Raw genomic sequence first — 143,743 nt, 5'->3', positions numbered from 1 at the left:
AGAATCATAGAATATCAGGGTTGGAAGGGACCTCAGGAGGTCATCTAGTCCAACCCCCTGCTCAAACCAGGAACAATCCCCGACTAAATCATCTCAGCCAGGGCTTTGTCAAGCCTGACCTTAAAAACTTCTAGGGAAGGAGATTCCACCACCTCCCTAGGTAACGCATTCCAATGTTTCACCACCCTCGTAGTGAAAAAGTTTTTCCTAATATCCAACCTAAATCTCCCCCACTGCAACTTGAGACCATTACTCCTTGTTCTGTCATCTGCTACCACTGAGAACAGTCTAGAGCCATCCTCTTTGGAACCCCCTTTCAGGTAGTTAAAAGCAGCTATCAAATCCCCCCTCATTCTTCTCTTCTGAAGACTAAACATCCCCAGTTCCCTCAGCCTCTCCTCAAAAGTCATGTGTTCCAGTCCCCTAATCATTTTTGTTGCCCTCCGCTGGACGCTTTCCAATTTTTCCACATCCTTCTTGTAGTGTGGGGCCCAAAACTGGACACAGTACTCCAGATGAGGCCTCACCAATGTCGAATAGAAGGGAACGATCACGTCCCTCGATCCGCTGGCAATGCCCCTACTTATACATCCCAAAATGCCATTGGCCTTCTTGGCAACAAGGGCACACTGTTGACTCATATCCAGCTTCTCATCCACTGTAACCCCTAGGTCCTTTTCTGCAGAACTGCTGCTGAGCCATTCGGTCCCTAGTCTGGAGCGGTGCATTGGATTCTTCCGTCCTAAGTGCAGGACTCTGCACTTGTCCTTGTTGAACCTCATCGGATTTTTTTGGCCCAATCCTCCAATTTGTCTAGGTCCCTATCATTACTGCACTGGTAAGAATCCATTTGCCATTCACTTGGTAGTCATGTCTACTCATTGAACTGTCCAACGCTAACCAGAAGCCTCTCAAATAACTGGCTAATTGTTCTTGCACCCTTTGGTCTAATCACAATAACACTAGCCACTTCAAACTTGTTTGCTAATCAAGTTGGAGGGGCAGGAACCCATTTGAAGTCAGAGAGCAGGATTGGCAGCTGGAGTGAAGCACAGAGGGTTACAGGTAGCTGGGGAAATGTGTTGTCTGGGGAAATGGTAGAAACATTGATTCCTTGTACTCCCCCATCTGTGTGTGTACATCCATTGTCTCTTGTCTTATTTTTTGAGCGTGAGCTCTTGGGGCAGGGACTGTCTCTTTGTTCTGTGATTGTACAGCGCCTAGCGCCATGGGGGTCCCAGGAGATGAGAAGGGCTCTTAGACTTTACTGCAATTCAAATACAATCCAGCAGATTTCACCTGGGTGTGGAATCCCCATTAGAGGGTTGAACTTGCAGAGAGTGTGACTTTCGCGTTAGTGCAATTGGATCAGAACCTGGGGCACCGTTGGCTCAGAAACAGCTGCTCTCCTGCCAATGGGACTCTCCCCTGGCATGGGCTGCCCTGAGCCTATAATTCTTTGCATGGGCAGCATGTCTAGCCTGGAAGGCTCACCTCCCCCATCATAAACCACTGTGGAAATTCCTTGCAGCCATGAATCTCAAGGTCCTTTCCAAAGCTGGGTTCCCCTGGTGGGGATGACTGTATCCCAGCATCCCCTGCTGCACACAATGCTGCTTGATGTCTCTCCATTTCTATGCAAGATCCCTTTAGCCCTGGTCACGTATCTCTTATGAATATTCATGGAGAATCTAATGGCAACGATATCTTTTCACCCCTTTGCTTCAAGTGCCGGATATGCCAAGGGTCCTGCATAGCCATCAGCCCTTCAGCTCAGTGTGTCGAGGGAGGACCCGGAGTTCTGGGTGAAACATTTATTCAAGGCACAGGGTGGTTTCTTGGGGGGTTTTTGGTTTTGTTTTTTTTAAAAAGAAGAAAATTTTATTTCTTTATAATTTAGATGAGGATGATCAGAGTGATTGATCATGTCAATTGCCTGCCAGGGCACTGGGTGCTATAAACAGTTAATACACACAATAAAAATATCAGGTTTCAGAGCAGCAGCCGTGTGCCAATAAGTAAATGATAATGCCTCTGTCACTGAGCTAAGATGTTGGACAGGCTGGGTAGATGGGAGGAGTGGAGAAAGGCAAGGTTGTATGGAGGAGGGCTGAGGGTGAACATATGAAAGAGCTGCCTTGCCAGGGTGATAGTACCAGGTGTTTTTGAGAAGTAGAACTGGATGGGCTGAGGGGAATCAGCTGTTGGTGGGATTAAGTCCGCACCCACCCAAAGGAAAGGTTTGATGGCCTGCAGATTGGGGCTATCCTGATGGATGGTGTCAGGAACCTGGGCCTTCAGCAGACCCAGTCTGGGTGACCCAAGGTGCACAGCTGGCTTGCAGTACGCTGCTAGATTGGCGGGAAGGGTCCGCAAACCAACCCTTAAGCCCAGGAGAAGGAGCAGTTTGGCAGCCTCTCAAACCACTTGCCCATGGCTATGCTTGCTCCTGCCCTATACCCAGCCTCGCTTCGCTCTGGTCCAGGTAACCAGGCTCTGACCCTCAGCTCCAATTCCTGACTTGGGCTCTGGCACCTGCTTCTGACTCCGGGCTTCTATTTCTGCCTATTGGCTCTTGCTTCAGATGCTAGGCAACACCTGCGTCCTGGTCACGGAGATAGGATCCCCATTGGGTGCCATGGATGCCTGTTTTGACTTGAGCTAGGGAGTGTGCCAGGAAGGAGCTGGATTCTCAATATAACTTCATGGACTTCAGCACTGAGCTACAGCAGCCGAGGAGCTAATCTTTAAATCCATGGAGCTCAGATGACAGTATAGAACAGTGTTCCCCCTGCCAAAGGAGCATGGCGCTGTCTCTGGTGATGCAGGAGTTAAACTAGGTTGCTTTGAACTGGCCAGTTCCCTGTCAGCTGCTGATTTACTCCCTACAAGCTTTGTGTGGTGTGAAGCAAAGTGATTATAAAGTCCCGTGGATCTAACTCTCTGTGTCCAGGGCAACCCCAGTTCGACAGACACTGATGTAATGTAACTTCCCTTCTGTCTGTAACGGTATCCTGCCTCAGTCTTATGTAAACCTGTTATATGTTCCCCAAGAGGCCACAAGCCTGACTTTAGGACAAATTTAGCTGGCTTCCTGGGCTTTCATAAAATCAAGGTTTCCCTGGATCTTCAGTTGCTGCAAAGATATGGGAGCTTTTCCTAGAAGTCAAATGCAATATTATGGTATATTTGGGCAGTTAAGTGCAAAGGTGTGTATGTTTATACAGCAGGATGGATAGGACTTAAATTTCATAACAATCCAGGCATTCTGAACTTAGAGGCTGGGTTATCTGTCTTCTAAGTCCTTTGATTTCACTAACGAGTGTGGAACCAACCCCCAGAAAATGCTCCCAGGATCAGCTGTATGCTGCCTCTGGTCTGGGACTTGTGCCAGGGCAGTGGGGACCAGAGGCAGGAAGGGCGAGTGGGTGGCTGGAGCACTCGACTTTCTGGCTGTACTCTGTGTCCCATGGCCCCCAGGATGGGTATCCCAGAGCCCCGGAGAATCTCCAGGGGATATCAAATTCTGATTTCCTTGCTTTTGTTGCCACATTGCACTAGTAGAACCCACTTCTCATGCTGTAGCCACCAACTGTGCCCTGTTGCCATAGAAATCAATGGCACCCCTTCCCCACGACTTCAGTGGGAGCAGGCTGGCACTCTTAAGGTTCAATCCTTCTGCGTACTGAGCACCCACCATTCCTCCTGAATGTCCCAGGAGTTGAGGGTGCTCAGCACCAATCAGGATCAGGCCTTTCACACCGTCCAGTGGAGAGGTTTGACAACTTCACAGGCAAGTCACGTGGTTCCTCCGGCTATGGGCACAGGCAGCAGGCTGTGAACTGGAAACCCCATTCGCGCACCAGGGCTAGAGGATCACAGGAGTGGCAGTACCCTTCTGCTCAGTGCATCACAGCTGCCAGCTCCCTAGGGCTGTGCTAGCAATGGCTTACGTTCCTAAAGCTCATGCATCAGGGTTTCAGTCAGCCTGCAGGGGTCAGGAAGGAATTTCCCTCCCCTGCCCCAAAGAATTCTGGGAAGGCTTTTTAATGCCTTTCCTCTGAAATGAGGGGTGGCCATGGCTGGAGATGGGACAGTGGGTGAGGAGGTCCAGGGCTCTGAGTGGGCATTGAGCATTCTCTCCCTCAGGGGCTTGGCTGGCTGGTTCGTGCTCATATGTTCAGAGTCTGACTGATCGCCACAGGTGGGGTTGGGAAGGAATTTCTGCCCAGGCCAGATTGGCAGTGATCCTGGGGGTCTTTCACCTTCCTCTGCAGTGTGTGGGTGCAGGTCACTTGCTGGGATTAGCTGGTATATTGCACTTCATCATTTCCCTGCCATTGTCGGGGCCTCGGGCACAGAGCCCCTCGGTCCCTCCTTTGCTCTGCCTGTGGCATGTAACAGGCTAGTTTCCTGGGGGCTGGAACACTTTGGTCTCATTTCAGCTGTCGGGTTTAGTGTGTGGGTGCTGGGTGGTTGGAATCTGTGATAGATGGGAGATCAGGCTAGATGATCTGGTGATTCCTTCTGGCCTTAAACGCGGACTCAAGGAGTTAAATAAATTATCTTTAATCCACACTTTGTTGTTAGTCTATAGTATGAAAAATGATGTAATTAGCTGGCTAATGCAGCAGCCCATCCCTTCTCTGTACCTAGCCCAGGGATTCTTTGTAAAGTGAAGTGTTATGGGCACGCAAGGCTCCAGATTCACAGCACTGGAGTCTGAAGGCCACTGCTTCTCTACAGAAGTGGGGCAGCAGCGCTTTCCCTGCCCATGTTGCCCCCACCTTTACGACAGAGTAATTCAGTCCCTGCACTTGAGGTCTCTACTAAGGTCTGGTCTACACACAGCCAGGAACCAAAAGATCTGTCACTTGCAGGTCACACTGTTAGCTATTCTGGTGCAGGTCTCTGTGTGGACACTCTTATTTTGGCTAAAAATGTACTGTTTTGGTAAACGACTTAAGTTGCAGATAATAGGGCACCCTTAGTCCCAAATAAGTGTCTGGCTGTTGTGGATATTTGCTGCTAGTAGCCGCAGATCAGCCACACACCATTGCAGGCAGTCTAGTCGTACCAGCCCCTCCATAAACTTGTCAAGCTCAGTCTTGAAGCCAGTTAGGTTTTTTGTCCCTCTGCTCCCCTTGGAAGCCTGTTCCAGAACTTCACTCCTCTCATAGTCAGAAACCTTCATCTAATTTCAAGCCTAAACTTGCTGATGGCCAGTTTATATCCATTTGTTTTTGTGTCCACATTGGCACTTAAATAATAGGAAGGGAGAGGAGTTATTTAAGTTATCTCTCTGATGTATTTATAGAGAACAATCCTATCTCCCTTCAGCCTTCGCTTGGCTAGGCTAAACAAGACAAGCTCTTTGAGACTCCTCTCAAAAGGTTGGTTTTCCATTCCTCGGATCATCCCAGTAGCCCGTCTCTGCACTTGTTCCAGTTTGAATTGATCTTTCTTAATCATGGGAGACCAGAATTGCACGCAGTGTTCCAGATGAGGTCTCACCAGTGCCTTGTATAACAGTACTAACACATCCCTGTCTCTACTAGAAGTACCTCACCCGATGCATTCTAGGACTTCCTTAGCCTTTTTCATGGCTACATCACACTGGTGGCTCAAAGTCATCCTGTGATCAGCCAATACATTGAGGTCTTTCTCCTCCTGTGTCACTTCCAACTGATACGACCCCACCTTATAGGAAAAATTCTTGTTATTAGTCCCTAAGTGCATGATGTTGTACTATTAAATTTCATCCCGTTTCTATTACCCCAGTTTACAAGGTCATCCATATCTTCTTGCATGATATTCCAGTCCTCTTCCATATTGGCAACACCTCCAACTTTGTGTCATCCACAAATTGTATTAACACACTCCTTCTTTTTGTGCCAAGGTTATTAATAAAAATGTGAAATAAGATCGGTCCCAAGACCAATCCCTGAGGAACTCCAATAGTAACCTCCCTCCAGCCTGACAGTTCACCTTTCAGTATGACTCATTGTAGTCTCCCCACTAACCAGTTCCTTATTCACCTTTCAATCCCCATCTTCTCCATTTTAACTAATAATTTCCCATGTAGAACTGTATCAGTTGCTTTACTGACATCCAGACAGATTAGTTCTACTGCATTTCCTTTGCCTAAAAAGTCAGTTATCTTCTCAAAGAAGGAGATCAGGTTGGTTTGGCACAATCTATGTTAATAGAGGGCTCCGTAGTGCCAAGAGCGGTGTCTCTTCAGACAGTTTGTGGCAGTAAAGCAAGTGCAACAAACTAAGGAGCCGGGGCTGGGATATGGAAATACATGGCTGGCTCAGATGTTGTGGATTGAAAGGGAGGCTTCTTATCCTAAAGGCAATGAGATGCTAGATCCAGCTTAGTTCCTAGCGGATGTGTGTCTACATCACAAAAACCACCATTGCAAGAGGAATGGAGAGTCCTTATTAGCTAAAGAACAAAGCACTCCTGACAGATGCTAGTGAGATCACTTAAAGCATGGCTGGAAGGTACTCAGGTACTGGAGTGATGACGGCAGATTAAGGACTGATAGAGTAGAATAGCTGTCTCAGCAGAGAGAGCAGTTATTGGCCATGGAAACTGCAGGGCCAAAGCACACAAGCAGAGGGCACCAGAGAGGACAGCTGGCCTGTGGGTAAATGGAGGGCTTGCACTGCAGGGATATCAAGGAAGCATAGGAATAGAAAGTGTTACCTGTTAGCTCTGTGTTCTTGGGGAACCAGGGCGCAGTACCCAGCCTGTCTGACTCACTAAAGACCCCCCCCCCAGCCTCTGCTTGAACCAAAACTGATCAGAAGAAAGACTTACAAAAAGCAATGAAAAAGGCAGTGCAAGACACACCTAAACCCCTGGGACAAGGGTGACAGGATTAAGGAAACTCCCCTAGCCTCATTTGCATCGAAGATGGGACAGGGAGGCATCTCCATTAGCATACAGAATGGAGAACAGAGATTCCAAGGCAAGAACTGCACGGAACTCTGGGACCAGAAAAGCAGGGAAGCACTGCATGATGGGGGATCTCTGCTCCAGATGTTAATGAACCCACGCCTGCACACACCCAGCTCAATAGTTATCAGACCAATTCTAGTAATAAATCCTTTATTGGTATCCAAAATAATGAAGCTCCCTAATTGCATTGTGAGCTTCCTCGAAGGAACACTGCCCATAGCCAGGAATGAGCAGTTCCTGTTGTCTAGCCTGAACAAAACAACTTTGGTATACTCCCTTGAGCCATCAGTTTACACATAAACAAATCTAGTGTTCTCCCTTGAACCGTTGTTGTTTCCCTACAAAAACCCCTACCCACGCTCAAGTAAGTGTTCTGATGCCTGAATCCAAAATCCTCATCAGTTCCATTGGGACTTCATCTTCTCCTGACTGATCGTGCTGGGGGCTCTGCCTGTCTCAAGCAATCCGGACCCTCAGCTACCACTACCTCCTGGGACCCCTGATTGATTCAAGCTTCATGGAATGGTGTGAACCCATCTCTCTCCTTTTCTCGTTATAGCCTTCTGACCCTGACTTGTGAGATCAGTTATAGTTTTCTAAACCTGACTTTTATAATCAAATTTAAGTTAGATTTAATATTATAACTGTTTTGTTTGTTTGGCTCCCTTGTGGTTATTACCTGGCAATAAATAACTTTCATGGTTAAGCTGGTTGCTACTCTCTCTCTCTCTTCCGCCCCGCCCTTGTGGGTGTTTTTTGGCTTCCCCATTCGCTCTGCAGCAACGCTCCTTGTACCTAAGCTAAAAGATCCCTGTAGCGTCCAAAACTCCTGTGGGGTTTGCTCATCAAGTGGGTTATTACCAGAACAATTGTAACATGGAAGTGGGGATAGGGACATGCTGAAACTGGGACATATGAGGGTGGCAGCTTGGAAGTGCTGCTCGATCCAGCCTGCTCAGGCGTGCTCTATTCTGGTGCGGTACCCGTGGCATATGAGGGTGGCAGCTTGGAGGTGCTGTTTGACCCAGCCTGCTGAGTCCAGGGACATATAAGGATCAGCTTGGGAGTGCTGATTAACCCCGTTCTCTCAGAATCTCTTTTAGTGTGTGTGTGTGTGTGTGTCTGATTCTGGGGCTGGAAGAACCCAGCCCTAGGGAACTAGGTCCAGCAGGATAGCTCCATTGGGAGGGGACTTGCAGAAGGGAGAAGTAGAGCTCTGTAGGAGAACACAAGTGACAAGCAGTACATTGATAGAATTACAGATCCACTCACCCCCCCCCCCCCCCGAAGAGTAACCCTTAGAAGCATGCAGGGTGGTTGGTGAAGGCTGTGTGACATGGAGAGTGTGCTACACACACAAGGCAGGGCTGCGTCACTCTTTCCTGGAGGTGAAATGTTTCTTTCAATCTTATTGTTGGGGAGGCAAATCTATTCTTCTGCTTGTGTGTGTTTCATAACCTGGGCTGTGCAGTTATGCAAAATGCACATCCCGGAAGTGCATGCAAAACAGAGCAAGCTGACTCTTTGCCCCGAAGGATAGCACGCCCCGAACAGCTTTTGCAGTGCCTTTGGTTGAGCCTGTCTCGCTCAGAATACCATGGTTCAAACTGGCATTTGAGCCCGTAGCCCCAAGTGAGACGCTGTGATTGGCTGGCGGTGATCTCACGCTTATATCTGTAATAATCAGTAAATACATGAGCCTGGCAAGTTTCCTTCATTGTATTGTGCTGTAATAGCTGCAGAGCCTTTAGCCTCATGCCTTTTAGCTATACCTGGCCAGGGGTCTGGCTGGGATAGCCTACAGAGACCCTGCCTTGTGGAGGAACGCAAGTCCATTCCCTTTGCGCTGTTTTAAACCTGAGCAGGAGAAGAGCTTTTGCACGAGCTACAGAGCTTTGCATGGGTCTGATCCTGAAGTCCTCACTCAGGCATGTCTCCCAATGGACGTCTTGGGGTTCAACCCAATTTAAAGTATGGACCTAAAACAGTTCAAGCCAGCACGGTTTGGTTCAGCCCAGTAGTCACACCAGGTTAGAGGACTGTGTGCCAGCCCAGGGACCCCAAAGACCTGGACCAGGTCACTGATCTGAACCACTAGGAGCTTTGTGGGCGTTGGGATATGGATCTAGCTGTGATCTCTGCAGCACACGGCCCTGTCCCTGAGGGAACTCTGGATCCAAACCCCCAGAACATGAAGGCTGTTCGGGTGCACATCTCAGCTTCTGCAGCTTCATCCTTAAGTTGTAGCTTATACGAGCAGCTTGATTTTACCTCCAAACCTAGGCCCTGATCCTGAAGTATGTACTGCACTTGAGAATTGAGCCTGAGTCAGAATCAGGCCCATTTTAGGGCTTGTGTGATTGACACAGATCAGGCAGGTGATCATGCCACCACAGTTTCTGGTGGTGACTAATTCTGCTCCCTGTAGTGCTTAGTGAGCAGGGCTTGAGCCCCTGACTTAATTCCTAAAAATCCCTGCCTCACTAACAAACGAGGGGGCGGCAAACAGCTGTGAAATCCTGCCTTCCTCCTCCTCATCTCTTCAGGGTTTGTTTGTTGCCTCCTCTCTCCTTGCTTCCCTCTCTGTGCTTCGCCAGGGGCCCTATGCCTTAGAAAAGCCCACGCAGTTCTCACTAGCAAAAGCAGCAGCCACCCATGCAGAAGAGGGAATAAGACTCTGCTGAATGGTCAGAGCTGGTGCTGGCCAGTCCCACTGCCTGGTGACTGCTGCTCCAGCAGTGGATCCTGCTCTGTCGCTGCTGGCAATGCAGAGTCACCCTCTGTGAGGGCAGAGACAACATCTCTCTCCCCCTGGGTCATGGACCCCAAGGAGTTTGGGAGAAAAGGGGCTCACTAAGCCACGCCTAGTCCCTGCCTCAGGTCAAACACCCTAGTGGATTTGCTCCGTCGTTTCTACACAGTTCCCATCTGGGCCATCTTGCCAGTTCCCACGGCAAGGCTAGCCCACACTGGAGCCCTTCCTTTGCAGCGTAGACATGCTGTGATGGGGTGGCTAAGATTTCCGAGTAGATGTTTGGGCTCGGGGGTCTAGGATCCTTCTCCCACAGGGGGTTCCAGAGCCGGGCTGCAGCCTGAACCTGTCTACACTGTAGTTTTGTAGCCCTGCCACCTGAACCCCACGAGCCTGAGTCAGCTGAGCCGGGCCAGTCGCAGTTATTGCAGTGCAGATGTACAGGTAGTGTGAGCTGGCTGGAGGGCCAAACCACTGCACAGCCCACTGAAGTCTCCAGAGGAGGAGAGATGAGGGGGCATGACAGCAACGCCAAGCCTTGCCGCAAGGGGGCGCCTCTGGGTCGGAGTCTGTGACACACAACCATAGGGGTATACGCTCCCCTGGGACGCAGAGTATTCTGCTGTTTGGAATGAGCTGTAAGCATCAGCGCAGCTGATGGGACCTGCTGGAACAAGGCCTCCTCTGTGGCTTTCCTGATGTTTCCGTGCTATGGGGAGGCAGTGAACAGAACCCAGTCAACTGCAGCATGGAAGGCACTGGGACTGCAGATGGGGTGCGTGAGATCCTGGGAGGGATAAAGTCTGGGGGAACTTCTGATCTCAGCTTTTGGCTTGAACTGCTGGTCCTCCCCCCGAAGTTGTCCCATACTGCTACCATCCCCAAGGGGACTGTAGGGCCTGGAGAAGACCAAAACAGCGAGATTGCTTCGCTTTGTCACGACTACATGCACGAATGGTGGGAATACATCTCATGGCATCTAGCTAAATTCTGCATATAGGGCAGTAGATGGGAAGCCCCGAATGGCCATAGTGCAATGCACTGTGCCAATGACAACTCCCATTCGCGAGGCACTTCTGCTTGAAGTGAAGCAGTTCCTCAGCTGGTGTCAATTGGTGTAACTCCATTGACCTCAGTGGGAGCTGTGCTGGTAGTTGCGCCGGCTGAAGATCTGACCCCCGTCAAACTACACAAGCAGAAACGACAAAGGCTCTGCCGGGTGTGCTTCTGTTACAACTCAGAGTCTGCGTGACAGCATCTCCAGCATAAACACCAGCAGTGTTGTCTGGTCCTTCTGTTCTCTCTCTCAGGAGAGGAGCTCCAAAGTACTTGGCAAACATTAACTATAGAGCCGGCTGGGAAATGAATTTTTCCCCCTCCTGCAAAAAGATTTTGACAAAAACTAATTTGGGGGGCGGGGAGAGAGAGGGGTTGTTGAAATTTCAGGGGGTTCATCCAACAAAATAAAAAAATGCAAAACCAAAATGTTTCAATTTTTGGCAACCAAGAAATGTCAGCATTTGGTTGCTGACAATTAATTTTTTTTTGGATGAAAACCTGAACATTTTCGACATAAATGGACAAAGGTTTGCAAAAAATTCCAGTTAGTCAAAAAGTCTTTTTTTGAAAGAAGTTTTGACAAATGTTTTTGGACCAACTCCCATTGAGGAATTAATCCCCACCAGGCCGGGAGAGGGGTGATTGATCATTACCCCTGATTTGCAGATGTACTCACTGATACAGAAGCTGGGCTAGGAATCTGGTGAGAGCAAACTTTCCTCTGGGCCAGATCCCAGGCCATGGAAATAAACATAAAAAAAAAAGAACACTAGTTCCCCCCAAAATAATATGACAAATACCTAGCTTTTATATAACATATTTCACTGGTAGATCTCAAAGCACTTTAGAAGGGAAGGTAGTATCATTATCCCCATTTTACAGATGGGGAAACTGAGGCACATCCGGGGGAAGTGGTTTGCCTACAGTCACCCAGCAGGCCAGTATCGGAGCTGCCAATTCAATGCAGGTCTCTCTAATAAGCCAAGTCTGGAGCTTTACCCATTAGGCAATGCTGCCTCCCTTTCACCAAGGTTTGAAATTTGGGTGAGTTTTCACTTTGTTCAGGTGATCCACCCATCCTTGGGCCCAGCTCACCAGAGCTAATGCACTGGCCTCTAGCAGCCTGTTCCTATTCTGGACACTACGCTGAACATCACTGAGGTTGCTGGGTGTTTTGCCTGAGAAAGGACTGTAGGATTAGACCCTAAGGCTGTTACTGTACCAATTTCACCAGGGCATATGATGGCAATGATTCTCTTTTCAATATCTCAGGCAAGGACCTGGGTGTGCTGGCTACTCCGTCTGCATGCAGTCTGTCACTGATTAGATTGAGAGACAAGCTTTTGAGTTTATACAGAGCTCTTCTTAAGATCTGGGAAACTAAGGATGTCTTCACTAGCGGCTGCGCTTTAACATGGCTGTGTAGTTGTGGCACCAGCACTGGGAGAGAGCTCCCACAGCGCTGTCAGAAAACCACCCCCACGAGGGGAGTAGCTGCCAGCGCTGGGAGCGCAGCTACATTTGGTGCACTGTCTACACTACCACTTTAGAGCGCTGAAACTTGCAGCACTCAGGGGGGTGGTTTTTTCACACTCCTGAGTAAGAAAGTTGCAGCACTGTAAAGTGGCAGTGTAGACAAAGCCTAACTCAGAGTCCCACAGCTAAATACAAGGTAGAAGAGATTGTTTAGCATAAGTAGTTAATACATATTTCAAGAGACCATTCAAGGCAAAGTGGCCTGTTAATACTCCTCAAGTCATAGGGAGGAAAGGAAGTGTGGGGGGGGGGGAAGAAGTTTTTTTTTAAGTGGGTTACAGATTGTTGTAATAAACCATAAATCTAGTGTCTCTGTTCACTCCATGGTTTTTAGGGTCTAGCAGAGTTATGTGTTTAAGCTCCCAGGCTCATCTTTTAAGAATGCTGTGCAGGTTTCCTTTGAGGATGAGTACTGAGAGGTCAGATATACAGTGATCGCTTTGTGCAAAGTATTCGCCCACAGGTGATGTGGTGTTTTTGTCTTTTATCATAATCCTGCATGAGTTCATTCAAGAGCACAAAGAAGAAAAGGAGTACTTGTGGCACCTTAGAGACTAACACATTTATTTGAACATAAGCTTTTGTGAGCTACAGCTCACTTCATTGGATGCATGCAGTGGAAAATACAGTGGGGAGATTTTATATACACAGAGAACATGAAACAATGGGTGTTACCATACACACTGTAACGAGAGTGATCAGGTAAGGTGAGCTATTACCAGCAGGAGAGAAAAAAGAAAAAAAAAAAACTTTTGTAGTGATACTCAAGGTGGGCCATTTCCAGCAGTTGACAAGAACATGTGAGAAACAGTAGGGGGTGGAAATAAACATGGGGAAATAGTTTTACTTTGTGTAATGACACATCCACTCCCAGTCTTTATTCAAGCCTAATGTAATGGTGTCCAGTTTGCAAATTAATTCTGATTCATCAGTCTCTCATTGGAGTCTGTTTTTGAAGTTTTTTTGTCGAAGAATTGCAACTTTTAGGTTTGTAATCGAGTGACCAGAGAGATTGAAGTGTTCTCTGACTGGTTTTTGAATGTTATAATTCCTGACGTCTGATTTGTGTCCATTTATTCTTTTACATAGAGGCTGTCCAGTTAGGCCAATGTACATGGCAGAGGGGCATTGCTAGCACATGATGGCATATATCACATTGGTAGATGTGCAGGTGAACGAGCCTCTGATAGTGTGGCTGATGTGATTAGACCCTATGATGGTGTCCCATGAATAGATATGTGGACACAGTTGGCAACGGGCTTTGTTGCAAGGATAGGTTCCTGGGTTAGTGTTTTTGTTGTGTGGTTGCTGGTGAGTATTTGCTTCAGGTTGGGGGACTGTCTGTAAGCAAGGACTGGCCTGTCTCCCAAGATCTGTGAGAGTGATGGGTCGTCCTTCAGGATAGGTTGTAGATCCTTGATGATGCACTGGAGAGGTCAGACGTCAGGAATTATAACATTCAAAAACCAGTCGGAGAACACTTCAATCTCTCTGGTCACTCGATTACAGACCTAAAAGTTGCAATTCTTCAACAAAAAAACTTCAGAAACAGACTCCAACAAGAGACTGATGAATTGGAATTAATTTGCAAACTGGATACAATTAACTTAGCTTGAATAAAGACTGGGAGTGGATGTGTCATTACACAAAGTGAAACTATTTCCCCATGTTTATTTCTCCCCCTTACTGGTCTGTGGGGACCTGGCTTTTGATGATGAATTTGGAGAGGTTGGGGGATTGTCTGAAGACCAGAAGAGCAGGTTCAGGAAAGATTTCTTTCAGGATGGGGTCCCCATTGAATATGGGTTGTTTGATGATACTCTGTATGGGTTCCAGTGTAGGGTAGTAAGTGACAACTAGGGGAATGTGGCTGGAGGAGGTTTTATTTCTGTATTGAAGCAGGTTCTCTCAGTGTATTTGGGTACCCATTCTATGATGTGATCTACTTCTCTGGTGGAGTCTCTTTGTTTGGTTAAGATGATTTTGAGCATGTTAAGGTGTATATCCCAGACTTTCTCCTTGAAGCATATTCTGTGGTATCTGTGATGTGTTTGGGTGGTTACTGGATTTGTGAAGGTAGGTGTGGTGATCCATGGGTTTCTTTTATATTGTTGTCTATAGGATTCTGTTGCTGAAGCTGATCCTGGTGTCCAGAAAATTAATTTTGGTGTGGGAGTGTTCCAGAGAGAGTTGAATAGATGAATGGCGGCGGCTGAAGTAATAGTGGAAATCTTTGAGGGAGTTTAATTTGTCTGTCCAGAGGATGAAAATATCTTCAGTGTATCTCAGGTATATCATTGGCTTCATGGTGCATTTATCTAGAAATTGTTCTTCAAAGTGGCTCATGAAGAGGTTGGTGTATTGGGAGCCATCCTAGTACCTGTGGCTGTTCCCATGAATTGGACTGAATGTAAGCTGAATGTAAAATTGTTGTGGTGAGGATGAAATGGATGAGTTTGGCGATGTGATTGGGGTGGTATCTGAGGGGTGGCCATTGACTTGCAGATAATGAGGCAGGCAGCCAATGCCATCATTGTGAGGGATGTTGGTTCATAGGGGAGATGGCATTCTGAGGGAGGTTGTTAATATTAAGGTATGACCTCACCCACCTTGTCTCTAATATTCTGGGACCAACACAACTACAATAACACTGCATGCTGACTGGACTGACACTACAGTGGGTCCTAGAAGATGGAAGTGAGTCAGTGCCATGTAACTGAAACACAAGTGATTACTGTGCCTAGTTAGACAGAAATGGAGTTGATTTTCGCCTTAGTTAAACCAGTTTGACACTGATGGAACCCCACTGAGTCCAATGGAGCTACTCCTGATTTACACCAGTGTCACTGAGAGGTGATTCCAGTCCAGGAGATATATCACACTGGAGAGTACTCTAAAAACATCTGACCCTTGGCAGGAAGGTGACAAATCGATTCCAAGGCCAGAAGGGCCCACTGTGATCATCCAGTCTGACCTCTTGTGTCACACAGGCCAGAGAACTGCCCCAAAACAATTCCCAGAGCAGATCTTTTAGAAAAACATCCAGTCTTGATTTTAAAATTGGCAGTGATGGCGAATCCACCCTGATCCTTGGTCAATTGTTCCCATAGTTAATCTGAGCTCACTTTCTGTCTCTGCCAGAGACTTTCTGGATGACCTTGGGCAAGTCACTTAATCTACTCTGTGTCTCAGTTCCTCATCTGCGCTATGGGGGATAAGCATACTCCTGGTCCACTTTGAGTATAAGCGACTATCTCTTGCTGTGCCTCTGTATGGCACCTAGCGCAAAGGGGCCCTGCTCTTTGGCATCTCTATCACTACTGTGATACAGATAATAATAAACAACCTTTTTTTTTATGTTCAGCCCTTTAAAAAAAAATAAAAAAGGTGGTGGAGAGAAAACCAGCCGTGAGACTTCTGATTGCTCAGGAAGAACGCACATCAGGTGGCATCAGGACTAATGACTAACGACCGCTCTCGGGGATAGATACACCCTGTACCTCTCCAGGGGCACCAGGGACATTAATGTTAATGATTATGAAACCAAAGATCAGTACCAGGCCCTAAATTATTTACAGAGGGAAGAATAATCAATTTCTTCTCATTAACTCCGAGGTTCCTTGCGGTTGATGAGGCTCTGGGCTCCTTTCAAGCTGTGTTGCAGAGCCTGTCAGCATGTCATCAAACCCTCCCATGCTCAATGTGGAGTAAAAGGTTCTTCACCCTCCAGGTAGCTGAGGACTGACTACCCTCATTTCCCTTCAGTTTTCTAGCCCCACTTCTTGTTTTAAGCCCTTAGTACTGTCCAAGTGGCTCTGGGCAGCTTCCCACATCCCTCAGCTGTAACTGTTGTAGGACTGAGCATTTTGGCTGGCAAAGGAACAATTCTTTTTATGTGACAAATCTAAGGAACTGTCCCAGATGGAGATGTCATTAGAGGAGGTTTTGGAACAAATTGATAAACAGTAATAAGTACCAGGACTGGATGGTATTCACCCAGGAGTTCTGAAGGAACTCAAATATGAAATTGCAGCCCTGCTAACTGTAATATGTAACCTGTCATTTAAATATGTACCAAATGACTCAAGGATAGCTAATGTGATGCTGATTTTTTTAAAAAAGTCTCCAGAGGGGATCCTGGCAGTTACAGGCCAAGAAGCCTGACTTCAGTACCTGGCAAACTGGTTGAAACTATAGTAAAGAACAGAATTATCAGACACATAGATTAACACAATTTGTTGGGGAAGAGTCAACATGGCTTTTGTAAAGTGAAATCATGCAATCTACTAGAATTCTTTGAAGGCGTCAACAAGCATGTGGACAAGGGTGATCCAGTGGATATAGGGTACTTGGATTTTCAAAAAGCCTGTCATGACTGATTCCCCACTCTGGCACTTCGAGTGCAGAAGGTGGGGGCCCGCAAGGATTCTAAAAATTAATACTGGCCACTCCAGGCTTGTATTAAACTCCCAAGGTTACAGCTTTTCTCTGACCTTGGATGGGTAGATGCTGCCACCACCCAAATGCAAAACCCCTTGGAACCCGGGAAGGCACACTTGGGAATTCCTTCCTGTGGGGTACCCTCAAGCCCTTTCACCCCTCCCCCGGGGAAGAGCTGAGAAGGAAAGCAAAGGAGATTCGCTATTGCCCCCAGCTAATTAAACAACATGCACAAACCTTTTAAGACACCAAAAATCCAGTTCTATTCTTAAAAAAGGGTAAATTTGATTAAAAACTAAAAAAAAAAAGAAAATCCATCTGGAACTTAGGCTTTTGCTAGATTTAAAAAACCCACTTACAAAAATTAGACAACAAGAATAACGTTCTTGAGGTCCAGTTTAAAGGTTATAAGCAAAACAAAAAGCATTTGGGTTTAACACAGAGGAGTCCACAAGTCAATAAGAAATAAACAGAAATAAACCTAATTGTGTCTTTCTAAACATTCCTGAGCTACTTACATATCTGGGTTGTTAAATAAGTAGTTCTAGATATGATCTGATGATTTTCATATCTGGCCTTCAGCTTCTCACAGCATAACTGCTCCCTGTTCCCCTCTTCCCTGGAGAACCACAACACAGAGACAAAGGGAAGTTTTTTCACAATTTTAAAAAGTTCTAGCCCTCCTATTGGCTCTTTTGGTCAGGTGCCCACCCCCTTCTTTTTACCTATGGGCTTTTTTAACCCTTTACAGGTAAAGCAAGTAGAGAACAGCTATCAAGAGGGATTTTATAGCTAACTGGCTGGCTGGGTGTCCATAAAAGGAAGCTTCATTTATCAGAAAGCCTTTGACAAGGTTCCTCACCAAAAGCTCTTAAGCAAAGTAAGCTGTCATGGGATAAGAGGGAAGGTCCTCTCCTGGATCTGTAACTGGTTAGAAGACAGGAAACAAAGGGTAGGAATAAATGGTCAGTTTTCAGAATGGAGAGAGGTAAACAGTGATGTCCCCCAGGGATCTGAATCCAGTGCTGTTCAACATGTTCATACAAGATCTGGGAAAAGGGGTGAACAGTGAGGTGGCAAAATTTGCAGATGATACAAAACTACGCAAGATAGTTAAGGCCAAAGCAGACTGCGAAGGGCTACAAAGGGATCTCACAAAACTGGGTGACTGGGCAACAAAATGGCACATAAAATTAAGTGTTAATTAATGCACACTGGAAACATAATCCCAACTATACATACAAAATCATGGGGTCTAAATTAGATGTTACCACTCAAGAAAGAGCTCTTGGAGTCATTGTGGACAGTTCTCTGAAAACATCCATTCAATGTGCAACGGCAGTCAAAAATGTGAACAGAATGTTGGGAATCATTAGGAAAGGGATAAATAATAAGACAGAAAATATCATATTGCCTCTACATAAATCCATGGTACTCCCACATCTTGAATACTGTGGACAGATTTGGTCACCCCATCTCAAAAAAGATATATTAGAAATGGAAAAGGTACAGAGAAGGGCAACAAAAATGATTACAGGTATGGAACAGCTTCCATATGAGGAGAGATTAATAAGACTGGGACTTTTCAGCTTGGAAAAGAGATGACTAAGAGGGGATATGATAAAGGTCTATAAAATTTTGACTGATGTGGAGAAAGGGAATAAGGAATTACTCCTTCACATAACACATGAACTAGGGATCAGCCAATGAATTTAATAGATAGCAGGTTTAAAACAAAGGAAGTACTACTTTACATAATGCACAGTCAACCTGTGGAACTCATTGCCAGGGGATATTGTCAAGGCCAAAACTGTAACAGGGTTAAAAAAAGAACTAGATAATTTCACGGAGGATAGGTCCATCAATGGCTATTAGAATGGCTAGGGATGCAACCCCATGCTCTGAGTGCTTCTAGCCTCTGATTACCAGAAGCTGAGAGTGGATGACAGGATCACTCAATGATTCATTCCCTCTGAAGCACCTGGCTTCGGCCACTGTCGGAAGACAGGCTACTGGAGTAGAAGGACCATTGGTCTGACCAGTATGGTTGTTCTTATGTGAAGGAGATGCTCAAGGGGACAGAACCATGTCTCAACTGCTCCCCCAAAAGCGACAGTGAACGGTGAAGTGCTGGGGATGGATCATCTCTTTGCTTTCCAGAGTTTCATGTTGTCTATTTATTTCCCCCACTCCCTCTCTTCCAAGCTGACTTCAATGGAGCAATGCCAATTTAGCCCTTCCATGGAAATGACCCAAGATATCATTCCCTAGGACATTGTGTGATTATTCACACCAGTGCAATCTTCATTGTCATGGCACATCCTAAAGGAACAAGCCTACTTGCAGATCGAGTGCTACCCAGATTGAACTCTAGCTAGATCCTGAAGTTGGTCTGGTTGAATATTAGTCTATGTTCATCTTTGGTGACCTTATTGCACCGCCAAAGCTTTTGGTGCCCGCATGCTCATTGGCTGCATAGTGCCATTCCTTGGTAAACACGCTTCACAATTTGTTGGTTTTCCGCCCCAAAAATACATCTGAACCATGAAAGCTGCAGAAACTGAAGCTCTGACGGAGGCGACTGGTGGGACTGGCTATGAGGATCCAGTGTAAAGTGGGTGCCAAATGTGACCAGGTGCGAATGGTTTTGCATCTACTTTGCACTCTTTCTACTGGAGCAAATGACTACACAAGGTGTGGGCCTAGGGCGAGCCAGGCCCTTCATCTCTTTGGCCAGGGCTACTTTAGGAAAGAAGGTTTGTTTAATGTGTGTGGCATCCCTAGTTCAGTCAAGGCAAGCTGTGGTTTCACACACTAAGGGTATGTCTACACAGCATAGAAAAACCCACTGCTGGCCCATGCCACCTGACTCTGGCTTGCAGGGCTGAGCTGCAGGGCTGTTTCATTGCTGTATAGACTTCTGAACTTGGATTAGAGCCTGGGTTCTGGGACCTTCCCACCCCTCAGGGTCCTAGAAAAACCTACATCCCTGAGCAACATAGTTAAACTGACCCAAGTCTCCATGTAGACTCAATGCTAGGTTGACGGAAGAATTCTTCCCTTGACCAAGCTACTGCCTCTTGGGGAAGTGGATTACCTAGGCCAACAGGAGAACCCCTCCCATTGGCATAGGTCATGTCTACACAGAAGTGCTAAGGCTACATTGCTGTAGCATTTCAAGTGTAGATGAGCCCTGAGAGAGGGAGAGGGAGCAGGGAAGGGCACTGCTGAACTTATGCTGGGAAATGAGTTTACAGGAGGCAGAGAGGTTGGTCCCTGGGTGAGGGAGGGAGGGACCATAGCAGAAGACAAGAGGGAAATGGCTTATTTGGGAAACTGTCTCAGAGCCTCAGGATACTACAAGGAGTTCCCGATGCTTTAACAAGCCTCAGCTCCACCAATGCTAGTCCAGCAGCTACCCTAGACCTGATCATTCTGCTCTGGCCAGTGCCAGCCCACCGGCCACCAAATGATTTCCTCCCTGGCATAACTGCTTCCATTGGAGCTAGAATAGGAATCTGGGAAGACGCTCCAGGCCTGTCTTATGAAAAGTTCTGCAGACTGGACGAGCGTTGCTTACCGGCTACATTTTGGCAGCTCTCCCTGCACTTTCAGCTCCTCGGAAAATAATAGGACTTTAAAAGAAAAATCTCTCATAAAGCTGAGTCTGTGACATGCGTCTTCTAATGTTCATTTATTTTTAAGGCAACAGATAAGGCATCCATTAATGAGCTGGAGGATGGCGTGGATTGCACCCTCAGCAAGTTTGCAGATAACACTAAACTGGGAGGAGAGGTAGATACGCTGGAGGGTAGGGATAGGATACAGAGGGACCTAGACAAATTAGAGGATTGGGCCAAAAGAAATCTGATGAGGTTCAACAAGGACAAGTGCAGAGTCCTGCACATAGGATGGAAGAATCCCATGCACCGCTACAGACTAGGGATCGAATGGCTAGGCAGCAGTTCTGCAGAAAAGGACCTAGGGGTTACAGTGGATGAGAAGCTGGATAAGGGTCAACAGTGTACCCTTGTTGCCAAGAAGGCCAATGGCATTTTGGGCTGTATAAGTAGGGGCATTGCCAGCAGATTGAGGGACATGATCGTTCCCCTCTATTCAACATTGGTGAGGCCTCATCTGGAGTACTGTGTCCAGTTTTGGACCCCACACTACAAGAAGCATGTGAAAAAATTGGAAAATGTCCAGCGGAGGGCAACAAAAATGATTAGGGGACTGGAACACATGACTTATGAGGAGAGGCTGAGGGAAATGGGATTGTTTAGTCTTCAGAAGAGAAGAATGAGGGGGGATTTGATAGCTGCTTTCAAGTACCTGAAAGGGGGTTCCAAAGAGGATGGATCTAGGCTGTTCTCAGTGGTAGCAGACGACAGAACAAGGAGTAATGGTCTCAAGTTGCAGTGGGGGAGGTCTGGGTTGGATATTAGGAAAAACTATTTCACTAGGAGGGTGGTGAAGCACTGGAACGGGTTACCTAGAGCGGTGGTGGAATCTCCTTCCTTTGAGGTTTTTAAGGTCAGGCTTGACAAAGCTCTGGCTGGGATGATTTATTTGGGGATTGTTCCTGGTTTGAGCAGGTGGTTGGACTAGATGACCTCCTGAGGTCCCTTCCAACCCTGATATTCTATGATTCCCAGCACTCCCTGCCCTCACCCTACAGGCCTTGGACTGGAGCCTTCAATTTGCTACGAGTTCTCCCGGTGCCCTCTGGCGAAGGACTGATCCCAGCTGGCATGTGTCATTTGGCAGCTAGACACAACAACACTGAGATTGTTGGCAGAGCTGCAGCAGGTGAATGCTTAAAGGGCCAGCAAAAGCCACCAGATTTAAAGGGCCACTGTCAAGTTATTTGGGCTCTGAGCTGTGCTTTCATAAAGGCTAGAGCCTGCCAGAGGAAAATATGCTGACACCTAGATGCCAGCTCCTCAGCTGGTATAAATGGGGGAGATGGATTTCAGTAGAGCTAGGCTGACTTGTCAGGATCCAGCCCCAAGTATCTGCTTGCTGTTGGCTGGGGCTGCTTCATCGCAGAACAATTCAACAAGCAGAAGAGAGAGGCGTGCGATAGTTTTGTTGGGCCTTTCAAAAATCATGGGCATAGCTCCCCATGCTGCCTACGGTAGCCACAGTTAGCTAACAAACTAAGCTCCCCACAGTGGTGTAGGGATTGGTGGTAATCCTGGGGTTTGTCACATTACAAACCTCCAGTTTCTATGGGTCTCTGTAGGAAGTTTTTGCTGCCCTGTCACTATCCTTCATCACAACCTTTGTGATGGCTCATTGTGTCAGAACAAGCCTGCTAAGTGAAGTGCCGCTCACATAACCACGGCAGTGTGGAAACTGCCTTCAGCTGGTGCAAACAGCAGGCAAGTGGCTTGTTGTGGCAAGCAGAGATGCATGAATTTCCCTTTGTTATTATTGTCAGCAGCTGGATTGCAATCATGTCTGGGGAAACCTGGCTCCAGAGTGGGTGTTTGCGATGGCGTGTGAACCGAGTCTGGTTCTGAATGCAGACCGTCCGCACTGGAAAAGGACATTACGAGGGTGACCCAAGGTGATATGCATATGGGGGATATATTGCACTGGGGTGTCTGTTATATTGTGATGGGCTGTGTGCTGTGTTATACCACACAAGGAAGTGTACATGCTATACTGCCCTGGGGTTGATAGGGTGTGTGTGTTGTGTGTGTGATAGTGCACTAACTAGGATGTGTGTTATATATTCTCTGTGTGTGAGATTTATACTGCACTTGGGTGGTGTGTGTGTTTTACTGCACTGAGATATGTGTTGTGGGTGGTTTATACTGCTTACATGTTTATACTGTACATGTTACAATGCACTGTGGGTAATAGGGTGTCTGTGTGTGATACTCTGTGTGCTATGGCATGCTGTGGTACACATATGCACACTCTAATGCATATAATTAGGGCCCTACCAAATTCACGGCCATGAAAAACGCGTCATGGACTGTGAAATCTGGTCTCCCCCCAGTGAAATCTCGTCTTTTCTGTCCTTTTACCCTATACTATACAGATTTCCCTGGGGAGATCAATGTTTCTCACATTGGGGGTCCTGACCCACAAGGAAGTTGCAGAGGGGTCACAAGGTTATTTTAGGGGGGTCGTGGTATTGCCACCCTTACTTCTGTGCTGCCTTCAGAGCTGGGTGGCTGGAGAATGGCGACTATTGGCCAGGTGCCCAGGCCTGAAGGCAGCGGCCCGACAGCAGCAGTGCAGAGGTAAGGATAGCAATATCATACCATGCCACCCTTACCTCTGTGCTGCTGCCTTCAGAGCTGGGCGGTCAGAGAGTGACGGCTGCTGACTAAGGGCCCAGCTCTGCAGGCAGCAGCTCAGAAGTAAGGGTGGTAATACCATACCATGCCATGCAACTCTGACTTCAGAGCCAGGCTCCTGGCCAGCAGCTGCTGCTCTCCAGCTGCCCAGCTGTGAAGGTAGCACCGACATCAGCAGCAGTGCAGAAGTAAGGGTAGCAGTACCACAACCTCCCCTACAATAACCTTGTGACCCCCCAACTCCTTTTTGGGTCAGGACCCCTACAATTACAACACCATGAAATTTCAGATTTAAATAGTTGAAATCATGATATTTATTATTTTTAAAATCTTATGACCATGAATTTAGTAAGGCCCTACGTATAATATTCCACGCTTTCATGCGTTTAATATGTCCTGTTGATGTGTGTGCTGGTGTGACACTGCTGCAGCATGCTAGCATGAGTGGCATGTGTGCTATGCTATTCTGGGATGCACGTACTGCATTGCTTGAGCACTGTATCTGGGAGATAATATAGAGTTGCCAGGCGTCCGGTTTTTGACCAGAACACCCCAGTTGAAAAGGGACCCTGGTGGCTCCGGTCAGCACTGCTGACCGGGCCGTTAAAAGTCCGCTCGGCGGCACAGCTGGGCTAAGGCAGGATCCCTGTCTTCCCTGGCTCTGCGCAGCTCCACAGAAGTGGCTGGAATGTCCCTGAAGCTCTTGAGCACCAGGGCGATCAGGGAAGCTCTGCATGCTGCCCCCATCCTGAGTGCTGGCTCCATAGCTCCCATTGGCTGGGAACCCCCACCCACACCCCAACCCCTGGCCCCAGGTCGGAACCCCCTCCCACACCCCAACTCCCTCCCAGAGCCCTCACCCCAACTCCCTGCCCCAACCCTGAGCCCCCCTTCCAGAGCCTGCACCCCGCATCCCAACCCCCTGCCCCATCCCTGAGCCTGGTCCCACACTTCAAACCCCTCGGCCCCAGTCCGAAGTCCCTTTGTGCACCCCAAATCCCTCATTCCCAGCCCCACCCCAGAGCCCACACCCCCAGCTGGAGCCCACCCTTCCTGCACTCCAACCCCCTGCCCCAGCCCAGAGACCCCTCCCACCCTCCAGACTCCTCAGCCACATCACCTCCCGTACCCCAATCCCCTGCTCCAGCCCAGAGACCCCTCCCACACTTTGAACCTCTCAGCCACACCCCTCCTGCACCCCAACCCCTGCCCTGAGCCCACTCTCGCACTCAAAACCCCTTGGCCCCAGTCCGGAGCCCCCTCGTTCACTCCATACCCCTCATCCCTGGCCCTGCCCCAGAGCCCATACCCCCAGCCAGAGCCCTCACCCCTTCCTGCACCCCAACCCCCTGCCATAGCCAAGTGAAAGTGAGTGAGAGTGGGGGACAGTGAGTGACGGAGGGAGGGGGGAATGGAGTTAGTGGGGCGGGGCCTTAGAGAAGGGGCAGGGCAAGGGGCAGGACAAGGGTGTTCGGTTTTGTGTGATTAGTAAGTTGGCAACCCTAAGTTAATAAGATCTTTCCAACGCATCTAGAAAATACCATCAACATACACAGAGTAAACCAGAGGTGGGCACACTATGGCCTATGGGCCACATCCGGCCTGCGGGACCATCCTGCCTGGCCCTGGAGCTCCCGGCCGGGGAGGCTAGTCCCTGGCCCCTCCCCCGCAGCCTCAACTCGCCATGTCGCCAGCGCTCTGGGCGGCGGGGCTGCGAGCTCCTTCTGGGCAGCGCAGCTGCGAGAGCCGCCAGGTGTAGTGTACCAGGACTCCGTAAGTAGCACATTCCTACGGGGAGCAACTTAATACACTCCTCCCGGCCCACCATACGGAACCCCGATGTGGCCCTCAGGCCAGAAAGTCTGCCCACCCCTGGAGTAAACCAAAATGCTACTAATGTCCACCTAGGATTAAGGAGGGTAAAGTGCAGTGCCTTCCCTGCAGGTGCGTGATATGCCAGGGTGTATGGCCCATTGCCCAAAGCTGTGTGATGACATAACAAAGAGCCCTTTCGTAACTAGGGATGGACCCGTCATATATTGCCTAATTTCAAGCACGTTCAAAGAGTGGGCCTTCACAAGGCTGACTTCTGGGCTCGAGGGTTTGGGGTCTGCTTGGCAGAGACTGCAAAAAAGGAAGGGGGTGGGAATTGGAGCTGAGTCCAGATCCACAGCTGGTGTAAATTGGTGGCGCTCCATTTACATCAATCCTGATTTACACCAGCTGAGGATCTGTCCCAAAAGAAGGACAGAGTGAAAAATTCTCCTGGAAGATAGATACAGTGGATCTACTATATATTATATAGCCTGGTACTAGCTGATATGTTGGGTCTCTTTTTCTATCCTTAATTCACAGCCCATCATTTTCTACTCTGAGTAGAAAACTATGGCTTAGGTTGGTCAGTTTGGTTGTTTAAATGAATCAGCCTGGAAAACCCCCATGGATTTAAATGGCAAGAAAGGAAGGTGGAGTCTGAATTCAGACTAGTTTTGCAAGCCCACAATATAGTACATTAGGTTTGCAAAACTGCCAGTTACATGCAGCTCAATCAAGCTGCTCTGAGTAATTAACAATCTCAGTTATAATGTTGCATTAGCATAGACTTTGCACAGGGTTTAATTTGTGCACAATATAATTTGCATCCAGTGTTGGGTGGGACCCTATTTGCAGGCTATTGCCATGAGCCCTGCCAATGCAACTTCACAAATTTAGGTTTGTAAACCACAGGAGTCCCACCACTCCCCCAGCTCTGCCAATGCCCCTCACTCCTGCCCTGCAGCCCCCTGCTATTCCAACGTTGGGCAACTGCACCACAGCTCTACTAATACACCTCAGTCCTGGCTAGCAGTAGCCTCTCTTACAGCCCTCCCAGTGCCCCTGTAATTCCAGCCTGTTGGTCGCAGTGTCGTACTGGGCCAAGGCTCATTGAGAAACAGGCTGAGCTACTAAACTCATTTAATTTCTGAGTTACGCAGTACACCATAAAGGAACGCAGGCCAGGCCAGTGTGCCAATTCCCCCAAGTTGTCTAGTTCATTGGCCTTTATTGTTTGTTTCCCTGGGGTTTTTTATTCCTGTTTTCCATTCCTCCTGCCTTTGTTGCAGCTTCTGTCCGCCCACCTTCCTTCCCTCTGGGGACACTCTGGGGCCCTGGCTCGCATCCCAGGATGACCTTTGCTCAAGTTGTTTCCTCTGCCCTGCCTCTGCAGAACAAAGGATGCCCCGGTGCCTCAAAAATTTCCATGGGACTGCGATCTTGGTTTTGCAACATCCCTGCTTGGGGCCTGCGAGAGGAGCAGGCAATCGGGGCATGGCAACCAAGCCTAAATATTTACCATGGTAACGGATGAGGGAATAGGGCAGGCGTGTTTCTACAGGTGGAGTGAAGAGCCATCTCTCTTCCCCGGCACTGATGTCACTGCCAGCTTGAAGACTTCTTCAGGTCCCCCGTCTTTGTGTAAAGATAGTACTCCAGGGACAGGATCCAAAGCCCAGTGCAGTTGGTTGGAGTCTTGAAAGCCCTTTTGGCCCAGTGCATAGAGCACTGGCCCAGGACTTGGGAGCTACCTACAGCTCTGCCATGGGGCCTCCTGACTGAGTCCCTCTTTCCCTCCCTGTGCCTCAGTTTGCTCAGCTATAAAATGGGGATAATGACCTTTGTGAAATGCTGTGAGACCCGTGGATGAAAAGTGCTCTATAAGAGCTGCATTTTGTTACTGAATCAGACCTGGGATTCAGACCAGCCTTCAGGTAGCCACAGCATACAGGTAGCCACAGCATGCATGTAAGTGTGGCCCTATAGATTACCAGCGGGCCCTGTACTTCCCAGCTCTACCCCTGTCCCCCACTCCCAGAAAGCAGGGCTCTTGGGGTCCCCTGGCAAAGTCAACCTTTGGAGCCCCACCGCAGCTCACACTCATCTGCTCTACCTTTTCCTTGTGCACTGCCAGCACACTGCTGTTCCAGCATCTCCTCCCGGCTCCGGGGCTCAGGGCCCACCCCGCAACTTCTGAGGTGTTTAAATATCCCTTTAAACCCAATCTCATTACTTTTGGGGTGGGGGGGGTTCAACTCATTAGATGGGCACACATGAGGCTGGAAGCAATGGGTTAAGTTGTGGGGAGGAGGGCTGCAGTGTAGGTGGAGTGCTAGGGGGTGCAGTGGGTAACCAGCAGCCCCGTTTCTCTGCACTGCATGAGAAGGCGCCGAATGGCCCTCCCTTGCTTTGGGCGAAGTCCTGCCCTTCCCTCACCCCGTTCTGAGCTCTGGGAAAGTAATAGTAACGCTCTGTCCTCCATCAGCACCTCGTGTCCAGGGATGTCAAAGTTCTTTGCAAATAAGGAAGAAAAAAGCCTGCCAGCCCTTCTTCCCCACTGCCCGTGCTAGCTTAGGGATATTATGCCATGTTTCAGAAGAAGGAAACTGAGGCACATCACTGAGGGGAGGTGACTTGCCCACTGTCCTCCAAAGCCTGGAATAGACCCAAGATCTCCTGATTCCCAGTGCTCTGCTCTATTAGGCAATGCTACACCTCCCTGGAAAAGCAGGTAGGCCCAGATCCTCCAAGGTATTTAGGCACCTAACTCCCATTGGCTTAGATGGAAGTTAGGAGCCTAAATTCCTTTGAGGAGCTGGGCCATGGTGTCTGCATCCCTGACCGCACGGATCTGGTTAGTTTCTGCTGGTTTATGGTGTACAATTCAGGCCTCACCGTCGTTCCCGGCCTCTTGCATCACTTCCCCCGTGCCAGCGCAGGCCAGAAGCAGTTAAAAATCCTCCTGCTCTTCCTTGCTCTCTCCCTCAGTCCAGCTCCACAATTCAACTTTTCATGGGCAGGATTAATGGCTCCTTGCTACCCAGGAATTTGCATATTACAGTGGGTGCACTGAATGCCATAAAAGGTTTATAACACTAGCCGAGTCAGACCCATAAAACAATGCAATTCCCGAGGCAAGTAGGCTGCCATCTCAAACGTGCTCTTAGATAGCAGGGAGGCACCTGGGGGGCGAGGGGGAGAGCAGAAATGAGCTGGGTTTTAATGTGAGCCCTGGGGTCAAGAGCTGCCACGAGGTTCTCAGGATGCTAGTGACATGAGATGTGAAGGGCCCAACCAGCCTTACGTCACTCAGTCTCCATGAATCCACAACAACCGCCAGCATGGTTTTGTGGTGACTTCGGGCTGTGGCAACACCGGGAAGCTCTACAGCAGGGGTTCTCAAACTTCCTTAGCTGGGACCCCCTTTGAAAATATTTCAGACTATAATAACCCCCTCCCCCATACCATGCCATCCTTATTTCTGCGCTGCTGCTGACGGCGGTGCTGCCTTCAGAGCTGGGCACCCGGCCAGCAGCCGCTGTTCTCACAACCCGCTTACAATGGTCTTGTGACCCCCTTTTGGGTCGGGACCCCCAGTTTGAGAAACGCTGCTCTATAGTTCACCTGTTGTTTTCTGGACGTCCCCAGAAGGTGGCTGAGGCAGCAGCAAGGGAATGCATTCAAGCACTGGAGCTGGGGGAGGAAAATGCTACTGGAGATTAGAGAGTGCGATTAGTCACAGAGTGGCAGGGGATGGGCTGAGCAGAGGCCAAGGAAATCCTTCAGATGCCCAAAGGAGTCAGGCCACCATTGCCTGAGGGCTCTCCTCTGTCATGGAGGTACCAGGCTCTCCCCTTAAATAAGGGCGAGCTCTGGTAGCATAAGCCTGTGTGACCATGCCCCAGTTGGACTCCCTAGGCCTTGTTTCCCAGCCAGTGTCACGCCCTGCAGCCAAGCAGGGGCTGTGAAGCTTACAAGCGATGCAGGCCCATGCGCTGTGTATGCAAAGGTCTGAAGTTGTGCGCCCTAGGGGGGTCCCTAGGCTATGGGGAGCCCTGAGAGAGGCCATTGGGGAGGAGTCATGGTTCTGAATCACCAGCCTCTGAATGAGCTGAAAATCAGTATTGACACTGACTCTGTTAAAAGAACCCTGCTGTCGCCCTGGGAAAGACAAAGCGCCTGTCTGTTAAATGGAACAGGCCCCAGCTGTGATCCCACAGCCCGAGCAGCTCATTCGACATCCCCACAAGCCTTGGGGGGGTGGGCCCCTATGCATGAGAACTGCCTTGCTATGTGGGTCATAGGCCCTATAACCTTTCGTCAAGCCTGTACTTTTGGAAGAAGAGGACCTGTGTTCTGTCCCGGCAGTGGCTGGGAATCTTCATGCCAGCGGTGGCAGCATGGCAGCAGCTATGAAATCCATGACAGCCACAGCTGTGACAATATTTGTCATACAGCCCTGGGTCCCGAAGGGGTTTCTCCTGGCACCGGACAGGGCCAGGGGCATCCTGGAGGCACACTCAGGCCGTGGGGCTGGGGCACATCTCTGTGTGGGTGATGGAGATACCTAAGAGCAGCCACAGAAGTGAAAGCCAATCTTCCTAATCATTTGTGGGGGTCACAATGGGCTTTGTGTAGCTGTCCTTCGCCTCGGTGTGTGTTAGTCACCGGTTACAACATTCAAAAGGATTAGGCTGTATTTAACTTGGCTGTGTCAATTGTATTCTCCTTTTATTATTTTGGCATCATGGCTGCCCCCACCTCAGTGTTTAAGCAGAACTGGGTGGGAAGATCTCTGCTTTGTTAGCAGATATGATCCCCCCGAAAACCCAGCTCTCTTTGGCTCAGACTGTTTAGTGCGATGATACCAGCGGAGCTGCCGAGGAGAACAAAGACACAAGGTTAAACACACAGTGAAATGCTGTGTAGCAAATCCCTTCTCCAGTGGGAGCTTGTTTTCCTTGTGTGAATTCAGGGCTGCTGAAAGGTGCTGGATTGACAGCCCTGGATACTGCAGGCCTCTGTTTACCTGCAGAGCAGCTACAACACAAGCCGTGGCAGGGCAACCTTCCCACACACTGCCCCCCACCAATGGGCCTTAGCTCTGACTGGGAGGAACCTCTCTAGGGAACAGATTCCCTCTGGTCCATGGTCTCTTTGTGGAGACTGCCGAGGAGCACAAACATTAGCGCCGGTTCCTGTGATGTGGACGCCTGGCACCTCACGGCAGTGCTCAGCACGGGGCAGGGCCGATTCTTGGTAACGATTAGACCTAGAACCAAATCCTGGATTCAAACACTCGGACTTTGATCCAAACTCTGCATACTCATTTCTGCTGAAGTCTTGGGCCCAAATCCTCAAAGGTATTTTGCACCTAAACCCCATTGATTTCAGTGGAAGTTAGGAGCCTACATACCTTTGAACGACCTGGGCCTTGGTCACGGCTGATCTGGTTGGGTTTAAACAGGTGACTTAGGGCTAGATTCTCAAAAGAACTCACCATCCAATGCACTGAGCTCTTTTGGAAATCAGTGAAAAGCCTATTATCATTCTCCAGAGCCACCTGGTGTCCTTGAAACACAGAGCTATTATAACTGGGTCTGAGCACACAGCATGCAGATAAAATAAGGCTTTTGGAGCCATTTCAGAAGTGCATTTCCAGGGGCTGTGAAAGTGATTGCCTGCCAGTGTCCACTGAGCTCTGGGTGCACTGAGAATATTTTTTTTCATCTGAAAAGTCTGATTTGTCAAAACCAAAACTGCAGAAAGGATTGGTTTTGATGGCTTCCCTGATTCAAATTTTTTTTTGGATCCCAAGTTTTGAAATGGTCAAAATGTCCCATTTTGAGAATTTTTGAAATAAATTGTTTCATTTTCTGAAATGACTTTGTGTTTTGAAAAGTTAGTTCATTTATACTATAACAAAAAATGGTTGAAATGGAAACTGTAGAGGTGTATGGGGCCATGCCATAAGCTCTTTGGGACAGGCACCCTCTTTTGGTTCTGAATGTGTACAGCGCCTAGCACAATGAAGCGCGGTCCAAGAAGGGGTTCCCAGGTGTTACCATAATAATAATAATCAATTAAGAGGCAGGCTCTTTTAACCTCTCCCCTGGGAAAGTCAATCTCTGGAGGCCAGGTTGTCTTTCACTTTGTGGCTGGTTTTGAATTTGACTTGGGTTGATTTCTGGTTCAAGTGTGACTGGCTGAGTGTCATTAGGGAGGGAAAGTAAACAGAACAGGGCTAGTGTAAACACCTGCCCTCTTGAGCCTTGATCATAACTCGCAGCGGTTCCAGCAGAGCCCTGAAGGGAGAGCTCCAGCGTGATTGATTAGCTTGTAAAACACTCATTAAGGGGCTCAAAGTCTGTTCAAGAGATTCCACTGAAGGCTCTGCAGGTTTGGGATATTGGTAAATGCAGAAAGCAGTACAGGAAGCACTAGGATGTGGAGAGCAAACTCCCATTCTGCGGAGTCCTTCTTCCCCTTCGCAGAGCGGCAGCCATTCCCGGAGCCCGCCGTAACAGGGAGATTGAGGGAGATTCATCTATTGCTCAAAATCAGACGTCATTGCTTGCACTGTCAGTGACACATTTGGGCCTGAGCCAAAGCTAGCTGAAGTCAATGGAGGAACTGAATTAAGAAAAACCCTAATTTACTTTTCACCATTCACACTGTTTGTTTGTGGAGCATTGCTCAGTTTAGACAAGGACCTGAAGCTGATCGGTTTCATGTTTGTTTCTAGTCTGCTTCACTCTCTGGTTCTCAGACACTAACCAAGTGCTGGATGGTTAGGGTGGCAACCAACCTGCAGGAGAATCCGAACCAAAAACTGGTTTTGCTGGACCAAGAAGCTTGTTCGTAGGTTCTGCATTTCCCATACCCTGCCATCTGGGCCTAAATTAATCGGACATTATCTCACTCAAAGGCAAACCCACATTACTGTTTCACAAAGCTGGGCGATCCTTTTTCAGCAAATAGTTTATTTGCCCCAAAAATATGTTATCTGAGTATCTAAAACTGTGCCTGAATGTGGGTCACCTTTGATGATTAGTTTCAGCTGAATAAAATGGAAAAAACCAATCCCCAAATGCTGAAAAAACTGAAACATTTTGACTTTTTATTTCGAAACAATATTTTGTTTCAAAATGTATCTGGATTTGCCATCCCTCTCTCCCTCCTCCCCACAAAAGTGTAAAAACCATCCAGAACCAAAACTTTTTATTTAATGAAATGTTTTGTTTGACCTGAATTGAAATTTTTTCAGGTTTTCATTTTGCTTAGAAAAAATGAGTAATTTCTGTTTTTGGTTGACCCAAAAGGCTTTTTTCTGCGAGGGAAGGGATATTTTTCAGTTTGGTCAGTGAACTGAAAATCCAATTACTCACCTGCTACACAACGTGGTGTCCTGATGTTCAGAAAGGGCCAGTGACTGAGGGGATAGCAGGGGTGGGGTGCGGGTTGTGTCACAGACACTGATACCCATATTAGCTGGAACCACAGCACGATTATATCAAAGCCCTCTCCTGGGCTGTGGTTAAGTCGGGATTGCTCCATGGCTCCCAGCTCTGTTATTCATTTTTCCCCACTGATGTCAGCATTCCACTGGCAAGGACAGGATTAAATAGAGGATGAGGAGGAGGTAGCCAGGTAGCAATTAAACTGGCGGTTACAAGCAACGCTATGTGCCAGGAGAGCAAAAGGAGCAGCTTCTCCCTAGGAAAACAAACCCATTCCAGCTACTAGCTAGTACGCATAGCCGGGAAATCTGAGATCAATGAGTCTTAATAGGGGAATAGGTATTTAAGTGCTGCTGGATCAACCGGCCTTCACACCACTGGACTGCAGGAGGCAACGAGGACTTGCAGCCAAATGATCATACAGACACGGACAAAACTCGATGTAGCCACATAGCTAATGTACTGACCCCAGAAGTCAAGAGCCCCCAGGAGAGGAGTAAAGGAGGGTGGTGGGGACTGCATTTAAAGCAAAAGAGATTGTGCCTGATTCACGGCTCATACAGGGTCAGTGGGGAGATAAAGATCTCTGATGAAAAATGCTGCCATTTGAGGCACATATAAAGGAGCCTCATCAGCTGCACCATTATTATCACGGTGTGTCAAGTCACCAGCGTGCTAGACACTGTACCGACGTGCACAAACACAAGGTCCCTGGCCCAAGGAATTCAGTGGGTGTTAGGCACCGAAATACCTTGCCAGACGGGGACTTTCCCACCAAAGTAGTAACAGCACTAGATGCAGAACAGGTGGGGAGATCTTGCACAGCCCTGTTTTACTGAATCCATGGAAGGGGGAGGGGCTAGAGCTGGAGGGAGAGGAGGAGGACAGGCAAGGGAAATGGGGGCTCCTAGGAGCCCCCAGCACAGCTCAGGGCCCCATTGTACTAGGACGTGCTGCGCAGACATGTAATGAAAGAGTCAGTCCCTGCAGCTTACAATGTAATTGTCTCCCTGGAAGTATTTCCTTGCCTTTATCTAAGATGTCATCCTGCTAGCCTTTACTCTGCCCCCTCGAACGGGCTGCCCATTCTGCACCTCAGCTGTCCCTGGACAATTGCAGCCTCTACCGATTCAGCTGGGCCGGGGAGGCGGGGGCAGAATGCTAACCTAAGGGCTGGGTACCCATCGCACCTTGCCCTCTCCCACTATACTTGACATTTGGCTCATAACCCTGCTAGGGGAAGGTGGCAAGAGACAAAATAAGCAGCTCTGTTGACATCAAATTGGGCATGAGGCCGGTGGTGGGATTTGCTGGAAGTTGCTGCCAAAGACTGGCTTGTAAAAATCATATGGTGCTTGGTTGGGTATGAAACACGTCAGAGAGAGACTGCAAAGCTCAAGAGCCAAGCCAAAGTGAGGGGGGTGGCTGGAAAATCAATCAGCCAGAAAGCGGCATGTTTGCTGGCTGTGTGGTGATTTGGGGAATCAGGCTGTGGACAACTGATGAATTCCACCTGGATTTTATCAACTGTCCATATGCCTAGGCCTTATGACTCTCCTCTGCTGTGCACTGCCTCGTGCTCTTTGTGTTGGTGCCTACAACTGACAGTCCTTAAGGGCTATCAGCTGGTGAATAGACCTGACTGGGCAGAACAATGGGATGGCTGAAGGAAGCCAGTTTTCTCTAGCTTCCTTGCAGGAGGCTAGGGGTTTGGAGCAGTGGAATTTCCACAGTAACAGAGCAAAAGAACCAGCTGTTAGTGGTAGAGCTTATAAACTTGAGGGACTGGTAGGACATGAGAGCGGAACAGAAAAGGCAAGCTTTTGTAGCATAGGGGACTGTTCTGACTGTGGGGCCAGCCAAGGCCATAAACAGCTGACCTGGGTGGGAGAGAGAGGCTCACTCAGTGATATGGAGAGGAAGCTGTGAGCTGCAGGAGAAGGATCTTGGATGCCCTGGAAGACTTTGGCGTAAGGCCAGAGGATGCTCTGGTGTGGTGAGGAAACTGAGGCAGTGAATGGTGTAGAGGGTGTTTATGTTTAGAGCTATAGAACTCTTATCTAAAGTAAGAGTTAGCAAAGCCGGTGTATCTGTTTGCTTTCCCTTTCGTGTCTCCCCAAAGAGTTAACTACAAACCCAGAGCACCCACAAGGGTGGAGCTCTGGGAAAGGGTGTGCTTGTATTAATGAGGAGTCAGGTTTGGGGGCGGGGGGGCCAGTGCTGGTCCTGGGAGGCTCTAAGGTAGCTGGGGCATGGGGCCCATTTCCATGAAGGGGTAACAGCAAAGAGCCTGTCCCTGGGAAGTGTGCCAGAGAGACTCAGATGAGAGAAAGCACTGCACCCTACTGAGGTCAAGGGAAGCTTAAGAGCACATGGGTCTTACACAGCAGCCTGGGGAGTGGCCAGCTGGGGCCAGGCTGCAATGCTGTGCCATGCAAATGTACCTCCTCGGTGCTCTCATCAAAGCTCCTAAGTTAAGCAGGGAAGCGCTTGTCTGGCACCTATCTGGGAGGCCTGTGAGAATGTCCCAGGCTGCTATAGGACGTGGCACTGTGTCCAAGTGGCACAGTGCCCCTGGGGGTCATAGTGGATTACAAGCTAAATATGAGTCAACAGTGTAACACTATTGCAAAAAAAGCAAACATCATTCTGGGATGTATTAGCAGGAGTGTTGTAAGTAAGACATGAGAAGTAATTCTTCCGCTCTACTCTGCGCTGATACAGCCTTAACTGGACCATTGTGTCCAGTTCTGGGCGCCACATTTCAGGAAAGATGTGGACAAAGTGGAGAAAGTCCAGAGAAGAGCAACAAAAATGATTAAAGGTCTCGAAAACATGCCCAGTGAGGAAAGATTGAAAAAAATTGGGTTTGTTTAGTCTGGAGAAGAGAAGACTGAGAGGGGACATGATAACAGTTTTCAAGTACATAAAACATTGTTACAAGGAGGTGAAAGAAAAATTGCTCTTCTTCACCTCTGAGGATAGGGCAAGAAGCAAGGGCCTTAAATTGCAGAAAGGGTGGTTTAGGTTGGACATTAAGAAAAACTTCCTAACTGTCAGGGTGGTTAACCATGGGAATAAATTGCCTAGGGAGGTGGTGGAATCTCCATCATTGGGGATTTTTAAGAGCAGGTTAGACAAACACCTGTCAGGGATGGTCTAGATAATACTTAGTCCTGCCATGAGTGCAGGGGACTGGACTAGATGACTTTGTTCTCTGTCTGTACAGGCAGCTGCCATTTTGTTCAATGGAGCAATTGCAGCATGCTGCAGACGAAGAATGTTTAATGGGATGGGGTTCCCCTGAGGATCAGGGCTGGGAGAACGTGGATTATATTTATTCAGAGGTGCAGGCAGTGCCCCTGGACCCCTTCTGTTCTCTTCTTGAGGCACAGAGCAGTCTCTTGCAGGCTGGATGCTTTAGTCTCACCTGGGTTCCTGGGCTCAGTTCAAGGCTACTGGGACATGCGGGAGGTCAGCCTGGATGATCTGGTTGTCCCTTCTGGTCTTGAACATGACGACCTCCCTGAGCTAAGGAAAAGGGAAGTATGAGGGCAGGTGAAATATGCAGGTAAGTGTGAATGATGCACAGGGCAGGGAATAACTTCAGCTACTCATCAATGGTTCCAAATGAACTGTTGTCTCCCAGGGAAAGGATCTGGCATGGCTCAGAGCCACAAGAATAGAGTTTAGTAGGCCTCAAACAAGGAGGGGCCCTTTTGATGAATGACAGCTGCAATTAAATTAGACAGGATAAAATCCCTCCTGTTTTAGGACCTAAACCTGCCATTAGCTGTTTGGGGGTAGGGAGGAATGGCCCCTATGGGCAGGCTAGCTCATAATGATCCATTAAAGGGGTTTTTGCACTTTGCTCAGAGCCAGGTACTGGGCTAGATGGGCCAATCGTTGGTGTGCTCTCCTCTGCCCTTCCTATGAGACACATTAATTTGGTTATTCTGTGTTTGCCTGTTTTCCTTGCATCTCTAATAAAAGCCATTCAGGCTGAAGGGACAGGGCTGCTCTTTGTGCATGGAGAAATAGTGCTCAGTTCTTAGACAGCGCTAGGAACGGGTCTGGGGATTTAGAGAGGGGCAGTGTTTCCCCTGAAGCAATGATGAATACGTGCCCTGGCATGGCGCTGGGAGGTGTTCTGCTGATGCAGGAAACAGACAACTTAGACCCTGGGTAGATTGGTGTGTTCACGGTGCAATAAAAGACCCATGGCACGGCCATGACTTGCCCAGGTCAACTGACTCAGGTGCGGGGCTCAGGCTGCAGGGCTAAAAACGGCAGCGAAAATGTTCAGAATGGAGCTGGAGCCCGGGCTCTGAAAACCCATGAGGCAGGGAGGGTCTCAGAGCCCAGGCTCCAGCCTGAGCCCAAACATCTGCACTGCACTTTTATAGCCCCACAGCCCAAGTCAATTGACCTGTGCTCTGAGGCTTGGCCATGTGAGATTTTTATTGCAATGTAGATGTACCCTTAGGGACCAGATCCTCAGGCACCTACCTCCCACTGTTATCAATTGACATCCCACCACCTGTATCTTTAGGTGCCTCCGTACCAGTAACAATCTGGCTCCAAAGTGCCTATGTCACTGTGAAAATGGAACTTAAGCTCCTAAGTTACTTGGGCACTTTTGAAAATGTTACCATCCCTTCCCTCACCCTCTCATGATGGACAGAGGGACATTTTCAAAAGCACCTAATAGATTTAGGAGCTCCATGTTTAGGAGATGATGGGACTGGAGCTCCTAAATCTCCTCAGCCCTTTGGAAAATCTCTCCCAAACTCTTTCTGTCCTTGTCACAGTCCAGTTGGGCATTTGCATTCTACTGATCTATATCCAGTGGTGTCAACTGACTAGGGCATTCTTCATGGCCCATCCCGAGCTGTTGGCAGGTGCTCAGAGGCTACAAGAGGTGGCTGCAGTTCAGTGATCCTGGAAAGTCTTTTTTGGCCCTTCAGCCTGAAATGCTCCGTGACAGTGTAAGCTGTTTACTGCAGGTGTTGCCATGCAAACATCATAAGGCCCGGGGAAAAGAAAGTGAGTAAAAGGAAAAGATTGATCTACGTAATCTACTGGAGATATTTCTACTGCACTCATCGCTCTGGAATCTGAGTCCTGTCCTGCTCACAGGTCTTTGCCAGGGGAGTTCAGTTCTCCCAGGGCAATCCCAGTTTCCTACAGTATTGAAGTTTTCCAAGAACCAGACCTGTTTTGTATCATCTCCCTGATGTTTAGCTTGCGGCAGGCAATGCTGGAGTGCTGCATAGCAGATGGTCCTTTGCATTTTGTCAAGACAGCCCATTGATTTGAATTCTTCACCCCAGGAGTCACTGATCCTCCAAGCAAGCTGGGATGGGGGCATGGGGAGGGAGAGGATGCAAAAGATTTTTGGGTGGTGATGATGCAGGTAAGGAATTCGCGGTCTGCTGGAGTTCAAGCTCTTGCACGGTCTGCTGGAGTTCAAGCTCATACCGATTTTGCCAGATCATCATTAGAAAATATTATCCATTGAACTTGGGGCGGCATTAGTCTAAGCAGGTTGAGCACATTTCTGAGCTGCAGGATTGCATTGTAATTCAGTTCTGCCGCAGATTTGCTGGATCACCTTGGGCAAGTTGCTACCCCCCCATGCCTTGATTTCACCATTTGTAAAATGAAAGTGGTAATACTTTTCCAGGGTAGAAGGCCCCTTGTAAAGACTGAGCACCGCTTAAGGCAAAATTAGGAGAAGCAAGGTCTGATTTCCCTTCACGCTCAGTGCAGGGGTAGTAGAGAGGGCCATTTGGGGTGTGTTTGGATTGGTTAAGATTTTTGTCAAAGCAAAAAATGTATTTTGCTTTACCCGCTGCTATACCAAGTGGGACATGCAGCATCCAATTGGATGGCTCAATACTGACGTTGCTATTGAGGGATTACAATCCCAACCAATCAGAAGCCTGCTGGCTCATAAACGCAGGGCATACTCAGTGAATACACTGTACTCTGTCTGGCTGTAGCTCACAGATCGCCTCTTCTGAATCGATCTGCATGGAACTGGCTAGGTAATACCCAACACCCAGGAGCCCAGTGCTAAATTCTGCCCTCAGGTGACCCTAGGGCTGCTGTAGATGGGAATAAGCAGCCAGATTCTTATGTGAGCTCAGCACATGGTCTGTTGAGTGCTTGTGCAAATCTGGCCCTCAGAGTGCCGTTGTTAGATCACTGGGTCATCAAGGCAGGGGCTTGCAGCACCTAGCACAATCAGGCTTGGGGCCTCTGTGCAGTATTATTATGATCGTCGGTTGTTACAGGATTAGCGCCTCCATTGGCTTGACCTTCATTTGCCATCAGGAGCTGGGCATGCAAATGTGGGCAGCTGATGGAGTCTCACCACCAGAAATGCTGGCTCCCATTGCCTGGGATGGTCACCCATTCGCAGCGCGCCATCCCTGCCCTCCACACACACCCGTTTGCAGCTCAGGCTGTGAGAAGCGGCTCTATGGAGGTCAATGTAATGTAGCAGGAGTGAACCACACTTGACCCTGGGCAGGGAGGAATCTTGCACTGGGAGCCACCATTCCATGGTGTCTGCTCGCAGGTGAGCCCTGGAAGTTAGACTCACCCCTCATCTCTTCAGCCACTGCGGCACATGTACATCGCTGGGCTGTACCATGTGGGACGGGGAGTAGGGATCTACCCTGGCTGTTTTACTTTTGAGGGCCTGATCCAGGGCCCGCTCCTCTATAGAGGCTTCCGTTGGCTTCAGTGGCGATGGGATTAGGCCCGATGTACACCTATTAGAATGGCCCCTTTTCTCATTGGTGGGCAGTACTTCACTGCCTTTTCAGTCAGGTCTCCTTTCCCCGTCACCACAACCCCGTCCCTCTGTGCACGGTGGCTTGCACGTTGCAGATGGGCGTTGCAGCTAGTGCATCCTAGCTGGCAGCACTCCTCCGACGCCTTTCTTGCATCTCGCTGCTGATCCCCATGTGTTCGCAGTACAGTAACTCCTCCCTTAACATTGTAGTTTGGTTCCTGAAAAATGCTACTTTAAGCAAAACTATGTTAAGCGAATCCAATTTCCCCATAAGAATTAATGTAAATTGGGCCGGGAGGGGTGGGTCTAGGTTCCAGGGAAATTTTTTTTGCCAGACAAAAGACATTATATACATGTACAGTATAAGTTTTTTAAATAATTTTAAACAAACAGTTTAATACTGGACTCCCCAATGATGATTGTGAAGCTTGGTTGAGGCAGGGGTCTAGTGGGGTTAGGGCGCTGGGGCTTGCCCTGCTCCGCCTGCCTGGCACTCCTGCTGGGGAGCAGCGACAGGACGCAGGGGCTTGCCCTGCTCCACCCATCTGGCTTTCCACCCGCGGAGCGGGGTCGGGGGGTGGGAGCTTGCCCCGTTCCACCCACCCGGCGCTCCTGCCACGGAGCGGGGTCGGGGGCTTGCCTACTCCCTGGCTGGAATTCAAGGTGGGTGGAATGGGGTAAATCCCCGCACCCTGACCCACTCCCCAGCAGGAGCGCTGAGTGAGCGGAATGGAACAAGCCAAACAACCTTATAATGGAATATTGCATGACTTTAAACAAGTATGTTCTCTAATAGATCAGCAACCTAATAACGAAACAATGTTAACCGGGATGACTTTAAGTGAGGAGCTACTGTACTGGAAGTGGGAAGCCCACGGCACTGCTAGCTGGTGAGTGAGATAAGGCCCTGCTGTTTGGGAAAGGTGTTGGCCTCTTTCCCCTGCACCATTAGTTAATCTTTTTAAAACTATGATGTAAAACTATCCGTTAAGCACATCCTAGATGGAGCGTGGCTTCAGAACTCTGGCATGTGTCACTGCTCAGTGTTATTTACCTAGCAGGGCTGGGATGCCACTGAGACAGGAAGCAATAATCAGATTAATGGCTCTGTTGCATAAAGGAGCCTTCGTGTGCCATCGGCTGGAGGCCGGTGTGGTGTGGTGAGATGGGAAAGGAGGCAATGTAGGGATCTCCAAACTCCTGGGATGCTGGTGCCAACATCAATCACCCCACCTATGCATAAAGCAGTAGCTGTCCCATTGTCCTTGTTTTTTGATATTTTCAATGGCACTTAAGGCCCCAACTGAGATTGGGGCCTGTTGTGCCAGGTGCTGTACAAACAAAGAGGTAGAGACAGGGCCTGTCCCAGAATGCCTCCAGAGCTGGGCAAAAATTTTTCAGATGCAACTTTGTTCCAACAAAAATGCAGATTTGGGTCAGCTGAAAGGTCTTGCAAATGTATGTCAAATTCGCCCAATTGTTTCTCTCCCTCCTCCCCTTCCGTCCTGCAAATAAAATCTGAAAAAGCCGAAACATTTTGTTTTTACACTTTCAAAATGAAACATTTTAATCTTTTGATTTGCAAAACTTTTTGTTTTGAATTTTACTTCAATTTTGTTTAAAAAAAAAAAAATTAAAGGTTAAAATTAAACAGAAACCGAAAGTTTCATTGAGGGTGGAACAAAAGGGTTTTATTGACGCAAAAGAAGTTTGGCTGAGGTTTTTTTTTTTTTTTTTAAATGCTCCATTGTGGAAGGCTTTTCCAAGGGGCTCCATGGAAGCTATGCAGCACAGAGCCCTTGGGAGAACTGGCCATAGGCAAATTGAATCCTGATTTCCTGAGACTCAGTCCAGTGCATTAACCAAACACCTCCTCACCCTTTTAAGTCTGACTGGCCCGCACTGTGCAATGTTGCCCTCTGAGAGCCAGGTCTTTTCAGTGGTGACCAAGAGAGTCCGTTATAATGTATTGTACTCCTAGCATTTTCCAGCTGAGGATCTCAAAGCACTTTGCTAACATCAGTGAGCCATATTCCCTGTGATGTAGGAAAGTGTTACTGGCGGCTTGTCTCCATGCTACGGCAATGCATATCAGAAGGGTGCAAGTTGCTCTGACGTGTTGCACTCTACCTGCCCTGTGGAGACCCTGCTGGCGCACTCTAAAAGGTTCCTAATATGCATTAATTAGAACTGCTTCAAATGGGACTACATCAATGTGCACTAGGTATCTTTTAGAGCATATCAGTGAGGTCTACACGGGGCAGTTGTAGAGCGCTCTAAAGCATTGCACAATAGTTTACAGCCCTGCGCTGTGCATGGCTGTGCCATGTAGACAAGCCCTGGGTCAAATTTTGAAAAGGACTAAGGATTCTAAATCACTAACTGCCATTTTTCCAAAAGTGGTTTAGGGCCAGATATTTAAAGGTATTTAGGTGTGAATTCAGTGAGAGTTAGGCACCTAAATACCTTTGGGGATCTGGGTCTTAGCCTTCTAAGTCACTTAGGCACTTCTGAAAATTTGACCCTCTATCCCCACTTTACAGATGGGGAAACCGAGGCTTGGCGTGAGGAAATGACTTTGCGAAGGCTCCTCAGGTGCGGTTTATCATGGTTTCAGATAACCTCCTCACACCGAGATGCCTACAGGAGGAAGTTAAGGCCAGGGTTCAAAAAACTGCTTTCCTTCCCAGGAGATGGCATCCTCTTAAGCGGATGTTTGCTGACTCATATACATCGGCATCCGTGCCCCTCGTGCGTCACTCTGTGAGTGGCCTGTTTATTTATAGCACCTTTCATTAGTCATTCATCACTTGATATGTTCTTGGGAAAGGACTTAGCTCCTTTTACGCTAACCCACAGAGGGCGGGGAAACCGCAGTCTATTGTACTTTCATTCCATCCCAGATCCTGGAGCCAGCTCGGTTTATCACTGCAAGGGACAGATTGGAAATGCAGAGTGAGGGACATTCTGGTTTCTCGTTCTTAGGCTTTATCTACATGGAGTTGAAGGGTGTGCATGTGGGGGGTGGGGTTGATTAGCCTAAGTATTCTGTTATAGCTCTTCTGGCATAACTCCTCCGTATGCATACTCAGTTCTGGAATAGAAACTATTTTATTCCAGAACAAAGTCCACTTTTATTTTAGAATAGAGTGTCTGCATAGGAAGCTATTCTGGAATAGCTAGAGTGGCATATTTTATTCTGGAATAGCTATGCTGGTCAATTTCTCTTGTAGATTCAAACCCTTAAAGCTGAAGCTGTGCTACAATTTAAAACAAAATCCAGCAACCTGTTGTTGGGCAGTCAGCCCATCAGGTTGCTCCTGCTCACTGTGTCAGATGGAACCATCTCAAAATGAGGATGTGATTTTTCAATCATGAAACACGTCAATCAGAATGAGCGGACCACAGAGCCAAACCATCACCCTGCTCCTTACCTTGTCCATCGAGGTCAAAGATGGAAGCCAGGATTGTCATGGCTGCAGCATGGATGATGTATTGTGCATGCAGAGTGCACAGCCCTTGCAGCTGCTAAGTTTCACATGCAGAGTAAGTGGCTCTCTTGGCCATAGTGTGTCTGATACAATTCACTTGTGGAACCTGTAGCTCCTCTAACCTGAGTGGAGATGACACATTGTATGCTCTTGTGTGGCTGAGGTGCACTTTGTGTAAGTGCTTTTGATTTTCTTTTGAGATGGGCTGTCCTATATGCAAGGGGAGGAATGCACAGCAGGAAACCTAGTCTTAGCAGTAGTGCAAAGGAAGCTGTGTACTATGTACGTTTGGTTAACCGCAAAAGGACACAGTGTAGGGAGTGCAAGCTGATGTTACAGGTTAACCTAGTGTTGATCTCTTCTGTGGCAGTCAAGAAGCCATGGAACAAGCAGGAGGCAAGAGGAGAAATAGGTTTAACTTACTGGGGTTGGAGAAATGGGGTCTTTAGATACCCCAACTCTCCCTTTGTACATGAACACCATCTACCCAGACCTCCAAGTCCTGGTCTCCCTTCCCACTCAGGCCTATCACAAAGCTAGTGTCCGGGGAGAAGGCAGGGCAGAGGCTGGGACTAGAGTGCGGTGCAATTATTCTACCAAAACTTTTCCCAGCAAAAAACACAGATTCAATGACACTGAAACATTTAAGGAATTTGTGGTGATTTTGCCAAATTGTTTTGGTTGGAAAAAACCTTTTTTTTTTTTTTTAAAAAAAAAAAGGAAACATTTTGATTTTTCAGTGTGGGATGACTTTTTGTTTCAAAATTAACTTTAATTTTATTGAAGTAAAAAAAAAAAGCAGCTTGAAATCAAAATATTTTATTTCCAACTCTGCAATTCTCTAAAAAGTTTGAAATATTTCCTTTTTTTGTTCGTCTTGAAACAAATCCCCCACCCCACTTTAGTTTGGAATTAACTTCCAGCAAACCAAAAATTTGTTGTTTGCACAGTTCTAACTGGGACAGCTGCAGTGGATGGGGGTGGGGACTGGGAGTGATGGGCAGAGACTGGGAATCATGCAGCGTGTTGTCAGAGTTTCCAGGTGATTTATCACTTCCAGTCACTGTGGCATGCAGCAGCGGGCCATGGGAGTCCCAATGATCTCCCAAGGGGATACCGTGATGTAGCTGCTACATCTGGCAACCCTGGCGCCAGGGGCCCTTTACCTTCACAGTCAGAAGCACTCAACCAGTTCAATCAGCCACTTGAAACCTGGGCACATGAAACCTTACACATAACATATATGATCAGTTCTTTCGTGCGTTATTGACACACTGTGTAAGCTGTCTCTCTCACCAATCGAAACTGGCTCAATAAAAGAGATCTCCTCACCCATTTGGTCTCTCTAATATCCTGGGACTGACACGGTTACACCACACTGCAGATAACACTGTATCATGTTACACAGGCAGCTTCACAGCTTGATATAATTAGCATGAGATCCCCTTCCTAGCATGGCCTGGGCAGATGGACAGCACACAGGAAATCAGTGGCCAGGTTGGAAGTCAAGCATGCTTGGCTCCTGGTCTTGTCCTCTGTTCACTAGACAAGCTGCTTCCCAAAGTCAGGACTAGATGCAAGGCTCATCTGTTTGACGAGGCTTTCCCTCGACAAACTCTGCCCTGCAAACACACAATAAATACACAATTTTCAATTGCCTATAAATTAATTAGGGTTTTTCTCCTGCAGGCTGGGAAGGGAGAGGGAGAGAGATTATTATTTGTATATTTCAATTCTTGGGAGCAACTCTGACTCTGTACTCATGAAGGCAACATAAGCACCTAGATTAAACAGAGGTGATAGCATCTGATTCTTCATAGCTTTCCACCAGCACTAGTCCATCTCTTACACCAGTATCAATGACTGGGCAATTCTGATTTGGCAGCACAATACGTCCCTTCTACCCTGCCTCTTCACAAGTGTAACTATCTCTGCAAGGGGTGACACAGGAACTAGAGAATCAGGTCTCCAGACTCTAGGCATGATGGCGAGAGGGGGGTGTGTGTCTGAGAATGGCTGGCTTGCGAGAGAAGGGTGTGTATGAGGATGGATAGATGGAAGGCTGTGTATGTGGATGGAGCTCTAGATAGATATCTTAACCTGAAGATATCTTAACCAGAGAAGATGGATCAATAGAGGGGAAGGTATGGGGATGGATAGGTGGGTCTCTTTTCCCCCACCTACTGCCTGTCCTATTTAAATTTTAAGCTCTTTAGAGCAGGAGCCATCTGCTACTCATTGTTTGTAGAGCACCTAGCACAATGGGGCCCATTCTTGGTTGGACCTTAGGCACTTCCACAGTAAATGTGATTAGCAATAATAGGTATTGCTTAAGCTACATCAAGGAATTTAGAAGTCACTTTAATCTTACTAATATTACACACAAAATGGCTGGGTAGCCCCAACTATCTCCTCACTATCCCCATCCCTGTCACATGACTCCGGAAGGGACCCTCCCTGCTTTTACATTTACTAACTTACCTCTCCCTGAAATCTTTATCAAGCAAGATGCCCCGAGGAAAGAAATCTGCTTGTGGAAAGCCAACAGTGTAAACAAGTTGTTGCATTCCTGCCAAGCAGCCCTTGAACCTTCTGCTGCTAGGGCCCTGACTCCAGACAGCACTTGCACGGGAGCTGACAGTCAGGTAGGTTCCAGCTTTAGAGTCAGTGGTGTCTGGCGGTTAGAGTAGAGGATTGGGACACAGGATGGGGGCGTCAACTACCCACACATCTGTGGGGAAAATAACACAGCAGGGCACAGAGTATCTGACAAGTTCTTGGAAGGTTCTGGAGACAATTCTTTAGTTCAGAAGGTAGAGAAAGCAATTAGGGGAGAGGATTTTGACAAACTGGCAGGAACTGGCTGAGCATTTGAAAGTGGAAGGCAGGTTGGGTGAAAGTGATCATGTAATGATAGAGTTCCTGATTCCAAGGAATGGTGGGAGGGAAAGCAGCAGAATAAAGATAATGGATTTCAAGAAGGCAGACTTCAGCAAACTCAGGGAATTGGTAAGTAAGCTCCCATGGGAAGCAAGTCTAAGAGGAAAAATGGGTTGAGAGAGTTGGCAAAGACAGGGCAGGCTCCAAGCACCAGCGAACCAAGCAGGTGCCTGGGGCGGCAAATGTAAAGGGGCGGCAGGAGGTCGGGCTCTGGGGTGGCAATCCGTCCTCGGTGGTGGCGGGAATTTGTTGGCTGCTCCGTCACAGCGCATTTTGCGCTCGGCGGCAATTCGGCAGCGGGGACGCGACTTTTCTTCAGTCACCTGTGGCAACTCGGCGGCTGCACCATCACTCCGCCTCTGTGTTTTGTGGCAAGGGTTTTTTTTTGTTTTGTTTTGTTTTTGCCACTTGGGGCTGTAAAAACACTGGAGCTGGCCCTGGGCAAAGAGCATAGGAAAGATCGGAAGTATGGCAAGAGACCACCCTGGCTTAACCTGGAGATCTTCAACAATCTGAAACTCAAAGAGAGTCCTATAGAAAATGGAAACTAGGTCAGATTATGAGGGAAGAATATAAAAAACACCACAAACATGTAGGGACAAAATTAGAAAGGCCATGGCACAAAATGAGCTCAAATTAGCTAGAGACATAAAGGGTGACAAGAAAACATCCTGAAACTACATTAGAAGCAGGAAGACGACCAAGGATAGCGTAGGCCCGTTACTCAAAAGTCATTTAGCATTTCTGCCATGTCCACATTTTCTGTCCACAGAAAATGTGGAAATGGCAATATGCTAAATGATTTTTTGTTTTTACCAAAAAGGTTATTAGCGATCGGGCGTCTCACATAGTGCACAGCAGTGAAAATGAGGTAGCATTGGAGGCTAAAATAGGGAAAGAACAAGTTAAAAATTACTTACACAAATTAGCCAAACAAATTAGACGTTTTTAAGTCAGCAGATCCTGATTAAATATATCCTAGCTACTCAAAGAGCTGACTGAGAAGATCTGAGCCGTAGCAATTATCTTGAAAGTCATGGAAGATGGGAGAGATTCCAGAGGACTGGAAAAGGCAAATATAGTGCCCAGTCAAGCTGGAAGGGCATGTTGAGAGGCGATCCTGCAGGCTTTGGTCCTAGGTCCAGTTCTGTTCTAAATAATTTCTGTAGATATTGATAATGGCCAGGGCCGGCTCCAGGCACCTGCGTTCCCAGCAGGTGCTTGGGGCGGCATTGTGAAAGGAGCGGCAGTCCGTGTGCCGTCAGGGCAGCACTCGTCTTTCCACGGCAGCGGCAATTCGGCAGCAGATTAACTCTGCAGGCTGCCACGGTGGCAATTTGGTGGCAGTTTTACTCTTCTGGCTGCTGTGGTGGCAGTTCGGCAGCAGCTTCTGTCTTCAGACATCCTGCTTGGGGCGGCAAAAACGGTAGAGCTGGCCCTGATAATGGCATAGAGAGTACACTTATAAAGTTAGCAGATGACACCAAACTGGGAAGGGTTGCAAGTGCTTTGGAGGAGAGAATTAAATTTCAAAATGATCTGAACAAACTGGAGAAATGGTCTGAAGTAAATAGAATGAAATTCAATAAGGACAAATGCAAAGTCCTCCACTTAGGAAGGAACAGTCAGTTGCACACATACACAATGGGAAATGACTGCCTAGGAAGGAGTACTGTGGAAAGGGATCTGGGGGTTCTAGCAGATCACAAGCCAAATATGAGTCAACAGTGTAACTCTGTTGCAAACAAAGCAAACATCATTCTGGGATGTATTAGCAGGAGTGTTGTAAGCAAGACATGAGAAGTAATTCTTCCACTCTACTCTGCACGGATTAGGCTTCAACTGAAGTATTATGTCCAGTTTTAGGCACCACATGTCAGGAAAGATGTGGACAAATTGGAGAAAGTCCAGAGAAGAGCAACAACAATGTTTAAAGGTCAAGACAACGTGACCTATGAGGAAGATTGAAAAAAATTGGGTTTGTTTAGTCTGGAGAAGAGAAGACTGAGTGTGGACATAACCGTTTTCAAGTGCATAAAAGATTGTTACAAGGAGGAGGGTGAAATATTGTTCTTGTTAACCAATGAGGTTAGGACAAGAAGCAATGGGCTTAAATCGCAGCAATGGAGGTTTAGGTTGGACATTAGGAAAAATTTCCCAACTGTCAGGGCAGTTAAGCACTGAAATAAGTTGCCTAGAGAGGCTGTGGAATCTCCGTCATTGGAGATTTTTAAGAACAGTTTAGACAAACACCTATCAGGGAAGATCTAGTTATTACATAGGCCTTCCCTGAGTGCAGGGGACTGGACTAGATGACCTCTCAAGGTCCCGTCCAGTCCTACACTTCTGTGATTCCCTGCCTGGATTCTGTTCTGGACTCTTCCACCAATTCACTGTGTAACCTTGAGCAACCTCTCTTGCCTCAGTTTCCTCAAATGTGCATAATATTATTAGACTAGTAGATTGTGAGGCTCAGTTCATTAATATCGACACAACTGCTTTGAGATCCTTGGATGGCAGGTATAGATGGGCTCAGAAAGAGCTGGATCTGGGTTGGGTTTAGTCTGAGGTTTGGCCCAATGTTTGGGTTTCACAGAGCTGAAACTTCAGTAGCAGTTCCTGTGAGATTTCCAGTTTTGGACTGTATCAAAACCAGGATCTGGAAAATTAGAGCCCTTTTGGGTTTGGATCCCAAACTATGTGGGGGTCTGCCTCTGGGAGCGGGGGTCAGATCAAAGCACTCTAACTTTTGTGCTTCCAGCCCATTCCAAATTATATTTTATAACCATTTTTTTCATGCTTATTATTAGAAGTTTCTTTATGTTCAGGTGTCAGATGGGAAAAGCCACTAATGCGCTCAGCCTATGGCTGTGTGTGTGTGTGTGTGTGTGTGTGTAAGTAAACAGCCATACTGGGTCAGACCAATGGTCCATCTAGCCCAGTATCCTGTCTTCCGACAGTGGCCAATGCCAGGTGCTTCAGAGGGAATGAACAGAACAGGCAGTCATTGAGTGATCTATCCCCTGTCATCCATGCCCAGCTTCTGGCAAACAGAGGCTAGGGATGCTCAGAGCATGGGGTTGCATGCCTGACTGTCCTGGCTAATAGCCATTGATGGACCTATCCTCCATGAATTTATCTAGTTCTTTTTTGAACCCTGTTATAGTCTTGGCCTTCACAATATCTCCTGGCAACAAGTTCTACAGGTTGACTGTGCATTGTGTGAAGAAATACTTCCTTTGTTTTGTTTTAAACCTGCTGCCTATTCATTTTATTGCGTGACACCTACTTCTTGTGTTATGTGATGGAGTAAATGACATTTCCTTATTCACTGTCTCCACACCAGTCAAGATTTTATAGACCACGATCATATTCCTCTCTTAGTCGTCCATTTTCCAATTTGAAAAGTCCCAATCTTTTTAATCTCTCCTCATACGGAAGCTGTTCCAGACCTGTAATCATTTTTGTTGTCCTCCTCTGTTCCTTTTCCAATTGTAATGTATCTTTTTTTGACATTGGGCAACCAGATTTGCATGTAGAATTGAAGAGGTGGGATTACCATGGATTTATATAGAGTCATTATGATATTTTCTGTATTATCTATCCCTTTTTTTATGATTCCCTAACATTCTGTTTGCTTTTTTTGTCTGTTGCTGCACATTGAGTGGATGTTTTCAGAGAACTACCCACAATGACTCCAAGATCTTTCTTGAGTGGTAACAGCAAATTTAGACCCCATCATTTTATTTGTATGGTTGTGATAGTGTTTTCCAATGTACATTATTTTGCATTTATCAACATTGAATTTCATCTGCCATTCTATTCTGTTGCTCAGTCACACAGTTTTGTGAAATCCCTTTGTAAATCTTCGCAGTCTGCTTTGGATTTAACTATCTGGAGTGGTTTTGTATCTTCTGCAAATTTTGCCACCTCACTGTTTACCCCTTCTACCAGATCATTTATGAATATGTTGAATAGAACTTGTCCCAGTACAGACCCCTGGAGGATACTACTATTTCCCTCTCTCCATTCTGAAAACTGACCATTTATTCCTTCCCTTTGTTTCCTATCTTTTAATCAGTTACTAATGCATGAGAGGACCTTCCCTCTTATCCCGTGACAGCTTACTTTGCTTAAGAGCCTTTGGTGAGGGACATTGTCAAAGGCTTTCTGAAAGTCTAAGTACATTCTATCCACTAGATCACCCCTTGTCCACATGTTTGTTGACCTGCCTCCTCAAAGAGTTCAAATAGATTGGTGAAGCATGATTTCCCTTTACAGAGTGTTGTCTCTTCCTCAACAAATCGTGTTCATCTACATGTCTAGCAATTCTGTTCTTTACTATAGTTTCAACCAATTTTCCCGGTCAGGCTTACCAGCCTGTAATTGCCGGGAATCCTGGAGCCTTTTTTTAAAATTTGGTGTTAGATTAGCTATCCTCCAGTCACCTGATACAGAAGTTGATTTAAGTGATAGGTTACATACCACAGTTAGTAGCTCTGCAATTTCATATTTGAGTTCCTTCGGAACTCTTGGGTGAATACCATCTTGTCCTGGTGACTTATTAGTGTTTAGTTTATCAGTGTGTTCCGAAACCTCCTCTAATGACACCTCAATCTGGGACAGTTCCTCAGATTTGTGACCTAAAAAGAATGGCTCAGGTTTGGGAATCCCCCTCACTGAAAACAAAAAATCCCCCAGCAGCGAGTCTCAGAGATCTACAGATTCTGGCTTGCATGAGGGGGCTAAGAGTAGCAGTGTAGATGTTCTCATTTGGGCTCTGAAACTGGGTGAGGGGGGAGGGTCTCAGAGCCTGGGCTCCAGCCCCAGCGGGAACGTCTCATGGCTATTTTTAGCACCGTAGCATGAGCCTGCGTCTGCAGACCTGGGTTCTGTGACTTGTGGCGGTTGATTGGTTGGTTGGTTGTTGGGCTTTCTGTAGCGTAGACGTACCCACAAGGGCCCCGTTTTGGAAATGACTCCTTTGCAGAAGTTAGTAATGCCTATAACAAACACATGCTAAAGTCCTGGGGATCCCTGCTGTGCTCTTGTGCTGGGTCTGAAGAGAAAACATAACCAAAAGTATGAAGCAGAGGGATCTGAGTTTCCTTTTAAGGCTGGGGATTTCAGTGATGCTTAAGAGAATTAGCCGCCCAGACACCACTGAAATTTCAATGGGATTTAGGTGGCTAATTCCCTCAGACCCTGTTGAGAACCCCAGCCTAAGTGCAAAGTCATAGATTTTTAAGGCCAGAAAGGACACTTAGACCATCTACTCTGGCCTCCTGCATAGCACAGGTCAGAGAATTCCACCCATGGATCTCTTCCAGAAAGGCCTCCAGTCTGGATCTGAAAAATCCAAGTGATGGAGAATCCATCATTTTCCTTGGTTATCTGTTCCAGCCTTTGCTCTGGAGTCGCTCCTCACACCTCCCTAATCTGGCTGTCTGTTTCTGTCTATCAGATTTTGACAGCACCTTTAAGCATCTCTCATATATTTAATTCCTATACTATGCACAAACCTTCACCACTCCTTGCTTGCCTCCCACTGGAGTCCAGAGGAGCCGTGTTCGCTCACCCTTTGTCTCCAATGCTGGGTGGATGATTGGCAGCTGGGAGGTGGCAAGGAGCAGTGAAAACCAAACCAAAGCAAAGCATTCGAAAAGCTCGATCTCGTTTTTTGCTGGTGCGAGGTACTGTACAGTCATTTCCCACTGTACAAATACAGCTAACACCTACAGCTTGCCAAAGGGATGCTGATTCATGCCGTGTTGGCCAGGCCCCTGGCTAACTGGGGAAGCGCTCAGTTCCTCCCCATATCTAAAAGGAACAGAGAAGACTGATTGTGGGTGGGGTAAAGGTGAATGTAATGCTTACAAAGGCGAGTGACTAATAACAATGGCAAAAGCCAGGTGAATTTCATACTGTTGCTCAGAAAGCTTTCCCCATGTGGTTCTGCCTGTGCATCCCAGTCCCGACATGCAGTCTAACCTCCCCTGCGGTGCCAGTCCTGGGATCCCCGCACACAGCTCTGTCCTAACCTAGTGCGCCCCCTGCTACCTCAGTCCTGGATCCCATATATACCCCCGCCAGCCAATGCCTGTCAGGGCTGACGTGCAATAGAACTCTCACAGCTATGCCAGTCACGGGACACCTGCCCCCATGTGCCATGGGCAGAAATCCTTCAGAGGCCGGATTGAAATAAATGGAACATAATTTACCTGCTACTTAACCAGGGTGCCAACCAAGGCCATCAAATTGTGGAAGGAATTTTGAGAAGTGTGGGGGACGGAGAATTTCCCAGAAATTTCTACAAAATTCCCTAATCACCCAAATTCCCCCCTCCCACTGCCAAACTACTAAGGTCTTATCTACATGGGTTATGTCATGTGCCACACACATTGTGGTGTGAACATCCACATGGTCTAATTATATTGGTTTAAATTCACATCTTAGGTTAGATTAAAAAAAAACATGCCCATGTAGTCCAGGCCATAAGGCCTCTTCTAAACACAGGCTTTGTACTGGTAGAACTATTTCAATTAGGGGTGTGAGGGTTTTTTACTTAATAAACGTGTCTGATTATAGTGGTACAATCACCAGTGGGGACACAGTTATATTGGTATACTTTATAGCTTAATCCCCTTCCTGTATGCGAGTAGCTAAACTGCTTTTGTATAATATAACTGTATCCATAGTAGGGGGATTGTACCACTCGAACTATAATGGTATACTTTAAGCTGACATAACTTGTGTATAGACAAGCTGAAGCAAAAATACGTAGGCAGAAGCAGAGAAAATGATGTGAAAATAGTAAAGGGGGGGGGGGGACGCAACAGAAAAGCAACACAAGTGAACATACAGATTACATCCAGGACAGGAAAAAAGAGAGGCAGATAGCGGGTAGGCTGGAGAAAGACCTGCAGTAAAAGAATGGAGATGGAGGAATGGAAGGGTGGTGACTGTTGAGGCAGGATGGTTTTGCTTGGCCATTAGTGGCTGGTACCAGGTGGGTTCAGGACTGCTGTGATGAATGGGATGTCCAGCAGAGTGAAATGTCATGTAGATGTTTTGCAGCTTCACTGCTTTTAAAGAATTGTTTCCATGAGAAACCAGCTGGGCGGATACACCTCACGCAGGAGGCAATAGGTGAAAGAAGTAACCAGCACATTCCGATGGCATGAGATGCTCGGAATTAACCATTCGCATGCTGGGAAATCGTTATTGTGCAACGCAGGGGTTTTGGAGGCAGCTGGATCAGTCGTTCTCATGCCTGGCTGCTGGTTTCTCCCCATTGATGCTTGCCTAGACATGTCCCTGTATTTTTCCTGTAGCGCACAGGCACCCAGAATATGCCTGCTGCTTTTTGCTGTCACAGACCCAATTGTTCTTCATAAAATGTTCATATGTTGACCACAATTCCTCTGGCACTGACCAGAACCAGTGAGGATGTAATGTCAGAGGCTGCTGGTGGACGGACCCCATCTTAGCTGTAGAAGATCATAGCTTAGAGCAGGGGTGGGCAAACTTTTTGGCCTGAGGGCCACATTGGGGAATAGAAATTGTATGGCGGGCCATGAATGCTCACAAAATTGGGTGCGGGAGGGGGTGAGGGCTCTTGCTGGGGGTGCAGGCTCTGGGTTGGGGCTGGGGATGAGGAGTTTGGGGTATAGGAGGGTGCTCTGGGCTGAGACCAAGGGGTTTGGAGGGTGGGAGGGGGATCAGGGCAGGGGTGCAGGTTCTGGCTGGGGGTGCAGGCTCTAGGGTGGGGCTGGGAATGATAGGTTTGGGGTACAGGAGGGTACTCCATGCTGGGATGGACAGGTTTGGAGAGTAGGAGGGGGATCAGGGCAGGGCAGGGGGTTGGGGCGTGGGGAGAGGCTCAGGGGTGCAGGCTCCGACTGGTGCTTACCTCAAGTGGCTCCCGGAAGCAGTGGCATGTCCCTTCTCCTGTGTGGAGCGGCCCCCAGCCCTGCTAGCGCCAGAGTGGGGCTATGCGGCTGCTTCCGGGAGCTGCGTGGTGTAGCCCCCGATCCTGCCCCGCAGAGCGGGGCCATGTTGCGGCTTCCAGGAGCTGCATGGTGCAGCCCCCAACCCGGAGCCCCGGCTGGAGTGCCGGAGCGGGTCAAGCCCCAGACCCCGCTCCCCAGTGGGAATTCGCGGGCCAGCTTAAAAGGGATGTCGTTTGCCCACCCCTGGCTTAAAGGTTAGAGCACATGCATGGGAGGCAGGATCCTGGATCTCCACTCTCAGCTGTGCCGCTGACTGTCCAAATTATCACGGGCAAATAATTTGGAAGCTCAGGCTACTGGTTAGAGCAGGGGACCAGGGATCAGGACACCTGGGTTCTGTAACCATCACTGGCTCACTGTGAATCACTTCCTCTTTCTACACCTTTGCTTTCCCTCTCTGTACTGTGGTAGTGATAATACTTATCTGTCTCAGAGGGCACTAGGAAGCTGACGTTTAAACCATCGTTTTCGTGGGGATTGGACATCCAGAGCTCTTAGACAGCTTTGAAAATTTCAGCCTTACCTGCTGAATCCTTGTAAAATGCGTGTTGATCCTGGGCTAACGTGTGCTACCAACGGACTGGTGGACACCCAAGCCCTTTAGGAATTGCTGTGCCATCAGTTCCTTGCGTCACTCCCAGCTACTTCCACTTGATGGTACCTCCTCTTTGTGACCCATGGGAGGTGCTGCTTCGAGGGCTACCATTTCCGCATGGCAGTAAGAGCTAACGTGTGTTGGGACCGTGGGCGTCCGGAACCCACTGCCATAAAATACAGGACTGTGCACCAGCTGTGCCCTGGTCCTTGCCAGGTTGTGCATATGGTGTCCTGTGGCTGACGCATTGAAATCAGCAAGCCTGAGGTTATGTCCTAGGCTCCTGGGAGCACGTCAAACCCAAGGGCTGACTCTTGAGAACGAGGCGCATAACTGCACTTTATGGATTGTGGCAGCATAGCATGGGCATCCTCACAGCATGGACCAAAGTCCTGTCCCACCATCTTCTGGGATGAATTCTTTGGTTTCTTCTTTGCTTGTGCCAAGTTCTTGGTCAGCAACTTGGAGAGGAAAGGTCCCTGACACATCTAGAGTCCTATGGGCTTCGGCTACACACTTGCTGTTGCCTTTGATTTGACTTTCAGTGGTCCCTAGCTCCTAAGCACCCACATCATTTTTGAAAATGGGACTAAGGTTCTTTGGCCCAGATCCCCAAATGTACCAAACGTATTTGATTTCAGTGAGCGTTAGGTACCCAAAAACCTCGGAGGATCTGGGCCTTAAGCCATTAAGGACTTTTGAAAATTTTGCCCCAAGACCCAGTCGACTCTTTAGGAAGCAGGAAATGTGGCATATAATGGGTTAAAACACAGTGAGCTGTGGTTTCGTTCCTCTCATAAGCCCCAGGCACTCATTGTCATGGGGAGCTGAGCTCTGAGCTATATACTTGCTAACAACTGTTATGTCTCCTGGATCCCAGCCACTAAGCAGAGCCCTTGCCAGTAGCTCCTGTTACAACAAAGGCTGACAATGCTACCTGTGCTAGTCAGCGTGAGGTGGTGAACCCTGCTAGCCTTAACCTACCAAGGAAGTTTGCACGGAGCTGCGTGGGTTGTCTCTCAGATCATAGATTCCAAGGCCAGAAGGGGCCATTGTGGTCATCTAGTCTGATCCCCTGTACAACACAGGCCAGAGATCTGCCCCAAAATAATTCCCAGAGAGAATCTTTTAGACAAACAGCCAATCTAGATTTAAAAATGGTCAGTGACGGAGAATCCAGTAGGCCCCTCGGTGAGTTGTTCTCATGGTTAATTACTCTCACTGTTTTAAAAATTAAAACTACACCATGCTACCTCCTCTTACCAGCTCTCCACCTGTCTCCCACAGCATCAGATTCCAGAGTCTTGTCCACATCTTGAGGGCCTGCTACAGCTCTGCCCCTTCCTCCTCAGCCATTTTTGTCTCTTATCGCGGTGTCCCCCTGTGCTCCACCAGTGATGCTATTTCCAAATGTCTGTCTCCTTCCCTCAGGGATGTCTCTGTATCTCCATCCATGCACCAGAATCTCTTTCCTGAGCTGATCCTGACAGCCACTACCCTCGCCTCCTTCAGAACACCCACTGCTGGTCTGACCCCAACAATGGCTGGGTCTAATGGCAATCAGGGAGCTCCGATTTCAGTCAACCTGTCAATTAATAAATCATTGTTTGTTTTTATCTAACAGTACTTCCGATTCAGGATTACCCCGTCACACACACCTTCAGCCTCCTCACTCACCTCAATGTCATTTCACCATGGCACTTTGCTTTCACTCTTACTTGCTGCCTGCATCCTGTTTCTAATTAGATTGGAAGCTTTTCAGGGCACAGGCTGTGTCTTCTTGTGTGATTGTGCAGCACCAGGTGTAACAGTACGTCTGGGTGAATGGTATACTCACAGTATATTGCTCATGCTTTTGTATTACGACTACATGAATCCTGCTTCTGCTGCTTCTACTAATTCACTGTTCCCAGGATTTCACACTAACTACAGGCTGGCCTTTGCGGCTACAGATACTTCACTGGTGTTCAGGGACTGGAGGGTCTTCTGTTCCCTTGGGATCCAATGCTCAGCCAACACACAGCTGGGCTTAGAGTTGATTTGCATCAGTTGAGGATCTAGAAGATTGAGTTTTTGCTTGTAGACCTCTGTGCTGTCTGCAGCCCGAACTGTTCATTGGCAGGCTGCTGGCTTAGCTTCCCTTCCACTCTGACCCCTCTTGGCCCCTCAATATTGCTGCTCCTTATTGCACAAGGCCGCACAGGTGTGCGGGTTTACATTCCCTCCCTGACTCTCTTTTCAAAGCGAATTCCCGGAGTGATCGGACTGGTTTGGTGACTGTAGATGTGGTGCAGAAGGGAGCTGGGGGAAGCAGTGTGCTTTTGAAGGGATCCAGAGAGGGATTTGTTAGATGCAAATTTCCCAGCGGGAAAATAAACCCAGGTGGCTTTGTACTTCTGTGACAGAGGTGGGGCTGGGGCTGGGGTCTGCTCCGTTTTGTTTTGTAAGCATTAGGAACACTTGCATTCTGGCAGTGATGAAATACAAGCTCTAGGGGTGAAATTCTCCCGCCGCTGAGGGCCAGCACAAGGGCCCTGAATGACTTACATCTTACGGAAGCCCAAATTCAACCTCGGAAAGACCAGGGGACTAAAGTCTGTTCTCTTTTACCCTCATCTGAGTGCCATGGATTATGGCAACTTCACCCAACAGAAGCTGGAGTTTTGTCTCTTCATATATGAGGATTTAGGGGGCATGGGCCAGTTTGCAATCTGGATGTCCACTCTTGAGCATGGAGTCTCCAATGTGGGTGTAGAGCACATTCCCATGTTTATGCAGTATTGTGAGACCATCATCACCAGAGATGGGCCCAAACCAGTACCTCCAGGGCATTTCGTAGACTAAAACACACACACGATATTGAGGCTGCAGCCTAGCTAAGCCGCTCAGGAAACCTATATACTGTCAAAAAGAAAAGGAGTACTTGTGGCACCTTAGAGACTAACCAATTTATTTGAGCATAAGCTGTAGCTCACGAAAGCTTATGCTCAAATAAATTGGTTAGTCTCTAAGGTGACTAAGTCTCTAAGGCCACAAGTACTCCTTTTCTTTTTGCGAATACAGACTAACACGGCTGTTACTCTGAAACCTATATACTGTCAGAAGCATATATCTGTATATCTCTGGTGAGAGTCTGACCTGTTCCCAGTAGCCCTCTGTTGTGTGCATGTGTAGGGTTTTTTTTCCTTACCCAACGCAAACACCATGAAGAAATCACAGGGCCAGGTTGGGTCCCAAATAACCGTGTTTACTAACTATACACAACATACGAGGCCTGGCTACGCACAAGCTGCACCTCAGACTGGTTTGTGGCTGCTTCTAACACGTAGTACAAGATGAGCGCCACTAAAAGGCCCACGGTTTATTTAAAGGGATACTACCCTGTTCCTGTCTGCTGTTAGGAAGCTGTCACGGGAACTGGGGAAAGGGGAGTAAACTGGCTCTCCGCTGCCTTGCCCCTTGGGCTGGCCTTCGCTCCTGAGCAGAGCGTTTGTAGGACATTTCCATTCTGCGCTGGAAGCAATTAATACCCATTTTGCACTCTTCACCTCATGCAAATTACTGTGAGGTGCGGGAGGAAAGAGAACCAGGCCCTTTTGGAACCTGATCAAACTCCCATTGAAGTCAATGGAAACCCTCCCAGTGACTTGGGGGACATGTCAGGGGTGGATCAGGCCCATAGGTGAGGCCACAGCACTCTTGGAGCAGAGCACCCTGGGGTGTATGTATTCCCTAGGATAAGATGTGTGGCCACCCAGGAGTTTTAAGGCAGGGTGGGGGAAAAGCTGTCCCACACTGATCTGGGGCCCAGGAGCCCCTGTCTATGGAGGAATGATCTCAGACACTGCTGACTTGGCCCAGCATCTGAAGGGTGTTAGATGTAGGTTAAATCCTCTCTCCTATGTACAGAACAAGGCAATTATCACTCAATTGACCCCTGTCTTCCATTCCCAGCTTCTGGCAGTCAGAGGTTTCGGGTTGTCCAGAGCATGAGGTTGCATCCCTGACCATCCTGGCTAATAGCCACTGATGGACCTATCCTCCATGAACTCATCCAGTTCTTCCTTGAAGCCAGTTATACATTTGTCCTTCACAACACCCCATGGCAATGAGTTCGACAGGTTAGTCATGAATTGTCCACATAGCACAGGCCTGAGAACTTCACCCAGTAATTCCTGCATCTAGCCCAACAAATTGTGGTTGAGGATAGAACCCAGGAATTCTGACTTGCCATCCCGTCTGCTCTGATTCCTAGATTCCATAGCCAGCAATAAAACCCAGGAGTTCTGCCTCCCAGATTTGCCCACACCAACCACTAGACAACACTCCCTTCCTAAATGAATGTTAGAGGTGGGACTTCAGATATGGGATCTGAGTTTTGGTACATCTCTGAATATAATTCAGGAGTCATGACAACCAGTGTCCTGATCTAAGTGCCAGGCAAATCTCCTGACCGTTTAGGTGTGGACAAGCCTCCACCATATGCACCCTTGATCTAAAAATCCTCCAGCATTTCTGAGTCAGGTTTGCACTGAAGAAGGGATTTTAACAGCATTATGCTGTGCCAGATGAAGTACAGGAAGAAGATGTCCATAGTTACAGTCCCAAGACACTGTGTTTATTTTTTGTGTTTGGTGTTAATTTTTTGTTGAGCACAGACATTGTCCTCAGTGCTGTGTGAGACACAAAGATAAAGGGCTTGCAGAACAACACCTCCACAAATCTCCTTATTCTTGGCTTAAATATATCAGTGCTTCCTTAGAGGCAATATCTGCCTTTTGCTGGAAAGGTGTTGAGCAAACCAAGTCACACAGATCATTTATAGACTCAAGGCCATTTCCTTACAAGTGGACTTGATGCAGATAAGAGCTTTGCAGATTGCTTTGTTTTAATGCTGAAATCAAAAGATCCTCCTGCTGGGAAATCATTGACAGAAATCAGTGTAGTCCTAGAATTTGACTGAATGATCACTGCAGGGAAATGCCCGCAGGTCTTGTTGAATTCCTAGAGGGGCCCAAATGTGAATGCAAGGGGGAAAAAAAGCAATAAAAGATCGATTTCACTGCATAGCAGAATGTCATTTAGTCTCTAAACCCAAGGAATGATACCTTCAAATCAGAACAGTGTCCTGAGCTGTGTTATAGTAACACTTTGTATTATTAGAAATGGAAGAAATTTTAAAACTTGAATTTGCTGTAAGCTGTTTATGCAGTTTGTTTATTTGTGTGCATTTCACTTCTCATGGACAGAGGAAAGAGACTGATCACTTTCTCAGACTGGGCACTTTCACTTTCTCCTCCTAGTCAGTTTCATTGCCTTAAATTCTTATTCGGGCCGTCAGCTTTTTAAAAAAATACAAATTTTGGGTGCAAGTTTTTCACAAAAAGGATCAAAAATCTGTTGTGGAAAATGTTCATTATTTTGCTACCAGCTTTACTTGTGCACAGAGCAGTTCTGGAGTTGTCAGACTAGGTCCATATTGCGTTTCCTAGGTACTCTAGCAATACAAATAATAACTATTATTGATAACAATAATTGCAAATCCTGCAGTGGGGGGTTTGGATTAAAAATAAATGTTTTCATTGATATACAAACAAGTCCTGAAAACATTTCTGATAATAATAGGTTTTATGCAACTTGCTGCATTTGTAAATGTTTTGATTCTTCCCAACACTGTCTCTTTAATATTAGAACTTTGACTTCTTCAACAAACTGGATTCAGAGCAGTTCTTTAAGAGCATATGAGTACGTTGCTGAGTGTACTGAAGTCCAAAGTCTTGCATCTGATATAAGCTATTTGTTTTACATATTTGTTATGTGTTCTGTTGGCGAAAGCCTGGGGCGCTAATAAAGACTGACTGATTGCTTGCATTTTTTTGGAAACATTTACTATCAGTGTTTGCATTAAAGGACTGATCTTGTGAGGTGCTGAATGCTCTCAGCTCCCACTGAAGCTTTTGCCAGCAGCACGGAAGAATTTCAGTCTGGGATCAATTTTTCATCCATATCAGATGCAAGGTAGCAAGGATTGCCTTCTACCTTCCCTTCTAAGTCTGAACGCTGAAAACCGAGCTTTAGGGACTTGAGTCCCCTACTGAAATAACCTGGCCAGATCCTCTGCTGGTGTCAATCAGTGTAGCTCCATTGATTTCCAATGAATGATGTTGATTTACACAGTCCAAAGCACCCTGAGTGGACTGGGGAGTCTGACCCAGGGGATACAGGTAAAGCTGCCACCAATTTGTAAGTGCAACGTGGGACAATATAATCACATCGTAACACTGTGCCTCTGGGTATATTTACACTATAATTTCCATCTTGGGTAGATATACCCGGGCTAACTCTGACTGAGTTAGTGCATTAGAAATAGGAGTGTATCTATGGCTGTATGGATGGCAGGATCTAGGATTTCAAGATGGGATTATACTTGGGGTGGTTAGCCCATCCTACTACTCACGCTGCAGGAGCTATACTGCTATTTTTAGTCCACCAGCTTCATCAGAGCTATCGCAGGTATGTCCAGGGAAATGATCCCTCCAGTTCCAGAGTAGACAGACCCATTGTGTCATAATGCCCCACCATGGCTATTTTCCCTTCATCTATGATGCTGGGGGACACATGTTGCAATATCGCTGGGACGTGTTGCATGATGCAACGTCAGAACACAATAGTGTGATGCAAGACCTTATAAACCTCTAGTTTCCCAGCTTGTTGGTCAGAGCACAGAAGTGTGAAAATTATGATCATTCCCAAACATTTTGTTGGCTAGAGACAAATGAACCGCAAAGATTTGGAGAGGCGGTTCAGAGAAATCCCCAGAAATGCTTGTGATGATCCAACTTTGTGTGTCAGCGAAGCTAGAAACCTTCTGAGAACCAAGATTTCCTCTTTTCCTGTGGGAATTCGGATGCTTCCTGCTTCCACATGAGCCAGAAATAGAGGACAACCGCCTTTCCCCATGTGCTTAGTTTGGCCGTTCCTGCTTTTGCAGCTAGACACAGCAAAATAGGAAATGTTATTCAAATGAGAGACTTGGCTTCATCCTGAATGACTGTTATTATGGTAGTTCCAAGGAGACTCAGTCATGGATCAGAGCCCCATGTACAAACACAACAAAAAGACCGCTCCAATTAGCCTACAGTTGAAGTATAAGACAAGAGACAGGTGTATGCAAACAGACCGATGGCAGAGCGCAAGGAAACAGTAGTGGGTGATAGTTTCGTTCTTACTCTACCGGACCTGGTTGGCTTACGTCTGTAGTGGTGACCTTGTGAGTAGATCAGGGATGTTAGGAGCAGAACTGGTTGAAACATTGGGTTTTCTCTGTGAAAAGTTCAGAAAATTAAAACTGTTCATTTTTTTTCAAGTTTTTACTTTCTTTACCCTGTTTTTTGATTTGTGAAATGAAATGTGTTGAAGCAACATAGAAAAACTCATTTTAAATGGTTTTGTTTGGAAATGTTTCATTTTGGCTTTGGATTTTCTTTCCTTTGTAAAAAGAAAAGGAGTACTTGTGGCGCCTTAGAGACTAACCAATTTATTTGAGCATGAGCTTTCGTGAGCTACAGCTCACTTCATCAGATGCATCCGATGAAGTGAGCTGTAGCTCACGAAAGCTCATGCTCAAATAAATTGGTTAGTCTCTAAGGTGCCACAAGTACTCCTTTTCTTTTTGCGAATACAGACTAACACGGCTGTTACTCTGAAATCTTTCCTTTGTCTTTCTCATTCTTTTGCTCCATTTTTTTCCCGGGGAAAAGTCAGAGCTCTTCCCACACTTCTCTATTGGAAAAAGTTTAAAAGTGCAAGAAAGTGTCCCCAACCCTTACTTTTACTTTTAAAACTTTTTTCCAACTTTTTCTGGTGGGGGAAAAAATAAGAGTGTTGTTTTTCCTTCACTCTTTTTTTTAACCTTTTCCCCCCTTTCCCCCTCCCCAGTAGAAAAAACTAGGGAATAGTAAAAAGTCTGGAACTGGGAATTTTCCCATTATGTTAAAAAAAAAAAAAAAAAAAAAAAATCAATTTTTTGTAGGCTTTCATAGAATTTAAGGCCAGAACGGACCATCATGTTCATCTAATCTGATCTCCTCCACATTGCAGGCCACAGAACCTCACCCGCCCACTCCTGTAATAGACCCTCTAACCTCTTCCTGAGTTTCTGAAGTCCTCAGAACTTGATTTAAACCCTTCACATTACACAGAATCCACTTTTTAAATTCTTGATTTAATGAAAATTTTCAGTGAGAATTTTTTTGGAAACCAAAATATTAATTTTCACCCCCGCCAAAAAATTCCTTTTCAATGAACCCCCATTTCTTGATGAAAAAACAGTTAGTCAAAAATTGTTGACCACACTCCTAAGTTAGTAGATTACTTTCCAAGATCTGCTATACTCTGGATCTCTCTAGGGCAGGATGGTCTGGCGGTCTAGACTCTAGAGCATCGCTCTGCAGAAAGCCAAGTGCAAATCCCTGGGCTATGGTCTCAAGATCTCCAACCTGGTGGAGCATTCAGTGCCCAAGAAGGGAGCACCGTACATGGCTCCTCTACCTCTGGTCGCTCAAGGAGTGCACTTACAGGCTCCAAAATGAGTCCTGTCTTGGCTGAAAGAGCAGAGCTGTGATGCTGTACCCAGCAGTGTTTATGTGAGGGGTGTCAAACCAGTGTGAGCATCCAGGCCCTGACAGGGGACAACAGAACACAGCTACAACTGTGTCACTTAAGGTTTGTCTACACTAGAAAGGGTTTGCTGTACTGCTATAGCTATACTGGCAAATCCCCTGATAGAGAAGCAGCTTATACTGGCAAAAGAGTTTTTTTGCTGGTATAGCTTCTAGCAATTCTGTGAAATAAGCCGTACCGGTAAAATGAGGTTTTTGCTGGTATAGCTGCATGTACTCTAGGGCTTTTTGTCACAACGTTTTTATACCAGCAAATCACAGCCCTAACCGACATGATTTATATTGGCAAAAGTTTCTCGCCTAGCCCTGGCCTTAGATTCTCATGCAAGTCTGTCTGTAATTTTCTCTCTCTCTCTCTCTCTCTCTCTCTCTAGGTATACCTGCTACAGGTAACATGGCTGGTGGAAAGAGTCACAGAAAGCAGGGCTCTGTACTCATTGTATCTTATGTTGCCTTAAAGAGATGTCGGCTGGCTTATTGGCCGGAGCAGTGTTAGCTCCAGTCCTGATTGGCTCAGCCGGCCTGTCACTGAAGTTTGCCAGGTTAGTGTGCCTCCTACTTCAGGACAGGTAAGACTTTTCTATAACAGATCAGACTTCTTAAGGCTACAGTGCACCTGGATTCCTAAGGATTAGCAACGGGCTTGCTTCCGAGTTCTTGAATCCCTTCCAGCTTTGTCCAAACCCCGTTTTTTTTCTTTTTAGTTTTTGGTTTGTAACACATTCAGAAGTGGGGGAAGGGGACTGTAGGAGGGATGAGCAGCAGTGGGCTGGTTCTGAGCACCCCAAATCTTGAAGAAAGTACAGTGTTTACGCAATTAAAACCAGTCAGAATGTCCGGGGAGTCTGCTGAAGACACCTCAGTCTTTGAAGACATCAAACCTGCTATAAGGATCTTGGAAAACCAACATGACCTGGCGCAGGTAAGAGAAAGCTTTAATAGCTCTCATCACACCTCAGTATCCTTATTGATGTGGAATAATGAGGTACTGGCTGTCGATTTTCAGAGGTTGGTTTTCATTATTTGCCACTTTTTTGTGTTGGTTTTTTTTTTTTTAAAATGTTCAGAGAAAAGCCAGATCAGAATACTTCCACTGAACACAGCCCTCCCCCAGAAATTGCAGCTTGCAAAACAAGCCTAGCCTGGGGAAACAAAAGGACAGATCCTCCGCTGGTGCAAATTGGTGTAGCTCCATTGAAGTCCACAGAACTGCCCTGATATACACCAGATGAGGATCTGGCCCATCAGTGTATAGTTATGAAAATTCCCTTTCTGTGGGTGCTAGACTGGAAAGATTTCAAAGCATGTACTTTCGACAGAAAGAATCCGTCGGTCACTAGATGATAAAGGTGTGGATCTGATTTTTAAAGGGAAAAAAATTGCAGCTGGATTTTGTTTTGTTTTTGCTGTTTAAATAGACCTCCCCTCCCCCCCCCGGATTATTAAAATTTTTTGAGGGGGATTTTAGAAAGTGTTTTCTGCCAGGTGTGAAACAAATGGGTAGTGAACAATCCTCTGGAACATAGTTCCAGTCATTTGTTGCATGATCGGAAGAAGCCAGTGTGGAAACATTTAAGTTCTATAGGAGTTTGATTTTCATCTTGGAGAAGCAGTAGGACAGTCCCTCTTGTAAAACAGAGAAGATCACTAAGGAAGGGCTCCAGGAATGGGTACTTTCCTGTAGTTCAGGCTCTTATTTTTCAAATCACACTAGTGGAGACAAGAATGGAATTCTCCTTGAAATTCCCCAGCGCTGCTGCTTCCCTCTGTGAACAGCAAGGCCAGAGATAAAGCAATGGATAAGCTGCCTGGAAATCAGCCTCCAGCCCCCCTCCCGAGTCACAAGCAAAGATCCCAGACAGAGAAGATTGCTGAAAGGCTCTGGGTGCAGCAACCCCGCTCGCTCTGATTGCGGGGCCGGTTGTGAAACACGGGCAGTGTCCTGCCCCACGCTGGGGAACCATTTTACAACTGTCGCTGTATTGTTGCCTTGCTCTTTCGAGATGAAATGCAGGAGTCCCAGGAGCGAGCAGTTCCTTCATCTGCCTTTAAGGCAGGTTAGCATCACCCTTCTTCCCCACATCCAATCCAAGTAGAAATGAGCGAGAGTTTTGGAAATGCCCTTCAAGGAGCTCTTGGAAAGAAGTGAAACCCAGTGGGGCAAATCTCCCCTGGTGTAACTTCCCTGATGTCAGTGGGGCTCTACCAAGGATCAAGTTGTCCCTAAAGAATGAGCCTTCATGGGAAGGTGAAAGGAACTCTGGGATCTGAATGACTTTGGCTCATGGTTTTGAGGCCTGGATGGGCCAGTTCTTGGAGCCGTGTCTCCTGTTAGTGATTTGCCGCCGTTCCCTAGAGCAGCCTGCCTGGTTGCTCCCAGAAGTGGCGCAGAAAGCGAGGAGGTTGCCGTTGCTCTGTGGTGTCTTGCTAAGTCAGAGTGCTAAGCTGGCTAATGATTAACCCTGGGTGCGCGCCTTCCCAGCGCCATCTTGTTGCAGGCGCTGGGAACTAGAGTGGGTCTATGTGCTCGGCTTTGGGAAGCGGGTGGCAGGAGGGGAGCAGGAAGGCTGTTCCTGGATTTGAAGGGTGATCGTGGTTCTTTTAGGACAGGGCATGGTGCGCCATTGCCCTGGACCTGACTTTGTGTGGGCAGAGAAGGGAGAACCAACAAATAAAATAATTCTGGGTCAAGTGGTCCCCCGAGAGGTTCTGATTCTCACCTCTGGGTCGTGCCAGAATTCTGGCTGGGAATCTGCTAGCTCAGGGCTGCTGGCATTAGAAAAGAGTATGACAGGAAGTTGCTAGGAGGAGTGGACGCCACTCACGGCCTCTTTGCTGTGAGCTGGTGTTCTGGGAACTTTGTTTTTAAAGTCTAGTGAGAGGGACCATTCCCTGCAGCCTTTTCCCTGGGTGGCATGTGCCACCCACAGCCCACTTTGTGTGTTCTGCTGCCGGCCCTTGCACTGTGCCAGTGATTCCTCTGCTGTCCAGGTGGGAGTGGCATGCAGCCCATCCATCAGGTCTGTACTCTGCCAAGCAGCCAGCAATCCAAACCCACCTCCCCTTGTCTTTAGAGCCCCTGGCAAGGGTGGGCTGGGGAAGTGTGAGACAATTCAGTGGGCACAGGAGGGAAGGTTGGTGGTGGAAGCTCCAGCTTTCCATACCACCACTACTGCCACCAGCAGCAGAACGTGTGCCATGGCAATGGACTAGAGGCCAGAAAGAAAAGGGTGCATCTATGGAGCCTTTAGACCCCAGCACAGCTGGGAACACACAGGGCAGAGGCCAGGGGTGCCAGCCATGGGGTTGATTTCCCCCTTCCCCTCCCCCCACCCCCCGCCATGAGAGTTACTGATGCAATTCCCTCAAAGGGTTGGGTTAGGTAACAGATGGACTCACAATTCGCAGGCTGGCCTGCTGTCACCCTCCAGCAGCAGGAACAGGGTGGGTGCTGCTGCTCCGTGTCCCCCTCCAGCAGTGGGACCAGAGGGGGACACAGCAAGCTGGTCTGATCTCCCACTCTGGCAACGGGACGGGGGGGAAGCAATCTCATCCCTCAGCAATAGGACAAGAGGGGATGTTGTGGGGTGGCCCTGTCTCCTTCTTTGGTCTGGGGTTGCCCTGGGCTGGCATCAGGACACTACACAAATGTGCAAGAAGACATGGTCTAGCACTGAGATGGCAGGGGGATGCCGGGCTGGCCCCGTCTCCTGCTCCAGGAGCAGAAGCACAGGGAGGTGCTATCCCCATCCCTCCCCCACACCTCTGCAGCAGGCTGAGTCCCACTGGATCCTGGGCTGCCCCTGCTCTCCCACTTGCAAACAGAACCACTGGCTGCTCCGAGTGCTAAGTCAGCCCAGACTCTGTGATATCCCTCGGCAAACTCCTGGGGAGTTAATCGGAGGCAAGGAACACCCCTGGTGACCCTGAGAGTCCCACAGACAGCTGGAGAGTACTTCAGAGCCAACACCCTGGCTGCTTGTTACCTATGACACATGCTTTCCTCAGTGGTCTGACTGCTGGGGATTTACACACGCACACCCACCTGCACACAACGCGCATGCATGCATGCGCACACACTCCCACCCATAATGCACATGCATACACACACCTCTCCCCCATCCTTCTCCCAGACACAGCGCGTGCATTCACCCCCCCCCCACCCTCCCCACACTCCTCCCACACAATGCACATGCACATGCACACGAGTGCACACGCTTAGAATATGGCGGGGTCACATTCTCGTAATTCTCCCCACTCCCCCCTCTTGTTTGTTGCCCCCCACTCCCCATTCAAAGCAGACAGGATGGCTGTGCTGGGGAGAACGAATGAACCGTCCTTTACCTCCCTGCAGAGTTGTAGGGAAAGTTGTGTGGTTGCTTGTTTTGACTCCTGGCCCCACTGCTGTCCAATGGGAGTTTTGGCATTGACTGCAATGAGAACAGGATTTCACCCGTGAAATCATAGCTTTGCACCACAACACACACAGTGATTTCTGCCTTTCTCTTCCCTGAAGAGCTTTTCTGACTTTTACAGGGACAGGCTTGGGCCATGCAGTTCAGATCCCACGGTAAATGGCTCTGGTGGGGAGGTGGGTTCATGATTCAGGGCTCCAGTTTGGGGGTCTTGATAGCAATGGGCTAAGAAGTTTGGATCTTGGTTTTGTGCATGTCCCCTTCAGTCCGTGGATGGGGGGTTGGTTTAGGCTTCATTCTGGTTTAGCTCCAACTCTGATCCGTACTGTTACGTCTGATCCCGCATAGCACCAGACATAGCACATAACTTCTGGTGAACTAGAGCACCTCTAACGGGAGAGACAAGTGGGTGTAGCGTGGGGAAGCCCCTTGGATTAAACTTGAGGCATGTTGAGACGAGGCAGGGCTGTGACTGTGCTGCCTCCGGTCAGTTTCGCCAGCTCCAAGTTCAGGAGAAGGAAGCCCCACCCTAGGTGTAAGCTCAGGAAATCCAGGCTCGGGGATGTGCGGGCGGGGGTTAGCCTTCTCCCCTCACAGCTCGGTGACGTCAGCGGGGACGTGTGCCTGTAGCAGTGCCCATTCCGAAGAGTTTCATGGATTGAGAAAAGGAAAGGCCAGATTTGTGGGGCTCCTGGAGCAAGCTCTTGTGTTCAAGAACCAAACAAGGATGTGAAGCACAAGGCCCGTTCGTGGTTCTGGGGCAGGTTCTCATCTCAGTCAATGTGAGGCCAGAGAGCAAGACTTTACAAAATGAGGGCCTACTTTAGGCTCCTTGATCCATAGTTGAGCACCCAAATCAGTGCTCTGATTTTCAGTTTCATTTCTCCCACTGACTTCTCTGAGGGTTTGCTGACGCTGCGAGGTCAGGGGTGATTCCAGCTCGAGGAGACATACCTACGCCAGCTCTTATCGAGCTACCATTCTAAAAATAGCAACGTAGCTGCAGCAGCGCAAACAGCATCAGGGGCTAGCTGCCCAGAGTACAGTCCTGTCCAAAAGACAAGGTACATACTCTGGGCAGTTAGCGCCTCGTGCTGCTTGCACCACCATGGCTGCACTCTATCTTTAGTGCACTAACTCAATCAGAGCTAGCGTGGGTATGTCTCCACGAGCCAGGTATCACACCCCAGCTCCAAGTGTAGACACACCCTTGGTTTCAGGAGCTGCTCCAGATCTGCACCAGCGTAAGTGCCACTTCTCCTTTTGATATGGGCTCTCTGGGCTGATTCCTTCTGGCACGATCTTCCAATGCAGGGCCTGGGAAGGAGGCAGGATATTGGCAGTAATTGATTTGCTGTAGTGGAGGAATTCAGGGAAATCTCTCTCCCACACACGGCATTCCCCTCTCTTCTATCCGTTCCCTGGCACTAAACATCAGTAATGTCCCAGCCAGGGAATATATGCCCTCCTACCCTCTGAGGGCTGGACCTTGATACCTGTATACAGGACACTTTTTGGCACTTTCCTTAGTAAGGACGAAGCATGGGCTTCCTGTGATATTCATGGCATACACACAAGGAAGTTGGATAAAAACAGCAGTACTCTTGCTGGAAGATTGGAACCTAACATGGCTTTATTTCTTAGAATTCAGAATGTTAACACAGTCCCCCCTCGCCCCCTCCCCTCAAAAACAGTGAGAGACAAAGCAGACTGCTCCCCTAAGGCATAACTCACCTGTCCTTGCTCTGGACTGGCTGTCTGCAAAGTGCTGGCTGACTCTGATCATAGACTTCCTTACAGAGCCACCTGCCTGCAAGCAGGACCAAGACAACCCCAGAGAATTTAAAGTGATCGATCCCAGTTTTAAGACCAGACTTCCAACACCCCACGTTTCCCAGGACTCTGGGGTTTGCATTATGGTTTGCTGACTGTAGACCTGATCCAGTGCCTGTTGAAGTCAGTGGAAAGATGCCTGTTAACTTCAGCAGGGTATGTTACAGTGCCCTAGTTACCTCCCGTGTCCATTTCAAGGGAGTGCCATCAGAGAGACCACCTCCAGTGGACCCCCAACCTGGGAAATCCGAGTCAGTCAACTTGTGAGAATGCAGCTCTGTTGGGAGTTGGGGTGCCCTGTAGTTGCAAGTCCCCAGGAGCCGCATGAATGTGCATACGTGGGGCACCTTGTTAGTCCTCTTCTTGCCCGCTCGGTACCCTGCAGCTCATGAGGACAGGGATGGAGCCACCCTGATGCCACAAGCTGAACCACAGCCAGCTGGGCTAACTTAAGATTTCCCAGCCTGGCTCGCTTGCTGCCAAGAGCCAGCCAAGAGTTCATCAGTTTCACTGAGCAGAAGACAGGCTGTGACTCCAGCCGCTGACTGTACCCCCCCGCCGCCCCTGTGGCCTTTTGTTTTCATAGGCACGCAGCCATGGTCAGGGCAGGATCCCTAGGGGCAATAGCAGCAGTTGCATAGAGCTATAAAGACCGGGCTGATCCTGGATCCAGAAGGCATCCCAGGGGCTTTTCAGAGCCAAAAGGGGCCCTTTGCAGGAGGAGGCTCAGGTTGGCTGGAGGAGGGGAGGAATTTTGTGGGCTGGCACGTGAGCGAAGTAGCTCTGCCTGCTGTCTGTAGTGGTGGCAGCTCCTGTCCAGCCTGTCTGTTATTCCAGGGGTTCCTGCATTGCACAATTGGGAGCCTCTTTCAAAGCCAGGCTGGCAAACACAGGCATCAGCCCTTGATTAGTTTGTTCTTTGATCTCAATCAAGCAAGGAGTTTGCTTCTCTCCCTCCCCACATTGCTCTTCATTAAGTGGTCATAAGCCAAGCGTTAGGATGATTAGCCAGCTGGACTCAAGGTTACTAATCAAGGGAGCTACCAAGGAACCACCAAGGCAAACAGAGCTAGTGTCTCTGCTTGTTTTAAATTTAATCTTTTCACCCTCTCTCCTCAGCAGCATCTGGTATCAGCTGTGACTGAGCAGCACAGAATGGCTGCCACGTCCCCTTTCACAACATCTCGCTTCTGGCTATTTCTGTCACTGTGGAGCTCTAACCAATCAAATCTCAGTGCTGCCAGCCATCCGGGATGCTGCAGAACAGTATGAGTCTTGGACCATTTAGCCTATATTCCTGTCTCCACTTTAACAGGAACGTTGGATTTCCCATGCTGGGTCAGACCCCTGGGCAGTCAAACCCAGTGGGTACGTCTACACTGCAAAAAAACCCGCACCTTAGAGTCCAGGTTTGTAGGTGTTCCCGTTCAGACTGGACTTCAGGCTCTGAGACCGCTTCCCCAGGTTTCAGAGCCCAATCTCCAGCCCAAATGGGAACATGTACACTGCTAATTGTAGTGCCAAAGCACGAGTCTGAGTCTGTAGACCTGGGCTCTGACACTCACTGCCATGGGTGGATTTTTTTATACCTAATGTCTCTTCCCCAGTGATCCAGAGGCATGTGAGAGGCAGAAAGGGTGGCCTAGTGGATATGACACCACACTAGTATATAGAAGCTGTGGGTTCAGTTCCAGTGTGACTTTGGACTCATCACTTCAGTTCCATGGGCCTCAGTTTCCCCATCTATACAATAGGGATCATGCGTCCCTTCATCAAAGGGATGTTTTGAAGATAAAATGCATTAATGAGTGTTAGTTGCTCAGACACCATGGCCTTATGAGGGCCAGAGAAGTACTTAGATCTACAAATTCCCAGTTAACCATGCGATACTGTGTATGTGGAGAGAAGGGCCATGGGCATGAAATTCTCAGCCTAGTGATAAAGTCCTCCAGCCTCAGTATCAGGCTCTGAGATTTCCCAGGACATGATGTCCCATGAGGCAGCCATCTGTGTGGAGAAACACTTCTGTTTATTAGTTCTAAATGAGGAAGAGAGAGAGTTCAAAGTTGTCTCAGGGTGGTAGCTGAATAAATGGGAGTTTCGGAGATCCTTGCTTCAGGAGAAGGGGGTTTTCTGAGCTACTTGATGGGAGTTTATTAAAAAGGTTACTCCCAGTGAATAAGTCACCAGGGCAATAATAGACCCAAGACGATTGCTAAGACAGCATCTCAGAGTGTGCAAAACTAGTCTTTCCTATGGTCTCCTCTCCTGACAGGGGACAGAAGCTAGTTTTCATGTATTAGGATCTCTCTAGCTGTGGCCCATTTTTTCCATCGGAAAGTTTTGTCCTTGAAAAGCAGCTTTTTGATCCCTGTGGAAGTTATTGCAAAAAATGTTGGGATCAGTGTACGTTTTCTGATTTTTTTTTTTTTTTTTTTTTTTAAATCCCAACCAAAAAAAAAGTCATTTTGATTTTATTTGAATGGAACCAAACCATTTTTGATGCTCTAATTTTGTCCCCCCAGCCCCCGTTTGCCTTTTCCCAGTTCAACAAAAAAATGGGGAGAAAAGGGAGAAGGCGGTCAAAATATAAACGAGAAAACCTGATATTTTTCATTCCCGCTTGAATCAGACAGAATCAATGGGGAACTCTTTGTTTTAAATCAAACGTTCATCTGACCCAAAAAATCAAAACTGTTGGTAGAAAATTTCAAACAATGAAAATAGTTTCTTTTGTTTGAATGGTTTTGAGGGGAAGAAATGCTGGTTTCCGACCAGTTCAAGTTGTCAGGAAGGTGGCACTGAGTATCGGGCCGTGCCCAGAGCATCGGATCTGAGCTCCTGTGAATTGGCTCAGTGTCCAGATCCCCATTCAGAACTCATGGCTTGAGCCCATCTCTAGTGACCACCCCCATCTGTACTCAGTGCAATGGAGCCTGTGGGGAAGAAGAGTCAGGGAGCCCCTCTCCTACCCCCATGCAGCAACACAGCAGGCTTGTGAACTCGTGGAGAAGAGCCAGTTCTTTTGCAACCCCAGGCGTGGCCTGCGGACAGCGGGGCATGGCCATGCCCAATCCCACCAGCTGTGGTGTGCAGCCTATGCCAGCGGGGGAAGAAAGGCTCAGCAAAGCGCTCCATGCTCTTCCCTCACCCACCAGCCATCCCTGTGCTGGCAGAACAGCTGCATTTATCTCACTTGATCAATTCCCTGCCACTGCAGGGGTCCTGAGTGCTAGGGGGCCTGGGTCCCTCCTATTCTCTGCCTGTGGCCCCAAATAATTGAGTCTCCTGGGGGCTGATACTTTTGGTTTAATTCTGGCCAATGGGCTTGATATGCTTGGGTGGCATTAGTGGCCTGTGATAGACAAGTCGGACTGCATCCTCTGGAGGTCCCTCTGGCCTTAAAATCCACTGCCCCTTCCCAGCAGCTAGCACCCACAATATCTGGGCCTTTGTAATTAATAGCAAGCACTCCCCATTCCAAGTGCTCTGGGAATCCACACGTAGACAGCTCAGGTCACTCCCTTAGCAATCTGCTTTGGCTGGCCCTGCTCTTTCCTTTTCTCCTTGCTGTGGTTTACACCATAAATGACCTGCCAATGTGGATCAGATGCTTGGCGGACAATTCGGGAGACCTCTGTTTACACCCCAGGACAGGTAGATCATTACAAGCTCCCTGCCCCGCTACTCAGTGCCTCACCTCTGTCATCTCTATGTGCATCTACACTGCAATGTAAGCCCAGGGTTAGCAGAACTCGAGTAGCAGACCCTGGGTTTGTTATCCTGGGGCTTGTGCATCTTAACTGATTTGTAACCACAGGTTAGGAATTGTTGAATCCTGGGTCCCAACCTGCAGCTTCAGTGTCTATACTGCATCATGTGGGTCTGAGTCTATCCACCCATATCCCAGACTTCCTAGCGCCCTCCCAAAATGTGGCCACTCCAGCCCTTTGGTCATGATGCAGTCTGGTAAAATTTGATTGTCTAGAGGACATGGAAAGTCAGCCCGTGGGATTGTGAAATACTTTTGGCAGGCTCTCAGCACCCGAGTCCAGTGGGGCTGCGTCTACACTGCAAAGTGATAGGGCTTGAACCCTGGGTCCTGGCATGTCTCAGGCTCAGACCCTCCACTCCCACAAAGTCCTGGGCTAGCACAATTTGCGTGTAGACGGAAGGAGGGTTAGGCTTGAGCCTGAGTTCAAACTCTGGGCTTATACTGTAGTGCAGACATACCTTAAGAGTGAGAGGGAATGTTAGTCCCCATGTTTTCTTCACCCCTTGGTCTCCCTGCTGAGAACACAAGATGGATGGTGGTTTTGGTGATGTGACTAGAGACCGAGCCCCCAGAAATCAGCCTGAGACACAGAGTCACGTAGGTCATTGACACACCTCAGATGATACCTGCAGGAGATCTCTACCACCCTGGGCTGGGTTTGAACTGGTGGTAGGTAAGAAGCTCCATATCTCCTTGCCAATTCCCTAAGACACCCAGCCCCCTTCCTCTTCCTTTGTCCCCATTGCTTGCTGGGCTTGGGCCTGATCCTGATCCTTGTCAGGAGTTTTGCCATTGCCTCGCACAGGAGCAGGGTGGGACCCTCTGATTGTGCAAGGAGCCCCCCTTTGATTTCCTTGTGGCCTGATGTAATTCTTTGCTCCTGCCCGGATCCTGCAATGAAATCAGCTGTGTTTGGGCCCCTGCCAAGAGGAGTGAGATCATGTGAAAAGGGCTCAGGTTTCCATGCTCAGACAAAGCTTCTAGGAGGAAGTGAACACGTAGCCATGGGAGGTGAGGATGGAGTTTAATGCCTTCCATGCTGAACAGCAGATGGTCCTGTGACTCTTCCTACTCTGCCTTGACGGCTCTGATCATCTGGATGGAGGTTCTAGGGGACACCAGTGAGGGCATGAAGGGGTTAATGATTCTGGGTTAAAATGAAGTGGTTCAGATTGTACCAAGCTAGTGGCAATTACCAGTGGATTATAGGAATGATCGAGGGAATTCAATGGCTTGTGCTGGCCACCCAGCTAAAGAGCCAGATTCCACCCAGTATAAGTCCAGGGTCACTCCCCAGACATCAGTGTCAGAGTAACTAGTGTCACTCTGGATTTGCATTTATGTAAGTGATGGCAAAGGCTCAATGTCTACATAGCAGCTGGGAGGCGTAAATTCAAGCTCAGGTAGATGGACACACGCTAGCTCCGTTTGAGCAAGTGCCTAAGTATAGCAGTGTGACAGTATGTACTTGGGGGGGATTGGACAGGATTGGGCTTGGTGGGTACCAGTGTCGCCACTTGTAGGCAGTAGCTTGAGCGGAGCTAGTGCTTGAACATCTACCTGCAGCAGAATTTACCTCTCAGCAGCTGTGTAGACGTACCCTAGGAGACACCCACCTGTCTTATTAACCTCTTCCCTGCTGTTAGCCCATGCCGTGGCATGCCTGCTGTCAGACGACTCCAGTGGGATCTGTGCCCGTTTATCGCATGCTGGGAGCTTGGGGCTGCACTGTCAGAGTGAGGTCCATGGGTGTATGGTACCCAGGGCGCTGATCATGATTGAATGGGGCAGTAGGAGACCAGAGGTTGGTGTGACGGGTTGGATCACAGAAACCCCTTGGGGACTGCCACCTGATGTGCTGAGACTACCCCTGAGCCTGTTTTCCCTGGCAGCTTGGGACTTCAGTGCCCTGCCTGGTTGTGCCAGACACACTAGCCTGCAACAAACACAGACCCAGGTCTGAACCTGGTCCCCCAAAAGCTGCAGGCTTAACTGAAAACAGCTTAAGAAGTGCTCCTGTCTTCAGCATTCAGATACCCAGCTCCCAATGGGGTCCAAACCCCAAATAAATCCGTTTTACCCTGTATAAAGCTTATACAGGGTAAACTCATAAATTGTTTGCCCTTTATAACACTGATAGAGAGATATGCACAGCTGTTTGCCCCACCCCCCATCCCCACCCCAGGTATTAATACATACTCTGGGTTAATTAATAAGTAAAAAGTGACTTTATTAAATACAAAATGTAGGATTTAAGTGATTCCAAGTAACAACAGACAGAACAAAGTGAATTACCAAGAAAAATAAAATAAAACACGCAAGTGTAAGCCTAATACAGTAAGAAAGCTGAATATAGATAAAATCTCACCCTCAGAGATGTTTCAATAAGCTTCTATCACAGACTGGACCCCTTCCTAGTCTGGGCACAATCCTTTCCCTGGTACATTCCTTGTTCCAGCTCAGGTGGTAGCTAGGGGATTTCTCATGATGGCCGCCCCCTTTGTGCTGTTCCACCGCCTTCTATATCTTTTGCACAAGGTGGGAATCCTTTGTCCCTCCCTGGGTTCCCATCCCTCCTTCTAAATGGAAAAGCACCAGGTTAAAGATGGATTCCAGTTCAGGTGACATGATCACATAGCACGGTAAGACTTCATTACCCACTTGGCAGCAGCCTCTACAGTCAATTGTCCTGGGTATTGGGAGCCATCAAGATTCCAAACCACCATTAATGGTCCACACTTTGCATAATTACAATAGGCCCTCAGAGTTATATTTCATATTTCTAGTTTCAGATACAAGAATGATACATACATACAAATAGGATGACCACACTTAGTAGATTATAAGCTTTGCAATGATACCTTACAAGAGACCTTTTGCATGAAGCATATTCCAGTTAAATTATATTCACACTCATTAGCATATTTTTATAAAATCATATAGAATGCAACGTCACAGTTGGGTTTGACGATCTCCCTCGGTAATCATTTCTCCAGAGCTAGAAATACAGGCAGTGAAATGTACAGCACCAAACAACAGCAGTAGGGTAACAGCAAGCCCCTGATGTGTTGAGGTGTGGCTGGGTGCTTCACTGAGGCTGACTGTGCTATGGAGGGACCATTGTCACTCTCAAGGGGAAGTCAGCACCTCTGTTTGCTCTGCAGTCATGCATGGATGGCCTTGAGCAGCTCTCTGGGCGCCTGATCTGACCCACGTTGAAGTAAATGGAAAGGGCTCCATGCCCTGTGTGAGGGAAGGACTCTGCGACAGGGTACAAAGGGGACTAAAGGAGAAATCCCCTAGTGACTCCGTGGGAAATAGGGCTGAGTAAGTGATGGATTTTTTGGTTCAGGGGCTGAAATGAAAAGAAACAATTGGAAATCTGGTTCAGTTGGAAGAAAAAAATTTCAATTTTTTTGGTCAAATTAAAAAAATTCCATTTTGAATTGAGCGAAATGTTTCAAGTAGCCCCAAGAGGAAATTTCTTCGAGTTTTCCACTTTGTTTTGGATGTTGTATGCCTTTTTTTCCCTTTAAAACCAGCCAAATTTAAAATCAAAACAGCATTCTGAGTTGAAAAGTCAATACAAAATGGTTTGACTCTTCTGCGATTTTTTTTTTCCCCAACCAAAACTATTTGTGGAATTTGACCTGAATTCAGCAAATAGTTTTAGACTCCAGAAAATTCATTTTTTGGCTTAAAATCCCCAATTTGTTGAAAAAAATACATCCAGCTCTAGTGGGAAGCTTGCTCCTGAATTCTGTCCAGTCCATCTGATGCTCCAAGCTCCCTCAGTGTGGCCCCTATGACTGCAGTGCTTGGAGCTCCCTTTGGCCCCACCTAAGCTGATCTGAGCTCCCCTTGTCTGATCCATTCTGAGTCTCGCTTCCCCTGCTGCTTGGAGCGTGCCCCTTTCACTCCACAAGGAGGTCTGGGGTTGTGAAATGTGGGTCAGAAAGGAGCAGATGCGGTAGCAGGAAGGAGTTCAAGGAAATGAAATGGCGCTGGAACAAGATGTTCTCAGGTTGTTTCCTTGGCTGCCGGGCTGAGCCATTATTGGCACTCCAGATCAAGGCACCTGATAACGGGCTTTCCCAGGACCTTTTCACAAAAGCCGTGTGCAAGGTGTCACTGATCAGCCGATGACTTCAGCGCACAAGGAGCTGGCTGGTCCTTCACCACTGTAAATAATGAGGCAAGTTTGGCCTCAACCACTTGATCCTGTCCCAGCTTTCACAAACCATTTTGTAGTCTTTCCCCACCAGTATCTACATTAAGTGAACTGGGCGCTGCTGGCTTTTCATGGGGTTTGACAGCTCCAGCTGCCTCTGCCCTCAGGGGCTGGGTCAGGGGACTGTATTTTAGTAAGGAATAGATTGCAGGCTTTCTGGGATAAGGACCAATTTCTTTTGTCCTGGGTTTGTACAGCACCCAGCACAGGTGAGTGTGTGGACCAGGTCCCATCGGTGCTATGGTAATACAAAAAATAATCCTTATAAATGAATGCACGTTATACAGAATGTTATGCCACCACACACTGTACCGGGCAGTTGGATGAGGCTGTGGATGAAATTAATTAATGGGACAGCCCCATTTTCAAGGTTCTGTCTGGCTTGAAAGGCAGTTGAAGAGTCACCGGTGTAGTTCAGAGGTCTTGATGCCTCAGCGTTGCATCAATTAGTGATACCATTGCATTGCCACATCCTGACATAACGTGGCCATTTGCTGAGGCAACGGAAAATTAGATTTACACTCATTAGCTAGATAAACTAGTGATTCATAATGATTTGTAATGGCCAAAAGCTGCCTTTAGTTGCACCTAAGTACTCCACTAGTGCTGGGTGGGTAGCTTAGCCCCAGCACTCCCATTGGAATCACAGATTTGCACTTGTGTAAATAGGAGCAGAATTTGGCCAGTGGGAGTCATTTCCACAGAATCGGTGTCTCGGTCATTTATTTGTAAATACCATTTAATCTGTTAATGTACTTGGCACTATTGATCAAAATGTGTGTGACTCTGTGTGTGCTCACTGGCTGAGAAAGCAGGGATGTAGGTCGCACAAGGCCTGACGCTGTGCTGTAGAAACATGCATGCGTCTGAGATCGGCGTGTGCATGGTGTTACCATGATATGCCACAGATGGGTAAATTTCATACGTCGTGTGGTGCTGGAAGCTTTTGTGAGATATTGCATTTCCCATATGTGCTGGAGCAGATCCTGACTGTGCAGAGATGGGAACAAAGACCTGGGAAAGGATGGAAGAACCAGGCTGCCTGTTATCTGCCAACGCAAATTGAGACTTGCTTTTTATTTTGCTGTACTGGGCAAATGTTTATGGGCCTTATTCTCCTCTCATGCTGGTGTAGATCAGGAACAAAGGTTGGCAGAAAATGTTTTTCCCATCCTGTGAATGTTTTCAGGTTTTTGGAAACATTTCCCGTGGAAGGAAAAGTCAGAAGTTTGAAAGTTTTAATGAACTGAAAAATCTTAGAAAAAATTGGTTCAGGTCAAGTGAAGTGTTTCATTCTGATCATTTCAAAATGTTTCATTTTGCTTCCAATCATTTAACGTTTTTTGTTACTATTCTTAGCTAAAATTTCAAAGTGAAGTCATTTTGCACTGGGAAAGTGAAACGATTTGTTTAGAAAATGGCAAAACAGCAAATTTTGACAACTTTGAAACTTTTCAAGTGGAAGCGTTAGTCAGAACTGACCGTTTCCTGAAAAATGGTTCAGTTTCCACAAATTGGGACGTTGTTTTTTTTAATGAAAAACTGTTTTGTCGGAAATTCCCAGCCAGCTGTAATTAGGCGTAAATCCTGTGAAAGGGATGGATTTAAACAGAAGGAGAATCAGGCCCAGGAGTTCAGATCTGAGCCAGCCCTTATAAGAAGGAGGAGAGTGGGTATGATTTCCATGGGGAAGGAATTGAGATCCTGTTCATTCAGCACAATGAATGTAGTCTATTCATATTCAAATATCACCAAGCCAAACTGTGGACCATAAGCCATATACACTTGTGCAATTGGTATGTGGCAAACCTGGCTCTCTTTCTGTAAGTATGGACAGCCCCATGCACAGAGGGGCTGGTGCAGTTCTGCTGTGTCCCACCTCGAGGGCTCCCAGTGCCACAGGAAAAGCATGGAGAGCCCGAGAAGTTCCTGAAAGCTCCAGCATCCACTTCATAAGAAAAGCCATGAACTCCTGCTCCGTCCTAGCATTCCCCTTGCAACAATGCTTCATAGGAAACTGCTGCCTTTCCCTGCAGGTTGGCTACAGCGCTGCAGGAGCATGTGACAGGAGGATGAACTACGCTGCATTAAGGCTCTTACTGTAGTTCACTACAGGCCTGGATCCAACGCTCACTGAAGTCCGCGGGAGCCTTTCTGTTGATTTCAATGGACTTTGGATCAAGCTGTAGCTGGGGGTTGACGGGAGGAAGCAGAAGAAGGCTTGAGATGTGGCAGTTTTAAACTCCCTCTCCCCTCCCCTTCCATCGCCCCAGGAACCTTCCCTTTCTGGCCTCTTTCAGGCCACCTTTCCAATGCAAATACTAGTCAGCAGCTATGGAATTTTGTTTGTACTCCCAGTTTGCAAAGTTGGAGCTGGCAGAGGCTGTTGGGTCACTAATCGTGCCTGAAAAAGGCAACCAGGCTCATGGGGAGGAGGAGACAAGGGGCCGTTGGAGCTTAGGTACCTGGAGGAGCTAAAGGAGGGGGAAAGTTCAGACAGAAAACGCAGTGCAGTATATATGGTGACAGCTGTCGAGAAGCGGAAGGGGCAGATTCTGGTCTCAGTTACACCAGTGTGAATCCAGGGAAGAATCCATATTTGGCCTGAGATCAGAATCTGGCCTCCCGGTGAGCTTCCCCCACCTACTGTTTATATCAGATTAATCCTTCCACCAGGAACTACTTTTCAGAGTGGAAGGACATGCTACATGACTCCCACCGAAAACCTGCCTTTCAAAACAGGTGTTAAAAAAGTAAATACTTTTCCAACGAGGCAGCCCTACCGGAGCAGAGGCAGTGCAGTCTAGTGGGCAGGCCACTGGCTGGGATGTCAGGAGACATTCTGGGGTTCTGTTCTGGAGTGTGCTCTTGGGAAAGTTTCTGTATGTTTTGGTTCTCTGCCCAGCCTGGGTCTGTCTGTCTGTTTAGACTAAGCTCTTGGGGGCAGGAGCTATCTGTCACAGTGTGCGCATACAGCCCCCAGCATGATGGGGCCCTGGTCTTGGTGCGGGCTGAAAAATAACTAATAACAGAAGCGTGGTAGGCTCCAGCTGGCTGCAGTGCTTTAGCAGTCCCTGTCACAGGTAGTTGAAGGCATCAAAGGCTTTGACCTCATGCAGCTCAGTGCATCTGCACCAATGCTCTGCTAATATGCGCTCTACCAGGGCTTGGGGCAGAGAAGATGCCCGCTGACTTGGGTGGGCCAGGGATCAGGCTCTTAATGACCTATACTAGCTAACAAATTACAAGAGCCTGAATTTACATTGGAAATGATTCCTTTGGAAAGTCTGAGCTGTGATTTCCTGCCTTCCCAAACGCAGGCCTCCTGGGGATCCGAGTATTGACCCAGGTTAATGCTATGGTTCCTCCTGAGAGGCTTAGCCTGGGGAGCGATAAATTCTGAGACGGCTTCACTGCCTGTCTGCCAACTCCCTCAGCTGTCTATTCTGCACAAGAAGTGTTGTTTGTTAGCTCTGGAGGACAAGCGCAGAAGCATTTGCAGTTGTGCTGTGTGTGTCAGGAGAGATATCTTCCACAGTGAGATGAGAGAAGATACTGTAGATCAGGGCAATAACAGAAGTGGAGCAGGGTTGCTGCTAAGAAAGGGCCCAAATAACCAGACCTGGAGTTGTCCAGGAATCATAAGGGTGGGGAAAAAAGGTTGCTTAACAAACCCTGCATTAAAAGATTGCTCTAGTTCCAGCAGGAGTTAATTCAGGGGAGCCCCAGGGCCTGTGCTACACAAGAGGTCAGAGTAGATTGTTACAGAAGTCCCTTTTGGCCTTATAATCTATGAATAATGTTGGACAGGTAGGGAGTCCTCTTCAACTTGGGGATAGCAGAGTCTGCATTTGCACTAATGTCTGATGGGGGTGCCCCTCAGTCCGGTCACTTATCTGGAATATTTCATTCAGAAGACTAGGTTGTTTTCCATAGATACAGACTCTATCAATGGCAACAGCCCAGGTTCAGTACAGCCATGCTTAACACAGAACAAGAGCTCGATCCAAGGCCAGGGCCTGTAGTGCTGCTAAGGGAGGTCTTACCATGACAGTTATGGATTCACGGTTGTTTCTGCTCCCTTTCCCAAAGCCCCAGTCAAATGTGTCCTCTCATTTTCTGTTTGGTAGACGCTGGAGCTTGGACCTAGGGTTTAGAGCTTGGATTAAGACTGGGTCTTCTCTGTGCACCAGCCTCAGCGAAGCGAGCAGCGGATTTCTGAAAAATAGCGTTGATTAGGAAATTTCCCCCATCCTGCCTGCAAAAGCTGAACACCTCTGCCCAACTTCAGGCTTTTGAGGGGTTTTCTCAGGCTCTCCGGGTTTGTATGCACGAGTTTTCGACCATCGCCAACTAAATCAGGGGAGCCAGTGCCTTTGCAGACGCTCCATAAACTTTGTTGCAGGACATAAATGTGTGCGGTTTACCCTGAAACTTTGACCCAGATCTTCAAAGGTATTTAGGCTCCTAACTCCCAAACCTGGAACAAACCTATGTAAGGTGCCCATCCTACGGATTACAACCATGTTAGCTACCTCCAGTTAATTGGCAATCCATTAACTCAAGGTAGAAAGCTGTAGTGTGGTCAAAACCCCAGGGGCCTTGTGTACACTAGGGAACAATGTGATTTTTTTATATTGAGTTAGCAACCCTGAGGTAGGTAACCCCACTGGAATCCCCACTTAGCACATAGTGCAGACACAGTTTAACACCTGTAAAGTTGTGCTAGCTGGCTGGGGTTGATACTAAGTGGAGTCTGTAGTGGAGAGACGCCGATTTATACCAGCTGAGAATTTGACCTATTAACTTCAATGGAACTGTGGCCAGTTTACACCAGCTGCGGATCTGGGTGCATTGATTGCCTTGGAGCTATGATGATACAGACTATCTGAGTATTTGGCCCTCTGTTTGTTTGTGCGGAGTTGTTTGAAAGGAATCTCAGACTTTTCTCCTGGTAGGCCGGGCTGCCTGTGCTATCACTAATTCTTATACTCAGAGAGTTCTAGAACAAATGAGGCAACAAACAGAAACTGACTTCAGTTGAGGTCAATATCAAGACTGAATGATCAGAGATGCAAATATTTGTACAGGTCAATATTTAACTAAAGGGACAATAAATGCTGATACGGAACCAAATCTGTATATAAATACATTCTATTTATAACACACATTTTTAAAGGGATGCTGCCAAGAACTTGTCATGGCTTCTGATTGATGTCTTTCCTTCCTATTGTTGGTAATTCCTTTTTAGGAGCTTGGAAACTGTGTTCCTAGCAGGTGTGTGTGTGCAAGGGGAAAGTGGTTGCACTGTAACAGATCCATGCCTGCAGACAACAGACTTGGGTCCAGAGCCACAAGGTGTTTAGGCTCCTAACTGCTGCTGATTTCCATGGACGTTACGAGCTTACATACATTTGTGGATTTGGATCTGGGTTGCTGCTACACACTTGAAGAGGTGGGTTTAGAATCCTAGTCCTTCAACTTCAAAACAACAAGTCTCTCCTATTGGAACTAAAGAAGAGCTGCTTTTGCTGAGTCTTGTATGTGGCCTAGCGACTAGCGGGAAGCCCCACTCATACACATGGAGGTCCAGAACCTGTATCGCTGTAGCACCTGTGTAACTTTATTCACATCAGTAGTCTCACTGGCTTTTGTGGGTCTACTCAGGTGAGTAAAGCGACACCCATGTTTAAGGGCCTTGTCTGCTATTTCCTTTTCCTTGCCCTTTGTCTTCCTTATCTGTTGAGACTGAAAGCTCTTTGAGGCAGGGTCTGTATCTGTACAGTGATTAGCATAATAGGGGCCTCTTGTCCATCAGCCCCTAGGCACTACCAAAATAAACCATCCTCATCATAAAGGGTCCTGAATGAAAGACTGTTGACGACGTCCCATTCACTTCACCAGGCTCTGAACCAGGTCCTACCTGTTTGCAGGAGCAGGTTCAAAGCTGGTATCACGGCAAGCACCCGATGGCAAATACGTTGGGTTGTAGTGGTCAGAAATCAAAATCCTGGAGGAATGCTGAATGGCTTTTTCCCCCCACTACCAACGTAATGATCCTTTTCTGTTTTTAGCAGACATTGATTCCCTGCTTGGGTGCTGAAAACACCTGATGTTGCTATGGTTGTTTGTTAGTTAACAGCTTCAGCTTATACAGCACCTAATCATCAAACCAGCAGCCTGAACTGATCAGCACAGTTCTAGGTACTGTGATCGTTGCCTGCTGTTGCTGCTGAAACGGCAGGGGGCGCATAAGCCATTGTTTTGTCTGTCCCCCCAGATTAGTCAGTTTTTAAAACATGAGTTTTCATGATGAAAGGATGCTTTAAATTTTCTTTTCTAAAAGGGACTAAATTGGACTGACTGGATGGCCCTGGAGAAAGGATGTGATCTTGGTTTTATGGAACGTTCTATCTCTAGGGCATTGGTTTGAATCCAGACTGAGACAGCAGCACCAAATTGTTCCTTTTGGTGGCCATCCTGAAATTGGTGGATTTCAGCCCAGGTCATAGTGGATAGCCATCCTGGTCACTGCTTCTCTTGTTGGCTGTCTCTTTGGAGAGGCTAAGGATCCCGTGGCGCATAAGTCATCTGTGTGACTCGAAAATGACATTTTAATTTTTGTGAAAATTTTCAAAAGAAATGAAATGGTATGGTATGGTTTTGTACAAAACTGTTCAGGGATTTTTTTGATGATAAAATTGGAAATGAAAATTTTATTTTCTTAAGTGTTTTTCCCTTCCCCCTTTTTTTTTGGCTGGGTGGGGCAGGGCACATTACAGTCTGGTGGCCAAAGCCCAGTACGTTTGGATTCTGCTCCTGCCTCTACAACTGACCTGCTGTCTAGTCTAGGACAAGTCAGTTCACCTCTCTGAGCCTCAGTTTCCTCTGGAAAAATGGTTCTGATACCCAGGGCCGGATTAACCTTTTGTGGGTCCGGCGCCAAACATATTTGTGGGTCCCCATGGAGGCAATGGAGCATGGCACGGGAGGTCAGTCCTCGGAGCCGGGGGCCAGCCAGAGGCAATGGGGCATGGCATGGAAGGGGCGGCCCTGCTCCACCCAATGCGAGGGCACTATTTACAAACCAGCAGTTGCCAGACACACAGTGGCCTGCCCGGCCCTGTGCTGCCAGCATGCCCCTTCCCCTCGGGGGGCAGGCCCATGCCATGCCACACAGGCTCCTCCCCCCGCCCAATACCCCCCAACTCTCTATGGCCAGAGACCCCAGGGCCCACTATGCCCAGCGCCCCATGAGACCCACCCACAAATGCACAGCGCCCTGCACAACACCACCCCTGCCCACAGCCCCACCACAACTGCCCAGCACCCCCCACACAGAACCCTCACGCACTAGTACCCCAACACACACAGATCTTCTCTTCCCCTTCGCAGCCCAGCACCGCCCCAGACTCCCCACGGACCCACTCCCCCAAGCCCTGTCTCCTGGCCGCACTCACCAGCCCTGCTGGGAGGTGACTGTGTCTGCTGGGCTGGTCTCAGGGTGGGGAATCGCTCTGGACCCTCGGGTGTGGCGCAGTCACCCAGGCCAGGACCTGCCCAGCCAAGCCCTCCACACTGTCTCCCACCCTCCCCCCTACGTCCCCACACACCTGGCTGAGACTGGCCAGGCTTCTGCACCAGTCCCAGGTGGCTCAGCTCTGGGGAGACAAGTGGGGCCCATAGGTGGTGGGAAGCAGAGACTGCCCAGAGCTGGAGGTGCACTGGGGTCTGGCCAGGGGGCTGAGAGGAGCAGGGGGTGGGGCCAGGGGGCGGAGAGGAGCAAGTAGTGGGCAGGGGGAGGAGCGGGGTCTCGGGGCTCAGTGCAAGCGGAGCAGGCCAGAGCCCCTTCTAGGCATGGGCCTGGCTCCAGGGAGCCACGGGAGCCATTGTAAACCTGGTACTGCTGATACCTACTCACTAGGAGTTGAGAGGATGAATTCATTTGTTCTGTAAAAAGCTTGGTGATTCCCTGCTAGAAAGTACTAAAGGCTTTCAGTATAATCATTTCTGGAGTGTGTCTCCCTGCAGTATCTAGACATCCCAAGTATTTTTTCTCCTGCTGATGATAACTCATCTTAATTAATTAGCCTCTTACAGTTTGTATGGCAACTTCCACCTTCTCTGTATGTATATATATATCTTCTTACTATATGTTAACAGAATAATAGAATATTAGGGTTGGAAGGGACCTCAGGAGGTCATCTAGTCCAACCCCCTGCTCAAAGCAGGACCAATCGCCAACTAATACCATTCTATGCATCCGATAAAGTGGGCTGTAGCTCACGAAAGCTTATGCTCTAATAAATTTGTTAGTCTCTAAGGTGCCACAAGTCCTCCTTTTCTTTTTGCGGATACAGACTAACACGGCTGCTACTCTAAACATCCCAAGTATTGTTACTCCCATAACCTCATCCCAAGCTAGGTACTTGTCAGTGAGCCAGGGAAAGGGTTAAATCCTTTTTCTGTTTGTGGTAGGCATAGAGGAAATGATTGACATTAAAGCACCAGCTCATTGACTTTTCATGTAATTGAGGAGAACCTAATGGGTGACTAGGTTAGCACATCACTGAGTCCTCACCTGCACTTTCTTCAGTCAGCCCAGGGACAAGCATAGCAATTGTGCATGCAAACAGCTAGAGTTGGTCCAAATCCCACAAAAAAATTCCAGATGTTACATTTTTTTCATCCCAATTTGGGAAAGGCCAAAATTATGAATATTTTTTGCAAAACAAAATTTTGAAAAAAAAAAAAAAAGCCATTTGGGATCAATGAAAACATTTTGTTTTGATTTTGACCCTTACTTAATTGTATTTTATTGTTTAAAATATGTCAACTATCGCCATTTGAAAATGAAAAACCGGAAGCTTTTTGCTCTGGAAATATCAAAAGGGGAAGTTCCAACACTTTAAAAAAAAAAAAAAAAGGCTTTTCGTATTTTTATTTTTCAAAATGCAGTTTCATCACAATCTGTACGAGGTTGTGAAATATTTTGGTGTAGCGGAAACAGCATTTTCCAAGGGAAAAGTGGGTCTGAAGCATATTTTCCAACCTGCGCTAGTAACAGCCTCTTTAGTGAGGGAGCGAAGTTGTTTGAAGACCTCAATGGGCAGCGTTACAAGTGAGCCGGCTGCTCCTGTGCTTGCAGGCAAGCTGGGGGAGCGGCAGCAGAGCACTGCGTACTCCCCTCCGTGGGAAGGCTTGGCTAATGCCCACTTCTCTGCGATTCCCGGCGCGCGTAAGGAGAGAGCCCTTCTAGGAGCATTCTGCTTTCAAGTGGCTTTTGTCACACTCACACCTGTGGGTATGTCCACACATGAGCTGGAGGTGTAATTGTCAGCGTGGGTGGACATATGCTCGCTAGCTGTGATTGAGCTAGCTTGCTAAAACTAGCAATGCAGCTGTGACGGTGTGGGAAGCGGGATGGGCTAGGCCAGGCTAGATTCCCAGTCCATGCCTAGGGTCTCAGATGGGATAGTGCTGGGGGGGGGGGTGTAGCTCACCCCTCCTCCCATGCCACCATGGCGACACTGCTCTGTTTAGCAGGCTAGCTCAGTCACAGCTAGCATGTTTACTTCTACCTCAGTTGGAAGCGATCACCTCATGTCCAGTGTAGATGTACCCACAAAGCTGGGCTCCAGATAGTGTGGTAAAAAAAGCAGTGTGGATGTTGTGGCTCCGGTGCACACTCTGATCTCAACTACAACGTCCACACGGCTATTTTTAACGTGCTAGGTCAAGCCCTGCTAGGGCGAGTCTGTCTATCTGGGCTGGGAGGCTGGCTCCCCCCTGCAGTATGGGCGTACCCTAGAGAACAATAACAGTTAAGCCACAGGCCGAAAGATCCCATTCCTTACAGTGTGCTGCTGTGACCAGGACTCTGCTCTCACCATTCCAGTGCCATGGGAACAGAGAGCCTAATTCAGCTCTCGCTTATTCCACTGGGCTCAGTTACTCTAGAATTGGAGCGGAACGGGGCTCAGAGATTTTACTGGAGAAGAGAAGATTCCTGAAATGTATAGTGCATTTTGGGGGTGGGAGGGGTTCTTGTTGGAAAGAAGCAGAGAAGAAAGAAAGAAAGAAAGAAAGAATCATAGGGTGACCAAAAAAAATGCCTCCTTCTTGTGGGACTAGCTCAGAAGAGGCAACCTGTTCTCCAGAGGAGGGGATAGAGGACACCAACTGGTTGACTTCCGATCCAGCGTCACAGCAAGGCATTGTTTCCAGGAGGTCTCAAAACCCAGTCTGGATCTTCTGCCTTCTTATTGCAAGAGGAGTGGGAGTGAGAGGGTTCTTTGTCCTCGCACTACCCACCCGCGCCCTGCCTCTCTTACCAGTACAGACCCGGTTATCTCACACTTTCAGGTTTGTGGAAATTCATTGCCTGTGAATGTGCAGAACTGAAGCGGGCCAATGTTTATGCAACTTGCTGAGCCTGAGCATCCTGGCCTGGCTGATGGAGTGGGTTCGGGTGAGGTGCATTATCTCAAAGATCTTCCAGTTCTGGCCAGAAAACATTCGAGCCAAAACATCATCAGTAGTCCCTGAGCCCTTGATTCTAGGAGGTGCTGAGATCAGGACCACTGACGAATTGGGCCCAATGACACTGGCATGTGCTGTGCTTCTAATTCCCGAGCAATGGAGCACCAAGCATAAGGAAATGAATGGAAGAGGTTTTCAAATGACTCTGTTTTGCTGTTCCGATAGATAGGTCATAGAGTGATGAGTTCGGATAGGCAGTTACACTAGGAAAGGCTCATGCTGCATCTTCCCTTTGTCTTTAATAGAAGCCATTATCCGTGTCACTCATTGACCCAGCAGCAGAGACAATTTCTTGTTTGCCTTCCAATCCCTTGACTGAATAGCCCAGGAAGAGGAAGCAGAAACCAAACTATGGTGTGCATCAGTCATGGGATTTCTGCTGCATGCATATGGTGGGATTCATGTTGCACACCTGTGATGGGTTGGTGATGCATACTCATCGTGGGGTTTGTGTTGCACGCCTGTGATGTGCTGGTGATGCACGCTCATCATGTGGTCCATGTTGCATGCCTGTGAAGGGTGGGCAATGCACACTCATTGTGGGATTTGTGTTGCATGCATGTCATGAGATTTGCTTTTTCATTTTCGCAATGGGGATGTTTTGTGCTTTTAGGTTATTTGACACTCTTACCTGGTATGTTTGTCACTTAAAAAGGTCAGTCGATATGCCTGCTTCCTCTGACCTGTAGCTCCCTCCAGCTAGTGCTAATTAGTCTGAGGAGTCACAGGAAATGGCATGGATGGGCTAGAAGGAGACCAAAGGACTAGCTCCATCCACTGAAATCTGTCACAGGGCACCTCCTCCTCTGTAGGGCTGATTTGTTTAGAAGCCCAGGGATATGTTTGTACCTAAAGGCCTTACACTGGTGGCACAGTTCTGAGGTAACTGCATCTCTGATCCCCTCCGGGAGGGTCCCCCAATTAGGTCACAGGCCTCGAGCTGTCACCGGTCTTGGAGCAGAGTCACACAACTCTCTACCTCTGGATTTCGGATGCGGTTCCTCCTGCAATCCACTGTGGGTCTGACTTTAGTCCTGTTGTCTTAGGGGCAATGACAGGGTTAACCAGTGGCCTGCCAGCCTGTATTACGCAAAGTACTGTTTATTCAGAACAAAAGCGTTCCAGGGAAAACCTATCATAAAAACAACAAACAGCTTCGATGCAGGCCGAGCTTACCGGGGAGGCACTCATCTTCCCCCTGGAGATCCTTGCAAGTTTCAAAGTACGTCAAGCCTTCTCACAGGGTCTGGTCACAAGCAAGTTGGATGCCTGGCTGCTGTCCCTTTCCATTAGTGCTTTGGTGGAGCTGTGGCAGGTCTGCACATTATGGACCGGACGTAAAACTTTTAACTGCTCTTGCCTACCACCCTCCCGGCCCTGGACTCAGTCGGCCATTCTGGCTAAGCCACGCTTTGCTTTTTCCAGAGTGCTAACAAAGGTCTGAATTTGCTATGTTCATCTGTTCAGACTGCTTCCTTGAAAGGGCAGGGCTGGCTAGTGGAGCTGAGGGCTTGAAGGACTCCTGTCTTCATAGGCAGCATTGCTTAGTGGGGCTGACAGCTGGAGAGCTCGAGTCCCTGATCTAACACTTATTTGCTGGGTGGCCATGGGCAAGTCACTTCTCTCCTGTTTCCTCCCATCTCAAAACAGACAATGTTACTGCCTGACCTCACAGGGGTTATGAGGATTTGGGAATAGCTTCTATGGGCCTCACACTGAGATTCTTGTCTTCGCTCCCTCCCCACAAATCTTGTTCCTTTCATAATCTCTGTGTTTCCAGCCTGTTTATTGCCAAATAGAAGGTGATCCGTTTCTGTCTGGGAAGTCAGGGGTCACCAAGCTCCGCGGGGTTTGGCATGGCAGCTTTCCCCATTGACCTGAAGAATGTCCGCCCTGGAAGCAGACCCACCCAGCGACCCCAGGAAATCCCTCTTTGCCCCTCAGGGAGGATTAGGCCTCTTAAGAGAAGTGAGAGCCGAGGCCCGCTGAGCAGGCCGAGAACCAGCTCCCAACTCATCTGACTGGTTGGTGTATCCCCTGGACGTGCATTGTCCACAAGGAAAGCAAGAAAAGTGCTGAAAGTGGCAGATCGGGGCAAAGCAGCATAATTCCATACCCTGCTCCCACTCTCCAAACCTAAGGATAATGGGTTCCCCACATTCTATAAGGAAGAAATGGGATTTACTGCTGAGCTTAGAATCGAGGGGCATTGATGCCCTCAGATCATAGGGTGGGGCGGACAGCAATAGTAACCACTTACATAATGATTTTCAGACATCAGCTTATCCTCATAACCCTCATCTGCCTGGAAGGGAGGTAAATAGTATCTCCCCACATTTAACATGTAGAGAAACTGAGGCAGGAGGGTTGCTGAGTGACTCGTCCACAGGCTCAGCCATAAAAACTCATGGATCAAAGGAGCTGGTGTTCTCTTTTGTTCCATTCTGAGCCCAGGATCTACCTGGTGTTAGCTCTGGGGTTTGAATGTATCTCCCTGGCTCGCAGTTCTGTGCTCAGAGCACCAGGCCACAGCTCTGAACACAAAGCACTAACTTATTCCTCAAAACTTGAGGGCAGGGGCTCTCAACTGGGGGGTCATGATCACTGCATTCCCAATTTTACTAAATGGCTGCACGGGCAGGGGATTCGGGAGTGCTGGTATGGAAAAAGAGGTTGTGGTATGGAAAAGGACCATTGATCTAGGGATTCCTGACCACAGTCTAAAACCATGAAACCTCCCCCATGACTTTATTGTTTTATTTTGAATTTTTGGATGGATCCTGCAGCAAAATGTGTAAATGTGTTCCGTAGGTAATTTTGCCACAGGAATAAATGTAGGGACATTTTGTGATATTGTCACAAGGTAGAATTTTGTTGCAGAATTTCCCCCACACAAATTCACAATTTCTTGCAAACAAACCCACCCTTTTCTAGAACAATTTCCATTTTGTGTGTGTGCAGATTTGCAAAGATTTGCAGCTCTGCCAGAAGCATTAGGGAAAACAAATGTAAATTTATTCCAAATGCATTCAAACAGCTGTTTGGAGTGGAGTTTCAAAGCAATAGGCATTAAAAAACAGACCATGCAAATTACAAAGGAGGCTTTTTTCCCTAATTAAACTAGTCTTGGGGTCCGTTGGGTTCTGCTGGGTTTGGCTGGCCCACAGTGAGGCCCCGCTGGTCTCGGCAGGCTTGTTGGCTTCCCCCAAGGTGATGCCTATGTAGTTGCACCGCCTGTGCTGGTGGGGTGCTGTTGCTATGGATGCCCTCTTGGGAATGCTGGCAGAAAGAATGGTTAGCCCTGTGTTTCCTAGCAACTATCACCAAGCAACAGTGGAAAGTAGACCCCTATCCTCTGGGAGATGAAGGCAGCTGCTGGGGGGGGACGGACTGGGGGGAACCTGCTGACAGCAGCTGGGACCAGATGGAGTCACAGGTAGCAGCCATCGGGGTTATTAAGCAGAGGGAGCAGCAGCTCTCTAGCTCACTGGCTCTCATGTGTGCGTGTTTGGTCCTTCTGATCGGCCAGTGGTACTAACGACATTGGGAGAGGGCTGCTGAGGTGCAGCCAGGCATGGAAGGACAGTCCCCGGTGCACATGCAAAATGGCAGCCAGCATTAAGAAAGCCCCAGCCAACCGGCTAGCAAAGCACACATTGCTCTGCAGGGCCCTTGTGCGGAGTGTTTCTCTCCAACAACCAGGCCCCTGGCACGTCCGAGTCATTCATACCCTGAGCTTCCATGGCAATATGGCTGCTCAGCGGGGCCACTGGGTTTGGTACAGTGTGATAAGTGTTAATGGAGACGCGCGTGTCCGCGTGCACGCCTTGGCCTGTCTGGAGGTAAAGTTCCATAGGATGCTGAGTCTCGTGTTTACTATGAACTGCATCACGACTGCACAGTAACGGGCTGTGTTTATTCCACAGCTTACTGCACTGAGGATGGAGCAGCGAATGCCGCTTACTATGGAGGTGAAGGTTTTTATTATTCTATACATGCGTATTTCTGCCACCCGTAAAGCTCACTCGGGGTAGCGGGTGCCTTCATGAAATGCAGCTGGTTTCTCCTTAGCAGATCCATCCCCGGGTTCACTAAGAACCCAATTAAGGGCCAAGAAACTGTAACTAGAGCGTGCTGAATTCTCTGCTCCCTGTCCCTCTCCCCACTACACTGGATGCAGTACAGGCTGTAGATGAGCTGTACTGCTGATTGGAAGGGGAGTCTTGTGGTGAAAGCTCTGGCTTGGGGCTTAGGAGATCTGGTTCCGTTCCTGGCTCTACCACGTTCCATACGTGACTACAGGCAAGACCCTGAATCTCTCCGCACCTCTGTGCTACAGCTGTAAAATGGGTTCCACCTACTTCCTTCTCCCTCCCTCCGTATTGTCTGCTAGGGGTTCTCAGGACAAATTTTTGGGTGGCCTCAGAGCAGCCACCAACTCTTGCTGGTGGCCACTTTCAAACTTTTTCCTAAAATACTTAATTAGCTTTAGGAAAACCAAATAAATAGGCACATACACACATCCAAATCACTGTAAGTGGTTGATTGCTAGCTAGCCAGTCTGTTGTGAAAAGTGATATTAACAAACATAAAGTATCACTTTTCACAGCAGCCTTACTCAGTCTTGGACAAATTAAGCCTGGGATGGAGGGTCAGGGGAGGCAGCAGGGGCCAGTGGTGATGGGAGTGGTTGGGGAGGCAACGGGGGGTTGGAGCCTGAAGCCCCGTAGCCAGAGCCCGAAGCTCTGCGGCCGGAGGATGGGGCCAAGGGATGGAGCCCGAAGCGTGCTGCTGGAGACTGTAGCTGAAGCCCAAAGCCCACCGCCCCTGGGAAGGTGGGGATCTCACCAGCTGTTTGTTCCTCCAGCGCTGCGCCCCAGGTGTCTCCAGAGGTGGGCAGGGCCCAACCCCTGCTGGCGGCTCCAGCAACCAACACCAGGGCAGTGCATCCAGGAGCACCGGGGAAGGTCCACTACTTTGCCCTCCCTCTTGCCCAATCACAGCCCAGGAGGCTGTGGCTGCAAGAAAAGCCCCTGGTGGCGCGATGCGGCCATGGTGGCCACCTTTGAGAAGCGCTGGGGGCAGGGAGTGTCTCTTCTGATGTTCTTGTAAAGTGCCTGGCACAACGCAGGCGTAGTCATACAACAGTAAAAACACTCTTCCCTGGGACGCAGGATAGAGTCAGTGTCCAATTACAGTGTTACGGGTGCACTTTGATGCCAGGGGGATTGCCTTTCAGATGACACACAAAGGGGTGTCCTGGCAACTACTCCAGGTTCCACTGCTCTTTACAGTGCAGGGGCTAGCCCAGGTATCCTGCTTGTATCTGGGCTCAGGTCATCCCCTTCTGCTGGCCTATAAATGGTGCTCCAGCTGAGCCTGGGTACACTTCCTGTTCCACACAATGGGCTTGTGGGGTGCTGCTAATCAGCTGCCCCATCCCATCCCTGAGCTGGCTGCATTTCAGTAATGGGAGAGGTAGATTCAGTTTGCTGAGTCTCCTTTGGGGGCAGCAGATGCAATATGGTGTAATTTATTATTATTGGTGGTTCAGTGAAGTTTGCAGAGGTGAGGTGGGGGTTAAGGAATCCCTGTCTGAGAATGCACAGGATTAAATAGAGCAGCATGGAATTCATGCACAAAGACCCAGTGGACCAGATCCTCAAAGCTATTTAGGTGCCTAACTCCCATTGATTTCAGTGCAAGTTAGGTGCCTAAATACCTTGGAGGATCTGGGCATCCTTATGGAAACCTCTTAGAAAAACTCCTTTCCTGTAAAGTGAAGGCAAGAAATCAAAATACCAGAGATAAGGGAACCTTAGAAGTAAAATATGTCTGACACCCACACTTCCCTCCTCCATCTCCCTGGCGAGTGGGTCATTTCATTGCTCAGGTATGTGCGGCATTCAGAGGCGGAGGGAGAGCCCCTGGTACTGCCTAGCAGTGATCTGATTCCTGCCTCTAAAAATAACAGGCTGGAGTGGCACGAGTGCAGAAAAACCAGGTGAGAGCAGGCGGAGCTCCAAGGGCTCTGTGCAGTCCTCACCCAGGGATGAGTCCAAATAAGAACCACGGATACTAATGCTGTGGAAATTGGGATTCAGATCCAAACTGCTGCGCGGGCGTGTCCCTAGAATGAGCCCAGCCCCAGTACCTGAGTGCAAACATCTCTGAAACGTTGGAAAAGTTCAGAGTTTGATCTGATTCTAGATTTGCACTTTGTGGCTCTGGTCCATATTGTCTGTCACTGTGACACAGGGGTGGTCCCAGATCAAAGGAGAGTGTTTGAACCTATAGCACCTAGGGGAATAGGTCAGGCATTTAACACAAGCTGAACTTGTTGGGGCAACAAACTATCCCTCACCCCCCTGCTTTGACAATGTCCCCTCTAGTGATAGCTGGGAGCTTCCCAGCACATCTGGCTTGACGAGGATGATATGCTAATAACACCAGACAGGTGGGTAGAACACTTCTTGCTAGTCTAGGTGCAGCCAACAGCAGCCTAAGGTCCCAGTGTAGCCGGTACAGTTCTGCAGCAGCAGCCTGTTGGAGATTTCATGTCCCAGCCAAACTGCTCTGATCAAGATGGAGCATTGCATGCTGGGACATGTAGTGTCAGGGAGCTGCCTCCATTTTAAAGAGCAGGGCGGCTGCAATACTTGCTCCATTAAATACAAATTAGGCGTGGTTCTCGCTTCCTGGCGCATTGCCAGTATGGCTCTCAATTGGGCAAAGTCTGGGAATCTTTTGAAGGAGATATAGACATATCTTGTGCCATATAATGTGCAGGGTGAGTAAAACACCTTGGGCCCAATTAGTCTCCATTGACGGCAGTCAGGTTGCACCAGGGAAGACGTTGGCGCATAGCGATGCTGTTCATTGCTGCAAAGCCTTCTGGCAGAATGCGCAGTGGGCGGTGAAGAGATGAGCGTGGTTTCTTGCAGTATTCAGTGGGCTCTGCCAGCCTGTATCTGCAGGGCCCAGGGAAACTGGACTGTTTTGCCAGCTCTGTTACATATGAGTGAGTATATGAGGTCTATGTAATAAGAATGACACATGGGTAACCACATAATTAAAGGCTGCAGCTCCATTAAGGAGTATTATTGGTAGTATCGTTAACCACGGAGCACAGTTTGAGTCGTCAGATGCTAGGGGTTGAATTTCTTAGTACGCTGCTGCCCTTAGACTGTTGAATCAATGGGAACATGTCCAGAAGATGCTCTGTCAGATAGGAATCATGAAGGAATCTGGAGTTTGATGATATTCGTAAACATACATAGAAATTCATAGGACTAAAACTCTGCTCTGTTGTATTACAGACGTGAATGTTTCATAGGGAGAATGAAAATAGATCCGTTTCCCTTTTGTTCTAGTCTGTTTCAGATCTAGGATCTCATGTGCTAGTACGAGGCCAACGTGTTCCCAGGGCTGTGGGCGACAGTTAAAACCCAGCCTCATCCTTTTATTTTCAAAGCAGTACGAAGGAACAATGAACCAATTGAGTTTTATATAGTTTAAAGGAGAGTTGGGCCTGAACCTCAAAGTTCAGATCCAGATCCTAACTCCCCCAAGGTTTGAGGGCACTTGGATCTGGTGCTCGGACTTAGGCTCGTCAGCTTTAATTTTAAGTTCTCCCCCTCTTATTATTTATATAGAAAATCTAAATCCTGGCCTTCTTTATTTGACTGCATCCCTTTTGCTGTTGTTGTGTTCTCTGCCTAACTACTTATGCATCCCTCATCACTGCAGTGTACAAGCACCTAACAGCCATTTTATCCTCACAACAGCTAGGGAAGGATTATGCCCATTTCACAGAGCGGGGAATGGAGGCACAGACTTGAGTAAGTGCTTTGCCTTAGGTCACACAGGGTGTCAGTGGCTGAGCTGCACTCCTGCATCCGAATCCATTGTCCTTTCGTGCCCTTTAGCCACCCTCCTATCTTAGATGTTTGTAGCACGCCCATCACCATAGCGTCTGAATGCTTTACTCAAGAACTCTTTCTTTTGTTCTCCCCGTAGGCACGTTCTGAAATGGACAAGTACCTCTCCAGTCAGCTGCTGCCAGTTCCAATGGTGCCAGACAAAAAGTACCGCAGGGAGAGCGCCTCTGTGGTAGATGAGTTCTTCTCGACAGAGAAGCCCTCCTCCACGCCATACAGCGTGAACATCAATGTGATACTGCCTGACACCACGCACCTGCGAACCGGGCTCTACCGGCCAGCCAAACCCCTCACCCCCTTCCCACAGATCAAAACAGAGCCTGGCACCAGCTTCACCCAGCCCTGCTCGTCCGCAGCAGGCTCGACGCAGACGCTGCCAGATTTCACCAGTGTCTTCAGCATGCCGCAGTCGGTGGCGGTGAACAATATCTTCATCAAGCAGGAAATGCCCTCGGAGATCCCTTTGTCTGGCAGCCTACAGCAGGCCCAGCTTTACCAGATGCCCATTGGCAATGGTGATGCTGATGTCACCACAATGGTGCCCTCTACTGGCAGCACCACAGCCATCAACACCATCAGTGGCGTCACCATGTCCACGGGCAGCGCCATGCTCCCCAGACCCATCCAGCCCGGCGGACAAGTGAAGCACTTCCAAAATGTCTCCCAAGGTCAGGGGAACTTCAACGTCACCGGGCATTTCTACCCTGTCCCAGGACTGAACCTGCCCCCTTCACCTCCAAACTCACAGCCTGGCAGCCCTGAGAATCAACCCGAGCTCATCAACACCATCTCACCCCCGCCCTCCTATGAAGCCACATTTGGACTGAAGCTGGTACAGTCGTCCCAGATCCCCACGCTCCCAAACGGTCTCGGGACCCTCTCCCAGGGGCATATTATCATGCCAACGCCCAAATACAACAGACGCAACAACCCAGAGCTGGAGAAAAGGAGGATCCATCACTGTGATTACCCAGGTATAGCCACAGCGGCTGTGTTGGTTTGGTGTCGGAATTCTTTCGTGATGGGCGTAGCTCTAGCCTGTCTGAAATTTGCCATACATTTGTCCGAAATGTCCCCTTCTCCCAAAGTTGTTCTATGTAGCTGACTGACACCCTCCACCAGAGGTGGATGCATTGTAGTGGTGAGCTATGCAGCGATATCTATGTGCATACTATATGAAGGTGCACTGTAGTATCTGTGAGAGGCATATCACCACTCATACTATGTTGGCTCCAGTCCACATGACAGACAGCTCATCTCTGCAATGGCCATCAAAGAAGCAGTTTCAGACTCTGGAGCCGACATTCTCCTTTTGATGCAGCTGGCTAATAAGCTTGCATATGAGCTATTCTTTCCCATGTGGTAGATTGTATGTTGAAGAAGAGGGGACATGATAAAGGTATAAAGAATAATGGATTCTCCAGAGGAGGTAGATCAAGTCTTGCTATTTACCCTTTGTCTTAATAAATGTGTTTGTAAATTGGAGAGGGTTCAGAGAAGAGCTCCGAGAAGGAGTAAAGGAGTAGACAACATGCCTTCTAGTGATAGACTCAAGGAGTTCAATCTATGTAGCTTAACAAAGAGAAGGTTAAGGGGTGACTTGATTACGGTCTGTAAGTATCTGTTGGGGAACAAATATTTAATAATGGACTTTTCAATCCAGCAGAGAAAGGTCTAGCCAGACAAATTCAGACTGGAAATAAGGTGTAAATTTTTAACAGTGAGAGTAATTAACCAGTGAAACAACTCATCATTGGAACATTCTCAACATTGCCAATTTTTTAATCAGGATTAGATCTTTTTCTAAAAGATCTGCTCTAGGAATTGTTTTGGGAAAGTTCTCTGGCCCATGTTATACAGAAGGTCAGACTACATGATCACAATTGTCCCTTCTGTCCTTGGAATCTATGAATAATACAAGAACATGGAGGCATTCAAGGAAACTGACAGGCAAAGCATTGAAAACTGATAGAAGGAAATGCTTGTATTAACACAACACACAAATAGCGTGTGGAACTCATTGCCACAAGATATCACTCAGGCCAAGATGTTAGCAAGGTTCAAAAAAGGATACGGGTGATGAGAATATCCAGAGTTACAATAGCTGTGGTTCAGAAACAACCAAGATTTTTCGAGTGGTCTTGTTTAGGACACACCAAAGTTAGGGGATGTTCAGAGCCAACGTTTTGGTTTAGCCCATCATAGAGGGGTCATTAGTAAAATTCAGTTATAATTCCAGTTTCCCTCTAAGTTGAAGTGTGTTTAGATCTGGTCCCATCTCTAACTGATAGAGACCAAAGGAGACCTGGTTTGAACCTCAGCTTCAAAGGTGGCTTATGTAAACGTCACTACAAGTTCCAGCGATGAGGTGGGGGACTCCCCTAATCAGCTGCATTTCCTTGTGGCATCTGAGTACCAGACTGGTAGATGCAACACAGCAATCTCTCAGTGACATTGGTTTATGTATGGTAAACTTCAAACAAAGAAGAATCAATCTGATCTTGGTAAAACAGATTCCTAGCAGAGGAAAAAATAGCCCTTAAATTTTAGGGAAGCTGAGGTCTGAACTCCAGAGAGAGCATAAAAGAGCTGTGAGCTGGGAAAGCTAGTGAGGTGCCAAACTCAAAGAATTTGGAGTATGGCTTCAGTTCCGATGAGCACCAAATGAATCTGATGTTTAGCTGAACTATCTGCATGTTGTGAATAGAGCTAATTGGAAAGCAGAATTTCCATCCCATGGGAGAGTCTAGCATTTCAACATTTGTTTTTCTTCTGATTCAGAAAAGTTGAATTTCAAAATTTTTCATGGAATCAAAATTCCAAAAGGTTTTTGGTACAGAAACATCGATATGTTTTGTTTCAATTATGTTGAAATAAGGTAAAGACATTTTGTTTTGATAATATCAAAACACTATAATATATTAATGATGCAATATATAAATATAATGCAATACTAAAATGATTCTTATATTATAAAAGTTGAAATGAAACGAAATGAAACACTAAATAAAAGTGAAACTTTTTTATCTCCTAGAAGGAAAACCTTTAGCGATTATAGAAAAGAAACGAGAGAGTCGAAATCATAAATTTTGGCACTTGTCCTCAAAAGTATCATTGAAATTGACACATTTCTCCGAAATACGTTGATTTAGATGAACCTGCATTTTCTGATTGCAAACTCTGCCTCCGAACATTTTTCAGTCTGCTCTGCTCTTGAATATTGAAAACTGGGCCAGTGCTTCACACATTTGCCAATTCTTTGCACTTTCTCATACATCATCGTCTTTTGCTGGAGCTGGAAATACCACAAAAAAAGAGCCTTTCTTGCAGTCTTTTGGCAGTGGTTCTAGAATCCAGAAAGTCAGAGGCAACGCAAAACTGTCAAATAATAATGCAGAAGTTAACATTTTTATGCTACCTTCGTACAAGGTTCAGATTGAGCGTGGGATGGTATCTTGGGTCTGATAGATTTGATCTTATTCAAACTGATTCTCCCATCCCCAGTCAAGACACGTACATGTGAGAATTGATTGTACTAAGGAATAACACATGGGGGTCCTGTTAGAAAGTTTGGATGCTCCTTTGCATGCCTGATTTGCTATTGTTGTGCACTCCTTGCTGCAAAAAGCTCTCAACTTATGGGTGGAAAAAACTCTTCCTCCCCCACTGACACATGCAGTCTTCAGTCTGAACAAGTGTCCTTGTTTAGCTGCTGTAGAAACAAGCCTTACACAGGTACTAATTTGCAAACGATTACCCACAGTTCTTTTCAATCCTCTTTCCTTCTGGCAACTCAGATTTGCTGCAGCTCACCATAACCGTGGTGTGCGTATTTTAAATCTTCATTAGAATGAAACATTTTTCACCCTAAGGGGTTTCTGTTTTGTTTTTACAGGTTGCACGAAAGTTTACACCAAGAGTTCCCACCTGAAGGCACATCAGAGAACTCACACAGGTAAGTGTACACCTGAGTACGCCATAATACTTAGGATCTCTCTAGCCATGGTATTTTTATACCATACCATCATTGGGGTGGTAGCTGTTGATTTCAGTGGTATTACTCCAAGTGCAATCTGATCGCAAACACAGTGAATGCAGTTAGATAAACAGATCTAGTGGTGTTTGTGGAGGAACCAATCACAGAGGTCTAGTGGTGTTTGTGGAGGAACCAGTCACAGAGGTCTAGTGGTGTTTGGGAGAACAAAAGACATACTAGTTGATGCGCGACACGTTGTGCTTTAGAAATCGCGCCTGCACGTTACCCCACTGTGTAGACATGCCCTGAGTTACCTTTAGAGACCTCCTGCACTTGGCTAGGGTATTGGTTCAATACAGACTTGGGGAGGAGTCCCACCCATTTCATTCTGTGCCCTCTGCATTTTCCCTGGAGGTCTCCCGTCTAAGTACTAACCAGGCCTTGCACTGTTTAGCCAATGGGATTGCAGCCTGAAGTGATTTGGCAGCATATACACAGCGTATGAGGAGAATACAGAAGGGGAAGGGCCATCCCCTTGGTGAATTGTTTCCCCTTTGAGCCAAGGGGAGAGCCCCAGCATTCGATACTCTGGGCCCTGAACAATTAATTAAAACAAAAAATATCCAACAGTGCCCCAGCGTTTCCTGCATAAACCCAGCCTCCTGGCCCTTCTCAACACAGGCAGGCAGAGGGCTCCTCCGAGGACAGCCTGAGCCCTTATCAGATCCTTGGCCAGTCCCAGAACCAGAGCTTCTCTCATAAATCTCTTTTATAGAAGTGTTGATCTTTACTGGGTGCAATTAAGCTGTCCCTGGGGTCACTTTTCTTTTTTTATGAGCAACGAACAAATCACAAAGCAAGTCCCAAGCCTGGGAATCATTTCTCCCACCTGGCTCCGCTCCTATTTCATCTTATCAGGCTCCGGAACGAGGCACGAGGTGCAGTATTTTCTCAGCCGTGCACCATAGAGACGTATGCCGTAGAATGCCTCAGGAGGAGATGGGAGGAAAGAAGGCCAAGGGCTGTGTCCAAGCTACTATGGGCAGACGGTAGTAAGGAAGGGCACTGAGTTCCCAGAGAAGGAGCTTCAGGATGGGGAGATGGTAACAACCGTCCCCTCTTTACTAATAAAGAGCTCTTCTGCTGACCCCAACCAGGGCCCTGCCCTTGCCCGTTAGCCCTTCGCATGAGAGATGTGTAGCTCTCAAAAGTTGCCTGAGCCATTGTACAGTGACCCGATGAGGCAAACCCCAGCCTCTCTGTGGAGCCATTTATTGGCCCTGCTGGGGCCTGAGTTTGACGTGAGACCACTTCCTTCCACCACCTGCCTCAAGATCCCCTCTTCCTGGGGCAGAGGGACGAAAGAGGATGTGCCTTGAACTGGCAGGAGTATTGGTGGAAATAGATAGGGGGAAATCCAGAATGGTGGAGAGGAAGCCATTGATGAGTCAATTATATTGGGAGGTTATGTAGCAGGCAAGTGTTCCCCATGCACAAGCTCAAGGCCATCATATTCAGCCTAATGAGTATCCAGAAATCTAGAGTGGAAAGGCCAGAGTATTAACCCGCATGGTACCTTAGCATCCCACAAGTAGCTGCACTCTGGCAGTGACTTCGCTCGGTCACTCGAAGGGTTAATAAAGCTATTTGGGATAACCCACCCAATGGGATCTAGCCTGGGAAGTCTATCAGGCCCAATCACGAACACCTTCCCCTGTGGTTTGCCTGTTGCTATGGTCTAGGCCATATCAATCTCCAGGGGACACCATTCATTGCCCTGGCGCCATTGTGCGATTAAATATATAACCCACTGGCCGCTCACCCACCTCCCGGGGGATCGGAATGCCAATTGGGCCCATTGTTCCAGCCTGTCCTGCCATGCTGTCCTGGGGGAAGGAGCCAGCTTGCAGGACAATGGAAAGCATTTTGTTTCCATCCTGGAGATCAACCTGTTATTGTTTGAAAGTAAAAGGCCTTGGTGTGGCTGACCCAGCCAGATGACCTGGCTGGGACAATGGCTGAGTCTGAGCGGGGCAAACCTCGCCTTTGTCTTTCAGCTTAGAAAACTAATAAAGACGCCCACAAACCCATGTGATCCTGAGTGTGCCATAAAATTTCCCAAGTGCTGCTTGTAAATCGAGCTTAAATTCGTATTGACCTGAGCTATAAACATATTTCTCACGCCTGGCAGAAAGCTAAGGTGCTTTGCATTTCTTCACATTCTGTTTGCTGCTGGGTTCATGCCTCATTCTGTGTGTGTGCATGCGTGCATGGGAATGTTTGTGTGGGGGCATGCAAATGTACACGTTGGCTTGTGCACAGAAAGCTTCTGTATACATGAAAACAGGCATGTTCATGAGTATGTGTCATATGTGCCCAGAGATGCATGTCTCTGTGTTAGCATGCACAGGTTTGTGTGTGCATGCATCATGTGAGAACTTGGTGTGTGTGTGTGAGAGAGCTCATGTTTGTGTGCATGCACAGATATGTTTATGCTCAAATATGTATGCCTGTGTCTGTGGGCACATCTGACGTGCACCCATCCTGGGGCATGCACATGCATGTTGCCTGTGTACGTGCACTTGAGCTGTTGTTAAGTTCTCCATAATTGGCCGATGAAATGGTAAATATTTGAGGTCGGGAAAGTCAGCACATTCCATGAACTCTGCTTGCTTGCTCAGGCTGTTAAAGAGCGAGGACTAATATTTGAGGGGACCACGCCCTGCCCAAGCGTGGGCTGCGGCACTCAGTCCAGAGTTCAGTTCAGCTTCCCGGGCTGCAACCGCTGCAGGGTGCGGCCAGCCTGTCTGGATTTGGAGAGGAGCTGGGTGAGGCTGGCAGTGGCTTTTCCACACGAGCTCCTGGCTGGCAGAGACACTTCCCCATTTGATCTGCAGGATAAACAGGGAGGTGGGGACACTGAGGCACAAAAACACACTGAAAAGTTCCTGCAGGAGCTCTTCTGCGCACCAAAATGTCACAGTGTGAAGAGCCAGTATAGAGCTGGTTGGAGTGTGAGGTGGGGGCAGAGTTCCAGGGAAAATTTAGCTGGAAAACAAAAATCTTTGGACTCTTCCATGGAAAATTTTGATGTTTCATCAAAAGTCAAAGCAGAAACACCCAGGGACTTTGTACAAAGCACTGCAGCCTAACCTGACTGAGCCTGACTCAGCTGCTGTAGGGATACCCTCATCTCAGAGGGGAAGCTCACGGTCTGGAGAGTGACCGTTCAGGTACAGCTGAGCAAGAAGAGTTAGGGATCGCCCAGTGAGTGACTGCACATGTCATAGGAGAACACGCCTACGTACCAGAATAATTAGCTAGCTAGATATGTCTGGGGATGGATGGTTGGACAGAGGGGTGTGTAGGGGGATGGATGGATGGATGGATAGAAAGATATGTGTTTGGGAGGCAGGATGGATGAATAGAGGGGGAAAGATGGATAGATAAAGGAGCGAGTACGGGGATGGATAGCGAGAGCGGTATGTGTAGGGATGGGTGGATGGTGGTTAGATAGAAGGATATGGGTTTGGGAGGAGGGATGGGTGGATATATGGATAGATACAGGAGTATGTGTAGGGATTGGTGGATGGTGGATAGATAGAGAGTGGAGTATGTGTGCAGGGAAGGGATGGATGGATAGAAGGATATGTGTTTAGGGGGAGGGTTGGATGGATAGATAGAGGAATGCGTATGGAGATGGATAGCTAGAGGGGTATGTAGGGATGAGAGGATGGTTGGATAGATAGAGGGGTATGTGCTTGGGAGGAGGAATGGATGGGTGGATAGATAGAGGGGAGGGATGGATAGTTAGAGGAGTATGCGTAGGCATGGGTGGATGGTGGATAGATAGAGAGTGGGGTATGTGTGTGAGGGAAGGGATGGATGCATGGAGAGCTAGAAGAGAAGGGAGCGATGGATGGATAGCTAGAAGATGAGGGAGGGAGGGATAACTTGAAGAGAGGGGATGGATGGATGGATAGCTAGAAGAAAAGGGAAGGAAGGATGGATGGATAGCTAGAAGAAAAGGGATGGATGGATAGCTAGAAGAGAATGGAGGGAGGGAGGGATGGATAGCTAGAAGAGGAGGGAGGGAGGGATGGATAGCTAGAACAGAATGGATGGATGGATGGATAGCTAGAAGGGAAGGGATGGATGGATGGAGACTGACAGATGGATGCCTAGAGAGGTAAGTATTGGACACTGGTATGCTGCTCTGCTCTGGTGCACACCGTAACCTCTGGCCTGTTGCCCCCTGCAGGAGAGAAGCCATACAAATGCACCTGGGAAGGCTGCGACTGGCGCTTTGCCCGCTCCGACGAGCTTACCCGGCACTACCGCAAGCACACAGGTGCCAAGCCCTTCAAGTGCCTAGCCTGCGGGCGCTGTTTCTCCCGCTCCGACCACCTGGCTCTGCACATGAAGAGACACCAGAACTAGTGGTAGAGCTCCTGCCCTGCTCTTGCCTCCCTTCCAGGAGCAGCTGGGACTCCTTCCTCTTGGACGGATGACTCGTCTTGTACATAGGAACAAAACCATGCTGTGATCAAATGGCAGCGTGTGAGCTCTGTGCACGCTCCCTCCTTGTGCCGTGTCACCAAGGTACTCTTAGTTAAAGGATGATTAAAACTATATCTGTATCCTGGCCAGGATCCCACTTCCTGACCAGGAGATGTTCCTTGGACTCCAGGACTCTCCCTTCCAGTGAATTTGCTATTTATTTTTCACTCTGAAGCAATTTTCCCTTTTGTCTCAAACTCTTTGGAGCCTTTCCTTCCCTTTCGGGGTCTGCCTCTGGTTGGGAATGAGCAGAAATACGTTGGGCAGATGAGCCGCTGGGCTATGGGAAGCCTTTATCAAATTCTTTGTGGAGCCTTCTTGGACTGAGCTATTCCATAACCAAGTTGCCACCACAGGTGTAGCACACAGGACATTCAGGCCATGCAGGAATAGCAGTGAGTGTTCATGGCTTGTTTGGAAAGTCAGGTCTTTAGTCTTCACCCCTGTGGTTGCAAGAAACAAGGGCAGGAAAACCTATCCCCAAGAAGTGCTGCCACGGCTGGGACAGATCCAAAGCAGACGACAAAGCCATTGTTCATGCTTTACTGAGACCACCTGATGTTTCCCGCAAGAGAGGCGGCTTTGGGTTATGAATTCCTATGTTTCTTTGCCAGGCATGTCCAACATCGGGCCCTTAGCATTTCTGTTTGGAGGATGGTTTTGGCTTCTGCTCTCTCTGTTGTGAGAACTAGGTTGGCTTTCCGAGGTGGGAAGTGGCCAATCCCCATGAAGAAAAAAAAAAAAAGATGACACACTGGTTTCCCAGAATGCATTGTGCCTTTGATTTCCAAGGATACATTGAGTGGGGCCCCCCTCAGGCCTCGAACACAAGAGACTGGTCATTACAAACCACTTTTTCCTGTTGCCATTTGTGCATTTTACCACGTCCAGAAAAGCAGCTTTGAAAACAAACTTGTGCGAACTGACATGTTACCTACCTCACAGGTTCATGGCCCCACGCTCTGCAAGGAGCCTTCACTTGTCTTCCGCAGAACGCCTTGATGTGCAGCGTACAGGGGAGGCCCCTGAAGCACACGAAAAATTAAACATGGGCAGAGTAAGAATAGGTTATACCCACTGAAACTGCAGCAACGTAGTAGATAAGAAGCAAATCAGGACACGGAATCAGCCTAGCATGTTCAACAGTACTTTGATTTTTCCTGGCTAACAAATGTAAGTAATGTACAGACAGTGACGTGTGATAAAAAATCAATCAAAAGGCAAAACCACACAGGCTGTGGAGATTCTGGAAACTTTATCCCACATGCAGCCTACAAGTCAAATGTGGCCCATCTCTGCTCTGAAGGAAGCCAATCAAACTTCTGGTGAACATAGCCAGTTCTGTATGTCTGTCCAAGAAGATACAAGGGAAGGCAGATGTCAGGGCTTGTACGCGCTCGTTAGTTACTGAGTTAGATTTACACATGCATTACTGTAGGTGTGGCCCTGGGATACTAGGCAAGCTACCCACAAAGTCTCAATGTTTGGGCTGTCCCTGATTCAGTGCTTTCTAAGCAGTTTCTCTCTCCAGTCCAGGGGGCACATGTTAGACCATGTCAATTACCCAACTGCAGTGATTCATTGGGATTAAACTTTAGTGACCTCCAGATGTGCAGGCAGAGCTGGGAGCAGAGAAGTCCCTGCAGAGCTTGGCCCTGGGTCTGTGAACAGGGACATGGCTCATGTCTTAGCTTGTTGAGCTGCTTTCCCTGGGCTTACCGGCTCTGACTTGATTCTGCTCTTCAGACTTGCCGGCTCACCTGAGTTCCTTGCCAAATGGTCCGGGAAGCTCTGGTGGCTGTGGTCCTCCAGCATGCTCCCTGCCTGCCTGCCCTGTCTTTCCTGTTTTGACCCTGACAAATTGCAGACCCCCAGTCAGGGCCTCCAAAGCCAGGCTTGAAAAGCAGTCAGAGAGGATAATCATAACTGGAGCCAAAATAAACGAGGAAGGGAGCCTGAGGGTGTGACTCTGAATTGCACCCACCCCTTTCTAGGGTATTTTGGAGGCTTCTCTATGCACCGCCGTCAGGGGGCTGCATTTCTTTAATGGAAGGCCCTTGTTATAATACAAAGACCCCTGGGGAATTGATATGTGCCATATGTTCATTGCTGTAACGGATGCATTATTTTATCGTGTACCTTGTCAAATAGGTATGTATGTGCACATATATATATGTGTGTGTGTGTGTATATATATATAGGGTGTGTGTGCGTGTGTAGGGCAGCATCTGCTTCATTGGCACAGATTCTGGTGTGCAAAGGAACATGGCAATGAGGTGGTGGTCCTAATTCTCCAGTGCTCAGTGTATAGGGTGGAGTTGGTGGCCTCTGATATACAAGAGATCAGATTAGATGATCTAGGATTTCTGGTCTTCAACTCTCTGATGCTACGGTTCTCTGTGTACGTGGCTCGTTCCCTTTTAGTTCATGACTTGCTTTAAAGCAAGCTTCGTAGTAAGCATCTAAACCTGAGCTGGGACCAATGCTATGCCAACAAACACCATGTCACACCAGAGCACAGCCAATCCCAGGCATGCCATTTTCTGGGCTCGGTGTGCCATGTATCCATCAACGAGATGCCTCCCACTGAATCTGTACTCCGCTGGTTGTGCCAGCATGCATCCGTTTGTAGAGAGGGGTTCTTGTGTGGATTCTACTGTATGATGGCAGGGTGGGGAAGTTCTCTGTGCCCTGAGAAAGGTCTTGTTGTTGAGAATGTTCAGGCCTTCACTGCTGCATGCACGCACACATGTGCGCACACACAGAGAGAGTCTCTGTCATTCGGGATTATCTAAGCTGAAAGGCATTTCATTGTAAGACAACAACACATGTTTAACCAGTCACATCTCCTGGCTCCTGGAAGTTAGGGCTGGGTGGATGGATTGGGTGGGAACCCAAACTAACCATGTTGGAGCCTGTCAAGCCCAACCCAGTGTTGGCTTGGGTTCAGCTGACATAGCATTGCGATATATTGCAAATCCCACCATCCCTGTTGCTCATGAAACTCCCCCACCCACATGCACACACCCCAAATATCCACAACACAGGATCCTAATGATTAGCAGCCTGGTTACACCAGTTCCGTAGAATAGGGCAGCTGGAGAATGCAACATTAGCAAATCAGAGTTCTGACTCTCACAGTTGGGCTATGTGTTGACCATATTCCACCATCTAGCTGAGTGGGCAGCCCTCCTGGACACGTTGAGAAGAGCCACATTCTGTTTGTGGATTTGGGGGAGTACGGAGCCCACAGTGTGAAAGGCTGGTGGTGGGAGAGCCTCTGCTAAAGTACCACATCAGCTGCACTGTGACAGCGCAATGAGGGAGTGATGTCTTTACCTGCAGAGGGCTTTGCTGTAGCATGCTTAAGACTGGACTTTGCATGGTATCCTGTGTGCTTTTGGTGTTTGTTTTTAAATGCTAAACTTCAACAGAATCAAAGGAAAATTTCCCTGCAAAAGAGATGAATGGCAGGTTAAAATGTGAAATATTTTATACCTTGGATCTCCTGGCTTTAGAGCTGAGTAAGAACCAAACTCCCCCTCTTCCTCCCTGTTAAATCTCTCACACCCACGCAGTGTCATGCTGGCAGTGGAGGACTAATGGGCATTACCTATTCACTGGAGCAGGTAAAAACCGGCCATTTGATTTGTTTGGCGGGAAATGTCAAGGTTTTCAAAATTTCCTGATGGCCCTTTCTGGGGCAAAAAAGTTTTTGTTTTTGAAAAATGGTTTTTGGTAAAATGGTTAGTTTAAAACAAAAATTTAAAAATTAGGTTTTCGAAAATCAAATTGTTCCCTCAGAACTGAACCAAACCCCATTGTTTTTTGAACTGAATGTTTTTGATTGAAAACTGAACTAGTTTACTGAAAAAATCTGGATTTTATTATTACTTTTATTTTTGGGAAAGAAAAGAGAAAATATCGATTATTTTCAAAATTTTGGTCCAAGAGCCATTTTTTCCTCAAAACAACACTCTGCTCTTCAGCTTTACCTGATCCCCAAGAGAGACATGCTGGGTCTTTGGATGGGGCTTGATAGCATTTGAGGAAGCCACATACTCCAGAGTGTTTTTTGGATAGTGCCTCCTTGCTAGGTTGAACATCATTATAGAAGGTCTTTGGCTCTCACAGCCAACTGGCATGTCTATTATTATTCCCAAAAGAAACATAATAAGTCCAGACCAACATATGGCCATGTCATGGGGCGCTGAGAAGAGTGGACCATCAGAAAGTTTGGGAAGAGCACTGGGGGCTATTTCTATGTTCGAAACACCTCAGGACACAGGACCCACTCGCTGGATTTCCCAAGCTTCCTTCAGAACAAAATGTTGGGGCGTAAATGTCCTTTTTTCATTGTCATTTGTGCTTCTGAGCGTGTAACACACGAGAGGGATTTCTGTAAATAGTGGGGAATGCTGTACAGATTTTTTGTATGTGGATTTGAAGCAATTGTTTATTGTATAATATGAACACACACCAAATTGGGACCTGGAAAACTGTGGTGGAAGGTTTCTTTTCTGGATATGTTTTTGTTTGTTACTTTAAAAAAATATATTAATTCATCTGCTATTTTGTAATAAAATTATCCTGCAGGGAGGGATATGTTCATTCTTCTGTCCCCACTCCAAACACCATCCCAGCACCCAGCTCTTGCTTCTTGCTACCTGCCTTAAATACCATAACCAAGCTGCTAGCACATCTCACTGTGGAGAGATTCCTGAGATCGAGAGACAGCAGTTTTAAGGCTTGTAGTAACTTCATTGCTCTCTGCAAGTGGGTCAGAGGTGGGCTGTTCCACTCAAGTTGGTGAAAAATAGCAGAGAGGCGTGGAAGGAGGCGCTGTTTCCTCATACCATTGAGCTATCTAATCCTGCCTGGAGCTGATGTTTTAGAGGAAAGTGGAACTGCCTTCTTCCTCCAATGCACACGACTGACTGTGCAACAATGTGTAGGGAAAAGCAAAGGAGAGAATTCCTCCCAGCCCTTCTCAGGTGATCATCATCCAACCTGAAGCATGATCCTTGATCACCCTTATCCTATGTTGTGTAGCGACGAGTGTTGTTAGGTTTTGTTAGAACGTGCAGCGTGGAAAGGCAGCTAAAGGGTTAATCAGCATTTCACTCTTCTCCCCCCTCCCCCCTCCCAGACTTGGGCCCCTTTGTGCCCTGAAATGAGCACACACTCGGCGAGGCTAGCGGTCCCTCATGGAGCCCTCTAAAAGACCCGCCGCCCTGGCCAGAAAAAGCATGTTTGCTAACAGTACCTCCAAGGCATACACCTCTCCTAGCTCCTAGAATCCCATAGGTGACTTTGCAGGAGCAATCTCCCCAGCGGCTCTCTTTACTGGGGGATTTTGAGGGGGAGGAGGGCGGAGGGAATAAAACCCCTCCCTTGAGTAAAAAAAAAAAAAAAAAAAGAGAGAACACAAGCGTGAGCTGATGGGTGTATGATGTAATGGGTGTCCAGGATGTTAAACTCAACGTGTACATTATTATTATTTTTTTTTACAAAAAGGAATGAAATAAACAGATCTTTATAAACCATGCCCCCATGAGTGTCGCCTTCCTTCTCCTGCTGCTGTTTTGGGATGGCTTTCTCCGGCTGGAATATGGCATCCCTCTCTGTGCCTCTCCTAGTCAATTTCCCAAAGGCATGGTGCACTACGCCTCAGGGCGCCGGGTAAATGCCCAGATAACAGACATGCTCGGGCTGTCGGTGCTGCTTGCACAACAGAGCCATTGGGTATGTCTATACTGAAAGCACAGGGTTCTGGGTGGGTTTGTCCAGCCCATGCTGAAGTGGCTTCACTGCTCTGGCCCCCGAGTTACCTAGCTAAAAGCCTTGCTTGGGTATGTCTACTCAAGTGGTAATCACACCCTTTGATGGCATGATAGACGTACCCATGGACTCAAGCTTGTAGGAATGGTTTCCATGTCGTCTTTTTCATTTCTGAACAAGCATAGGGGGTAAATCACACCCAATGTTCCTGCCATTTCTTTACTGCCTTTAAAGGGCAGAGGAAGTGTTGCATTAAGAGCACCGGCAGAGAGGAAAGATGGATTTAAGGTTAAGGTCCTAGATTGGGACTCGAGACCTATTATAGCCCTTTGCTGTAGATGTCCAGCATGACCTTGGGCAAGACATTTAAACCTGTGGTGGCTCAGGTCCAAAAATAGAGGCCCTCTGAAATAATGTTTTTGAAAATTTTAGCTTTCATTGCCTCGGTTTCCCCATCTATAAAATGGGGATAATGACATAACACCCTCTCACAGTGGCATTAGGATGCAAAATCCATTAGTGTTTGTGACATGCTTGGATACGACAGAGGTGGGGCCATAGAGAGGACTTTAACACGCCAGACGCTCACTGTCTCCTAAAGGAGTCAAATCCCAGCTCACTCTGTATCTGACTGCCTATGGGAGGAGAGCTGCTGTCTATGCACAGACACCTAGCTAGGAGCCACCCTCTGCTGAGGGGACTGCTCAGTCAGGCACCAATACTCCGAGTCTGTGTAACTGGGAGCAGGAGGACACTAAATGACAGGGTTTGTGTCCCACCCTAGGATGCTGGCCCCTGGGTTGAATATATCAAGGTATCAGCCAGCAAAGCTGATTTTTATCAGTTGTACTGTGGTGCTCCTCCCAAGAACAAGGATCACCAAGAGCATTCAAAGCACAGCACGGCTCCCTCCTCCCCAGCTGGTGACTGTGTTTGACTTCAGTGAGAGGCCAGCGTGGAGAATAGATCTCCATGCGTAGACTCCTGGATCGTTCTTCGAGCTCTGCCATTGATTCTCTGAGATATGGTGCTGAGATCCCAATGTGAGAGGCCTCATTGACAGACCGACAGATGGATGGATTGACGAGATGAATGATCGGGTGGTAAACGGCTTTTATTATTCATTGCCCTTTATGTTTTCATTTTCCCAGGATTGTTATGAACAACGCTGGGTGAATCTTCCATGAAGCCCAAAACCATGAGGCGCTCATCACCTTTGAACATGGATAGAAACCTGGCTGTGTTTAATACAAACCTTTCATTGACACTCAGTGGGAACCTTGCTTTGTCTCTGCAGAGGGACAGTCATTCAGAGGCTGGGTTTCTCTTGGGTCTGATGACAAAGTTAGTGACAGATGGTAGGGCTTCAAGGTCAGCCAAATCCTGAGGAGCTCTTGAAAACCTTGCTGATGCCACCTGCAATGAACCAAACCCATTTGCTTTGTGTTTTCCCTTTGCCAGAGCAGATACAAAAGAATCTAAACTTAAAGCAAAACTCAAATCTACTGCTATTGCCTTCAGAGAAGCTAAACTGATTTACTCTCTGCATTAGAGCTTGGCAAAAAACGATTTTCCCATCACAAGAATTGTCAAGAGTTTTTTTTTCTTGTCCCAAATTGGGATGTCAAAATCTCAAAAATTTTCGTGAACCAAAAATACCAAAATGTTTTGGATCAGCTTGAGCAAAAGATTTCCTTTTGAGAATTTTGAAATTTTTTAAGCTCACTCTTTTTTGTTTACATTAATTTAAATTTCAAAATGAAAAGTCATTTTGAACCAAAAAATCGAATGTTTTCCATCTGAAAAGGTCAAAACATCCTGTTTTGACAATTTTGAACCTTTTTAAAGAAAAATGTGTCATTAGGAAATTTGTCAAAAACCAATGCTTTCTACAAAGGGTTTCAGTTTTAACAACTCAACATTCTCCTACCAAAAAAATGCTTAGCTGAAAAAAACCCTACCCAGCTCTACTGTGTCTTGGTGAAGACTCTAGTCACTAGAGCAGTTCAGAAAATAGAATTTCTACGTGCCAGGAAATGCTGAGATTTCAGCATTTATTTTTGTCTCAAAAATGGGACAAAAAGTTGAAATAGCCACCATTTTCAAGGAATTAAAAATTCTATTTGGAAATGTCAAAATGAAAAATGTGACCATTTTTGATCAAAGCTAAAGGTTTGGTTTACAAATGCCAACATTTTTGTATATATTTCAGACTGTGAAATGGCTGACTATTGATTCCAAATGAAACGTTTTGTTTTGAATTTGCCTGGCAAAAGATCAGAAAACAATGTCAAAAATCAACATTTTCCTACAAAAAATTTAGATGTTTGACCAAACAAACCAAAACACTATTACACTGGGAAGATTTTTTGGTCAATATTTTTCAACCTCTCTAGTATTTATGCTGTTTTAGAAGGAAACCTTTTCAGGAGGCTGCGAAAAGTAGCTTTAGAGTCTTCGCTTGTGGTTTTTATAGTCTCCTTTATAGTCTTCTGCTGCCTTATTTTTCTTCTAGTCTTTCTCTTTCCGCTGCCATTTCCAGGTTGACTAGTGACTTGCAGAGTGACTCAAGGAAAGAGAGCTGCAAGAAAAATTAAGGGAGTCTCTTGAAGTCCAAGGCAGGCAGGGGAACTAAGCAAGTCACTCATAGTCAGTTTCCTAGAATCAGAAAGGGCCAGATCCTTAAAGTTATTTAGGCTCCTAACTTTCCTTGAACTCAATAGGAGTTAGGTGCCTAAATACCTTTAAGGAGACGAGCCAAAAATCCTCTTGTTGTGTTTCTACCCCTGCCTGTGTGAGCATCTCAGAGTGAATAAAACTCATGATTTAGGTTCTGCTCTGTTATGTTGTCCTCACTATGATCATGTGAATGGTGGGGAACTGTGATGCTACATTTAGGAGATGATGCAAGAGCCTTAGCCTCTTCTCTTGAAAATGGCCTGTGGGTCTAGGCGGATGAATACTAAATATTCTCACTCAAGATAGCAGTGAAAATGAGGGTGGGATGGAGAGACTACATCCTACTGTTTATTTTGTAAAGAATGAGTTATGGCTCGGACTTATATGGTGCTTAGGTCCCTTGGTGATAGCTGCTTAGATACCTAGAGGAGATAGATGCAAAATGTAATATGAACCGGGATGATTGGCTTAGACGTGAAAAGCTGATGGTAAGAGACCATGCAATGGTAGGACATCAGGCCAGACCGCTTACAAAGAAGCTGGGTTGAAGAGCAGGAGAAGGAGCATTCTGTTCAACTCAGGAGCTCCACTCCTGGTAGGTTTCAAGGCTGCGTCTCAGGAACTGAGTACTTCTGGTGGGTGAAAGGGGATTCACTGGAGCTCCCAGACCAGCAGCTCTGCTTGTGCTTAATTGGCTGCATTGCGGCAGCAGAGATATAGCCTCTCATTTTGCTGGTACGGGAGGACTAGAGCTGTCCAGCAGAGTGTATAGAAAAGACACACGGGAGTTCCCTCCAGAGGCAAGGTCCCTTCATGGGAATCTGTGCCCTAGTGTTATCACTGTCTGAATCTGAGTAATCAAAATCCTCCACGATCAAAGTTCTTCTCTTTCTGACTGCGTCTCTTATCTATAATGATGTTTCCTAGCCTGCTTTTCCTATGTGTCCTGGAGTTCCCAAAGTAACAGCCAAGTCATCATCAGAGTGCAGCTGGAGGCTATCTGCTGAGCTGAGGTTCGCCTGCAGTGCCCTTTGATTGCATGGACTGCCTGTGGCTAGACTGTGGCTGGGGCAGACCTCTCAGCTGAGCACTGGGTCACGCTGAGGTTTTGAACTGCTAACCCCTGCGACAACCTGAAAAACTAGAAGAAAGCAAAGGTGGGAAAGAGCGTCTGTCTGTGCTCAGAGTCAGGGATGCCAACAGGAATGGCCAACAGATAGGGCAGGGTGGCATACCCTTCACCGCTGGAGACTGGGGAATGAACTGGTAACACTGAGTCTGGTGGCCTCATTTATACAATTCCTGAAACCACCCCCTGGTTGCACAGTTGACAAACTCTGCTCAGGGGAAACCAGGACTGGAGCAGCAGGGGAGGGGGTGCTGAACGGAGATGCATTAGCAGAGCATAGCAAGAGGTGCTATTGCTCAGTTTAACTGATTTTTTTGACGTGGTCTCCAGTCTCCTTCTCTACGGGCATTTGCAGAGACGGGTTATGACATGATCTCCCAGCGCCGCTGGTATGAACTGAGCGTGTCTCATATTCCTACATGCCTGATCCGCACAGCAAAAGGCAATCACATGCCCATACACCTGAGCACTGCATCAAACCTCCCTTTCGGGCTGACGGTTACTGCAGCATATCATTTGCTTATCAGCTACTTCTGCTGGCTTTATGCTGGCTATAAATCCCCGCTGTTCCTGACAAGCTCGCAAGGGCCAGTGAACAACTGGAAGATCTGAAGTGACCCAAAGAAAGTCTAGAGGGTGAAATATATAACATGTGAAATTGACTCGCTCCTTCCTCTGAAGAGCGTCCTGGAAAACCTGGGAGTGCATTCACATGGGAGACAAGCGTGTTTTGTATGCCTCTGGCTCTTGATTGGTTTGCTAGGGACTTGGAATAGGTCCATCTTGCAATGGATGGAAAGGATCCAAACTGCCCCCAGAGTATTGGTGTATGCATTTGGATTGGGCGTCCAATTGCTGAGCTAGGGCCTTCTCCTGCTCCTATTGGGCCACATTTGGATACCCTTACACAAGTTGAGAACTGCTTCCCTCCTCCAGCACTCCCATTCATGCTGGTGTGTGTACACAAGGGGTAATGGGAGTGGAATGATCAGAACCACACCCATTGAAATCAACAGCAAAACTCCCATTGACTTCAATGACTGAGGAGAAAGATAGATTTTCAAAAGTACCCAGCAGTTCCTTTTGAGAACGATGGGGAATTTCCCCCTCCTGCCCTGCCACCTTCTACTGAAACCAGTGGGAGCTGCTGAATGCCTAGGACTTTAGAAAATCTAGCCACTAGCGACCAGCTGCAAAGCTAAGAACTGCAGCTGATCTCCCCCAGCGTTCAGGAGTGTTTACACTTGAGGATTCTCAGGTTTGAACCCATCCCAAAATTCAAAGGAAAAGTCAGTCACAAATGCCCAATTTTGCCTGGTTTGAGATCAAAGAAATGTGAAACTGCCCCTTCCACAAGGTTCGTGACACCAAACAATAATAGGTTTGTTGTACACTGAAACTCATCCCCCGGGTGTGCTTGACAGGTTCGTGAACCTTAATGACCTCCTTCAACACACCTGGGTTAAGGTTCAAATTTATTTGAGAACCAGCAACAAGTGGCTTTGGGTATTGTAAAGGAAACTAGCTTTATCTATGCATGTCTACAGCAGTGCTCACTCGGGTAAGCTGTATGAGCATGTACGAAGTAAGGGTACTAGTTAATAGGGGTCAGGACTTCAAAATAGCTCAGTACCCAACTTGTACTCAATTGACTGAGCTCTTCCAAAAGTCTAGCCATGGGTTTTGGTGCCTAAATGGTGGCTAAGCTGCCAATTTACAACAGGTTGGGAATTTTTTGACACAATATTTTTTCACTGGAAAATACAGATTTATTGAAATCCAAATGGTGCATGGGAAAGGGTCAGTTTTTGACAAAGTTTTGACTCGCAAAAATGGTTGGAAGAAAGTTTTCAAACATTCTGCACGGACATTTTCCCAATTCAAAACTCCAGTTTGCCACTTCGAAATGATGTTGTGTTTTGAAAATTAAGCTAATTACAACTAAAAAAGGTTTAACTTCCACCCCGCCCCACCAAATGGGTCGAAATCTAAATGAAACATTTGATTGACCTGAATTATTTTTTTTTTTTTTTTTTTTTTTCAGATTTTCAGTTTGCTAACATTTTTCACTTTGGGATTTGGGATGGGAAATTTGTTCAATATCGCAAATTTTTTCACAGGACGAGAAAACCATTTCCCACCCAGCTCTGCTGCCACTGTTGGAACAGATTCTGCTGGGTGCTGAGCTCTTTTGAAAGTCTGTCCCTAAGAGTTTGGGATTGCTGTCAGCTCCTGGAGCGCCCAGGGAACCCTCGGATCCAATCAAAGGGGGACGTTTACAGCACCAAAAAATGACCAGCCTTCGCTGGGCATTTTTGCTGGTGTCCCCACTCTCGGGAGAGATGCCTTTCCTCCGGGGTCACAATATCTCGGGGGGGAGGGTTAGCTCAGTGGTTTGAGCATTGGCCTGCTAAACCCAGGGTTGTGAGTTCAATCCTTGAGGGGGGCCATTTAGGGATCTGGGGCAAAAATTGGGGCTTGGTCCTGCTTTGAGCAGGGGGTTGGACTAGATGATCTCCTGAGGTCCCTTCCAACCCTGATATTCTATGATCTCAGGAGGGATAGGAATGAGAGCTCCCTTTTTGGAGCACATGTGAATTTTCTTCTGCTATAATGCTTGCATCAATGACAACTGCTTCTCTGCCATGGCATCAGGAGAGGATCCTCACTGTAAAAGTTTCCCCTTTGTCCAGCACTGTAGAGGAAGGTTGGTTTTTTTTTTTCACATTCTCAGGATTTTTATTTCATGAACAAAGGAAAATATCAGGTTCTTTTGTTTGGATGGGGGAGGATCAAAAGGAGGCAGCTGTGGTGACAGAATGTTGGCAAAGCTCCAGATGTCAGAGCCCAAGACGATAGCGATCCCAGGGCAGAACACAATCTGACCTGCTTCTGGGCATGGGGGTAGCTTTACAAATGAAATGGTTTGAGGGGAGAGGGAACATAGAAATATGGGGGGTGGGGGGAGAGGGATGGTGAAGAGAGGTACAGGAGGGGGTGGATCTGACTTCTGAGAGAAACCAAGGAGCAGACAAAAGGCCTCAGGCTTCCTCTACGCTACCAAACTAACTAGGTTGAAGTAAGGAGCCTTGTGTCAACCTCTCTGCACGTGTCTCTGTTCAAATTTATCTCTGGTGCAGCCTGCCCACCTGCCCCAATGGCATTGAGCCACGGTCACTGCATTGCAAGTGCAGACATTGTGAGCTGTGGTGGGCCGTCACAGTCCTCCAGCAGCTGTCCCACAATGCCCCACCGTGACTGCGCTGGTCACAGTCATGCACTCCATGGCCCAGGAAGCCTCCCCCACGTAGGCGTAGGTTGACTAGTCTATTGGGGGAGGGATGGGGCGCACACACGTGTCGGCTGAAGCCAGTTCCCTCCCCCTGCCAGGAGTGGTCCCTGGGCTGCTAGTGCTGGGGGTGGGGGATGGGCCAGCTTAATGGGGGATCCCCAACTGCTGCTGAGGGGATACTGCATGCCGGGCTTTCCCCTGCCATTCCCCTATCCCCTTTTCTTTCCCACCCCTTCCCCTTCCCCACTGATCCATCCTCTCCCCTTTCCTCTCCCCATCCCATCCTCTTTCCTCTCCCCCCTGTCCCCTCCCCCATTCCCCTATCCCCTTCTCTTCCCCCTTCCCTACCCTATCCCCCTTCCTTCCCCACTGCCTCTTCCTCCTGCCCCACAGCCCTACCCCGCCCCCTTGCCCCACCCCACTGCAGGTACTCACAGAAAACAGGACGGTGGCCATGCAGGGCACCCAGCACACATCGAAGGGGAAGATGACTAGAGCTAGTTCTCAGGAGGCAGTGTCCAGCTGATGAGGCAGTAAGCACCTTGCAGGAAAAGCCGCTCCATGCCACCCCTTCTGCTCCCTCTGGCTTGCTGGGAGAGGGGCCAAGCGAGCCGGAAACTGGCTGGGGGGAGGCGCAGCGTGGGAATGACAGAGTTCTCTTTCCCATCCCCGGCAGGCCGAGCAGAGAAAGCCCCGGACAGCACATGACCCCTTGTTCGCCCCCCTCATAGAATCATAGAATATCAGGGTTGAAAGGGACCTCAGGAGGTCATCTAGTCCAACCCCCTGCTCAAAGCAGGACCAATCCCCAATCAAATCATCCCAGCCAAGGCTTTGTCAAGCCTGACCTTAAAAACTTCCAAGGAAGGAGATTCTACCACCTCCCTAGGTAACGCATTCCAGTGTTTCACCACCCTCCTAGTGAAAAAGTTTTTCCTAATATCCAACCTAAACCTCCCCCACTGCAACTTGAGACCATTACTCCTTGTCCTGTCCTCTTCTACCACTGAGAATAGTCTAGAACCATCCTCTCTGGAACCACCTCTCAGGTAGTTGAAAGCAGCTATCAAATCCCCCCTCATTCTTCTCTTCTGCAGACTAAACAATCCCAGTTCCCTCAGCCTCTCCTCATAAGTCATGTGTTCCAGACCCCTAATCATTTTTGTTGCCCTTCGCTGGACTCTCTCCAATTTATCCACATCCTTCTTGTAGTGTGGGGCCCAAAACTGGACACAGTACTCCAGATGAGGCCTTACCAATGTCGAATAGAGGGGAACGATCACATCCCTCGATCTGCTTGCTATGCCCCTACTTATACATCCCAAAATGCCATTGGCCTTCTTGGCAACAAGGGCACACTGCTGACTCATATCCAGCTTCTCGTCCTCCCCCCGCCTCACCTCTTTTTTGGGGCGGGAAATGCATCCTGTCCCCCCAAACTATGCCCATACTCTCCCAACCCTTAAAAAACCCTCAGGTATTTTTGAAGTATTTTTTCCTGATTGCCCAGCTTGGTGAGCACATGTAGCAGCTCTCCCTTGTTGTGTGCAACTGCCCATGCCGGCTCCACACACTAAACGTGCTCCAGCCGGGCATACTGACCTGTGGTGCACCGCACTTTGCATCGACACAAGCACTTTTGTGCCCCAGGCCGTGAATCTATTGCTCTGTTCAGCCTGAAGAAGGAGATAGGGCCACTTCCTCCTGTCCCGGTGCAGAAACACCCGAGGCCTCAATACTAACAGCAAATGTGAGCCCATGTGCCCCAACATATGAAGGTGACTGCAGGCAGAATTGGAGTCGCTAGGGAGGCGCTGAAAATGGCAGCTGTGATGGTCAAATGCTCTTGAAGGGCCTGGGCTGGGCTTTCCGCAGGCACTATGCACCCAACGCACTGAAATGCAGTGGGATGTGGGTGTCTACGACTCCTTTGACAATTCCAGCCCTGGAGTAGCAGGACTAACAAGAGGAACATGGCTTTACTATGGAGAACGACACTGGGTGGCCATCGCTGGGGCCTGGTGACTTCTGTTTAGGCATGCCCCCCCTGCCCCCATTGGGTGACAGGACTACTCACTAGAGCTGGGGTGAAAAATGTTTCAGGTTGAAGCAAAAATGAAAATTTCTTCAAATGGGTGGGGGGGGGGGGGGGATGAAACAAAATGTTTCATTTTGACAAAACTGAAATGTTGCATGTCAATTTCAACCATTCGTTAATAGTTTTGATGGGTTTTTTAAAAATATAATTAATGAACAGTTTGAAATCAAAAGTTGTTTCAAAGTGAAAAATTGAAAGGTGTCACTTTTTCGAGGGTTTCCTCCGTCCCCCTCCCCTCCCCCTTCCCCCCCCCCCCCCCCCCGACCAAATGTGTTTGGCGAAATCAACACACGTTTGTGTAAGGTTTCGGTGTCACAGAATCGGCATTGGGGATTTTTTTTTTCTGAAAAAGTATTTTGCTCGAAAAAGTTTGTGAAAAAGTTCTACTCCTAGATGCTCATGTCGCCTATGAAAATGGACCTTAGCCAGCTGTGTCACATAGGCCCTGCAACACTCAGCAGAACAACCCCTAAATACCTTTAAAAAGCTGGGCCTGAAAGAGCAAAGTAAATAAAAGGGTGGGCAGATTTTTCCCCCCTCCCCATCCCTCCTTTAGAACCTTTGTCCAAGGATTCTCCCAGGCCATCAGTTTGCAATTTTCCTGGGTCACTCCTGCATCAGAGATGAAGTGGGGGGTCCTCAGATTGCTGCATGCTCTGGCCCTGGCGAAACAAAGAAACAGTTCCCAAGCCCTCCTCCTCAGGGGCAGGGGTGTGTGTGTGTGTGCGCGTGCTCGCTCTGATGCTATACATGCTGTACCTGTTCTGTGGCTAAACAGAGGTCTCCAGGGCTAGTCTCTTTGAAAATATACCAGCTGGAGAGGGGCCCAAAGCAAACACCCAGATCCAAACAGCCCCCCAGCTCTGTGGAGCTGACACATGGTGGCTCAGCTCTGTCTCCTCTACAAACCCATCTGCAGACCTGCTGCTGGCTCTACAGTTCTAGGACTCAGCCATGCGCTGGGCCCACCAGGTCACACTCAAAGCACTGAAAGCGTGGGAAGGACAAACTGGCAGCTAAACTGCGAGGCAAGGGCCAGCAGGCGGGAACAGCAGCAGCCTGAAAAAGCAGAGCCCAGGCTGTTTGTTTAGCCTACGTGGCACACAGAGCAACTGTTGGAGGCTACGAGTGCCGTGCTGCCGTGCTGTCAGCATCGTGCGGCGTGTCTGTGCCAGGCGCCATGCAACGGGTTTAGCAGCCTGTGTGTCGAACGCGAGAGTTACAGGAGCTAGCACCAGCATATACTGACAGCTCCAGCACTGCTCCCCTGGCTACAGCTCTGTGCCTCATTTGGATATAGTCGCCCTTTATGGCCAATCCCAGGGGAAGGGTAATAACGGATTCTCTTCCTCAGGCAGTTGCGGACTAAGGGCCTGGGCCTTCTCCCAGCAAGGTCGGTGGGCGTTTTAGCCCTGACTTCAGTTAGCATAGGCTTGAGCCCCGTGAATCGAGCCCAGTGCCTATACTGTAAAGGGTGCTAAAACACAGCCGTCCCAGCACGCTTTGCACTGCTGGGTTGCCAAATGGTCCAGCACCACGCTCAGCCTTTTATATCCCGAATCCCTCTCTGCCCCCAGCTGCGAGCAATCTGGCTAGCTGTAGAGATGAGCAGGCCAGGGAAGCTGGAAAGCCGAGGTGGGGGGGTCAGAGGTCGGGAGGAGATGTGCTGGCTGATGGGGCAGGTCAAGGGGTTGGAAGATGAGGCACCTCACAGCTCTGAACCTGCCCAATGCCATTTGTGTTGCTCTGGTGCCTGCGGCCACAACACCAGCATGGGAAGAGTCTGGACATTCTAGGAGCAGCCCGAAGAATTCCTCCGAGGCCTGAAGTGGAAGATTTTCCTGTGGCATGTGGCATAGGGCTGTCAACGTTCTAATTGCAGAAATCCGAATACCCTGCCCCCTGCCGTACCCACTTCCCTGAGGCCCCGCCCCTTCCCCCAAGGCCCGGCCTCCCACTCACTCCATCCCCCCTCTCTCAGTCACTCGCTCTCCCCTACCCTTGCTCACTCACTCATTTTCACCAGGCTGGGGCAGGGGGTTGGGGTGCAGGAGGGGGTGAAGGCTCCAGTGGGGTGGGGCTGGGATGAGTGGTTTGATGTACAGGAGGGGACACTGGGCTGGGGTTGAGGGGTTTGGAGTGTGGGAGGGGGCTCAGGGCTGGGGCAGGGGGATGGGGTGCAGGCTCCAGGAGGCAGTTTGGAGTGTAGGAGGGGGTTCTGAGCTGGGGTAGAGGGTTAGGGTGCAGGAAGGGGTTCTGGCTGTGCGGTTTGTGGGGGCCCTGGGAGGCGCTGACCTCAGGCGGGCCCGGTACTTTCTAGGGATGGAGGAAGACCGCATGGCTCTCGAGAAGTGGTGGCATGTCCAGCTCCTAGGTGGAGGGGCATCCAGGGGAGCTCCACGTGCTGCTCCCGCCCGCAGGCGCCGCCACGAGCGTCGGCTCCAAAGTTCCCATTGGCCGTGGCCATGGCGTTTCAGGCAAATGGGAGATGCGGAGCTGGCACTTGGGGTGGCACCTGTGGGCGGAAGCAGCGCATGGAGCCCCCCTGGCTGCCCCTCCACCTAGGAGCCGGACATGCTGCCTCTTCCCGGGAACCATGAGGAGCCGGAGACAGAGCCTGCCTGCCCCGCTGCGGCCAACCGGACTTTTAGCATCCTGGTCATCTGTGCTGACGGCATAGGTGCCAACTTCCCCTCTGCCCCATGGATGCTCGACCCCCCCCACCCCAGCCCTGCCCCTGGCTGCCCCTGCACCACCTTCGCCCCATCCCAATTCCACCCCTTTCCCCCAAGTCCCTCCCCCTGGCCCACCTCGTTACCACCTCCTCCCCCGAGCACGCTGCGTCCCCACTCCTCCCACTCCCTCCTGGAAAGTCCTAAGTGCTGCCATACAGCTGTTAGGCAGTGGGCGGGAAGTGCTGGGAGGGGGAGGAGCGGGGACGCGGTGCACTTGGGGGAGGAGGTGGCGAGGAGAGGGTGGGGATGGGGAGAGCTTGGCTGCTGGCGGGTGCGGAGCACTGGCTAATTTTTCCCCGTGGGTGCTCCAGCCTCGCAGCACCCACAGAGTGGGTGCCTATGGCTGACGGAGCTGCCAGGATCTCTTTTCGACCAGGCGTTCCAGTCGAAAACCGGACACCTGGCAATCCTAATGTGGTGGGGCAAACAAGGGCAAACTCACTCCACCCAACCCAGGGAGCGGTGAGACTGGCCACGGAGCAGCCTGCTGCGTGGTTTAAAATAGCCTCTCTTGGAGCAGTTCTAAGGCACTCCAGGCTGCAGCCACCCTCCGGGTGTGTCTGCCTGGGAGGGGACCGAGTTTCTACTGATCTCAGTGACCAAATGCATTGTTTCAATGGGTGCAGGGTTGGGTGGAGAGAGCTGAGAAGGGGGAAGAGCTCTGCACCTCCTCCCCACACACACACACACACACACACACACATGCAGTTCCACATGGCCCTTCTGGGATGTGCTCAGCGGATTGGCTTGGCCCTTGGGTCACATGGACAAACCTGTGGTGTGCTGGAAATTCCCTGGAAGCCCAGCTGGGAGCTGTTCCCTTGGTGTGGGGAGGCGGCGGCTGCTTTGTCTTCCGTGAGCGAGAACAACAGCCGTGTGAGTGCGCTGCACATTGCATCTGTGGCTCTCTGCGGCCGCCCGGGCCAGCAGGCTGCAGTTCCAAGAGGGTAGCCTTGGCGCCTTTGAACAACAGTCATAAAAGCAAGGGAAGTTACTCCATCAAACAGGTGGGGTGGGGGTAGAGGAAATAAAATAAGCTTCCCTTAGGAACTGCTAAATGAGGAGTTTCCTGTGCATCCCAACCCCTTGCTCTGTGGGAGCACTTTGCTTTTAACGGGACCACAGAAACAGGATTCAAACTCAGGACTCACCCTGGGTGATTTTCAATCGCTCCCAACATTCGGGTCCATTTGGAAAATAAAAATAGCTGAGCCTTGTCATCCACAGGTCTCAAAGCATCTTACAATGGTGGGTATGGCGCATCCCCATTCTACAGCCACAGAAATGGAGGTGCAGAGAGGAGAATTAGCACTAAGTCACACAAGTCAGTGGCCTAGCTGGGACCAGAACCCAGAGCTCTTAAATATGAGCCCAGTGCTCTAGCCATTGGCTGACTCTGCCTCAAATCAGAGCCTCTTTGTCTTGAAGGCTGGGCCAAAAACTATCTCATGAGGGCAAACTCTTTTGTGAGCGCTCTGGCTCATCAGTGAAAACATCAGTCCGAGGTGTCGTGTGTGTTTTGCTTCGGGTCTGAGCTGGGATCAGGCGGAGGAGAGGTGAGTATACGAGACAAACAGTGGAGCTGGGCTGGGCCCCAAACTCCGTGAGCTACAGACGAGTTGGGATGTGGAGCTAGAGCCAGCATCTGGGGCTCGGTCCAACCTCTTAGAAATCCTGGGAGAAAAATCTGGCTTGGCTTAAATTTGGGACAAAGGCTCAGGTTGAGGCTGAGTCTTAGTGTCGCTGCACCAGTCCAACCCCTCCCAGTGTAGACAGGCAAACCCACTCTCAGCCCAACTTGCCCCAGTTTCTAACCCTCCCCTGGTGCCAGTAGCAGCTGTGGTTTCCACGATTCCCATGAAGGGTTTTGCTGTGGGCCAGGGCCCAGCCTACTGTCCCCCAGCTCTCTGCTATGGAGAGGGAGTGCTGGTGGCACGGCCAGCAGAGAGCAGTGTCCTAGGAAACTAGAGGGTAGGAACCCAAATGGTAAGAACCCACCCCTGTGCTCAGAATGACTTTCACCACCTGCTGCAAAGCCACAGCCTGAGCTCCCCTGCTCACTTGGCCTTGTTTGTGTTTCGGCAATGAAGCAACACTTGCTGTAAACCCCTAGTTCAATACCATTAACTGATCTGAGCGGTTATGGGGCTGTTAAAGCTGGAGGAAAGCCAAGGGCTCCGACGCTCAAGGACAGGGAGGCAGGGCTTGGAGAAGGAATAAAAAGCAAGGCAAACACCAGGGGGCAGACAGAGTAGCCCAGCCCACAGCATGGCATGGCATTGGCAGAGCCGAGTTAACCCTTCAGGGAATCCATTCCAGGGGGAAGACAGAGCCCGGAAACTCTGGGAGTGGTTTGGAGAAGGAGCGCTCCTTTCCAAATGGATCCACAGTACGCTTCGTCTAGGGTAACTCTGTATTTTAATAGCACCTAAAGGCCCCAACTGCGACCAGGCCCCATTGTGCTGAGCGCTGTACACTCAAGACCGTCCCTGCCCCAAAGAGCTTGTAGACTAAGCAGCCAAGACCGCTTAAGCTGTGAGAGGAAGCGATTCAGTCAAGAGCCACGAATAAAACCCAGGTCTCCAGAGTAGCACCCTAGCCACTGAACAATGTCTCTCATGGCTGGGTGTTTCTTGGAAGGGCTTAGTCATCAGGTGCGGTGGGTGTTCTTTAGCACCTTTGGAAAAGCAGGACCGAGGCCTGGCCAATGAGCTAGCAGGCCCAAATGACAAAACCTGAACCTCAATTTCTTCGCTGCCCAAGGGCTGTTGGATGTAGAGGAGGCTCCTCTACACAGCTCCAGCCCCTCATTTCGCCTGAGCAATGACAATGCCTTTTCTGTGTGGAGAGCTCTTCTCTTTCAGGGCTTGTCTACACAAGGACACCCAGGAAAGTGAATCGAAATTAACTAAAGGTGTGAATTTCAAGTGGAGCAGTTAATCCGCATTAAACCACTACACGAACACACTCATTCAGAATTAAAGTGGCTTTAATTCAGCCTAGTTTAATTGAGGGTATTTCTACACGACAGTGGCATAGCTACAGTGCTGCAACTGTGCTGCTGTTGTGTAGACATTTCCTACACCGATGGGCAGGGTTTTTCAGTCAATGTAGAGAACCCATCTCTCCGAGAGAACTCTTGCATTGACCTACCTGCAGCTACTCTGGAGTTTAGATCAACCTATGTCGGCACAGGGTGCAAAATTTTTCACTGCCCTGAGCAATGTAACTAAATTGATCTAATTTTTAGGTGTATACCAGGCCATACTTCCAAAGTGAAGTAAGCTAAACTGAATTTAAGGCCACTTTAATTCTGACTAACAGCATCCACCCAGGGATTTAATGCAGTTTAACTAATCCACTTCAAATTCACATTTGTAGTTAATCTGGATTAATGTTCCTGGATGTCCCTATGTAGCCAAGCTACACATGTCAAATAGCATCACAGAATCATGATACAGGCTGGGTGCATGGCTTTATCATCTTAGCTTCCCCAGGGCAATGATTGGCAGAACACAGAATCCAGTAGAAGGCAACAAGGTACAGGGTTTCAGATGTAGCCATGCTCTGAATTTTGCCCACTGTTTAACAGCCCTTTTACATTCCAGGGCTGCGGGTGTCTGCCAGTTAGCAATGCCAGTTGAATCACTGCCTTTTAGGACAATTTCATTTTCAAACTGAATTGCCAAAAAATCTCTCCCCAAGGTTGCTGTGTTTGATGTTTTCATGGCCCAGGCTGTAAAGTTATCCATTGACTTGGGAAAACACAATCAACTGCACTGTGAAGAGAGAGAGCAGCTCAACGGGTTATTCAGGTACCTCAGGAACTCAGTGCAGGACGCTGAGGGCCATCCACCAGTGGCTACTGGTGCTCTGGCAACACCTCTGTCTGGGCAGGTTATGGCCCAGAAACTCATGGCTGGGCTGTCATTCACAACTTGGAATTAATACTTTTTAATGACTGAAAGCTCTTCCAGGCAAGGACTGGTTCTACAGCTGAGTCTGTACAGTGTCTAGACCACTGGGGTCCCAAATCAGGCCTGGGGTGTTTTAATATAATAGACTGAGATGGCGGTCACTGGTGCTGCAGTACAAAGTGGCCAGGAATTGCAGCAGGAAGCCAATGCCAGCCTAATCAACCAGGAGTTGTAACGTGGGCATGTACGACTCCTCCACCAAATCTCCTAACACAAGATTGCAACGTCTTCTGCGTTCCGCAGTCCCAGCCTCAATGAGGATGTACATTGAGGGTTGCCGAATGACACGCCCATTTCCTTTAGAGTGAGATAAAGGTCTGGCTCAGAACCCCTTTACCTTTGGGGAGTGGGGGATTGAAAGGTAAATCCCAGTGTTGTGGCTCAGGCCCAATTCATCCCATCAGCATGAGACCCAGTTCAGCCACTGCTGGGGAGAGGTGGTGGAGCAACATAAATGATATGGCCTTTCGTACAGCGCCTATCACATTGGCGTTCTGGGCTGTGACTAGGCCCAGTGGCAGGGTCCGCAGCAGCAGACTCATTGCACGGAAAGTAGAGTTTTAGCCTGTTTAACTGGGCCTTTATCTGTCTTTTTGGATGGTTATAAATCCCTAAAGCCTCCCAGGTGGCGCCGTACCATGCAGTCAAGTTGGGGGGGGGGGGCGCTGTGCAATTAAAGTTAACTATTACCCTGAGTGACTTTTTATTTGGGGCAATAAAGACCCCGGGAAAGTAAGGGAGAGGAGGAAGGCTCGTTTATTTCATGATCCCAACAGCCGTGCAGCACAGAGCCGGCTCAGCAGCTAGCTCCTAAGTGGTGCTTAAACAAGATTAATGTTTAAGTAATAGACAGTAAACAGTGTATTGCTTCTTTGGCTGAGCGCCCACCTGGGCCTCCCTGCAAGGGAGGGGAGGAAGTGCCGGGGCCTAACCCAGTCTGAACAACCCAACAGCCGGATTACACAAAGCCACAGTGGTCAGAATTCATGGGGCAGTCCCGATTTGCTTTATCTATCTGAGCCACTGGTATAGCTCTCATGATCATAGGCTCAGAGCACCTCACAGACTGCTGTTCTTACCCTCACAATCCTGCTGTACAAGTAGCCCCATTTTACCGATGGAGAAACTGAGGCCCAGAGACATTAAGCCCCTCAAAAGTATTTAGGCACCTAATGGCCACTGAAATTTATAAGAGTTAGGTGCCTAAATACCTTTGAAGATCTGAGCCTAGGAGACCTGCCTGAGGCCAAACCAGGAGGGTGCAGTAGAGTGGGGAACTGAATGCAGGTTGTCTCATGCTACAGCTAGTTCCCTAACCATTGACTCATCCTGCCCCTCCTTTATTACTAGAGCCATGGCTGGCTATCTGAGCATGCTTGCTGTCGGGGGGTGACTGCACCTTGTGTAGACAGACCAGAGCTAGTTTTAATCCAGTGGGAGAGGAAGACCAGGTGCTCAGTGACTCAGAAGCCAAGTGAGGATGGAATGGCCAGTAGGAGGGAGTGATCGCAAGGCTGTGGAGGATGGAGTGTGAAGGAGGCGGCTGGGAAAAGGCCCTGCTAATTGGCTGGCTAATTATTGATATTGTTTTTATTACTAACGTCTTGCTGCAATAAATGATCAAATACAATGCAGATTACGGTGTCATTTATGGTTCCAGCTGCCGTTTGGCTTTGGTCAAATACCATTTCCAGTTTCTCTGCATCTGGCCAAAGGCTTCGTTAGCCATAGTTCGAGTCGTGGATACACCAATGTAGATTCAGGGCAGGTCTATACTACCGCTTAAATCAATCTAATTTACATCATGCAGGGCTGAGAAAAAGACACCCCCCCCCCACCCGAGCAATGCAAGTTACAGCGATCTAAGCACCGTCCACACCAGTGCTCTGTTGGCAGGACACGCTTTCCTGCAGTTATAGCGTCTGCTTCTTGTGGAGGAGGCGTAATCATGCTGGTGGGCGAGTGCTCTCCTGTCGGCATAGCGCATCTTCACCAGACGGGCTACAGTGGTGCAGCTGTGCCGATGGAGCACGTCTAGCGTAGACGTGCCCTCAGAATAACACCAAGTCTGCACAAGAGTAAATGCGAGCAGAATTCGGCCCCAATCATAGGGCAAAATTCTGTGCTCAGAGGTAAATTTGGAGTAACTGAGAGCAAAATTTGGACCTTTGTATCTGGAGATGGAAAAAGGTCTGTTAGGTGCTTTCACCAGCTCCTTATTTGGCATGCCCTGCCTTAGAGCTTCATGCTTCCTTTAGTATTTGCATGGATGTCACCATGTGCTGGGAATTCCTTTTGCTGTAGGTTTTTCTCTGCTGCCCATCACCATAGTAATGCACATTAACAGATTTACCCTCACAGCCCCCCAGGAGGTAGAGACGGGGAGTTGAGGCACAAAGGCTGAGGTTTACAAAAGTGACCAGTGATTGTGAGTGCCCAACTTGAAATGCCTGAAGGGGCCCTGATTTCAGAGGGCAGGTGTTCAGCGCATACTGAAAACCAAGGTGCTGGAAGGTGTATTGGGATGGACACCCAGAAGCTAAGGGGCACCCAAAATCACTAGTCAATTTGGAAAATCTTAACCACACAGCTTAAGTGATTTGTCCAAGATCACACAGGACCTGGGAACTGAGCTGAGATCTCCTGAGTTCCAGTCCAGTGAACTAACAAGCCCATCCTATAGGAGTTAGCATTAGGTTCCTAATTTCCCTGTACACCCTCCCTCTTCCTCTTTTGTCTTTCACCACCATCCTTCTTCTGCCCCTTTCCCATGCTCTTGCTGTGTGTGTGTGTGTGTGTGTGTGTGTGTGTGTGTGTGTATGTACAGGGCACAGGGAGATGTTCACCTTTGACCCTTATGACCCTTTCCTTCTAATCCCCAGCTGACCTCCCCGGGTTAGCCCAATGTTATCTTCAGGAGCGGATTCCCCTCTCGTGCGTTGGTTCTCAGGTCTCATTACTGGGGGCACGTGGCTATTTTGGTGTCCAGGGATGTTGCTATTTTAAAAACGAACATGAAAGCGTGGTGGTGTCAGTTACACAAATGATGCAGCAGACAGAGCTGCGAATAACAAACCCTCTCATTGTCACTTCCACTACTTAACACCGGCTAACTTGTACATGTTTTGGCTTTTCTGACAATAGTTTGGAACCCTTTGAAGACCATGGGGGCTGGTGGGGGGGGGGGGGGGAGGAGGGAGAGGGGAGGATGTCCCCTTCACCCCTCCCCCACCCGGTAGTGCCGGGTGTGAACTGAACTGGACAGCAATGGCCCCCGCAGCTGCTGTGTGCTGACTGGATTATTCATTCTCATGTTAAACTCAATTTAAAATACCTCCATTGTTTTAACCGAAGCTGTCTCCGAATCCCCAGGCCTGCCCCAGACCTGGCCACAGAAACTAGGCCCAGCTGGCTGCAGAGAACCCTGGGACTTGCCCGCAGGCACAGAGCAAGGCAGGGATGGCTCACTGTGAACTCCATGGGGCACAGCTGGAAGAACTGGGATGAGATGAAGACAAAGACTAAGAGGAAATGTTTCCCAGTGGAGGGCTGCATTAGCTGCTGGGATCCTCTCCCCAAGGGAGGTGGTGGAAGCCCCATCTCTTGGGAGAAAGTCCTGGAGAGTAGGTCACAATCTGTCCTAGCCCCCTGGGTGCACCACATATCCCAAGAGGACTTCCCATCAGTAATGCTGTGATTTCTATGAACCCGCCTTCTGAGCTCCCCCACCCAGCTCCGGGGCACACGGAGATGGCGCAGCCACTTGCCACAAACAGCCCAAAGACGACTGAACCACTCGCACAATAGCAAACCTAACAAACCTAAACCCGCTAATCCCCTGTAATCTGTTGCCAAGGAGACCCAGGCATCTGCATTACCTGGTGCCATAGAAAGAGAGGGGCCCAGTAGTAGGAAAACCGGTTCCTGTTACCAGTGCCGACTCCTTTCACTTTTCAGAGCAGCTGGACAGCCTAGCTACGTTTCACTTAGCTTGCCTTAGGCCACAAACTGTCAGAAACTCACAAGCCTCCCTCATGCAGGGAGAGTATTTGTGTGTGTATGTTTGGGTGGGTTGCTTTTTGCAACTTTTCAAAGGGAAAAGGTTGACAAGTGCCTTTAGCATCAGCCCTGCAAATACCTTTGAAAGCCACTTAATATTCCCAGGACAATTCTTCTGGTTGGCGTTTGATGGTGTTACAATGTCCCTGCATCCCCCCAGCCACCTCTGTCCATGGGTGGGCATGGTGCCAGCCTCCTCACCATCTGGGGAAGGTAGAGACCTCCCTGGACTTTTCACGACAACAGAAAAACCTTTCTTTCTTTCTTTCTTTCTTTCTTTCTAAAAGTTTCAGCCTTATAAAATGCATGATCTTAAAGCTCCTTCTGTACAGTTTGGTTCTAAGCCTTCGATGGCATCTCTGCTCTTGTCCATACCCACACTTGTGCAGGTTTGTGCCAGTTTACTGTAACCCTACTGACTCAAGCTGGATTGCTATACATCTACACCTCTAAACCAGTTTAAGAGCATCCACATGCAGGTTTGCATTCCTTTAATGAAACCAGTTTAACTAAACCCATTTACATTTCTGTGTAGACAAAGCCTGAGATGATTTCTCTGGCTGGACACATCCGTGGAGGACATAGCCCAGCTGCTAGGGCACTGACTAGGTACTCGACAGGGCATAGCAGAACTGCTAGAGGGTTAGATAACCACATGGGCATGGTCCAGATGCTGGCCAGTGGGTTGGGTGCCACCTGGCATATGATCCCACTGCTAGAGAACAGGATGGTGCCTTAGGTAGCAATGCCTGCAGTGACACAATTAGTTGGCCATGACTGAGAAGTTAGAGAGGGACATGCATTGGCAGAGCTGTGTGTGGGCCCAGACTGGAACAGCAGGGTTTAGTGTAGGTGCTACAGGTCACGTTGGATGCATGTTGGCAGAGCTGTGGAGGGAAGCTCACGCTATACCTGTATGCACAATGCAGGGCTTCATCTAGAGCTCATGTTCTCACTCTCAAATTAAAAAAGATATATACATAAAGAAGTGTGTTAAGTGCTTGTGAAGAATCCCAGCCTGACCGGCACAGAGTTGGAGGCCTCTGCCCAGAGGACAGGCGCAGTATGAGCAATGAGTAAGCTTCCTCCATGCCATGCCATCAGTATGTCTCAACCCTGATATGGAAGGAGCACCAGCTGGTACGAGAGGGGAGTTCAGTCTCCATGATCCCTTTGGCCTCTCTGCTCAGTTAATGCTAATAGTTATTGTGATGCAGATGCCTGCCCTTAAGGGACTGGACTGAGACCCAACAACCAATTCACAGAGACCACTGATGGTACCAATTTCTTCGTTATTAAACTGAGTGGATCAGGTCTGGGAACCATTGACTTTTTAATGCCCATGGCCTCGTACCAGAGTCCTGAGCCACCCGGTCCCCATGCACAAAACAATTTAAAAATGACTACAAACTGCACTAAAAGCAGGGAGCCCTGTGGGACTCGCTGGCCGCTGCCCTCTTTGCGAACCACCCCGAGGAGAGCACGCAAGAGGGAGCAGTGGAGTTGCTGGCTGCGAGCAGAAGCGCACTGCAAACTGGTGCATATGCAGTGCCAGCCTGGCTCTCCTTCCGAGTGCAGACACATGGAGCCAAGAATGTCCTGATTCAATAAGCAAAAAACCACAGGGTTTTGTGTCCTCGCATTCATCAAATGGGCTGCATGTCCCGGCATGGCAAGCGGATTCTGTAAGGGAGCCGACCCAAAGGCAAGGAGGGCAAAGTAGAACTGCAGAACTCCGCGCAGAGAGAGGGCGTGTCCTCGCCCACCCATCGCTACGCAAACCACCACCACAGAGCATCCTCAGCTGACGGAAATCCATTGGCTTTAGTGGAGTGATGGTGATTTATACCAGCTGAGGATCTGGCCCCTGAAGACATTTAGCTTTAGTCTTTGAGTTTGGAGCAACTATAAAGAGGAGTCTCTCTGTCTTTAGGTTAAACTGGGCAGGACGTCTCTCCAGGCAAGTCTAAGCCTCTCAGGATAAGGCCGTGTAGCCCACTGCCCACATGGGTACCCAGGGGAAATCTCTGTACCCTCTCGGCCCCACCTCACTTACCCACAGAGGAGATGCCGTGACTTTCCCCCACCCTGGAGCATCTTTCCTGGATGGGTTGTCTCCAGCAAGGATGCTGCTTCTAGAGCTGACCCTTAGGCAAGGGAGAAAGGTAATGAGTGGTACTGAGTCAGGTACAAAGGGGAAGCTGGGAAGGTCCAAAGAAGAGGCTATTTGGCTCAGGTCTCAGGATACACCCATCTCACATCTCAGGGTACCCCCATGGAGAAGACTGCTTGAAGAGTCACCACCATAGATAGTGCCCTGCATTAGGACTCGGAGTCTGTGTTCTAAGCCCAGCTCTGATGCTGACCTGCAGGCACGTCCCTTTGCCTCTCTTTCCCTTTGGTCTATTTAGACTAGATAAGCTCTTTGGGCAGCGATTCTCTCTTACTCTGTGTCTGTGCAGCACTTAGCAGAATGGGGCTCTGATCCTGGCTGCGAGGGATGGCTGGGTGTTACCATAACACACATCGCAATACTGCTTTGCTGTGACTGGCGCTCTGAAAAGTGTCTTTCAGACGGCAGTGAAACAATTTGTGCCCGACGCTGAGAAGGGACCAAGGAGCAGTTGATAACTCTAGGAAATGAAACTGATTTTCCCTCTGTCGTCAACCTTGTTATTACTGTGTTTGGTCCCAGTATGATAGAGGCATTTTCCTCGCTCATGCATTTCCCAGCATTCATGTAACCTGAACAGGAAGATGAACTGAGGGCCATGGTCCAACATCCAAGCTAATGTATGCAAGAAAACAACATCATAAACTAGCATAGACTGGAAAAGGAGAATGTCCTCTGCGTTTCCAATATATGTTCCTGGGGCCCAGCGAGAGATTGAGGTCTAGTGCTCAAAGCAGTGCGTTCTAGTCTCAGTTCTACCACTGATTTACTGTGGGCCCCAAGGAAAGTCACGTTGCCGCTCTGTGCCTCAGTTTCCCCACTTGTAAAATGGGGATGATAATGAGGAGTGACAATTTGGCATCTCTTCTGCTCCTGGGGTAGCACAGCTGTATGTGTCCCCTTCCACAGTGGGCTGTAAGGGGTCACTTTAGCCCTACACTGTGAGATCCCTGCATTCTGGTGTTGGAGGTCTCAGGTTCAAACCCTGCTGATAGCCCCCCAGGTGATTACATGTGCTACACAGAAAAGAGCAAAAGCAGTAGCAGCAGAAAGTGTTGCTTTCACACTGATAAAGAGGGTACTGTCACATCGGGCCGAGAAAGAAGAAGCTATAAAATCTCTCTTAGCTGTGGCCCTTAAATTCACCTCTGTTGGTTTTATTGCTATAAAGGCAGAAGAGCAGCGCACTCAGCATGAACAAGTTGCAAGGGAACTTGGCTCTCTGCAGCCTGGAATTAATGTACTTTGTCAAGTGTCGGGTGCGGGAAGGCTCACAGGTGGGAGCTAGGAGATGGCCCTCCTGCATGGACACCACTGGAGAGGATGCTTCTCCCAGACATTAATGGCCACTCCAGATGGGAAACAGTCCTCCCAGTTGCTCTGCAAATATTTGGCCAGAGGGTAACAGCACAGGCAGAAGCCAACACATACACTTTAAGCCCTAGCTTCTTCCACTGCAGAGATCAATATTAGTCCCCAGTACCTTTCTTTGTGGCTGTAATTCAGCTACCTAACTTCTGAGTGCCTTTTAGGTCCAGCTGGAGGATCCTACAACACTTTGCATACCGCATCACCAGTGTTTGCGGCTGCTTCTGGTGTGGACCACTGCAGCTGTTCTGCACCAGTAGCAGAACGCAACTGTGGTTTTCTTACGATGGGAAGGGAAGAGTAACTGTTCCAAACTGAAATTGCAGGGACATTTTAGGGAGGTAGAATGTGTAATTACATGAGCTGGAAATTGAGCAGGAATATGGGACAGGTCTTGTGAAAAGAATGACGGGATCTTCAATGATCAGGCTCTCAATTTAACATCTCAGCTGAAAGATAGGAGGGACCAGAGATCCATCTAGGCCAGTGGCCTGTCTCCATCAGTGGCCAGTGTCAGGAACAGTACTTTATACAGGCAGTTAGGCATCATTATCCCCCTACTACAGATGGGGAAATCAAGGCACAGAGTGATTACATGGCTAGCCTGATGTCACATAGGAAATCAGTGGCCAATTTAAGAATCCAGGTTTCTTGAATCCCCAAGATCAATTCACTAAAGCAGAGCTGCCCTGTTTCCCCCTGGTTATGTGTCATCTTTGGAGCTGCTGGCTGTACATTGAGTCTCATATGATCTGAATTTTACATACAAATATTTCTAAGCACCCGCTGTCCGTATCCTGCTTTATTAGGATGCCCAATAGGCAGCACTGAACTGTGTCCTTAGCAGTCTGCTGCGCCACCTAGTGTAGCCATTTAGCTGTTTGAAAGCTACAAATCTGAGTCGAGAATTCCCGGTTTCTGATTATTATTACTGAGGATGTTTGGGGAAACTCTCGCGTCTATTATCTCCCTGTAGATCTGCAGGCTTGCTGAAGACTTTATGTACATCCTGAAGTTTTAGAAGGAAACTTTCTTAGGGTGCTGAGGGAAGTACTTTAGAATGTTTCCTTGTGGTTTTTATAGTCTTAGGCGCCTTACTCCCCCCCCCCCCCCCCCAGTTTTTTCTCTTTCCTCAGTTATTTCAAAACTGAAGAGTGACTCGAGGAGTCACTTGAGGAGAGAGATGCAATATAGATTAAGGGAGTTCCAGGCAGGCAGGGTAGCAGGGCAAGTTCTCACATTCCCTCAAAGTCAGTTTCCTGGAGTCAGAAACCCTTGTGTCCTTCTCATGCCTGCCTGGATGCACATCTGAGAGCACATGAGACTCACAACCAGGTGATCCAGGTTTATCATATTGTCTTCATAATAGTCATAGGATTGGTGGAGAATTACAATGTTATATTTAGTACTAAATGATTGTTAGTTTTTTCACCCATTAATGGCCTGGGACTGGCTCCAGGAAGACAACTACTAAATAATCTCACTCAAGAGAACAGCTAAAGTGAGAGTGGGGTGGAGAATCTAGGTCTAAAGAACATTTTACAGCAACACAAAGTGACATATGGTGACTAGTCTTGGATCTGATTCCTAAATGCTACGGTAATGGATGCTTTCACAGGTGATCGGGAAAGGGCTCTTCATACTCCTTACATGTTAATTTCCCCAGATGTGTTATGGATGGAGCTGTGTGAATCTCCAGTGGAGCCTTACCCCATGTGACTCTGCATCTTTGGACAGGAATTGAACCAGCAAAGCAGTGTGGGTGAAGGGCAGCTGTAGCAGAAGGTGCTGCCAGCCACAACTGAAGAAAGACAGAAGGAGACAGAGGAAAGATGAAAATGTGCCCTGCTGATATAGGCTGGACTCCAGACTGTGCTTGTGAGGTTTCACCATCCAGCTCCCTGCAGGTCCCTTCCTGTTCTTGGGGAGACGATTGCACAAAGAGTTTCTCAGAGCTGACTCAGTTCTCACGCTGATTTTCTGCTTCTTCTCACAATACAGGAGCTCAGAATTGGGGAGTCCTTTGCTGTGGTCTCAACTTGCAGCTCAGCTGGCAATGCAGGCTGGGATTCTGATCTCAGTGACACAGGAGTAAACCTGGAGTAACTCCCCATCTGACAGCCCGCTAGCTGGATTCATAGAACTTCCAAGCTTCCCTCTGAGACCCTGACTGATCCTCCAATCTCAACTTGTTACACCATCCTGTAACGCAGCATAATATCTGAGGAAACTCCCCATTTGATGGAGGATAATTGGGGTTTGTTTCCCCCAATAAGACTCTGATAGAAAGGCTGACCTCTGCTCTCTGGCAATGGTGCTTGGAGGAGGGGCTGCACTGCTGCTCTGATTCCTCCCCCATCTCTCCGTCACATACCAGATCTCACCTCCTCTCTCCATGCTGGACACAACGACCAGAATCATCCTACAGACGGACTCAACAGCTAGCGTTCAGGGCTGTGTCTGATTGACAGACGCTCAAATTTTTCTTGGAGAAGAGCGATGAACAAAAATCCATAGAGACATTACCTCCTGGCCTCCAGCCCCGCCCTCCGCCCATCCCTGGGCATGCATCCACAAGCTGCCTGGCCAAGGCTAATCGAGAGTGACTAATAGCCATGTCTCAGAATGCATGGGCTCCTGTTTCTCCCCATATGTATGTTTTAATTAGCTCTGTCTCTCTGTGTTATGGAGCTGCTTCTCCAGAAGATCTTTTATCACATGGCAGCATCAGCAGCACTAACCAAGTTAATCTGAACCAGCTAATGTGGTTTTCAGGAAACTTCTTCTGAATGCTGAGTCACTGGATGCTAGAGGGACAAGGAAGGCCTGAGAGGAGGGACGTGGTGGCAGGGGAAGGGAGTGGATGGAATCAGAGCAGTCTGAGTTCCGAATCTGAACTCCCAGCTGGCCACACTCTGAGCATGTCTCATTCTGACACACAGTCTGCTGACATGGTCTGGCTATCACCATGTCTCATCACAGCAGAAGTCCCATACTTGGCTTGCATCACAGAAATCTGTCTGGATGATACTGCAGGCTTAGTACTAGCTCGTCTTATCCCCCCAGGCTAGTCATCATGCCACAAACTTAGGTTGGAGAGGGAGCAGCCATCCTAGTCCAGTGCAGTCTCAGATGCAAGAGAAGCCATCCAGAGACAAATCCTCCAAAGGCTACCAATACTCTGATAATCCAGTGAGGAGTACACGTGAATCCTGCTAGCCTACAGATCTCCAAAGAGCTAAAGGAGCTGCCTGAGTCTCCCTCGGACATGGTGCTGAAGTTCCCAGGATGCCTTATTGTTCTGAGAGATTTCCGCATTCATGCTGACAATGCCTGTGATGGCTCAGATCTCTTCCGCATGCACCTGCACACGCAGCAGGTCATAACTTGGGCCTGATTATCAGACTGAATGAGGCTAAAGGAATACAAGAAATACCTTCCCATCCTGGACTGGACACCGTCCTCTCCATGTTGCAGTCAGGTCCCTTCTAGACAAGAAGCAGCAACCGTAATGGTCTTGCCCTAGTAACTCATTGAATCAGTCAAATTCTAAAATATCCTTGAAGGTGACTTCACCCCACCCAAAAGCTATGGTATAAGAAGATCTAGTGAGTCTTTATGTCCACTCACTGACTACAGCTATCGACACTCTGGCCCTAAAACATCCATTCCCACCCAACCAACCCCACCGATGTCCATGGTTCTCCGGAAACCTGTGACAAAACCTGTGACATTGGTGAGGCCTCATCTGGAGTACTGTGTCCAGTTTTGGGCCCCACACTACAAGAAGGATGTGGATAAATTGGAAAGAGTCCAGCGAAGGGCAACAAAAATGATTAGGGATCTGGAACACATGACTTATGAGGAGAGGCTGAGGGAACTGGGATTGTTTAGTCTGCAGAAGAGAAGAATGAGGGGGGATTTGATAGCTGCTTTCAACTACCTGAGAGGTGGTTCCAGAGAGGATGGTTCTAGACTATTCTCAGTGGTAGAAGAGGACAGGACAAGGAGTAATGGTCTCAAGTTGCAGTGGGGGAGGTTTAGGTTGGATATTAGGAAAAACTTTTCACTAGGAGGGTGGTGAAACACTGGAATGCGTTACCTAGGGAGGTGGTAGAATCTCCTTCCTTGGAAGTTTTTAAGGTCAGGCTTGACAAAGCCCTGGCTGGGATGATTTAATTGGGGATTGGTCCTGCTTTGAGCAGGGGGTTGGACTAGATGACCTCCTGAGGTCCCTTCCAACCCTGATATTCTATGATTCTATGAAAAGAAGTGGGAAGGAAGAAAATGGTGGAAAACACAGGCGCAGGCAGGCTTGTCATAGAATATCAGGGTTGGAAGGGACCTCAGGAGATCATCTAGTCCAACCCCCTGCTCAAAGCAGGACCAATCCCCAATTTTTGCCCCAGATCCCAAATGGCCCCCTCAAGGATTGAACTCACAACCCTGGGTTTAGCAGGCCAATGCTCAAACCACTGAGCTACCCCTCCCCCTGATGAGGGATATTGTGAGGCTATACCCTGGCTGTGGAAGAAGCAAAGAAATCCTGCTTCTTTTTCATTGTGGCAGCTGTTGTCTCATGCCTCAGTGAATCCCTCTGTACTGTGTCAATCACCTATGAACCCAGACACCTCCAGTCATCCCCAAACCCTGCACCTGCTGCTGAAAAGAAAAAGCTACTTCTTAGAGCAAACCAGCCACATCACATGATGCCAGGAACTACACAACAGACACGAGCCTGTTAATGTTATCTAACCTCTCGGGAATCGGCCTGGTGGCCAACAGAAAGTCCTAGAACCACCACAAGATAAAGCAAGCTATCACCCGAGTTTGATCCATGCCTTACTTGGTTCGAGATCCTCTGGGACTCCTGAGACTGTCACTGCTTCCTTCGAGGAAAGAAATCTATCCCCTCAAAGCCAACATAATTCATCTAGTACCTAAAGCACCAGTGCTCCATGCAGTCGACTTTTCCAGTTCCTACCCAGTGTCTAACTACCTGGCTCACTCAGAAGCTCACCAAGAGTCTCCTCCAACTTCACCTAGGTACTGCCTGTATTCTAGACTCCTCACAGCTGGGTTTCAAGGACAGCGTCTGTGCTAGTGGCCACTCTCCTCTTGGCCAAGGAGGAGATACCCACTCTCATGCTGCTGGGCCATTTGATATTGTTAGCTGTGGAATGCTGCTGAGTCAGTGGGATCTGGGTGAGATGGCCTCAGCTGTTCCTCTCTAGCCACGTTGAGGGAGTAGTGATGTGCACCTGCTTCTCCACCTCCAGAGCCTTCATCGGTGGCACCCCAGACAGATTGATCCTCTCCCCATCCTGCTCCCCAGCTGTGTGGAGCCACTAAGCCAGCATGTGAAACACCACAGACTCACATGCCCACACTGCACAGACAGCACCCAGCTCTGCCTCCCCCTCACATCAGACATTCGCAGAGCCAGCTCTTCAGCGATCCTGGGGAGGGGCTGGAAGCACTTTGGAGAACTAACCGTCTATGTAACATCACCCTCTTTTGAGGGCATCTGCCTTCAGATCATTAAGACGATCCACCGCCTCAGCATTCTCCTAGACTCCTCATTGCTCCTGGAGAGCCATTGCCACAGCTACAAACATGCTGTTACCCATCCCCAGCTGACTAGAAGACAACCACACCTTCTCCTTTCGGGTTTGGGCCTAGCCCTGCTTATCCTGATGCTCAGGACCACCTCCAGGCTTCACCTACTAGTCTTTAAAAAGCTGCCATGGGCTCAGAACACAGACCACTGAAAGCCCATCATCCCAGTCACCCTCACTGGCTGCCTGTGGAATCTGCATCAAACAGAAGATTACAGTCCTCTGTTACAAAGGCCTCTGTAAGAAGGGCTACAGTTACCTGCTCCGTCCAGTGTGAACCCCCCATTACAGTTACGTCTCGCTGGAGCAAAGGAACCATCAACCCAAGGAGTGAGACTCATGGGTGCAGGAGACTTGGCTTTCTCTGCTAGTGGGTTGTGATGGCTATTCACTCCCACGGGGGATCAGGATGAGCAACAATCTCACTGCCACCAGAGCATAATGCATCTGTGACCAAGGCTGCCCACAATAACCCCACATAGACAAGAAAAGACCGAAACACAAGCAAAACACACACTCCAAATACATAAACTCATAACAGTAGACCCAATGCTCCCATCCCTGAGGTCAATGAGAGCAGGGCATGCTCGGCCCCTCAGAAAATCAGGCCAGTTATTTCAGGGCCTAAGGAAGGATGTACTGCCTATTTCTAGGCAGCCGGGTTTGAAATTCTTGGAACGTGACGGAGAGGGAGTGAATATTACCAGACTTGCCCGTTACTTTGGGGTACACTCATTTATTAGGGTTACTCTTCTGTGGGGGGGGAGGTTTCTGTAATTCTATCAATGTACCGCTTGTGTCACTTGTGTTCTCATATGGACCTTTACTTCTCCCTTCTGCAAGTTCCCTCCCAATGGAGCTATCCTGCAGGACCTAGGTTCGTTCTTCCAGCCCCAGAATCAGACAAACACACACACACACACACATTAATAGAGCCCGTCTGAGAGGACCCGGTTAATCAGCACTCCCAAGCTGAGCCCCTCATATGCCATGGGACTCAGCAGGTTGGGTCGAACAGCACCTCCAAGCTGTCATCCCAATATGCCATGGGCACCGCACCGGAATAGAGTACACCAAAGCAGGGTGGGTCAAACAGCACTTCCACGCTGCCATCCTCATATGTCCCAAGTTCAGCACATCCCTATTCCCACTTTCACGTTACAATTGTTCTGGTAGTAACCCACTGGATGAGCAAACCCCACAGGATTTTTGGATGCTACAGGGATCTTTAGCTTAGGTACGAGGATCGTTGCTGCAGAGCGAATGGGGAAGCCAAAAAACACCCAAAATGGGGAGAGAGAAAGAAGCAACCAGCTTAGCCATGAAAGTTATTTATTGCCAGGTAATAACCATACAAGGGGAGCCAAACAAACAAAACAGTGATAATAATAAATCTATCTTAAATTTGATTATAAAAGTCAGGTTTAGAAAACTATAACTGATCACACAAGTCAGGGTCAGAAGGCTATACCGAGAGAGAGAGAGAGAGAGAGAGAGAGAGCAAGAGCTGGGTTCTCACCACTCCGTGAAGCTTGAATGGATCAGGGGTCCCAGGTGGTGGTTGTAGCTGAGGGTCCGGAGACAGGCAGAGCCCCAGCATGATCAGTCAGGAGAAGATGAAGTACCAGTGGAGCTGATGCAGATTTTGGATCCAGACATCAGAGCACTTACTTGAGCATGGATAGGGGTTTTTGTAGGGAAACAACAACGGTTCAAGGGAGAACACTAGATTTGTTTGTGGGTAAACTCATGGCTCAAGGGAGTAAACCAAAGTTGTTTTGTTCAGGCTAGACAATGGGAGCTGATCATTCCTGGCTATGGGCAGTGTTCCTTCGAGGGAGCTCACAATGCAATTAGGCAGCTTCAATATTTTGGATACCAATAAAGGATTTATTACTAGAATTGGTCTGATAACTACTGAGCTGGGTGTGTGCAGGCGTGGGTTCATTAACATCTGGAGCAGAGATCCCCCATCATGCAGTGCTTCCCTGCTTTTCTGGTCCCAGAGTTCCGTGTGGTTCTTGCCTTGGAATCTTTGTTCTCCATTCTGTATGCTAATGGAGATGCCTCCCTGACCCATCTTCGATGCAAATGAGGCTAGGGGAGTTGCCTTCATCCTGTCACCCTTGTCCGGAGGGGTCTAGGTGTGTCTCCAATGACATTCTATATGGAGGTCATGGCAGCAGCCCTGTCTCAAGCTGATGACGGCTGCAGTGAGATCCTGCCTGAATAGGAATGGCTACACTCGTCTTGACAAGTGCAAAGGAATGGGAGCAGCGTGGGCTGCCACTGCTGCCTGAGCGTCTGGAGGACCTGAGAGTCTAACACGGCTCCCATGGGGGAGATCTCCACCCAAGTGATTAATGAGCATGGGAAGGTGCCCTCCCCCTGCTGGGGCCTGCCATTTACTCTGGCTGCTTCCTCCCACCTATCCATGTACCCTGGGTCTTGTCTGGTTTGAGCCTTAGCCCCCATCAAAGCCCTGATCTCATGCACATTGGTTAGGTCCCTCACCCATACCAGCTGGGTCAGATGGCAAAAGCCATTTACACATGAACTCTGGACCAGACAGGCATAGATTCAGTCACACTATCACCATGGACTCCAGTGGGAATGGCAGAACTGAAAACTTGTCCATCGGCAATTTGAAAACATGTTCCTCTGCTCTGTGTCTTACAGTGTGAGTCTGGGGAGGGATCCAGGCCTGGACTCAACCAGGGATGCTACAGATCAGGACTGGAGTCCATTGGTAGGGCAGTGTCCTAGGCTGAAATAATGGGATGCAACCACTGAGGGTCTAACTGGCCGAGCTGGGCAAGCAGGGCAGGGCTGGAATAATGGGGTGCTGTACATGAGGATCAAGGAGGACTAGTAGCCAGAATTGGGGAGACAGCCAGTCTCATACTCATGGCCAGTGCTGGACACGCATACTCACCCAGAATGTAAAGGAAATAATGTACTAGCCAAAATTAAAAGCCTCTAATACCATTATTTGGGTGATTCCAGAAGCTGCACAGAAACTGAGACTTAATATAGACTTGTTACTTTTCTATTAACTGAACGTGCTTTTGGAGTCCACTAAAGGACTCTATTTCCATGGCATTTCCCCAGGGAACAGGCACTCAGGAAATACCTCTTGGCTGCTGGAGAGCCAAACCGGAACACTTCGACTCCATCTCCAGAGTTCTTCTCTCTGCTTTTGTCTCCTCCAGCCAGGGAAGTGACTGGCTGGGCAAATATATATATATATATATATATATATATATATATATATATATATATATAAATCAGCCCTGTCAAATATATATATATATATATATAAATCAGCCCTGTCAATTCTCAGCACTTCCCCCTTTGATGTGATTTGATTATTATTGTTTTTAATTCTGTTTGCTTTGTGGTCATGCCTAATGCCGTTGCACAGAGGAGAGAATACAATCGCATATAATGGGAGGAATCAGCTCAGTGAACTTCACAGAAAGTTTAGCAATAGGGCCAGATCCTGCAAAACGCTGAGCTCATCAACTCCAGCAGCAAATTGCCAGGGTTCAAGATTTGTTCCTAGACTTGGGCCCAGCTCAAATGTTAAGAACTAAATATGCTCTAGTTTAAACAAAAGTTACTGGGCTTGTTATTGAGTCGAATTCTGCGGCCTGTGCAATGCAGGATGATCACAACGGTCTCTTTTGACTACAGCTGGTCAAAAATTTTCCAGGTTTCCACTGGAAAATCCTGATTCAAGGGAAATGAAATGTTCCATGGGAATGTGTTGATTCAGGTGAAACTTTTGATGGAAACCTGGCAGGACAGGAGGCTAGCTAGCCATCAGGCCATCCTGCCTGCCTGCTTAGTTTCATGCCAGCTGATCTGCCGGTGGGTGGACTGTCCCACTCCTCAGCTTCCCTGACTTGCCTGCAGTCCAGCTGCTGCAGAGCAAGGGTTCTGCAGAGCTTTGCCTCCCCACTTTCGCCATAGCCCAGCTGGCCAGTTGCCCAGGAGCAGTGGTTCCTGAGTGACCCTGGCTTTTTTATTTGATATAATTTAAAAATAATATTTTAATTTAGTTTTTTTATTTTTAAAATTATGAAAAACAGCTGCTACTCTACGTAGCAGCCATTTTAAATATCCTGAGTGCTTCTCTTATTGTCTTGCTCAATGTGTCTCGTGCTTGAAGTGCAAGGAAACTGTTTGATCCTTTAAATCCAAGTGAATGTTCCAGATTTGCCACGTCTCCGTTTGAGACTGGGATCCCATGCTCAGTGACAAATGGTGGCAAGGCACAATTTTCTAATCCTGGTTTTTTTCTTGTAAAAGCTTAATTGAAATTGCAAAAATTCAAACCAGTTTGACTGGCTGTAGTGGGAACGTTGCACTGGTTTGTGCCCGGCTCTCTGAACCATGGCAAACTTGACCTTTAACTGATGGCAAAAAGCCTCAGCGAACAACTTGGCGGAAAAGGACACCATTCTTTCATCAACAGCGTTATTTACTTGGACTGTAAACTCGTATTGTTCTGCGTTTGTGCAGCACCTAGCAGAGTGGCCTATGACTGGGGCCTCTAGGCACTACTGCAGTACAAAATAATAAGCAACATCCCATTGTTCCTTTTTCAGCACACTCGCTTAGATGGAACAATTTGACACTAGGTCTTTCGATGCAACAGTTTTGGCCCAGCTGCAAGCTTCCTCCTTCC

At 48.3% G+C, this 143,743-nt stretch overlaps 1 protein-coding gene across 4 annotated transcripts; it reads left to right on the top strand.

The window, feature by feature from the left end:
• Positions 1-34,182: 34,182 nt before the first annotated feature.
• LOC102931475 (Krueppel-like factor 5) lies at positions 34,183-109,689 on the top strand. 4 transcript variants are annotated; one of them, XM_007063948.4, is made up of 6 exons: positions 34,183-34,341; positions 63,244-63,791; positions 91,592-91,636; positions 95,685-96,579; positions 99,501-99,560; positions 103,843-109,689. In XM_007063948.4, exons 2-6 carry the CDS (start codon positions 63,624-63,626, stop codon positions 104,019-104,021), a joined length of 1,347 nt encoding a protein of 448 aa, XP_007064010.1. In that variant the 5' UTR covers positions 34,183-34,341; positions 63,244-63,623; the 3' UTR covers positions 104,022-109,689. The 4 variants fall into 4 exon arrangements, with proteins under 4 accessions (XP_007064010.1, XP_043378025.1, XP_043378024.1 ...); XM_043522090.1 differs by having other exon boundaries at positions 34,226-34,341; positions 63,244-63,411; XM_043522089.1 differs by lacking the exon at positions 63,244-63,791 and having other exon boundaries at positions 34,244-34,341.
• The last annotated feature ends 34,054 nt before the right edge of the window (positions 109,690-143,743 follow it).

This window comes from Chelonia mydas, chromosome 9 (genome assembly GCF_015237465.2).
Source record: "Chelonia mydas isolate rCheMyd1 chromosome 9, rCheMyd1.pri.v2, whole genome shotgun sequence".
NCBI classification, from domain to species: domain Eukaryota; kingdom Metazoa; phylum Chordata; order Testudines; family Cheloniidae; genus Chelonia; species Chelonia mydas.
The sequence above is the reverse complement of the archived record's forward strand: the minus strand, read 5'-3'. Positions and strand labels throughout refer to the sequence as shown.

Bases quoted from the DNA above. Each gene is read 5' to 3' on its own strand.
- LOC102931475 (XM_007063948.4), top strand. From the start codon at position 63,624: ATGAGCAGCAGTGGGCTGGTTCTGAGCACCCCAAATCTTGAAGAAAGT. The intron at 91,637-95,684 runs GTGAAGGTTTTT...TTCTCCCCGTAG, and splicing joins GAATGCCGCTTACTATGGAG to GCACGTTCTGAAATGGACAA. The intron at 96,580-99,500 runs GTATAGCCACAG...TTGTTTTTACAG, and splicing joins CCATCACTGTGATTACCCAG to GTTGCACGAAAGTTTACACC.